The sequence below is a fragment of the Oncorhynchus clarkii genome, chromosome 3 (assembly GCF_045791955.1).
Source record: "Oncorhynchus clarkii lewisi isolate Uvic-CL-2024 chromosome 3, UVic_Ocla_1.0, whole genome shotgun sequence".
Taxonomy (NCBI): Eukaryota; Metazoa; Chordata; class Actinopteri; order Salmoniformes; family Salmonidae; genus Oncorhynchus; species Oncorhynchus clarkii.
In genome coordinates, this window is record NC_092149.1 from 71,632,456 (window position 1) to 71,776,634 (window position 144,179).

At 44.5% G+C, this 144,179-nt stretch overlaps 1 protein-coding gene across 1 annotated transcript; it reads left to right on the forward strand.

Moving 5' to 3' along the window:
* The first annotated feature begins 12,638 nt into the window (after nt 1-12,638).
* On the forward strand, nt 12,639-85,261 carry LOC139403672 (anosmin-1-like). The gene is made up of 14 exons (XM_071146973.1): nt 12,639-12,897; nt 21,101-21,148; nt 46,377-46,439; nt 47,107-47,329; nt 57,372-57,556; nt 57,977-58,106; nt 62,969-63,174; nt 64,004-64,151; nt 64,554-64,700; nt 80,792-80,880; nt 82,007-82,178; nt 82,413-82,630; nt 83,601-83,742; nt 83,981-85,261. Exons 1-14 carry the CDS (start codon nt 12,703-12,705, stop codon nt 84,034-84,036), a joined length of 2,022 nt encoding a protein of 673 aa, XP_071003074.1. The 5' UTR covers nt 12,639-12,702; the 3' UTR covers nt 84,037-85,261.
* The last annotated feature ends 58,918 nt before the right edge of the window (nt 85,262-144,179 follow it).

A 144,179-nucleotide genomic window follows, 5' to 3' on the forward strand; every position in this document is an offset into this window, starting at 1 on the left:
GTGTGTGTGTGTGTGTGTGTGTGTGTCAGAGAGAAAGAACAAAACAAATTTAGAATCCAAGATGTGTTCTATTTTCCATTACATATAGAATTTTGATAATTATGTTCCTCAGACGAGAAAACCAAAATGAATTATCCATTGTTTGTTATTAATGCTGGATCATCTCCTGGAAATAATTATTACAAATAAAACAAACCACTAAAAAAGCAGAGTACTCAGCACCCACAAGTTTGTATGTGGCAACATTGCCATCTAGTGGCCACTAAATGTATTCACTCTACCCTGTGCTGTATCTCATTCCCATCAGCTCTGATAGTACCCATCACGTTCATTAATAGTGTACGGGAAAAAAAGCATTTTTTCAAAGTTCATTTTTTTCTCTCAATAGTATATTCAATGAATACAAGGTTCATTAACCTCACGTTAATGGTATTGCTAAGAGACAGAGTGGAAAGTCAAGGATAACCCACCCAGCAAAATGATAGTTTATTACCTGGCCAACAGCCTCTGAGGGACACTCACACATCAATCAAAATACATTGAGCAGATTAAAAAACATTATAACACTGATCAGTTATTGGAAAGTATCTTAATGGCACTATCCACTTTGGGAAGCTTGTAGAGTTGAGAATAGCAGACAGAGGTGTAATGTGTTCGTATGCTTGGTAAGCCTTATGCAACATCTTTTTGAGTAGGAACCCATTACACCTCTTTGTTTGTCTGAACAAGCTTTTGGGAGAGCGTGATAGTTATCTTTTGAAGAGTTGAGAATAGCAGCCTGCTGATATCAGTGCCTACAGTGCTGCACAATGCAGTATTGTTTAGGGAGGTAGTGGTGTGTCACCTTAGTTCTTTTTTTATGTCTTTGTTTTAGTATGGTCAGGGCGTGAGTCCGGTCTATGTCCGGTCTATGTCCGTTTTTCTATGATTTGCTATTTCTGTGTTGGTATGGCCTGGTATGGTATGGTTCTCAATCAGAGGCAGCTGTCAATCGTTGTCCCTGATTGAGAACCATATTTAGGTAGCCTGTTTTCTATTGTGTTTCGTGGGTGATTGTTTTCTTTTTTCTGTTGTGTGTCTGCACCAGTCAGAACTGTTTTCAGTTGTCAGGTTATTGTTTTTGTTCAGTGTTCAAGTTCTTTATTAAAAGATATGGACACATACCACGCTGCACCTTGGTCCTCTTCTTCTTCCACTGACGACGACCGTTACATGGTGAATGTCAGAACAATATTCCAAGGGCATCTATGTTTAGAAGTCTCCCACACTTAACAGTTTTTCGACCTCATATAGAGGATAAATATTATCACAGGGAATGTGGGAAAGTCTTGTGAATACATTCTGTCGATGGAGTCCATAGTCTAGACTCTAGTATTACAAACAAAGACTACTGTACCAAATTAAGAGGGACCACTGTAAGAGTGTAGTCATTTCATAAGACTGAAATTGTGGCATACTCCAGTAGTTCATTAGAACACCATAACTATCATGGTTAAATATCTGGCCATGTGAAAAATACTAATTTCAGCAATGGCAAAAGGTGTACAATAAACCAAGATTAAAGTATGTAATATTGGCAAGGACTCGATAACAGTCATCAACGCATATTGAAACAGTCCAGACATATTCGCTCAAATGATTCCCCCTGGTGGTAGGAAATAAAACTGCCACGGCGAGAATGAGAGACATTTTGGGACTCGACCCTAGATGTAACCAGTTATACAATTTAATATACCGCAGTGTCAGTGTTTTCAACAGCCCCATTTCAGCCCTACATGCCTCCACTTGGAAAATAGATGTGTATCTGTTGTAATGATGTCATCACAGGTGTTAGCACTCATGATGCCGTGAGACATTATTATGTTTGTTGTTATTCTTGGCTTTTCTGCAGTTTTATGCAATATCTCAATATCACCCCAGAGACATTATCAATGTGCAATCATGATGTGCTTAGATAAAGAAGGGGTCACCTGTAGTGATAAAAGCAGTATGGCTTGTATATTCTTGTCTTTCTCTTTATGGGAGGCATTGGAACTGTGTATTTCCAATGGGCTGTTTTATGTGCAATAGGCTATAGAATATCATGCAATGACTGTAGGTACTGTCTGAGACCATACAAAAAGTGTGGGGAAAACAAGAAACTAAAAAGGAAAGTTGAGCCAGATTTATTGGAGGTGTTAAGTCAGGACATTCCACATCCACCTTCTCTATACAGTACCAGTCAAACGTTCCGACACCTGCTCATTCAAGGGTTTTTCTTTATTTGTACTATTTTCTACATTGTAGAATAATAGTGAAGACTTCACAACTATGAAATAACACATATGCAGCAACCAAAAAAACAGTTAAACAAATCAAAATATATTTTAGATTCTTCAAAGTAGCCACCCTTCGCCTTGATGACAGCTTTGCACACTCTTGGCATTCTCTCAACCAGCTTCACCTGGAATGCTTTTCCGACAGTCTTAAATGAGTTCCCACATGAGCTGAGCACTTGTTGGCTGCTTTTCCTTCTCTTTTTATTTTAAATTTTATTTCCCCTTTATTTAACCAGGTAGGCTAGTTGAGAACAAGTTCTCATTTACAACTGCGACCTGGCCAAGATAAAGCACAGCAGTTCAACACATACAACAGCACAGAGTTACACATGGAATAAACAAACATACAGCCAATAATACAGTAGATAAAATAAAAGTCTATATACAGTGAGTGCAAATGAGGTACAGTGCCTTGCGAAAGTATTCGGCCCCCTTGAACTTTGCGACCTTTTGCCACATTTCAGGCTTCAAACATAAAGATATAGAACTGTATTTTTTTGTGAAGAATCAACAACAAGTGGGACACAATCATGAAGTGGAACGATATTTATTGGATATTTCAAACTTTTTTAACAAATCAAAAACTGAAAAATTGGGCGTGCAAAATTATTCAGCCCCTTTACTTTCAGTGCAGCAAACTCTCTCCAGAAGTTCAGTGAGGATCTCTGAATGATCCAATGTTGACCTAAATGACTAATGATGATAAATACAATCCACCTGTGTGTAATCAAGTCTCCGTATAAATGCACCTGCACTGTGATAGTCTCAGAGGTCCGTTAAAAGCGCAGAGAGCATCATGAAGAACAAGGAACACACCATGCAGGTCCGAGATACTGTTGTGAAGAAGTTTAAAGCTGGATTTGGATACAAAAAGATTTCCCAAGCTTTAAACATCCCAAGGAGCACTGTGCAAGCGATAATATTGAAATGGAAGGAGTATCAGACCACTGCAAATCTACCAAGACCTGGCCGTCCCTCTAAACTTTCAGCTCATACAAGGAGAAGACTGATCAGAGATGCAGCCAAGAGGCCCATGATCACTCTGGATGAACTGCAGAGATCTACAGCTGAGGTGGGAGACTCTGTCCATAGGACAACAATCAGTCGTATATTGCACAAATCTGGCCTTCATGGAAGAGTGGCAAGAAGAAAGCCATTTCTTAAAGATATCCATAAAAAGTGTCGGTTAAAGTTTGCCACAAGCCACCTGGGAGACACACCAAACATGTGGAAGAAGGTGCTCTGGTCAGATGAAACCAAAATTGAACTTTTTGGCAACAATGCAAAGCGTTATGTTTGGCGTAAAAGCAACACAGCTCATCACCCTGACCACACCATCCCCACTGTCAAACATGGTGGTGGCAGCATCATGGTTTGGGCCTGCTTTTCTTCAGCAGGGACAGGGAAGATGGTTAAAATTTATGGGAAGATGGATGGAGCCAAATACAGGACCATTCTGGAAGAAAACCTGATGGAGTCTGCAAAAGACCTGAGACTGGGACGGAGATTTGTCTTCCAACAAGACAATGATCCAAAACATAAAGCAAAATCTACAATGGAATGGTTCAAAAATAAGCATATCCAGGTGTTAGAATGGCCAAGTCAAAGTCCAGACCTGAATCCAATCGAGAATCTGTGGAAAGAACTGAAAACTGCTGTTCACAAATGCTCTCCATCCAACCTCACTGAGCTCGAGCTGTTTTGCAAGGAGGAATGGGAAAACATTTCAGTCTCTCAATGTGCAAAACTGATAGAGACATACCCCAAGCGACTTACAGCTGTAATCGCAGCAAAAGGTGGCGCTACAAAGTATTAACTTAAGGGGGCTGAATAATTTTGCACGCCCAATTTTTCAGTTTTTGATTTGTTAAAAAAGTTTGAAATATCCAATAAATGTCGTTCCACTTCATGATTGTGTCCCACTTGTTGTTGATACTTTCGCAAGGCACTGTATGATAAGGGAAGTAAAGCAATAAATAGGCCATGGTGGTGAAGTATTTATAATATAGCAATTAAACACTGGAATGGTAGATGTGCAGAAGATGAATGTGCAAGTAGAGATACTGGGGTGCAAAGGAGCAAGAAAAATAAATAAATACAGTATGGGGATGAGGTAGTTGGATGGGCTATGTACAGGTGCAGTGATCTGTGAGCTGCTCTGACAGCTGGTGCTTAAAGCTAGGGAGGGAGTAAGAGTCTCCAGCTTCAGTGATTTTTGCAGTTCGTTCCAGTCATTGGCAGCAGAGAACTGGAAGGAAAGGCGGCCAAAGGAGGAATTGACTTTGGGGGTGACCTGTGAGATATACCTGCTGGAGAGCGTGCTACGGATGGGTGCTGCTATGGTGACCAGTGAGCTGAGATAAGGCGGGGATTTACGTAGCAGAGACTTGTAGATGACCTGGAACCAGTGGGTTTGGCGACGAGTATGAAGCAATGGCCAGCCAACGAGATCGTACAGGTCGCAGTGGTGGGTAATATATGGGGCTTTGGTGACAAAACGGATGGCACTGTGATAGACTGCATCCAATTTGTTGAGTAGAGTGTTGGAGGCTATTTTAGAAATGACATCGCCGAAGTCGAGGATTGGTAGGATGGTCAGTTTTACGAGGGTATGTTTGGCAGCATGAGTGAAGGATGCTTTGTTGAGAAATAGGAAGCTGATTCTAGATTTTGGATTGAGATGCGGTCCAACTCTGCGTTCCAACTCATCCCAAACCATCTCAATTGGGTTGAGGATCGGGTGATTGTGGAGGCCAGGTCATCATGCAGCACTCCATCACTCTCCTTCTTGGTCAAACAGCTCTTACACGGCCTGGAGGTGTGTTGAGTCATTGTCTTGTTGAAAAACAAATGATAGTCCCACTAAACACAAAACAGATGGAATGGCGTATTGCTGCAGAGTTCTGTGGAAGTCCAGGATCCAGTTGTAGAGGGAGGTGTTTATTCCCAGGGTCCTTAGCTTATTTATGACCTTTGTGTGCACTATGGAGTTGAACGCTGAGCAGTATTCAATGAATAGCATTCTCACATAGGTGTTCCTTTTGTCCAGGTGGGAAAGGGCAGTGTAGAGTGCAAAAGAGATTGCATCATCTGTGGATCCATTGGGGCGGTATGAAACTTGGAGTGGGTCTAGTGTTTCTGGGATAATGGTGTTGATGTCAGCCATGACCAGCCTTTCGAAGCACTTCATGGCTACAGACGTGAGTGCTATGGGTCAGTAGTCATTTAGGCAGGTTACCTTAGTGTTCTTGGGCCCAGGCACTATGGTAGTCTGCTTAAAACATGTTGGTATTACAGACTCGGACAGGGAGAGGTTGAAAAATGTCAGTGAAGACACTTGCCAGTTGGTCAGTGCATGCTCGCAGTATACATCCTGGTAATCCGTCTGTCCCTGTGGCCTCATCAATGTTGGCCTGTCTTACGGCTGAAATCCCGTTAACGGGATCTATATGACAACAGCCAGTGAAAGTACAGGGCGCCAAATTCAAACAACAGAAATGTCATAATTAAAATTCCTCAAACATACAAGTATTATACACCATTTTAAAGATAAACTTGTTGTTAATCCCACCACAGTGTCCGATTTCAAAAAGGCTTTACGACGAAAGCACACCAAACGATTATGTTAGGTCAGTACCTAGTCACAGAAAAACACAGCCATTCTTCTAGCCAAAGAGAGGAGTCACAAAAAGCAGAAATAGAGATAAAATGAATCACTAACCTTTGATGATCTTCATCAGATGACACTCATAGGACTTCATGGTACACAATATATGTATGTTTTGCTCGATAAAGTACATATTTATATCCAAAAATCTCAGTTTACATTGGCGCGTTATGTTCAGTAATGTTTTGCTTCCAAAACATCTGGTGATTTTGCAGAGAGCCACATCAATTTGCAGAAATACTCATAATAAACATTGATAAAAGATACAAGTGTTATGCATGGAATTATAGATATACTTCTCCTTAATGCAACCGCTGTGTCAGATTATAAAAAAGATTTACGGAAAAAGCACACCATGCAATAATCTGAGTACAGCACTCAGACACATAAACAAGCCATACAGATACACGCCATGTTGTGGAGTCAACAGAAGTCAGAAATAGCATTATAAATATTCACTTACCTTTGATGATCTTCATCAGAATGCACTCCCAGGAATCCCAGTTCCACAATAAATGTTTGTTTTGTTCGATAAAGTCCATCATTTATGTCCAAATACCTCCTTTTTGTTTGTGCGTTTAGTTCACAAATCCAAATTCATGAGGCGCAAGCACTAGGTCCAGACGAAAAGTCAATAAGTTCCGTTACAGTTCGTAGAAAAATGTCAAACGATGTATAGAATCAATCTTTAGGATGTTTTTAACATAAATCCTCAATAATGTTCCAACCGGACAATCCCTTTGTCATTAGAAATGCAATGGGACGCAGGTCGCTCTCACGGCCACGCGCTTGACCAGCTCATGGCCTTCGGCCAGACACCTGGTTGAAACAGCTCTCATTCACTCCCCCTTCACAGTAGAAGCCTGAAACAAGGTTCTAAAGACTGTTGACATCTAGTGGAACCCTTAGGAAGTACATTCGGACCAAATTTACACTGTATCTTGGATAGGCAAAGATTTGAAAAACTACAAACCTCAGATTTCCCACTTCCTGGTTGGATTTTTTTCTCAGGTTTTTGCCTGCCATATGAGTCCTGTGGTACTCACAGACATCATTCAAACAGTTTTAGAAACTTCAGAATGTTTTCTATCCAAATCTACCAATAATATGCATATCTTAGCTTCTGGGCCTGAGTAGCAGGCAGTTTACTCTGGGCACCTTATTCACCCAAGCTACTCAATACCGCCCCCCAGCCATAAGACGTTTTTGAGGTCTTACTCACATCGGCTGATGCATGATCACACAGTCTTGTAGAACAGCTGGTGCTCTCATTCATGTTTCAGTGTTATTTGGCTCGAAGCAAGAAAATAAGTAGTTTAGCTCATCTTGTAGGCTTGTGTCACTGGACAGCTCTCGGCTGTGCTTCCCTTTGTAGTCTGTAATGGTTTGCAAGCCCTGCCACATCCGACGAGCGCCAGAGCTGGGGATGTACGATTCAATCTTAGTCCTGTGTTGACGCTTGCCTGTTTGATGACTCGTTGGAGGGCATAGCGGGATTTCTTATAAGCTTCCAAGTTAGAGTCCTGCTCCTTGAAAGCGGCAGGTCTAGCCTTTAGCTCAGTGTGGATGTTGCCTGTAATCCATGGCTTCTGGTTGGGGTATGTACAGTATGTACGGTCACTGTGGGTACGACGTCATCGATGCACTTATTGATGAAGGAAATGACTGATGTGGTGTACTACTCAATGCCATCGGAGGAATCCCGGAACATCTTCCAGTCTTAGCTAGCAAAACAGTCCTGTAGCTTAGCATCTACTTCATCTGACTACTTTTTATTGATCTAGTCACTGGTGCTCCCTGCTTTCATTTTTGCTTTTAAGCAGGAATAAGGGGGATAGAATTATGGTCAGATTTGCCAAATGGAGGCCGAGGGAGAGCTTTGTATGCATCTCTGTGTGTGGAGTAAAGGTGGTCCAGAGTTTTTTTCCTCTGCTTGCACATTTAACATGCTGATAGAAATTTGGTAAAACGGATTTCAGTTTCCCTGCATTAAAGTCCCCGGCTACTAGGAGCGCCACCTCTGGGTGAGCGTTTTCTTGTTTGCTTATGGTGGAATACAGCTCATTCAATGCTGCCTTCGTGCCAGTCTCTGACTGTGGTGGTAAACAGCTACGAAAAATACGGATAAATTCTCTAGGTAGGTACTGTGGTCTACAGTTTATCATGAAATACTCTACCTCAGGCGAGCAATAGTTTGAGACTTCCTTAGATTTCGTGCACCAGCTGTTATTTACAAAAATACATAGTCCACCGCCCCTTGTCTTACTAGACGGCACTGTTCTATCCTGCCGGTGCAGTTAATAACCAGCCAGCTATGTTGAGTGTTGTCGTTCAGCCACATCTCCATGAAGCATAAGCTATTACGGTTTTGAATGTCCCGTTGGTAGTTTAATGTTTTCTAGCAGAGTGGAAGGAAGGGTTTATTCGATTGTCTACAAATTCTCAGAAGGCAGCCCGCTCTCCGGACCCTTTTTCTATACCTCCTCTTCACGCAAATCACGGGGATCTGGGCCTGTTCCCGAGAAAGCAATATTTAAATTATTAAATGTATATTATTTGAGCTGTTCTTGCCATAATATGGACTTGGTCTTTCACCAAATAGGGCTATCTTCTGTATACCACCCCCCTAACTTGTCACAACACAACTGATTGGCTCAAACAAGAAAATAAATTCATCAAATGTACTTTTAACAAGGCAAACCTGTTAATTTAAATACCTTCCAGGGTCTACCTCATGAAGCTGGTTGAGAAAATGCCAAGAGTTTGCAAAGCTGTCATCAAGGCAAAGGGTAGCTACTTTGAAGAATTTCAAATATAAAATATACTTTGATTTGTTTAACACTTTTTTTGGTTACTACATGATTCCATATGTGTTATTTCATAGTTTTGATGTCTTCACTATTCTACAATGTAGAAAATAGTCCAAATAAAGAAAAACCCTTGAATGAGTAGGTGTGTCCAAACTTTTGACTGGTACTGTACTTGTATATTGTGTCTTTGATGGTTGTGACAGTATGTTTCAGCGATACTCATCTATAATAACACTGACAATCTGTATGACCTGAACATTGGCTTTAAGGAAAAATATTGCCAGATGGGGAAGTGGGGAGGTCCTTAGGACTGTTAACAAATTGATGTCTTTCAAATTATCCTAATATATTGATTTGAGGGTGGTAGACAGTAATAAAATAACAAAATCTGACCTTTAAAGGATATGGAACAAGAGGAACAATCATGATCACAATCACTATTTGAACCTATACAAACTAAATTACCTCATTTAATTTGACAGATAATGTCATTGGTAAGCACAAAGAGGCATGCAACTTTCAATCTGTATATTTTCTTTCATGCACTGTATTCGCTATTATTTGAACAGTAGTCTTTTATAGCTAATGTACTTAGTCTGCCCATACCTCACTAAAATAACACAAGATATCCTGTATTTGATCATCAGTCAGGATCCTGTACATGCTTGTCCTTTCTGATCTGAGAGCCTTCATACTACTGCAGTCACAGGTGTGTGTAACAATGACTACACCTGCAGCCTTTGGGATCAAAGATGGGCGCTGAACACTTCTTCTTACAACAACATCAAAACGGGGTGAAAACGGATGCTGGTTTGTTACCAATTCTCAAAACTTTTTTTCTTCTCCATATCATGTGTCAAAGCCCATATTTGTGTAACAGGACTGAAGCAGACCATGCAAGCAGTGGAATATATCAGACTACCGCAGCTTGGAGGTTGTGCTCAGTGAAATTGACAGTGTGTCAGAGGCTTTCCCATACACAAGCTCTCAATTGGATGAAACACTACTATTTTCACATGTTGTGCAGGCAAGGAAGTGTAGCCATAACAACCTGCCATGTCACACTCAATCATCTTCAAGATACTAGAAAAATAGCGTACTTGTCTTCACATCAATTCTCAGTATTTGGTTTACCATTTATATTTTGTTTGTGTTAAGGCACCATTTTGAGTATGGGTGTATAGCTGTAGGTCAGATTTTGAGGTCAGGGGGATGTTGGGGTGGTGAGGTGGTTAGGTTCAGGCCATTCAGAGGTGATGCTGGGATTAGGGGATTTTAGAAAGGAAGTTTGGGTTAATGGGCTTCAGTTGGCATTGTAGAAGATATCAACATACTTTAAAATGTTGACCAATGTGTAACGGCTTTCTTCCATCTCCTCCTCTGACGAAGAGGTGGAACAAGGATCGGACCAAAATGCAGCGTGTAGATTGCGATCCATGTTTAATGAACAAACGTAAACATGAATAAATACAAACACTACAAAACAAAGTAATGAACGAAACAAAAACCGAAACAGCCTATACTTGTGTAAACTAACAAAGACAGGAACAAGGACACTAAGGACAATCACCCACGACAAACTCAAAGAATATGGCTGCCTAAATATGGTTCCCAATCAGAGACAACGATAAACACCTGCCTCTGATTGAGAACCACTTCAGACAGCCATAGACTTAACTAGAACACCCCACTAGCTACAATCCCCATACATACACACCACATACAAAAACCCATGCCACACCCTGGCCTGACCAAATAAATAAAGATAAACACAAAATACTTCGACCAGGGCGTGACACAATGATACATTACACATACTTTTTTTTAAACAACGCCATCAGGGCAATCCCACAAATCATCCTATATTCAACAATACAAAAGTGTCTTTATCTTTCTAGGTACAGACTTCAGACTTCGGAGCAAAGTACACGCAGGTTTATTTACGCATGTAAACATCAGTTGCTAGTAGAGACCCCAACAGTAATTAATGGAGTGAATTAACACGGTGACGAGGGTAACTAAAAAAAGTCAGGTGCCAGAGATGCATCTCTGCCTAGACAAACACCTCTGCTCCTGATCTGGCTTTATGGCCTGAGGTCACGATTGGCAGAGGTTTTCCCAGTCAATGAAACGATGGAGTCAGTGTGAGGAGGGATGCATGCGTGTCCCATAGGCTGTAGGAGACATTAGGACCACACACAGGCACCGTGTTTCCTTCACCACACACCATAAAACCCCTACCACACATGGCTGTAATAAGCCAACAAATTAAGCCATTTCACTGTTTTTAAGGTACACAGACATCCGCGTTTAAATATTTTAAGAGTGGCAAGGGATCGCTCACCACAAGTTATCTCTCACCACATTATGCTCTGGGACCACCAGGGAAATGAACACCCATTCAGATAGTGTTTCTGACGCCATGGGAATATGCAACAGTATCAGAAAATTGGTAGCTGTTTCTCTTCTCTAATCACAAATCATACTCTAGCAAACATGCCTAGTGGATACACAACCTGCAGGAGGGATAACTATAGGATACGTAACTGATAAAAATGTGTTATTGGACACAGAAACTAGTATTTTGGGGGTGATCCCTGTCCTTGGCACTGGCAGCCTCATTAACAGACCCATTTCATGAGTGCGAGAGAGAGAGGTAAGGGCTGAAGTATTTGGCACTGAGCATCGCTGGCCCAGGGCGAGTTGGCTACCTGACCCAAAATCGAATGATTGTGTAAGTCTCCATTTGCATCCCATTCTGCATACTGTTTAAGAGCAACCCTTATAAAAGCTCATTACAATGTGGCTGTAATGGTATACAAGAAAGCACTCCCATAAGCTGAGAACAGCAGAGCAACAGTGTCTAGCTCCCCCTAGGGAACTTTCTTATTAAATACTGACGTTGTTTGTTTTTTTCATCAATAAATGGCAAGGATTTAAATATTTTCCTACATGTCATATTTGCTCCAATCCCTAGGCTATGAAACAATGCCAGATAATGGGAGACCATGTTGAGGAATTTGTTTTAAGATGGTTTTAATTGTTTTCTAGGTAGAATATTTTTCCGAGCTACTGTTAAACGGTGAGGCACAGGCTGGATGAAAGGGGTTTCCTGGGAAGCTTTCCAGGGGCCATATATGGGGGGCTTGGACAACCTGTATACTATGCATTTCTGATGTGTTGTGTCATCAGTAGGTGGCAGTAGGTCAAAGACATGAAATGTGGAGCTTCCTATTCAAGGTGTGGTTTATGTAGGATGAGCTATTTATGTTTTGGGGAGATTGTAATACTGCATGATAAACAGGGTAGCCTAGGTAATCAGGTCCACTGTGAAAACCTCTAGCCTAGTGTGTGCAACTAGAAGTTCTGCAGATTTTAAATCAAATAAATAAAATGTTACTTGTCACATGCGCCAAATACAACAAGTGTAGACCTTACTGTGAAATGCTTACACACAAGCCCTTAACCAACAGTGCAGTTTTAAGGAAAATAAAAGTTAAGATAATATTTACAAAAAAATTAAAATAAATAACACAATAAAACAATAACGAGGCTATATACAGGGGGTAACGGTACCTAGTCAATGTTACATAAGTAGCCAATTCATGTCATGAGATGACATTGAAATAAAATGTTATTCATAGCAATAGCACAAAATCATTCAAACCATTAACTGAAAAAGAGTTAATTTCAAAATCCTTCACAGTGAGTCCACAACCTCTACCTGATACAAGGCACCCGCAGTATTTGACAATCACATCGGTATCCGCCAATCACAGAGCGCACGCGGTTCTGACTCCTCCCCAGTGTATAATTGAAGTTTCTTTAGTTTCTCCACTGGAGTCAACACGCAGTGTAGCCCGATCAATGGACGAATAAAAAGCAATAGGCTACCCGCAAACGAAAAATGTTGCCCAGGAGCGTAAACGTATGTGTTACCCTGTGTCTATGGATTACAGAGTTGTCGACCCATGGAACTTTCGCTTCGAGGACCAGGCAGGATGACTCTTTCTTCACTGGCAGCATTTACCGAGCTAGATGTGCCTCAAGGTGTCTCAGCCTGCACATCACTCGCATCTCCGCTTTTTTCAAGCACTCCCAGGTAAGAGCGTGTTACTCAGTCTCTTCAACTTTTACGGATTTTACGCATTATGTGTCCTCATAATAATAATAATAAGGCATTTTTCGAGAGACAGAGTTGAGGTCAAGACACGCACTGCATCTGTTGAATAAGCTATTGGTACTGAAATGTCAGTGTAAACGATTTGGCCTCTTCTATGAAATAAAAGCTTATTTATTGCTAATCTTGTGGGGCCGAAAAATGGCACAGTTGATTACCCTACAGGAGTCGATTGGTTTTACGTTCCACTATATGGATAAATTCAGCAGCAGAGGACATGGCACTTACTATTATAATGCAAGGACATTCTAGCATTGCCATTCTGGTTTTAAAAAATCTATTAACTGGTTAATTAATAACCAATACAAGTAAGTAATGAGTGCTGCTCTTGAGATTTGTTAACCAAGTTTTGGTTTTCACATTTTAGGCATTTAGCATACACTCTTATCCAGAGCAATTTACAGGTGCAATTAGGTTTAAGTACCTTACTCAAGGGTACATTAACATATATTTTTTTCTTCTTCACCTAGTTGGCTCGGGATTCAAACCAGCGACCTTTCAGCTACTGTCCCAATGCTCTTAACCTCTAGGCTACCTGTCACGTCTTTGGATGTATGCTCTACTTTGTGTATAGTCTATCAAAAGGCTGTTTTCTTCTCACCCCACATTCATTTCACTCACCTCACAATTAGCCATAAATAACCTGGAAAATGGATCACAAGGCTGATACACACCGATGGTGACCACCAAGTGTGTTTCAATGGCCTTCTACAATTTGTTGGAAGAAGTGATTTGCTGTACTTAGCCTTGTCCTCTGGGTGATTTGATAAGCGGTGTCAGAAGTTTTCACCCTTCACTGGACACACAGTTCTCTCTCATGACCCAGTGAAAATGACTCACCACTGATCCTTCTCTTCTCCAGCACTCTTTCACCTTCTATCTGCACTCGTTTTTTCACTAGTGAACATTTGCATTTTCAAGGATGAAGTCGGGCTTTTCACACTGTAGTATTTTATTACTAATTGCTGTGTGGGTTTTGGAATCCATGTCAGGAGAACTCGTCAACTTGACTAACTATCAATTGAGTGCTTTGTCTCTCTCTCTCCTCTATATTTGTTGGGTTTATGTTAGGTCATATGTTTTGTTATTCTTTATTAGACCAGTTAGTGTATTAAAGCTCTCATAAATTAGTTTGAAGATAATTTCAACAACTTCTCAACACTACCTAGGCATTTGATATTGAGGCATACAATCAATCACCATTCAACTGAAAAGTCAGAGGTTGAGGTGAAACTAATGAACTCCCCTGCAACTATAAAGGGTTAATTGTCTAGTAATAGACTGCAGAGCCTTAGCATTTGTATTCGATCTCAGGTGTGTTCAGAGGCCAGGAAATTAGGAGGCAGAGGTGCATTTATGCTCAGTGATAAGGTGCTGGGTGAGCAGGCTTGCAGCTCCAAGAATAGAAGCCAATTGTTGTTGATACTCTGTGAGGACTGTCAAATGCACTGTCTCAGCAGGCTCTTTCATGTGGAAATGGGATGTCTGGTCAGCTGAAAAAACACATGCCTCCCTGTGCCCCAGCCCTAACCCCTGCCACCAAATTCCAGCGTCACGCTTCGTAGAAGGGACACTAGCCTACTGATGCTATCCCCAGTGAGGTCACTTTCCTGCTAAACGCAGAGGCCCACTTTGGCTAAATGTGATAAGCTCTAATGTACTTTTGCCACAAACTGGCACATGCTCAGTCAGCGCTTGGCGTGCTGCAACCCACAGGTGGATCTGCTTCCTCTGCCAGATCTTATTACAGAGCAGGCCTGGCCGGGCGGCTGCTCTCCTCCCTCCTCTAATATGATTGAGACTTTAGACCTCTTAATTCAACTCGGAAAGCATTCCTTCTTAGTAATAGGGGCAATTTAATACTGTTTAAGGAAACCAAGACACACAAAGTTTCCAGTTTCATGTAAATAGACACTTTCAGCAATAGCTTTTATCTAGAGGGGACATTCACTGTTACTTGATGTTTCACATTAGAACAAATATATAAAATAACCTCTGTGTGTGTGTTGTACAACAGCCAAGTTTCATAACTTCTGTAGCAGCCAGAAACAAGTTTCTTATGTTTTTTTATATTGTCTTTTATAGAATTTATAGCCTAATAGATACATTTGTTTGTATATTGAAATTAAAAACTGGAAATGATTTTAGCACTTTAAGCTGTAAACTCCCAGACAAGTCCTCCCTTGAACTTGGCTGAATCAGGATCCAAGGAATACGGTTTTAATTGTCAGTGATGAGTTATTGAGCTTAGTAGGAACAGACTGAAGATGCAGTCGGAAAAAGGCATGGCCTTTTGGGTTTTGGATTTATGGCAACTTAAGATTTATGAATGTAGAATTACTTGCAAATCCAGATGTTTTTATTGACATTTTACTTCGCTTATTTGACTTGTCAACCTGGTACAATAGACAGAGGGGAACACCCAGTCATAAATATGGTCACTGGACACTTTAAAATATTAAGAGTGAACTGGGTTCTCTGTTCACATACATTCTGAAAGCATCAGGTTTGTAGTGGAAGATTTATGTGAGGACCCATGAAGCCAAAAAACAAGGTGTGGACTTGTTATTACATTTGAAGTCATAAATGGAATTTAAAATGTTATTTTTTTCATACCCAATTAGCGGAGGTACTGAAAGTTCGTATTGCACTTGAGACTTATGTTCATTGCTAAGGAAAGAAAGTAGTTTATCCATGTCCACTTGTTTTAGCCTTTGATATTAAATAAATTGGGGTGGAATCAGACGACAGCCACTGCTTGTCTCGTGTGGACTTTTTTTTATTAGTGAAGACGGGATGAATAGGGGTCTATGTAGCTTGGCCACACCTCTGTAAAAGGTTTAATCCATGCCAGTCGTGTCTGTAATTGTCAGCTCTCAGTGAGTGCTACTGCCTGGTACATCCTCTAGTGTCTCCTCAGACAAACAGTACACATTCCTGACAGGATACAGCCTCAACACCTTCACCATTTCAATGTGATACAACATTCACTTATAGCTCCTATTATATTACTACTCGTGTATGTTATCCTGAATAACAGGACTCTGTCACTAGCCCTGCCTTTCCATTCACACATTTGATTTACTCAGAGCCCACAGCTATGGACTTAGATCTGAAGGGCTTTTATTTGAGCCAGTCAATAGATGACATGACCTAGGGGGTTGCTTAGTTATTTTGATCCAGAGAGGCTCCTGGGTTGTTGATGGACATATAGGCAGGTTGCTTGCTCTTTGAGCTGTCTCTGCCTAGGGTTTGAATTGTCTATGAAATGAAACACACTTCGCTTTGAATGGGGTGCTGGGCCAGACTAATCCATAAAAGAATAAAGTCTAGTCTGCACACCAAGATGCACTACACATATTTATTGGTTGACAATATTTCGATCCAAATAGATGTTTGTCAGGTCTTTTACCGATGTCAGTGATGTACAATTTCTGTGCAGAATTGCTGAAAACATAAATATATTAATCAGCACTGATTTAATATAATGTAGGACTGCAGCTACACAATATTAGTGTCTGAAAAATTGGATGAAAGTGAACACTGAACAGAGATGTCACAAAAAAATCTTAATGATGAACAGGAAAGAAAAGAGAGCGGTTTTCAAAAGAAGGAATGCAGAGCAGGCTTTTTGCCCATGTTCCTCAAATGTCTAGACAATACAACATGCCCCCGGCCACCTGCTCTTCCTTCTCAACTGACACAAGTCATAATACATCTCTGGGGTGAATCTGTGTTTACAAGACTTCACCAGTGACACAGAGAAAGCTGTGAGTTGATCTGGAAAGTATTCATCGATCAGTGTCTTTGACAGTCCCTCAGCAGCACTGCATAATGTTAAAACTGCTGAGGAATGCCACTGAGTCGTTGGGGATGAAGTCTTGACCTATAATTATTCCCCATTGCTCTGACATGCTGGGGTCAGGCCTGGACAGCCGGGGCAACGTCCCACTGAGCCCCCACCAGTTCTGCAGAGATGATGTCACTGAGCAAAATTAGCCCCTCTGCGGATCCCTATCTGTCGCCACTGACAAATGGGCTGTGAAAGGTGTTAAACTAGGCCTGTTATTTAGGAGCGGGTCGGGACTCTTGACAATTTGTATAAATGATCTTGAGTGTTCTCCCGCAGTGTAAATGCCAGGGGTTTATTTACTGTCACTTGATATATTATTTAGATTTGTTTTGATCATTATTTTTTATTTTATATACCATTAGATTTGTATGAGCCTACACATAAAAAAAATATCCATGTTATATGGCACAACATTTCAAAATACAGTACATACAGTGCATTTGGAAAGTATTCAGACCCCTTGACTTTTTACACATTTTGTTACAGCCTTATTCTAAAATGGATTAAGTTTTTTTTCCCCCGTCATCAATATACACACAATACCCATAATGACAAAGCAAAAAAAGGTTTTTAGAAATTTTTGCAAATGTATTAAATATGAAAAACAGAAATATTACATTTGCATAAGTATTCACACCCTTTACTCAGCACCTTTGGCAGCAATTACAGCCTAAAGTCTTCTTGGGAATGTCGCTACAAGGTTGGCACACTTGTATTTGGGGAGTTTCTCCAATTCTTCTCTGCAGAGCCTCTCAAGCTCTGTCAGGTTGGATGGGGAGTGTCGCTGCACAGCTATTTTCAGTTCTCTCCAGAGATGTTCGATCGGGTTCAAGTCCGGGCTCTGGCTTTTTCCGAAGCCACTCCTGTATTGTGTTGGCTGTGTGCTTAGGGTTGTTGTCCTGTTAGAAGGTGAACCTTTGCCCTAGTCTGAGGTCCTGAGCGCTCTGGAGCAGGTTTTCATCAAGGATCACTCTGTACTTTGCTCCGTTCATCTTTCCCTTGATCCTGACTAGTCTCCCAGTCCCTGCTGCTGAAAAACCTCCCCACAGCATGATACTGCCACCACTGTGCTTCACCGTAGGGATGGTGCCATGTTTCCTCCAGACATGAAGCTTGGCATTCAGGCCAAAGATATGAAGCTTGGCATTCAGGCCAAAGATTTCAATCTTGGTTTCATCAGACCAGATTTTCATGGTCTGAGAGTCCTTTAGGTGCCTTTTGGCAAACTCCAAGTGGGCTGTCATGTGCCTTTTACTGAGGAGTGGCTTCTGTCTGGCCACTCTACCATAAAAGCCTAATTGGTTGAGTGCTGCAGAGATGGTTGTGCTTCTGGAAGGTTCTCCCATCTCCACAGAGGAGCTTTGTCCGAGTGACCATCGGGTTCTTGGTCACCTCCCTGACCAAGGCCTTTCTCCCCTGATTGCTCAGTTTGGCTGGGCGACCAGCTCAAGGAAGAGTCTTGGTGGTTCCAAACGTCTTCCATATAAGAACGACGGAGGCTACTGTGTTCTTGGGGAAATTCAATGCAGCAAACATTTTTGGGTATCCAGATCTGTGCCCCAACACCCCGACAATCCTGTCTCAGAGCTCTACGGACAACTCCTTTGCCTCACAGATTGGTTTTTTCTCAACCTGTTTTTGTCATTATGGGGTATAGTGTGTAGATTGAGAGGAAAAAAATAATTTAATAAATTTTAGAATAAGGCTGTAACAACAATGTGGAAAAAGTCAAGTGGTCTGGATACTTTCCGAACACCTTCCTAATTTTGAGTTGCATCCCCCCCCCCCCCCCCCCCCTTTGCCCAGCCTAAATTCATCGGAGCATGGACTCTACAAGGTGTCAAGCATTCCACGGGGATGCTGGCCCATGTTGAATCCAATGCTTCCCACAGTTGTCAAATGGGCTGGATGTCCTTTGGGTTTCTTGATACCCACGAGAAACAGTTGTGTGGAAAAACCCAGCAGCGTTGCAGTTCTCAAAACTAGTGTGCCTGTGCCTGGCAACTATTATCATACCTCGTTTCAAGGCAATTAAATATTTTGTCTTGCCCATTCACCCTCTGAATGGCACACTTACACAATCCATGTCTCAATTGTGTGATGGCTTAAAAATCCTTCTTTAACCTTTCTCTTCCCCTTCATGTACACTGATTTTGAAGTGGATTTAACAAGTTCTGTCAGTATGGGATCATAGCTTTCACCTGGTTAGTCTGTCATGGAAAGAGCAGGTGTTCTTAATGTTTTGTATTCTCAGTGTACATACTTTTCTTCTGTAGTATTGCTTACTGTATCCTACCCTGTTGCAGCCTGCCTTAAAGTTGCATTCTTCATGTTTTCCGGTTCCAAAATGTCAGGTGCTGTCTTTGAAATGTAATCTATAGGTGGAACATAGTGATGGGGGGGGGATCGATAAAGTTACATAATCTTTGTTATTTTTGATGTATCGTTTTGACTATCGCAGTATAATTTTGACGCTAGTTGGCTATACCCACACCAAAACTCCAGTATTTTTCCTTCATAGATTATTCTCAATCTTCTTTTTAAATTGGGAGCCAATTTATTTTCAGCACCTTTCTTTCCATGACTGTTAACTTTTGTTTTCTCATGGCTCTCTCTCGTCCTCTGTGTCAGACAAATGGTAAGCAATATGTTTGGAACATCAAATGGCAATAAAATCACAGTATCAAATCAAAATGCATATAGAATCGTGTGAATCGCAATAGATATCGGATCTGCACCTAAGTATGGTGATATCGTATCGTGAGGTCCCTGGCAATTCCCTACTAAGTTGGTCTTTGTTTGACAAAACTCAGAATTTTACCAGTCTTTCATCCTGTTCATTAGTAACATGGATTTATTTGAGATGTTATTAAAATTGGCAGTAGAGCAGCTTGTGGAATGGACGTTTAAAGGTAGAATCTGCTGTAGGGGGAAATAGCGGCCCCAACCACTGGCTGCCCCACCACCGTTATTGTTGCCGAACTGAGGAGCGTTGCTCAGCATGGTACAAAATACATTGTACATATTGTGCTCTTCTATCTCCCGTGCAATGATGTCTGCGAGGGGAAGAAACTGTTTTCTGTAACTTCTGTGTTATAGTATTGCAAATGCAGTTACACAATTAAGTAATACAGATTTGGAAGTTTGTTCTAGAATTCCTGATGTACCATGAATGTCTTTGAAGCCAGCTGACTGTTATACTTGACGCCAAACACGCAGTGCTCACTGGTACTGGATGGCAAAGTAAAGCCTTTAATGATCAGTTTTTTCCTGAGGTCTCACTGGGAATTTCCACTGGATTACATTGTTTGAGAAGGCTTTGAACTTGACATTGAACTTGAGCAGACTTCTTGGTTTGCAGACCTTTAAAGTTTGGCTAGTCAGTCAGTCCTGCCGCAGTGTCTTATTGTACAGAACAAAGCACTGATTCATGTCTAACGGTGACCTTTCATTTGAAACATTCGTCAGCTAATGGAAATTCACACTCATTGCCTTTATTTACGTTTCCTTTCTCTATATTTGAAATGTTCAAACTATTCATAATGGCAAATTCACTTCATTGGGAATATGAGCTAACCAATGAAGCACATGAATCTTCCAACCTACAGCCAGAGTGCAATTTTAGCCCCTAATCAAATGGTCAATTTTGTCTGGGCGGTTATTTATCTTACATTTAATGTCAAAGTGAATCCATATGGGAGAGAATAGCCTTGTGGTCCTTTGCTCTATTGGAGCTCAGGAAATGTCCACTTGTGTCAGGCTTTTAAGCCATTAGAAATTCTCAAGATGACAGGGAGACACTTTGTCTTTAGGCACAATTGGGACCAAATCTTTGGCTTCATGTGTCCCAGAAGGTGACACAAAGCACCTTCGGGGGGTATTAGAGGTGTCTACAGTCTCCATACGAGTGCTGACATCAATTCCTATGCGAGTGACCCCTGGGATGTCTGTTGTGAGATCAAATGCAGGCACTCCAATTCTGAACGACACTGAAACTGACCAGAGATCCGCCCCACTCTGACCTTGCTTCGTTAGGATTCATATTGGGGTGAAAGAATCTTAACTTATAATTAGAAAGTTTTTCTTTGTGAAACCGATTCAGAGCACACCTTTTTTTTTGCTTTTCAGATGTTTGTTTGAATTGTAGTGTGAATAGCTACTGTGTGTCCTGGAATGAAACGCCTTTCTTTTTGCATTACATTGACAAGGACTGAATAGATTTTTCTCCCTATAAAATCATAAGTCATAATCTTCTTTCTATTTTCATTACAGAATAATGGATCCTTGGTGTGGTGTCAGAATCACAAACAGTGCTCGAAGGTATGTAACACGTCTTGGCTGCATGTGCTTAAAAAAACGAAATGACAGGAAATGTACAAAACAAGTTTGAGATACCTGATTTATACCATAACTTTATAGACGTTCTAGGCAAACAATTTTAAACTGTGATAGCTGTTATGCTCTTTACCTTCTCATCAGTCAAGTTGTTCTAGGGTTACTGAGATTCCACAACCCATTTCTGATACAGCTCTTTGTTCATTAGAATTACAGTAGGCCATTTTATCCTCCATTTCCCGAGGGTCTTGTTTGGGTTTCGTGCCCTGTTCCGAAGACTGTTGATAGTAAGACTGTTGACAGGTGCTCTGAAAAGATGGTGCTGATATCTCCTCTTAGCTCCTCACTGTGGTGTTGAGTCCACTTAGCAGACAGTAGACTGAGGACAGACTCAGCCCAAGGCATTGTGGGACAACAACCAGAAAGGCTTATGACAATGACACAACAGTGGGGCTCAAACACATGGGGCAACTCTGAACCCTAGTCACTATTTAGGGGACCACCTTTTGGCCTGACCCATGTGATTCTGGCCAAAACCAGTGCACTTTACTGCCAATAGGGTGCTATTTCATACTGTAACTGATGCGCTCTGTCTGTCAAACTCTTCTGTTCACATAAACCAGGACAGCAGCAACCAGCCTACTCGTTGGTTCTGATTGTGTCATAGTTTGAGGACTGAATTCCATCCAGGAAGTAAATAGTCTAGCTGAGTGTTCTCATTCACACTTCTACAGAAGTTTACTGTTTTTTGTTTTTCATCTCCTGTGTTTTCCATTGTTATAAAAACATTGTCTAAATAGCTTATGTGAAGCGTGCTATTATGAAGGTGATGACCAATTTGGATCTCATCCTTGTCTGTACTAGCTCGTATGGCTTGTTCATTTGGCATGGAGCACAGGTAGAGAAAAAAAATGCTCTCCTGTGTTAATGTTTGTGTTTCTCACGCTGTTTTATTGAGGTTGTATTCTAAATCATATACCTGGAAATGTCCAAGGACACCCAGTTAATTTGTCAGAGCTCGTATGCTGAACATTTGGGCCCAGTTAGTGTTGGACAGTATGATTTACAAAGGATGATTTGGACACCCTCTGATTATAAATGACTACATGGATAATATGAAACACAGTGAAATGTCAAACTGCATAACAGCCTTTGCTGACTTCACAGTATTGCATTTGTTATGAAGATGAATTACAATCAACATCTTGTATTCACGCCCACATGTAACCAATCCCCTTTTGTTTGATATTTTAAATATTTCTATGTTCCTTCAAATCAAACATCTATTGGTCACATACACGTGTTTAGCAGATGTTATTGCGAGTGTAGCGAAATCCTTGTGCTTCTAGTTCTGACAGTGCAGCAATATCTAACAAGTAATATCTAACAATTTCACAACACATACCCAATACGCACAAATGGAATTAAGAATATATAAATATATGGACGAGCAATGTCAAACCCAGGGCCTCAAGCTTAATGATGAGCTTGGAGAGTACTATGGTGTTGAATGCTGAACTATAGTCAATGAACAGCTTTCTTACGTAGGTATTCCTCTTGTCCAGATGGGATTGGGCAGTGTGATGGCGATTGCATCGTCTGTGGACCTATTGAGGCGGTAAACAAATTGAAGTGGGTCTAGGGTGACAACTAAGGTGGAGGTGACATGATCCTTGACTAGTCTCTCAAGCACTTCATGATGACAGAGGTGAGTGCTACGTGGCAATAGTCATTTAGTTCAGTTACCTTTTGATTCTTTGGTACATGAACAATGGTGGCCATCTTGAAGCATGTGGGGACAGCAGACTGGGATGGCCAGCTGGTCTGTGCATGCTCTGAGGATGCGGCTAGGGATGCCTTCTGGGCCGGCAGCCTTGCAAGGGTTAATGCGTTTAAATGTCTTACTCACGTCGGCGACGGAGGAGGAGAGCCCACAGTCCTTGGTAGCGGGCTGTGTCGGTGGCACTGTGTTATCCTCAAAGCTAGCGTCCCACCGGGCCAACATCCAGTGAGATTGCAGAGCGCCAAATTCAAATACAGAAATACTCATTATAAAAATTCAGAAAATATACAACTATTAAACATAGATTTAAAGATTAACTTCTTGTGAATCCAACCACCGTGTCAGATTTAAAAAATGCTTTACGGCGAAAGCATACCTTACGATTATTTGAGAACATAGCCCAGCAGACAAATCATTACAAACAGTAACCAGCCAAGTACAAGAGATATAAAATAATCACTTACCTTTGATCTTCATATGGTTGCACTCAGAAGACATTCATGTATTCAATAAATGTTCCTTTTGTTCGATAGTCTCTTTATATCCAAAAACCTCCGTTTTGTTCGCGTTTTCTTCAGTAATCCACAGGCTCAAACGCAGTCACAAGAGGAAGACAAAATTAAAATAGTATCTGTAAAGTTTGTAGAAACATTTTAAACGATGTTCATAATCAATCCTCAGGTTGTTTTTTAGCCTAAATAATCGATAATATTTAAACCGGACAATAATTATTCAATATAAAAGGTAAACAAAGGCACTCTCCGGTCGCACACATGAAAAAGCTCTGTGACACAGCAGGGTCCACTCATTGACAACTCTTACTCCCTCATTTTTCAGAATACAAGCCAGAACCAATTTCTAAAGACTGTTTACATCTAGTGGAAGGCATAGGAACTGCAATTTGAGTCCTAAGTCAATGGATACTGTGGCATTGAATTGAATAGAAAACTACACACAAAAAATCCTACTTCCTGAATGGATTTTTCTCAGGTTTTCGACTGCCAAATCAGTTCTGTTATACACTCAGACATTATTTTAACAGTTTTTGAAACGTTAGTGTTTTCTATCCAAATCTACTAATTATATGCATATCCTATCTTCTGGGCCTGAGTAGAAGGCAGTTTAATTTGTGCACGCTTTTCATCCAAAATTCCAAATGCTGCCCCCCTACCCTACAGAAGTTAATAGTCACAGTGGGTACAACATCTCCTATACATTTCCTGATAAACTCAGTTACTGTTTTGGTATTTTTGTCAATATTATTCTCGGAAGCTACCCGGAACATTTGCCAGTCCGGCGATCAAAACAATCTTGAAGTGTGGATTCCGATTGGTCAGACCAGTGTTAAATAGTCCTTAGCACGGGTACATCCTGCTTGAGTTTCTGCCTATAGGAAGAGAGGAGCAAAATTGAGTCCTGGTCAAATTTACCAAAATGAAGGCGGGAGAGGGTTTTCATAATCAACTGGCTACATTGCTAGAACTCTGAAAATGCTAGAGATTCTAACAAACATGTCCGTTTGCATTTGTTTACCTTGTCTCAGTTGTGTGTGTGTGTGTGTGTGTCATTTAAAAAATATATATATTATAATTTTTTGGTTTTACTATCCTTGTGTGGACCAGATATCCTCACGAGATCAGTAAAACAAGGAAAATTCGGACAAGTGGGACATTTTGCCGTGCCCGCCAAGGAAAGGCTCTTTTAGGGTTCGTATTTGTATTTATTATGGATCCCCCCCCATTAGCTAACCCTAAAATAGCCTTTTTCCTTGGGGAGGCCTGGCGAAATGTCTCGTCCAAATGTTCCTTGTTTTACTATCCTTGTGAGGATATCTACTCTTCCTGGGGTCCACCAAAATGAAGGCAGTTGTATACAATTAAAACATTTGACATTTCACAATACATTAAGTGTGTGTCCTCAGGCCACTACTCTACTACTACATTTCACAATACATTAAGTGTGTGTCCTCAGGCCACTACTCTACTACTACATTTCACAATACATTAAGTGTGTGCCTTCAGGCCACTACTCTACTACTACATATCTACAATACATTAAGTGTGTGCCCTAAGGCCACTACTCTACTACTACACATCTACAACACAAAATCCATGAGTGCGTATGTTATTGTGTATGTCTCCACAGTCCCCGCTGTTCCATAAGGTGTATTTTTATCTGTGTGTTTTAAGTCTAATTGAATAGAGTTCCATGTAGTCATGGCTCTATGTCGTACTGTGTGACGCCCATAGTCTATTCTAGACTTGGGGACTGAATAGATCTCTGGTGGCATGTCTTGTGGGGCACGCATGGGTGTCTGAGCTGTGCTAGTAGTTTAAACAGGCAGCTCGTTGCGTTCAACATGTCAATACTTCTCGTAAGTACAAGTAGTGATGAAGTCAATCTCTCCTCTACTTTGAGCCAGGAGAGATTGACATGCATAATATTAATGTTAACTCTCCACGTACATTTTAAGCACTAGCCGTGCAACCCTGTTCTGGGCCAATTGTAATTTTCCTAAGTCCCTCTTTATGGTACCCGACCACACGACGGACAGTAGTCCAGGTGCGACAAAACTAGGGCCTGTAGGACCTACCTTTTTGATAGAGTTGTTAAGTGCTTTATTTTAGACAGACCTCTCCCCATCTTAGCTACTGTTGCATCAATATGTTTTGACTATGGCAGTTTAGTCTCCTCAACTTGCTCAATTCCACATGATTCATTACAATATTTGAGGTTTAGGGTTTAGTGAACGATTTGTCCCAAATACAATACTTTTAGTTTTTGAAATATTTAGGACTACTTATTTCTTGCCACCCATTCTGAAACTGTTGCAGTGGTTTCCCTTGCTGTGGTAGCTGATGTGTATTGTGTTGAGTCCTCAGCATACAGAGACACACAGGTTTTACTCAGAGCCAGTGGCAGGTCATTAGTAAAGATTGATACAAGTAAGGGGCCTATACAGCTGTCCTGGAGAATGCCGGACTCTACCAAGTTTATTTTGGAGATGCTTCCGTTAAAGAACACCATCTGTATACATTTCTCTCAGCCAATCATCAGTCATTTGTGTAAGTGCCGTACATGTTGAATGCCCTTCCCTATAAGCGTGCTAAAAGTGTGTTCACTGTGAAGTAGCATTGTATCTGGCCAAACACTATTTTTTCCAAAAGTTTACTAAGGGCTGGTAAAAGGCTGTTTGAGCCTGTAAAGGCTGCTATACTATTCTTGGGTAGCGGAACTTCTTGCTTCCCTCCAGGCCTGAGGGCACACACTTTCCTGTAGGATTAGATTGAAGAGATGGCAAACAGGATTGGCAATGTTGTCCACTCATCCTCAGTCATTTTTCCATCCAAGTTGTCAGACCCAGGTAGCTTGTCATTGTTGATAGACAACAATATTTTAGTTCAACTCTTCCACCGTCACTTTAGGGTTTGGGGTTATGGGGAGGGTTAAGGGTAGGGTTAGGTTAAGAGTATGGAAAAAATAGTAATTTGAATGGGAGTCAATAGTTTGGTCCCCACAATGATAGTAAAACAAGTGTGTGTGTTACATATCAGTTAGCATTTTGGACTTGTTTAGGCTGTACTTTCAGACATATTGTTTGGAGTGTGGACATGACGTAACATCTTTCAAAGTAATATTAAAAGTTCACAATAGTCCTTCCTTCCTTCCTTCCTTCCTTCCTTCCTTCCTTCCTTCCTCGCTCTCTTTCTCTCAGCCTCTCAAAGCACAGTGGCCATTGTGTCAGCTCAAACAATCACTCCAAATGGGCCCATGTCGTACAGTGCCTCTGTGTGAATGGCTCCTACAGACTCTAATTAGCCTCTCCTTACTTCATGAACAGCTCCCTGTCAAACAGAGAGACAAAAGCAGTGGCTGAAAAGTCATCCTCCCCCTTCCTGGGTCTACCTTGCCAAGGGGCTGCAGCCTGCCCTATCCATCCATCCAGGCCCATAGTGGGGTCCCTGTGTGGTAAAGACTGGTTCATTATTTAGACAAAGATGCTGTGACCCTATCCATCTGTCAGTGGTTAAGGAAATCAAAGCCTCACAGTATTCAACTGAGACGGAGGAAAGTCCTCCTGGCCTTCTCCTATGCAGTTTCCATAGCCTCCCAACTCCCAGCAGCCCCCATTGTCATGGTGATTAACCCCCCCTGCCCTCTTGCCGGGGCAGGGAGAGGTGGCAGTGGCAGGGAATCAATAGCATGCCATAACAACAGGCCAACCCCTATTCAGCCGAGACGCCAGGAGGACGGAGTGGAGAGTAGGCAGCCATTTGTATGAGCTATTGAGCTATTGTCATTTGGTCTACTCTGCTTTCATAACGTCCCACTTGAGACATTTGGATAAGGTACTCATCGAAAGTTTGCAAACTGCAGGGCGTTCTCTCTTTTCCTGCTCCTTGTGCAAAGAGTGTCTTGGCGTGCGTGCGTGCGTGTGTGCGTGTGTGCGTGTGTGTGTGTGTGTGTGTGTGTGTGTGTGTGTGTGTCTGCAGCAGACAAAAAGCTTTCCACATGCAGAATATGGCTGACATTAACGTGGGCTGCTTTCCCCAAGAGTGTGATCCAAGCGCCAAATCATATGCTAGGATTGACTTGAGGCAGCTAAATGTCAGTTTGCAAATAAGCAATGCACTTCATTATAATTACCCAAACTCCTCACAGGGAAGGAGAAGAAAAAGACGGTGTGCCATGCTCCGTTACCCAGGCCTGGAGATAACTGTGTAAATTCCAGCATTTCAACCCATTTCTTCAATACCCAGTTTTTCAATTTGGTATAAGAACAAAGTGTATTTTTGATTTAAGGAGAAAATCATGCATTGAAATAAAGATGTAATACAATACCATGCCAACTTGTTGACCGGGGAGATCATTGACCGGGGAGATGAAAGTTCAGCCCATTGCTAACATGAAAATAAGTCATCCATGAATCTGTAGTATTACATCCCTCAGCAGTGAACGGATGATTTTAGTGAACTGACAACTTTCCCCCATCTGCCGCATCACCAACCTACTAAGGTTTTCAGAGCTTGCCAGTAGAGAAGCTTTGTAAAGCAACATTGTCTGCAGGACGGTTAGTTAACAGCAATGAGTTGTGGATGACCTTCACAGAACTGAAACGCTCCGGGTTACTTTTTGACTCTCCTTACCCATCATACCCATAGAGCTAGACATCCCTGCAATAAGAACTAACACATTGTTTGTTCTATTGGATTACACGCGTCAACCCAACCTTTACATTTTGACGAATGCTACACTACAGTTTGCTTGAATAGCAAGCAGTGGAGAGCTATGAAAGTCTTGTGTTTAAGTGTCTTTCAACCCCTCCCCCCCTTTCTTACCCACTAGTTTTCTTACGCCAAAAATAATTATCCGGGTTCCCCAACAGTAGTGTTTTTCTAGGTCAATAATATTAAATTGGTAGCTTTGGCTTTTTCCTTAATCTGCATTAACCTTCATTAAAAAGGAAATTGATGGCATGTGCTCTGGGAAAATATCACATTCTTCGTTGGCTACAAACTTCTAGAGTATGTCATGGCAATTTACTAAAGGCTCACACACATCACACTGAATGTGGATGTAGTGTTTGTCTGCCAATCATTCAGCTTGCTGGGTTTTAGGGACAACCAGCTGTAGACGTTTGACTGGCGATTTGGTTCTACATGTAAAATCGGTGAGCACTCATTTCGCAAATTACATTGAGGTGCTAAGAACTCTCGGCCAGCAAATGCTGTTGGTGTGTCCTGAGTGCTATGGTCTTTGTGGGGCCATGTTTTCTCTGGCTGCAGGCAGTCGCATTTGGAGGCGCAGTGAAAATATCTAAGTGCTGTATGGATGGTTTATGGCTGGCACTGTTTTGTCTGCTTGGACGCACTTCAATCCACCTTTTGGTGTTGGCTGAGCCAGACCCTCAGTGGTCACCGACACCTCTGTCCTCACCCACCACATCCAGCCAAACCACCATTATGGACAGATCCCTCCACGTCTGAGTGAAAATCACTGTCAAGCACAGGCGGTTGGTGTCACCTTAATTGGGGAGAACTGGCTTGTGGTAATTACTGGAGTGGAATCTGTGGGATGGCATCAAATACATGATTTCCAGGTGTTTGATGCCATTCCATTTGCTCCGTTCAGGACATTTATTGTGAGCTGTTCTCCCCTCAGCTGCCTCCACTGCTGTCAAGTGTGTGTGTGTGCTGTCATGTCTAGACTGAAGACTAAAACACACTTCGTTCTAGAAGTGAAATGTCATACATACCATTGGGCAAATATTGAGATTAACTCAATTGTTCTAACTGGTATTCCTTCAATGCTTATTTTTCTCATCTCATTAGACAGTGGCATTAGTTCTAAGAACACTTATTTATGTTCAACTCTGTGTGCACACATTGCTAACTGTTTGTATTATTTCCAGTCTCTGACCTTTTTATATTTGAAGAGTGGGTGAGTTTGAGGCCAGCCTTTTTTGTGTGTGTGGCGGAGGAGTGAAGCAAGGCTGGTCAGTCCCAGCAGGAAGGACCTGATCTGGACATGGCTATTAAGTTTAATTGGCTGGGGGGGTTGCTCTATTGCCGGCTATTTGTTGAGATCATAATTCACAATGTGAATCGGAAGACAGGGAAAGAACCCGCAGAGCAAGACTGATCACTAAAGGAAAAGTTGGAATGTCAACCTTTTGTTATACAAAGTCATCACTATTTTCTTACACAACCTTTCACAGTTTGGACCCAGAGATGAGGAAGGTTAGTTTTAAAGGGGTGTTCATCAGGAGGGTGTTTTTGACTGGATATTTATAATCCAATCCGTCACATCATATTTGCCATATTCATCTCCTGAATGAAATGGGCACAGATCGTCTGCAGTGTTTCCCTTTCATGCATTTAGCAGTGGCGCACCACCGTGGGCTAAATTGTGGCTGCCACTGCAATTAAAAAAATTATATAATTTTCAGGGTGGTAAAACGCTTTCAGTGTAAACTTAAACCACTCAAACCAGATATAAAGAATGTAGAAAAGATAATGGAGCCATATATTTGTAAGTAAGATCATCATTGTTAGTTTGCAATCACCAAAATAAAAAGTAGACAGTCAGGGAAAATATACAATTCCCAAAATGGCATGGGACCCACGCAGATAGCATAAGAACAAGGCATAAGCCATGCAACATGTGTAGAATAGCAGGAAACTTGTTTTTAAAACATCCTAGGGGAAACGCTGTTCTGTGATATTCAGTAGGGAATTACTGGTATGATGAAGTCAGCAGAAACACTTCGCTCTTATCTCATAATTAGTGTGGGAGTTGTCCTGGTCACTATGTCAACTATGTTTGAACTTGCAACCTTCCGTTACTTGTTACTAGTCCAACGCTCTAACCACTAGGCTATCCTGCCGCCCCCGATGATACAGATCAAGTTTACTCAGGGGGAAGACCTACCATTTGTGTCTGCTACTAGAGGATTGTGGGGGCTGGTTGAGTGGGAGAAGTAGATTTTAAGTGTTTCTCAAAGAGAAAGAATGGAACAGTAGTGGAGAGGGTAGTAAGTTTTAAGTTCCTCGGCGTACACATCACAGACAAACTGAATTGGTCCACCCACACAGACCGCATCGTGAAGAAGGCGCAGCAGCGCCTCTTCAACCTCAGGAGGCTGAAGAAATTTGGCTTGTCACCAAAGCACTCACAAACTTCTACAGATGCACAATCGAGAGCATCCTGTCGGCTGTATCACCGCTTGGTACGGCAACTGCTCCGCCCACAACCGTAAGGCTCTCCAGAGGGTAGTGAGGTCTGCACAACGCATCACCAGGGGCAAACTACCTGCCCTCCAGGACACCTACACCACCCGATGTCACAGGAAGGCCATAAAGATCATCAAGGACAACAACCACCCGAGCCACTGCCTGTTCACCCCGCTATCATCCAGAAGGCGAGGTCAGTACAGGTGCATCAAAGCTGGGACCGAGAGACTGAAAAACAGCTTCTATCTCAAGGCCATCAGACTGTTAAACAGCCACCACTAACATTGAGTGGCTGCTGCCAACACACTGACTCAACTCCAGCCACTTTAATAATGGGAATTGATGGGAAATGATGTAAAATATATCACTAGCCACTTTAAACAATGCTACATAATATAATGTTTACATACCCTACATTATTCATCTCATATGTGTATATGTATATACTGTACTCTATCATCTACTGCATCTTTATGTAATACATGTATCACTAGCCATTAACTATGCCACTTTGTTTACATACTCATCTCATATGTATATACTGCACTCAATACCATCTACTGTATCTTGCCTATGCCGCTCTGTACCATCACTCATTCATATATCTTTATGTACATATTCTTTATCCCCTTACACTTGTGTCTATAAGGTAGTAGTTTTGGAATTGTTAGCTATATTACTTGTTGGTTATTACTGCATTGTCGGAACTAGAAGCACAAGCATTTCACTACACTCGCATTAACATCTGCTAACCATGTGTATGTGACAAATTAAAATTTGATTTGGTCTGAAGCTTCCAGATTCCAGATCATCTACATTTAATTTGTAATTCCTCGAGTCGAAGTGTATGGAAACAACAGGAACACGTTGGCAAAGACTAAATGCATTTAATTGCCCACAATTCACCACGGACTACATGGTTGTCTCTTTCTCTCCTATTGTGTGGAAAATAGGATCTGATTGTCACAACTTGAAATCGTATCTTGCATTGGGAAACAAAGCCTAAACAAATGTCTGTGGGTGATGCTGGGAAAGTGAATTCGCTTGTTCTCCCATTCTATACTCCACTTTCATCCATCCATCATCATGCAGGACGATGTGGTGGTTCCTATTATCACTGGTATGAGGGGGAGACTAGAGTACAGTAATCAGATGGGACGTTAAGCTGAGTGGTGTGTGACAAAGAGGGCGACTGCCACAGAGGGCCCATCTCTTTCCCAGGCCACCGCAGTACAGTGAAAGGACAACTAGACATGTTTATAACCCATCTGACCCCGTCTGATGGAGACATCCTGTTGAGTCTAATTGTCATGACATGTAAACCGAGCCCTGAGAAAGATGATAAGTGAGGCTCACATTACCAGCCACTGTAATATTCACCTCGTGTCTTGGCTGGCTGGCTGGTGGTGTAATGTAACAAACGTACCAAACGACCAGACCAGAATGAGTCATCTTCGTTGCCGCTTTGTTGTGTCGGTATGTTTCAGAAATTACATAGTAGTGAGTTGGATGTTGGTGGCTGTTATGGGTGAAACTTCAGCGTCCTGAAGTATTAAGTGAACTGCTATTGCATTCCACAGCAGACAGACAAAGCCTCGATCCTGGCTGGGCTGGGCTTTTTTTTGTTTAAATTTTTTTTTTTTTTGAGCTCATAAATTAAACGGGCACCTCTGAGAATGACATGTATAATGCATGAACCCTCTTTCCCCTCCTTCTCCTCTTTCCCCTTCTGCCGTTCTTGCAAGATATTCCTCCGATGCTCTTTGTTGTCTGTTCCCTTCAACTGCATTTAAATTAATAATTAAAGTGAAACTCAAAATGTCTGTGATACCACCTGCTAGGTTGCTCATTGTTTCCCGCTCTCTATTGAAGAACAGAATAGCAAGTCTTCAACCATTGGTTATTATGGCTCCTTTTCGCATTGTTTCTAATTAACGGTCTCTTATAAGTGAAAATAGCTTCAGGATATCAGAAGAGAGATCATTCACCTCGAACTGGACTAAAAATGTTTCTTTAATGAGTTTGACGTGAAGGATATACTGCTTCTCCGAGACCAGGCCCAAATGACTGTCATTTGCATGAAGAAAAGATGGAAATACAGGGGGCGGAGATCGTGGTGCCTTGTGAGAATTCATCGGCGGGTCTGTAACCCGCCTCTACCAACCGTTCTGTTGGCCAACGTGCAATCACTGGAAAATAAACTGGATGATCTCTGCTCAAAACTATCCTACCAACAGAACATTAAACTGTAATATCTTATGTTTCACCGAGTCGTAACTGAACGATGACACAAATAATATTCAGTTGGCTGGGTTTTCTGTGCAATGGCAGGACGGAACAGCTATGTCTGGTAAGACGAGGGGTGGGGGTGTGTCAATTTGTCAATAACAGCTAGTGTGCGATGTCTAATATTAAGGAGGTCTTGAGGTATTGCTCGCCTGAGGTAGAGTACCTCATGAAAGCTCTATACCACAATATCCACCAAGAGTTTTCATTTATTTCGTAGCTGTCTATTTACCACCACAAACCGATGCTGACATTGTCCCCACACTGACCGTGCGTACATATCCCAACCAGAAGCCATGGATTAATGGCAACATCCGCACCGAGCTGAAGGCTAGCGGTGCTTCTTTCAAGGAGCGGGACACTAATTCGGACACTTATAAGAAATCCCGCTATGCCCTTAGACAAACCATCAAACGGGCAAAGCGTCAATATGGGACTAAGATTGAATTCTACTAAAATGGCTCTGTTGCTCGTCGGATGTGGCAGGGCTTGCAAACTATTACGGACTACAAAGGGTAACCCAGCTGTGAGCAACCCAGTGACGCAAGCCTACCAGATGAGCTAAATGCCTTTTTTTATGCTCGCTTCCAGGCAAGCAACACTGAAGCATGCATGAGAGCTCCAGCTGTTTCCAGATGACTTTAAACAGGTCAACATTCACAAAGCCTCGGGGCCCAGATGGATTACCATGACGTGTACTCAGAGTATGCTTGGTCCAACTGGAAAGTTTTCAACCTCTCCCTGACCGAGTCTGTAATACCTACATGTTTCAAGCAGACCACCATATTCCCTGTGCCCAAGAAGCGAAGGTAACCTGCCTGAATGACTACCGCCCCATAGCACTCATGTCGGCAGCCATGAAGTGCTTTGAAAGGCTGGTCATGGCTCATGTCAACACCATCATCCCGGAAACCTGAGACCCTCTCCAATTCGTATACCGCCCAAACAGATCCACAGATGAAGAAATCTCAGTCGCACTCCACACTGACCTTTTTTCTTCCTGGACAAAAGGAACACCTACATTACCAGTCAAAAGTTTTGACACACCTACTCATTCAAGGGTTTTAGTTTATTTAGTCTATTTTCTACATTAGGGTACAATGTTGTTTTGAAAACATTGGATGGATAATGGATAAGTTTTATAACTACTTCTCTTTCAAGGCCGTTTTAGAGTTGACATGTAATATTTAATTGTGTCAAAGAACAAGAAATGTATGTTGACTTGTCATGCATTCCTTTTGCTCATAATTGTTATTACTCTGTTAATTATATTGTTGCACAAGCTATAAAAATATTTTGGGGAATATTTAATTGCTATATGCAACCGGGATTTCTGAAAAACCAGAGACTTTATTGAAAGTTACCGGAATTTTGCAACTCTACTTATGATTGACACCAAATGGCGGATGTCAAGTGGTTGATAAATGATTTTTAGAAACAATCTGAGATGATAACCTTGTGAAAGGAGTTGATGAACCCTAGGAAGAGGGAAATGGAAACCAGACTGTTTTCTCCACTAGTATGTTAAGACAGACATGGAATGGGTCCCCAGATCCTCAAATAGTTCTACAGCTGCACCATTGAGAGCTGACCGGTTGCATCACCACGTGGTATGGCATCTGCTCGGCATCTGACCGTGAGGCCCTACGTAGGCTCTCTACAGAGAGATTTACATTTACACCCCCCCCCCCTCCCCCCACACACTCCATTACATTTTTCACTGCTGCTACGCGTTTTCTATTATCTATGCATAGTCACTTTACCCATACGTACATGTACAAATGACCTCAACCAACCTGTACCCCCGCACATTGTACCAGTACCATCCGTATATATTCTCGTTATTGTTATTTTGGTACTTTTAAATTGTTTTTTACTTACGTTTATTTAGTAAATATTTTCTTAACCAACAATGCAGTTCAATAAAGAGTTAAGGGATTGTTAGTAAGCATTTCATTGTAACCTATGACAAATAAGATTTTATTTGAATGCCAGGCACACCGGTTTGGGTTTTTCACACTCAACAGTTTCCAGTGTATATCAAGAATGGTCTACCACCCAAAGGACATCCAGACAACTTAACACAACTGTGGGAAGCGTTGGAATCAATATGGGCCAGCATCCCTGTGAAATACTTTCGACACCTTGTAGTCCATGCCCTGATGAATTGAGGCTGCTGTGAGAGCAAAAGGGGGTGCAACTCAATATTAGATAGGTGTTTGTACACTCACTGTACATGATTGTTCATAGCAAAACTATTGCTGATGGTGAACTTGAACAATTGACATAAAATCAACAATAACCTACCAAATTAATGTTGGTTGTCACTCAACTAATAAAGCCTAATATTGCTCCAGTTATTTTACAAACATTTGAATGCTGAAGGTGACTGGGGGCCTACCTGTCATTTAGTCCGTGCATGACGCAGCGACCAGTGTGACTAACACACACGTGTCCGGACGTGGCGATTCCACTCCGTTGTGGACGTCCCCATTTGAAATGCATGACATCTGGCGCAACGTAATGAAGTGCTTATGGATAATGTGAACGAGGCTTAAGTTTCACATATCCCCATATGCTACACTTGCATGGATGCGTGTGTCCCCGTTTTGTTTGTGCGTGTGTGCTGGGGGGGGGGGGGGGTGTAGAATCAAGTTTCAAGTTAGAGCACTTCAGTTAATTGGCCTCCTTCTCCTCCAACCTTGACATACCTAATCCACTCACACACTCTAGTGTGGCAGTGTGTCTTGACTGAAATTCCAAACGCACCTGTGTTGGTTTACTGCACAGAGCGAGAGGGAGAGACAACTTGAGAGCCTAATGCACACCCACACCTCATGTTACTCACAGTCCACTGAAGGAATGTCGACGGTTTACTGAACTCAAGGTACACTGAACTTTATTGTGTAATAGCTCACGATAGTCACTCCACCCAGATTTATTGTCAACATTTTTACAATCCTATGAAAGTTAATGGCAAATCAAAGACCTATTGGAAAGCCTTTAGAGCATATACGATTTTCTACTTATTCACGTTATTCACAACCCAACACTCAATGAAATATGTTTAAACTGTTCTGATGTGTTGACCTCACAGTTGTTTTGACAGGAAACTCCTCACCAGATGTACAACTTCAATTCATTAATTTCAAATATGTAATGAAATTCACTTAAAAAAAATGTTTTCTAGGACTGGGTTGAAATAAAACACTTGACTTAAATGGATTTGGATGGAAATCAAGCTGACTTTGAAATTGCTATGCAGTTTGAAGTGGGCCGTCTGCCATGAATAAGAATGAGGGGCAACATAGGGAAGACGGGAGAAACATCAAGAGTAATGGTGCTCATAGCAGCTCTTCTGAGACAGGGATGAAGAGCAGGAACTTTAACCAGGTAGCTCCTGTGTGGGTTGATAGATATGAGCTGGGCTCTTAGCAAGCGAGTGGCGCTGGAGTAATTGAGTCTGGTGATGTGTGTGAAAAGTGCCAGGGCAGCAGATAAGGGTCATAACTTATCTGCGATAGGAGGCGAGATTTACAGTGTGTGATCAACAACAGAGATCCCTCCATATAGCCCTCTCCCAGAGGAGTTTTGTCCCTACTGCTGCAGCGCTGCACCCTCCCTGAGACTCCAGACACGCCTCGTAAATATCTCCCCCACCACCAACTCAGCTGACATTGAACTTCAGGGCCACGATCGATAGTTTCTACTGGCTCCAGCCTTCTTTTGCTTTATAAGGGGGAACGTATACAATGGATTGGGAGGCCTGTTGTGTATTAATAAGGCCTAGGTGACATTATAGTCAACTTCATAGTTGAAAGAATGGATGGAAAGCTATCATATTGGTTATCCACGTATAGAAATATGATGTTTATTTTTATGGATCACAGTACGTTTATGAAATGAAGGAATTAATCATATAGCTTGTCGTCAGAAAGCCACACGCATCTCTCCTAAACCCGCCCCATGATCGTACAAATATGCTCAGACGGTATGGGAAACCGTCTCCTATGTAATACGTTAGTATGAATGATGTTCCTGCCTTTTATTATGTCTACAGTGTGTGTTGTGTAGCCTGCGGCAATCTCGACTGGTAGCGTTTCACGCTTCATTAACTGAAGCATAACACTTTCTGTGACATTTTATGCAAGACATTTTTCAGAGTTTGTTGTTCCAGCTGTCCCCGTTGGGAAGTGAGCTTTTTTTACGATGGACTAAGATAACCAGCAGCCGCCCGTGGAAGTTCTAGGATTAACACACACACACACACACACACACACACACACATAGCTAAGCAGTATTCCCCACCCCCCCTACTCCGTAACGAACTGAGGACGGAGCTGTGGCATTGGCAGCCATTCAGTCCCTGACTCTCACATCAGCCCCACAGAAAGCCTTTCAGGGCTCACCAGTGCAACAACTGCTGTGTTTTACGACAGCGTGAAATGGGGAGTGATGGGCCATGGCTGGCTCTACTTCGCCATGCAGAATGTACTGTACCACTCACTGTTTTGGGAGGATGATAAGGGCACAAACACTTTTGTTCATACATTTCTCTAGCCAAGAGCTCTGGTGGAACTCAAGCCTCTACCGATAGTCAATGTGCTCGTTCACATCTGGGAGTGAAAACAGTTCAATTCACCATATTTTTTTGTGTAGAAACTTGCATATACATATGTTAACCCATCATAGAACAATCTCATGTCACATTGTTATTCCAAAAGATGTTAGTCTGGATGTCCAGTCTTAGGCATTAGCTTCAACTCTATCTGACTGACACCCAGGTTAACCAGACAGATGCAACATGACCAGCACAATTAGCCGCCTTTCCCTTCCATGTTGTCTTTTGATTGAGTCACCTTTGTAATTATACAGAGCGTCTCCTATTTGCTTTGGCAAGACATCTGTCATGGCTCACACCCCCTCTTCTACTAAAATGTCAGTTCTGTGGGTGTGACTGTCGAGAAACGCTGACAGATTGTCAGTTACCTGGGAGAGCTCTCATGGTGAGGAACACATACTCAAATACTTTTTTTATGACATATCCACTCCCTCAATACACTTCCTTGCTTTGTTTTTTTTTATTCTATGAAAACATATTTTTGTACTAAATTATTGTGAGACGAATGTCAAGTGATAGTGCATGAAGCTTAACATACAAGGTCGGATCTATGTTGTAATCTTTTGAGCATGGAATGCCATCTGAATTCCACTTGTCTTGACACGCAAGCATTTCAAACGCAAGTTTCAATCCATTTTCACTTCAATTATAAACTCAGCAAAAAAATAAACGTCCCTTTTTCAGGACCCTGTCTTTCAAAGATAATTCGTAAAAATCCAAATAAGTTCACAGATCTTCATTGTAAAGGGTTTAAACACTGCTTCCCATGCTTGTTCAATGAACAATAAACAATGAAAGAACATGCACTTGTGGAACGGTCGTTAAGACACTAACAGCTTATAGACGGTAGGCAATTAAGGTCACCGTTATGAAAACTTAGGACACTAAAGAGGCCTTTCTACTGACTCTGAAAAAACACCAAAACATAGATGCCCAGGGTCCCTGCTCATCTGCGTGAATGCGCCTTAGGCATGCTGCAAGGAGGCATGAGGACTGCAGATGTGGCCAGGGCAATAAATACTGTGAGACGCCTAAGACGGCGCTACAGGGAGACAGGACGGACAGCTGACTGTCCTCGCAGTGGCAGTCCACGTGTAACAACACCTGCACAGGATCGGGACATCCGAACATCACACCTGCGGGACTGGTACAGGAAGGCAACAACAACTGCCCGAGTTACACCAGGAATGCACAATCCCTCCATCAGTGCTCAGACTGTCCGCAATAGGCTGAGAGAGGCTGGACGGAGGGCTTGTAAGGCCCGTTGTAAAGGCAGGTTCTCACCAGACATCACCGGCAACAACGTCGCCTATGGGCACAAACCCACCGTTGCTGGACCAGACCGGACTTGCATAAAGTGCTCTTCACTGACTAGTCGCGGTTTTGTCTCACCAGGAGTGCTGGTCCGATTTGCGTTTATCGAAATATGGAGGGTCCATCATGGTCTGGGGCAGATAGCATCATTGGACTAAACTTGTTGTCATTGCATGCAATCGCAATGCTGTGCGTTTCAGGGAAGACATCCTCCTCCCTCATGTGGTACCCTTCCTGCAGGCTCATCCTGACATGACCCTCCAGCATGACAATGCCACCAGTCATACTGCTTGTCATTTCTTGCAAGACAGGGATGTCAGTGTTCTGCCATGGCCAGCGAAGAGCCCGGATCTCAATCCCATTGAGCATGTCTTGGACCTGTTGGATGGAGGGTGAGGGCTAGGGCCATTCCCCACAGAAATGTCAGGGAACTTGCAGGTACCTTTGTGGAAGAGTAACATCTCACAGCAAGAACTGGCAAATCTGGTCCAGTCCTTGAGGAGATGCACTGCAGTACTTAATGCAGCTGGTGGCCACACCAGATACTGACCCCCCCCCCCCCCCCCCCCTCTTTGTTCAGGGACACATTATTCAACTTTTGTTAGTCACATGACATGTCTTTGGAACTTGTTCAGTTTGTCTCAGTTGTTGAATCTTGTTGTGTAAACATTTGTATGACCATACGTTAAGTTTGCTGAAAATAAACGCAGTTTATATCCAATTGTGATGAACCATACAGGGACCTGAGCCTTTCTTCAACCAATGGAATGCATTTATTCTCATGCACACATGATCTTTTAATGGGAAAATTGGCTTGATCCCACGGCTTATGGTATGTTAAGTGATTTGTAGATGGGATTTTAGGGCTTTGGCATGTGCTGTGTCTGCTGGCTGAGGTTCCTTTAGGCTAGATAGGCTGGTCGTTAGTGCTGCTACTACCCAGGAGGCCTACTACAATTTACTGCAACTGGAAATGTGTTAGGCTTAAATTAGCACATATAACTTATCATTTGTGAGGACATATGCGGTTTTGAAAGACACCAGTAGGATTATGTAAACATGCATTTTATTATGAATGAGTATGTTATTGTATGTAAAACTATTGTTCTAATGCACTTGAAGTTTTCTTGAAAGTTATTTCTGTGTTTTCGCCCCTGTGGTTTCTTTTGAGTCTCCAGGGGTTTATTCTGAACTTGTGCTCATCACATACAGTCAGTACTGTACTTGGTTTTAGGGGAGGTTGAAGCCGCTGAAGAAAAATGTAACGGTCTCCCGCCTCTATCCCCTTTCTCTCACTCCTCAACACTTGAGTGTCCAGACAGTGTTCCGCCAACCCCACTCAGGAGGCGAGACCAAGCGACCAGAGTTCTGAGAGACCACAGTGTGTAATTGAGAACTGGCAGGTGAGCTGAGCACAGGGCCCTGATTGCTCCATATTCCTCCCAGAAGCCAGGTTTACGCACTCTATAAAAAGCAAATAAACTTTTCACTGGAAATGGCATAATGACAGATGCTGCTAATGAGCTAATTTAAAAACTCATAAACACAGATTCAGCTCCCTGGCTGAGATGAGTCATTTCTTACATCAACGGTGCAATTTAAGAGATTATTAACCGCTCGTCTCTGCGTCAGTGAAACATGGAAAAATACTGTACTTTATCCTCTGACTGACTAATATACTGTATCTAATGGTCTTTGAAGCGAGACATCCAAAAGTCTTTGGCCACAAGTTCACCTCACGAACACTCGTTAGCTCTCATTTCTCCTCTCATAGAAGGTCTCCATCTCGTTTATCAAAGACGATTCCCCCCTGCTGACCAACATATTGGACATTCCCATACAAGGAATGCAGTGGTGGAGTCTGACAGTTAGCTGCTGGGTTTCTGTTGGAGCTGGTGCAGAGGGTCCAAGTTGAATGGAGCTGACTAGCTCTGGCAGGTCTCTGGTCACTGTGGTTTTGTCCCGTCAAAACCACACAGAAACAGTGGTTCCTCTGTGGGAGACTCTCCTACGGGCTCTGCTAGTACCACTGGTTCTGTAGCAGCCAACTAGCAGCACCAGGAACACATCAACCTCCAGCCCCTTTATCCTACCTGAGGTTCTGAACTCATGCCCCTTTTCTGCTGTGGCATCTGATGCCTGATTCCCTTGGACATGCATGTTTTATTACATTTAGCCTTATTGAGTTTTGATTTGTGGAGGGCAAGCTGTTGTATTTACAGCGATTGGAGTCTGACCGTTATTGGTGTATTTTCAATTCCTCATCTGATATGTTGGGCTAAACAACTTGCACTGCAGTCACAACTAGGCTGCTCTTTGATCCCATGCCTGCGCCGAACATCCAGTAAATAAATTCAACGTGTTTGAAAAGGGAATCCCAAGAACATTTTAATTGGGTGTGTTAATCATCTATTAACTATGCTATATGTGTACGACTGGTCGAGGTTCAGAGAGAGGGAGAGCGTTGGTGCCAGTGCCAAACTGTATCAGGTCCAGACATGAGGTGGAAGGGGGGAAGAGGGTGGTTGAGGGGGGTTATGCTGATGCATTTTTTAAAAGGAATTTGTCAAGGGCAGAAGAGCCAGACAAAATATCCCAGCTATTGAATGGATTTTGGAAGTCACGACAACTTTATGCTCTTTGTTCTATTCAGAAACAAATCCCCCTTGGCCCTTGGCCTGTTACCTCCTTTTGTAGAAATTTGTTGATGTTCTCAGAAGGTATGTGGGGCATCTGCAACAAAAGAGGTATGATCGCTGATTGTGGTGTGTGCCATGGAAGTGGCTGAGGGAGGTGCTTGGCAGTTGTCGGGAGAATTCAACTATTTGCACTTTGTTACAACACTGTACATTTACCAGTAATATAATATTTTAATGTACATTTCAGATGAGCGAGATGCATAATTTGTACTATACCTGCTAGTTATCAAAATTCAGAAAAGAGCTATTCAATTCTACAACAACCTAAAAGGAAGTGAAGCACATTCCACCACAAAGCCCTCACCTACAGAGAGATTAACCTAGAGAAGAGTCACCTCAGCCAGCTGGTTCTGGGGCTCTGTTCACAAACAGAGCTTCAGGGCAGCAATGAAATTGGACCCAACCAAATTATGAGAAAGTAAAAAAAGATGAACTATTTGACACTGGAATGAATCATCCAAAAAACAGAACATATTGGAATGCTCTCTGGCCCTAAACTGAGTACAGTTGCAGAATACCTGACCACTGTGATTGACTCAAAATTAAGAAATCCTTGACTATGTACAGACTCTGCGCATAGCCGTGCTATTGAGAGGTCGCCGCATGCAGACCTGGCGCTTAAGAGAAGACATGATTGCACTTCCTTACCTCCTGCCAAATGTATGACCACATTAGAGACATTTGCCAGCATCAAAATATGTGGCCCGTTGCCATGAGAAAAGGGCAACCAGTGGAACACAAACAACAATGTAAAATACCACCCAATATTTATCTGTTAATGTATCTTCCCCTAAATTTGTACTACAACTAATTGTGCATAGCTGATAATAGCTGCTTGCATTAGATGGCGCCGGAGAAGAAGGCAGACATTTTACGTGCCCCCAACAGATGCTAAGATACTGGACTGTTTTGCTAGCACAGACTGGAATATGTTCCGGGATTCCTCCGATGGTTTTGAGGAGTACACCACATCAGTCATTGGCTTCATCAATAAGTGCATCGATGACTCCGTCCCCACAATGACCCATACATGCCCCAACCAGAAGCCATGGGTTACAGGAAACATCCGCACTGAACTAAAGGCTAGAGCTGTCGCTTTCAAGGAGCGGGACTCTAACCCGGAAGCTTATAAGAAAGCCCACACTGCCCTCTGACGGACCATCAAACAGGCAAAGCGTCAATACAGGACTAAGATCGAATCATACTACACCGGCTCTGACGCTCGTTGGATGTGGCAGGGCCTGCAAAACATCAGACTTCAAAGGTAAGCACAGCCGAGAGCTGCCCAGTGACACGAGCCTACCAGACAAGCTGAACTACTTCTATGCTCGCTTCGAGGCAAATAACACTAACATGCATGAGAGCACCAGCCGTTTTGGAAGACTGTGTGATCACGCTCTCTGCAGCCGATGTGATTTAAATACCTTTTAAACAGGTCAACAGTCACAAGGCCGCAGGGCCAGATGGATTACCAGGATATGTACTGCGAGCATGCGCTGAACAACTGGCAAGTGTCTTCACTGACATTTTCAACCTATTCCTGTCCAAGTCTGTAATACCAACATGTTTTAAGCAGACCACCATAGTGCCTGTGCCCAAGAACACTAAGGTAACCTGCCTAAATGACTACCAACCCGTAGCACTCACGTCTGTAGTCATGAAGTGCTTCGAAAGGCTGGTCATGGCTCACATCAAAACCATTATTCCAGAAACCCTAGACCACTCCAATTTGCATACCGCCCTAACAGATCCACAGCTGATGTATTCTCTATTGCACTCCACACTGCACATTCCCACCTGGACAAAAGGAACACCTACAGTTGAAGTCTGAAGTTTACATAGACTCAGGTTGGAGTCATTAACTCATTTTTCAACCTCTCCACAAATTTCTTGTTAACAAACGATAGTTTTGGCAAGTTGGTTAGGACATCTACTGTGTGCATGACACAAGTCATTTTTCCAACAATTGTTTTATAGACAGATTATTTCACTTGTACTTCACTGTATCACAATTCCAGTGGGTCAGAAGTTTACATACACTAAGTTGACTGTGCCTTTCAACAGCTTGGAATTTTCCAGAAAATTGTCATGGCTTTAGAAGCTTCTGTTAGGCTAATTGACATCATTTGAGTCAATTGGAGGTGTACCTGAGGATGTTTTTCAAGCCATACCTTCAAACGCCGTGCTCTTTGCTTGACATAGGAAAAACAAAACAAATCAGCCAAGACCTCAGGAAAACAATTGGCGACCTCCACAAGTCTGGTTCATCCTTGGGAGCAATTTCTAAATGCCTGAAGGTACCACATTCATATGTAGAAACAACAGTACACAAGTATAAACACCATGGGACCACGCAGCCGTCATACCGCTCAGGAAGGAGACGCGTTCTGTCTCCTAGAGATGAACGTACTTTGGTGCAAAAAGTGCAACTCAATCCCAGAACAACAGCAAAGGACCTTGTGAAGATGTAGGAAAAGGGTACAAAAGTATCTATATCCACAGTAAACGGAAAGGCCACTCGGCAAGGAAGAAGCCACTGCTCCAAAACCGAGGCTTGTAAGCCAAAGAACACCATCCCAAATGTGAAGCATGGGGGTGGCAGCATCATGTTGTGGAGGTACTTTGCTGCAGGAGGGACTGGTGCACTTCATAAAATAGATGGCATCATGAGGGCGAAAAATCATGTTGATATATTGAAGCAACATCTCAAGACATCAGTCAGGAAGTTAAAGCTTGGTCAGAAATAGGTCTTCCAAATGGACAATAACCCCAAGCCCACTCCAAAGTTGTGGCAAAATGGCTTAAGGACAACAAAGTCAAGGTATTGGAGTGGCCATCGCAACGCCCTGACCTCAATCGCGTAGAAAATTTGTGGGCAGAACTGAAAAAGCGTGTGCGAGCAAGGAGGCCTACAAACCTGACTCGGTTACTCCAGCTCTGTCAGGAGGAATGGGCCAAAATTCACCCAACTTCTTGTGGAAGGCTACCCAAAACGTTTGACCCAAATTGAACAATTTAAAGGCAATGCTACCAAATACTAATTGAGTGTATGTAAACTTCTGACCCAATGGGAATGTGATGAATGAAATAAATCATTCTCTCTACTATTATTCTGACATTTCACGTTCTTCAAATAAGGTTGTGATCCTAATTGACCAAAGACAGGGAATTTTTGCTAGGATTAAATGTCAGAAGTTGTGAAAAACTGAGTTTAAATGTATTTGGTAAAGGTGTATGTAAACTTCTGACTTCAACTGTATGTGAGGATGCTATTCATTGACTACAGCTCAGCGTTCAACACCATGGTGCCCTCAAAGCTCATCACTAAGCTAATGACCCTGGGACTAAACACCTCCCTCTGCAACTGGATCCTGAACTTCCTGAAGGGCTGCCCCCAGGTGGTAAGCATAGGTAACAACATATCCGCCACGCTGATCTTCAACACCGGGCCCCCTCAGGGGTGCATGCTCAGTCCCCTCCTGTACTCCTTGTTCACTCATGGCTGCACGGCCAGGCACTACTCCAACACCATCAAGTTTGCCAATGACACAACAGTGGTAGGTAGGCCTGATCACTGAAAACAACAATACAGCCTATAGGGAGGTGGTGTGGTGCCAGAATAACAACCTATCCCTCAACATGATTAAGACAAAGGAGATGATTGTGGACTACAGGAAAAGGTGGACAGAGCACGCTCCCATTCTCAGGGCTGCAGTGGAGCAGGTTGAGAGCTTCAAGTTTCCTTGGTGTCCACATCACCAACAAACTAACGTGGTCCAAACACACCAAGACAGTCGTGAAGAGGGCAAAACAAAGCCTGTTCCTCCTCAAGAGACTGAAAATATTTAGCATGTGTCCTCAGATCCTCAAGTTTCTTCACCTGCACCATCGAGAGCATCCTGACTGATTTCATCACTGCCTGAAATGGCAACTGCTTGGCCTATGACCGCAAGGTACTACAAAGGGTTGTGTGAACGACCCAGTACATTACTGGGGCCAAGCTTCCTGCCATCCAGGACCTCTCTACCAGGCGGTGTCAGAGGCCCTAAAAATTGTCAGCCACCCTAGTCATAGACTGTTCCCTCTGCTAACGGACGACAAGCGGTACCGGAGAACCAATTCTAGGTCCAAGAGGCTTCTAAACAGCTTCTACCCCCAAGCCATAAGACTCCTGAACACCCATATTATTTGTATTGCTACCACTGCTACTCTCTTATCTATGCATAGTCACTTTAATAACTCTACTTAAATGTACATATTACATCAACTAACCGGTGCCCCCGCACACCGACTCTGCACCGATATCCCCCTTTTACTGCTGCTCTTTAACTTTTATTTATTATTCTTATCCTTATCTAAAAAAATATATGTATGTATATGTACTGCATTGTTTAGGAGCTCATAAGTAAGCATTTCACTGTAAGGTCTGCACCTGTTGTATTTGGTGCATGTGACTAAAATAGTATTAATATAACACTTGAAATGTCTAATATTTAAACTTTCAGTTTTACTGATAATTTTCTAATAGTTTTTTGATTTTGTTGAATTTGTTTCTTCTCACTTTTGTTTGTTTATTTCACTTGCTTTGTCAATGTGTGTGTGTATGTGTGTATGTATGTATGTATGTATATATATATATATATATATATACTGTATTTTCCATACCAATAAAGTCCCTTTGGAATTTAAATTGAATTGAGTGAGAGACCCTCACACACAGTTCTTTGATGTGGCTTTCTCTTTCAAGCACTGACACCCTTCCTTCTCCCTTTCATAGTGCCTTGAGCCCTGCAAGGAATCCTGGGACCTGAAGGAAAACCAGTGCCAGGACTTATGCGAGGTACGTATGTCATCTCTGACTCTGAGTTTGAGTGCTCCCTCCAGAGTGGGGAAAGTCTGAGGGAATGAAGAGCATCAAGCGAAGTGGAGACTCTTTTCTCTCTACTGTAATGTAATGGCACTCTAACACACTGTTAGATTGAATCAGCGCTGTTTAACTTACTCACCACTCAAATGAGTCATCAGGTCAAATGTAAACAGGACAATCCCTGTTAGCTCACTGACCTGCCTGTTAGACATTTTACATTTAGTCATTTAGCAGACGCCCTTTGACTTACAGGAGCAACTAGGGTTAAGTGCCTTGCTCAAAGGGACACATCGACAGAATTTTCACCAAGTTGGCTCGGGGTTGGCACTTAACCCCCCCCCCCCCCACAACAACAGCTTTCCAGGCACCTTGTGTGGCATCCCCCCGCACCTCTCTAAAACCTTTGTATGTATGTGTCTTTCAGAGGGGCTGGGTTAAAATCAAAGTTAAATTTCGGTCTTGTGTGCAATTGACCAATAAACTGATCTAAATGAAGGCCTGGAAGCTTGGCACACTGTCACACTGCTACAAGTCATCTAGCATAGATGTTTTTCCTCTGCCTTTCCTCCCGTCTGCCTACTCCTCTTGCCCCTCTCCTCCCCCTCTTCCTCCTACCACCTCCTCCCCCTCTACCCTTCAGACTCTCTTTCCCAAGAAGCACTATGAGTGTCTGACTAGCTGTGAGTTCCTGAAGTCTGTGGAGGGGGTGAAGCAGGGGGACTGCCCGGCTCCTGATAAGGCCAGTGGCTTCGCTGCAGCCTGTGTGGAGAGCTGTGAGGAGGATGGAGAGTGCTCCGCTGTCAAGAAGTGCTGCACCAATGGCTGCGGACACACCTGTCAAAACCCCAAGAACCTCTACAAAGGTACAATGACACACATGTACATGTGCAGTATAACATCCACTGGGTACAACACCGACGCTAGATACTGAACAGGACTATTAAAATGCACATGGAGCTTTCTGCTCCTTCCTTTTGTTGTTATATATTGATAAATACTATTGATAAAATACTATTCTGTTACTATTAAAGATTGAATCCGCAGTAGGGAGAACAGCACCAATGTCTGCCCCATGGGTATTGTTTTTGTTTTGTTAACTAAGTAGTGGTGAGGCAAACGTGGTGAAAATAATATTGCAATACATTTTCTTCTGTTCTATCACACGTGCAATGATGTCTGTGTCAACCTGATTGCAGTAACTTCTTTGTTGTAATATTGCAAACAGACATGGCAGTTTCACCATTAAGGATTCCGGCTTAAACTTGAATTGATGTCGGACAACTCAGACTCATGACCCATGTGGCAAGGAATAAAGGCTATCGCGGACTACAAAGGCAAATCTAATTGTGTGGTGCCCACGAAGCCTCCCACCCAGATGAGCTTGACACATTCTATGCTCGCTTCAAGGCAGACAATCCCGAGCCATCTAGGAAGAGTTTCTGACCAGGTGCTTCCACTCTCCGAGGCTGACGTGAGTGAATACTCACAAAGCCGCTGGCCCAGATGGCATCCATGGCTGTGTCCTCAGTGTGTGCTGACCAGCTGGCGGGCATCTTCTCTGACATCTGCAACCTGTCTCTGTCTCAGGCTGTAGTCCCCACCTGCTTCAAGGAGACCACCATCCCAGTGCCCAAGAGAAACAAGGTGACATTCCCAAATGACTAGCCCTGTCACACTCACCCAGGTCATTATGAAGTGCTTCGATAGGCTGGTCATGGTCCATATCAAGGCCAGTATGCCAGTCACCCTGTACCCACTCTAATTTGCCTACCTCTCCAACAGATCCACTGAAGGATCCATTTCCATCACTATTTACATGGTCAGAACACTTCTGGACACGAGGAACAGCTATTTGAGAATGCTGTTCTTTGACTACAGTTCAGCAGTCAACACTATTGTTCCCTCCAAGCTCAGTGCCCTTGGTCTGGACACCACCCTCTGCAACTGGATTCTGGACTTCCTGACCACAGGCTGTGAGGATTGGCAACAACACCTCCTTCACACTTCACACCTCTTCAAATACTACAGGCAGTGTACTGACCGGTTGCATCACAACCTGGTACTGGAATTGCTCTGTCCACAACCGCAAGGCCCTCCAGCGGGTGGCGAAGACAGCCCAGTTCATTACTGGGACAGTGCTCCCACCCATCCAGGACATCTACTCGAAACGGTGCCTGGGGAAGGCCTGCAGCATCAAGGACCCCACATGTCCCAGCCACAAGCTGTTCTCTCCCTTATGGTAGGGCTAAAGGTATCGGAGCATGAGGTCTGATACCAACAGGCTCAGAGACTGCTGAAAAACTTTAATTACACTGACCACGTGCTCTGATTCTCCACACCTTAGCACACACTCACTCATTCATGCTATAAACATATGTCACATCACATCACATGCTACCAGGCTCATTATTATGGCTAAATACTGCACAATTTAAACACTTGCATCCCCAATTCTCCCATCCCCAAAAAACATGTAGATATTGGACTATAAATTGTCTTCCTGTATTATACTTATGCTAAAAAAATATATACTGTAAATTCTACTGCCATTTACTCTTTGTATTATTATTATCTTTCATTATTTCTTATTGTTTAGAAGGAACCTGTAAGTAAGCATTTCATTGGATGGTGAATACCATGTGTATCCTGTACATACGACTTATAAAACTTGAGCTTGCAGTTTGTATAAATTTGTATTACACGAGTAGTGCTGCAAACTCCAATTAGTTATGCAGTGAACCATATATTTGAATTTTGAGTCATTTCAAATATTTCCTGTGAGTTTCTCAACTCAATCACAACATTCTGTACATATTTTAAGATACATCCAGTGTGTGAAATTGTTCCAAATCAGCTTCAGGCTCACAGATGCACAGAGCGAGAGGGAGCACTCCACTCCAGTAAAACTGTTTAATGGCACAGCCTGAGGTGTCTGGATGTTGTGAGGAGAGCTCGTAGCCCATTGCGTAAGAGCGAGACTGTGCCTCTGTGACAAGAGATGGAAGCTGCATCTCTTCTTCAGTTGTATGTTATATCAGCAGCCCACCGCCTCTCTGGCTGCTGACAGCCTTGGGCCATAATAAGGCAGGAGGAATGGAACTGAGCCTGGCTGCTTCTTTCTTTAAGTCTTTGAAGCACTGCAGTGACAGAGTTGGGATTACTTTTGAAGTGCACACACAGATGTGTGTGAGGGGGGTGGTGCATATGTGTGTTGAAGCGTGCATTAATAATATTCCTATATTCTAAGAGAATCAATGGCAGTGTCATGGCCAGTTGTTGTACAACCTTTGTAGATGGAGAAAGATGAAAGGAGATATATCCTTGAGTTTAATGCAGGAATATACTGTCCTCAATTAAAAACATTCACCATAGATCACAGACAAACGTATAGAACCAAACAGTTGACTGTCCTGCTAATCCAAACACTTACTGTAGCCTATGGTTGATTTTTGTTTTGGGATCAGATTTGCACGTTTTAATTAGCTGTCTGGTTTAAGTCTGGATAAAATTCCAATACTGATCTCCAGTGTTGAATGTGTAATTATGTGCTCACGGTGTGGATAGAGTAATTGTTTCTGTATGTGCACAAATGGAGCGTTTCCCCCATGGAGATCGCTCTCAGATGTGTGTGGTGTGTGCATGCACGCTCCGGTGAAGGTCGACAGGGAGTGTGTGTGTGGTGTGTCCCTGACTGAGGAAGGGTGCACTGTAGAAAGCAGATCTTTTTGTAAGTGCTATGTCTTCTGAAGACCCTACTGGGCCCAGTCCTATATCTACCATATAGAGCTGTTGTCTTTACATCAAAACTCAGTGATATTACTTACTATTCAAGTCTGAAACTTCTGTTTTCAAAGCTGCACTGGGAATGTGGAGTTCTGAATAAGATATGTTGTGAGCATATGGAAAATCGCTATTTCACTGTGGTGCAGAATTTGAGACTTTTCAGGGTTTGAGATTTTATAGGAAACTCTAATTACGAGAATGCCTCGTTATTTCTTAATGAATGTACGGTATGTATGACTATCCTCCAGATTCTTGTTTTCTCCTCTAAGAGACTGTTATTTAGTGGGAGGCTAGCGAGAACAGAGGCTCCTATATAGCGCACAGAGGCTCCTATATAGCGCACAGAGGCAGATGCTCTTATCTCTTTTTAGTCCCCTCTCTTCTCCCTCCCTCTTCTCTCTTTCGCTCGCTCTCTCTCATGCGCACTCAAGTTTTATTGGTCGTATGTACAGGATACGCATGATATACATTGTCCAAGGAAATTCTTACCTCCAGGTTCCCTCTCGACAATGCAACAACATTAAAATATAATAACATTATAGCAGTATAAGTATAATACAGGAAGGCATAGTTTATAGTCAAATATTTACATGTGTATTGGGGATGGGGGGGGGGGGGGGCAGTGTATGAACTGAGCAGTATAATAAGAGTCTGGTAGCATCAGTTGTGATGAGTGCTAAGGTGCGGAGAATCAGAGTAGGTGGTCAGTCCAGTTCAAGTGTTCAGCAGGCTCTCAAACTCTGAGTCATGATGGCTTGGTCGTCATTCGTAATGGATAATTCTACTATCACATGGAGACCACAGACCAGTGTGGAAAAGCATGTCCTGTTCTCAAACCGTGTCCTCATGTACATCTGTCAGTCTTTACTCATGAGCTATCTCCCTCTGGAGAAGCTGTTGTTGCTTGATCCTCCCCAGCTGTTCACAGCTCCACACCACTTCAAGACGAGCGTGAACCGTGCCTGACCACCACGGGGTGTGGCTGCTCAGTGTTTCAAAACAAATGCAGTCATTTAATGTACGTATGTGAAACATGTCTTCATTGTTAACCACCAGAGCTGTATATAACCATGTATATTAATGGCTCTGGTAACCATGGCATGACACTGAGCACTCCTCTGTATTTACATTATGGGAGGCCATTGTACTACATTAACCTTTTGAAGAATGTATTGTTGGATATGTTGTGTTCCTCCCACAATGATTGGTGCTCTTTTGCCTTGGCCCATGTAATTAGCCAGGTCGTTATGACAGTGTGTGCGTGGGCATCCAGGAGAGTTATTGTTGGAATGCGTGAGACATGAATGGACGCTCAGCTCTTCATCACTGTTCGTCAGGGATAACGTCATGGCTGTGTTTTTTTTGGATTGGGCAGAGCAAGTATGTGGCCATTGAAGGATGAATCCTGTGAGTATGATTATTGGATGGGACCAGGACCCATAGTGGTAATCTTTGTAGGGCAGAGAGCTGAGCGAGGGTTTAGGATTGGTCGCTTAGCTGCATGTGGAGGGTTGTTGGATGAGGAGTGTGTGTGTGGCTGAGGGAAAATGAGACGGGTAGGAGGAATGCTGTGGTATTGTGCGTTCGTCATTGACGCGCGCGCACACACGCTGGAGCTATAAAACAATGGCAGACAGATTTTCCTCTGTGTAGAGCCTCTATCTACGAGACACAAGACTGACTCCATATGTGTCTGGCAAATGGGCCCTCCATCTCCCACCCGGCATTTTATAAGCATCAATCAATCACGTTAAAAAGCCTCTAAAAGAGATGTAAGCCTGCTTATGCAGCACAGGCAATTCAACACTATTGTGAGCACTTTGTTTGCTGTTACTTTACAACCTTGAGTTCGTGTTTTATACTGTATGTGTTTCATGAATGCAGAGCAGCTCTAGATGCTCCCTCTCCTCAGTTGGAGCAAAGAGGTCCTTGGGTAAGTGTGTGAGAACGCCAGGTGATTTTATTCGAGAGGTATGGGATTTATTCAGTGATTTTCTGTACTCCTGAACGTTGTTTCCAATCTCCATCTCATTACCACTCAGCCCATGCTCTATCAATACGTCACTACCTCTCAGCTGAAATAAATCCTCCAGGAGAGAGTTAATCTGTCCTGGCCGCTCACTTTAAGCGGCCAATTTATTGCACATTGAAAGCGTTTGATTGGGTTGAAGTGAGGAACAATGAGGCAAATGTAATGTGTGCCTAATGTGCAGTTGATGTCGGAAGTTTACCTAGTGGTTAGAGCGTTGGACTAGTAAGCGAAAGGTTGCAAGATCGAATCCCCGAGCTGACGAGGTAAAAATCTGTCGTTCTGCCCCTGAACAAGGCAGTTAACTCACTGTTACTAGGCCGTCATTGAAAATAAGAATTTGTTCTTAACTGACTTGCCTAGTTAAATAAAGGTACAAAAAATAAAAAATAAAAATTTAAACTCAGTTTTTCACAATTCCTGACATTTAATCCTAGTAAAAATGCCTTGTCTTAGGTCAGTTAGGATCACCACTTTATCCTGTTTGGGATAGGGGGCAGCATTTTCACGTTTGGATGAAAAGCGTGCCCAGAGTAAACTGCCTGCTACTCAAGCCCAGTTGCTAATATATGCATATTATTAGTGGATTTGGATAGAAGTTTCACTCTGAAGTTTCTAAATCTTTTTGAATGAGGTCTGTGAGCATAACAGAACTCATATGGCAGGTGAACCTGAGAAACATCCAAACAGGAAGTGGGAAATCTGAAGTTTGTAGTTTTTAAACTTTTGGCCTATAGAATACACAGTGTCTATGGGGTCATATTGCACTTCCTACGGATTCCACTAGATGTCAACAGTCTTTAGAACCTTGTTTGATGCTTCTACTGTGAAGGAGGGGGGGAATGAGGGCTCTTTGAGTCAGTGGTCTGGCAGAGTGCCACGAGCTGGTGACGCTCGTTCACGTGAGAGTTAGCTTGAATTCCATTGCATTTCTGAAGACAAAGGAAGTCTCCAGTTGGAACATTATTGAAGATTTATGTTAAACATCCTAAAGATTGATTCTATACTTCGTTTGACATGTTTCTACGAACTGTAACGAAACTTTTGGACTTTTCGTCTGCTTGCGCATTGTGCGTTTGGATTTGTTTACACAACATGGCGTGTATCTGTTTGGCTTGATTCGTTGTCTGAGCACCGTACTCAGATTATTGCATGGTTTGCTTTTTCCGTAAAGTTTTTTTGAGATCTGACACAGCGGTTGCATTAAGGAGAAGTATATATTTTAATTCTATGAATAACAGTTATATTTTATCAATGTTTATTATGAGTATTTGTAAATTGATGTGGCTCTCTGCAAAATCACCGGATGTTTTGTAAGCAAAACATTACTGAATGTAACGAGCCAATGTAAACTGAGGTTTTTGCATATAAATATGCACTTTATCGAACAAAACATACATGTATTGTGTAACATGATATCCTATGAGTGTCATCTGATGAAGATCATCAGGTTAGTGATTAATTTTATCTATATTTCTGCTTTTTGTGACTCCTCTCTTTGGCTTGAAAAATGGCTGTGTGTGTTTTTGGGACTTGGCTTTCGCTGTAAAGCCTTTTTGAAATCGGACACGATTGGTAGATAAACTTCTTGTTAATCTTTCATTTGGTGTATTGTTAATTTATGAAAGTTACATATTTCAAAAAAATATTTTTGAATTTTGCGCGCTGCCTTTTCAGTGGAATGTTGTCGGAACCACTAGCCAGCCGTAAGAAGTTATTTTAAGAATGTGAAATGTCAGAATAATAGTAGAGAGAATGATTTATTTCATTCATCACATTCCCCGTGGGTCAGAAGTTTACATACACTCAATTAGTATTTGGTAACATTGCCTTTAAATTGTTTAACTTGGGTCAAACGTTTTTGGTAGCCTTCCACAAGCTTCCCACTTGAAGTTGGGTGAATTTTGGCCCATTCCTCCTGACAGAGCTGTAACTGAGTCAGGTTTGTAGGCCTCCTTGCTCGCACACGCTTTTTCAGTTCTGCCCACAAATTTTCAAAGGGATTGAGGTCAGGGCTTTGTGATGGCCACTCCAACTTGACTTTGTTTTCCTTAAGCAATTTTTCCACAACTTTGCTTGCAATCCTGGTCATTGTCCATTTGGAAGACCCATTTGAGAACAAGCTTTAACTTCCTGACTGATGTCTTGAGATGTTTCTTCAATATATCCACATAATTTTCCTACCTCGTGATGCCATCTATTTTGTGAAGTGCACCAGTCCCTCTTGCAGCGAAGCACCCCCACAACGTGATGCTGACACCCCCATGCTTCACGGTTTGGATGGTGTTCTTTGGCTTGCAAGCCTCTCCCTTTTCCCTCTAAACATAATGATTGTCATTATGGCCAAACAGTTCTTTTTATGTCAGGCCAGAGGACATTTCTCCAAAAAGTACGATCTTTGTCCCCATGTGTAGTTGCACACCGTAGTCTGACTTTTTTATGGTGGTTTTGGAGCAGTGGCTTCTTCCTTCCTGAGCGGCCTTTCAGGTTATCTTGATATAGGACTCGTTTTACTGTGGATATAGATACTTTTGTACCTGTTTCCATCAGCATCTTCAAGGTCCTTTTGCTGTTGTTTTGGAATTGATTTGCACTTTTCGCACCAAAGTACGTTCATCCCTAGGACACGTCTCCTTCCTGAGTGGTTTGACGGCTGCGTGGTCCCATGGTGTTTATACCTGCGTACTATTGTTTGTACAGATGAACGTGGTACCTTCAGGCGTTTGGAAATTGCTCCCAAGGATGAACCAGACTTGTGGAGGTCTACAATTTTTTTCTGAGGTCTTGGCTGATTTATTTTGATTTTCCTATGATTTCAAGCAAAGAGGCACTGAGTTTGAAGGTATGGCTTGAAATACATCCACAGGTACACCTCCAAATTGACTCAAATGATGTCAATTAGCCTATCAGATGCTTCTAAAGCCATGACATAATTTTCTGGAATTTTCCAAGCTGTTTAAAGGCACAGTCAACTTAGTGTATGGTAACTTCTGACCCACTGGAATTGTGATACAGTGAATTATAAGAAGTAATCGGTCTGTAAACATTTGTTGGAAAAATGACTCGTGTCATGCACAAAATAGATGTCCTAACCGACTTCTTAACAAACTATAGTTTTGGCAAGACATTTGTGGAGTGGTTGAAAAATGAGTTTTAATGACTCCCAACTTCCGACTTCAACTGTATGGTATGTATGGTTGTGTGTGTGTGTGTGTGTGGCCTTCAGAAAGTATTCATAACCCTTGACTTATTCCATAATTTGTTACTGCCTGAATTTCATTCATTTTTTTCTCAACCATCTACACACAATACCCGATAATGACAAAGTGAAAACAGGTTTTTAGACATTTCTGCTTATTTTTTGAAAATTAAATACAGATATCTCAATTACATAAGTATTCTCACCCCTGAATCAATACATTGTAGAAGCACCTTTTGGCTGTGATTACAGCTGTGAGTCTTTCTGGTTAAGTGGTTAAGACCTTTCCAAACTTGGATTTTGAAACATTTCCCCATTTTATTATTAAATAAATTCTTTAAGCTCTATCAAATTGGTTGTTGATCATTGCGAGAGAACCATATTCATGCCTTGCCATAGATTTTCAAGTATATTTAAGTCAAAACTGTAACTCTGCCACTCAGGAACATTCACTGGTAAGCAACTCCAGTGTAGATTTGTCCTTGTGTTTTAGGTTATTGTCCTGCTGAAAGGTGAATTCATCTCCCAGTGTCTGGTGGAAAGCAGACTGAACCAGGTTTCCCTCTAGGATTTTGCCTGTGCTGAGCTCCGTTCTATTTATTTTTTATCTTGAGAAACTCCCCAGTCCTTAATTATTACAAGCATACCCATAACATGATGCAGCCACCACTATGCTTGAAAATATGGAGAGTGGATTTGCCCCAAACATATTACGTCACTTTGTATTCAGGACAAAAAGTGGATTGCTTTGCCCCCCAAAATTTCAGTATTACTTTAGTGCCTTGTTGCAAAGAGGATGCATGTTTGGAATATTTTAATTATTTACAGGGTTCCATCTTTTCACTCTGTCAGTAAGGTTCGTAGGAGTAACTACAATGTTGTTGATCCATCCTCAGTTTTCTGCTACCACAGCCATTAAACTGTAACTGTTTTAAAGTCACCATTGGCCTCATGACGAAATCCCTGAATGGTTTCCTTCCTCTCCGGCAGCTGAGTTAGGAAGGACGCCTGAATCTTTGTTGTGACTGGGTGTATTGATACACCATCCAATGTGTAATTATTAACTTCCCTATGCTCAAATAAATTACCCTATGCTTTTTTAAATCTATCTGCCAATAGGTGCTCTTTGCGAGGAATTGGAAAACATCCCAGGTCTTTGTGGTTGAACCTGTGTTTGAAATTCACTGCTCGAATGAGGGATCTTACAATTATCTGTATGTGTGGTGTAAAAATCATGTTCAAAACTATTATTGCACAGTGAGTCCATACAACTTATGTGACCTGTTAAGCAAATGTTTATTCTGAACGTATTTAGGCTTGCCATAGCAAAGGGGGTTGAATACTTATTGACTCGAGACATTTCAGCTGTTCATTTTTTAAATAATTTGTAAAGATGTTGAAAAACATAATTCTACCTTGACATTATGGGGTATTGTGTGTAGGCCAGGGATAAACAATCTCAATGTAATCCATTTTAAATTCAGTCTGGAAAAAGTTGAGGGGTGTGTTTATACTTTCTGAAGTCACTGTGTGTTTACCCATGTACTGTGTGTGTTTTGACATAGTGTAAGCTCCTCTGCTTTCCACTCTACCTCACATACCCAGAGGCTAATTATCTGTTTCCTCCTCCCCAAAGAGACAGATGGTAAAACACATTCTCTTCATCCAAGAGTATATCACGGTCCATCACAGCACAATGACCATGCTATTGACCCAATGGACAGTGTCTGGCTGTCTGTCTCAATCTCAGTGGTGATGTTATGTCATTTTTCTCCAAACGTCAGTCTCCCAGTGATGATGTCATGTCTCTCCTTAATTCTGTCGCACCGTGATGTCATGGCCTATTCTCTACCAAAGTCAGTCTCTCAGTGATGTCATGTGTATGTGTTCTCAGGAGCTCCTCTGAAGCCTAGGCAGGAGCTAGTGTTTGTGGAACAGCTGTCAGGAGGCCTGGAGATCCGCTGGTCCTCTAAGTTCAACATCTCTGTGGAGCCTGTCCTGTACGTGGTGCAGCGCTGCTGGAACTATGGCATCCACCCCAGTGAGGACGACGCCACAGAGTGGGAGACCGTGGCACAGGTAGGTCAGCACACTACACCACAACATACCAAACCAGGCTTCTCTGAATACCTTACTGCATGTGGATCGCTCTTTCATTCACATACAGCACATTGTCATCCAACCATTTCATTTAGTTGCATGCTCAGTACTTTTGTTGAAAGATTTAACATAAAATCTGTGATGCATTCTTTGGGGGAAAAACAAACCCTAAAACTAATATTTTCACCACACGAGATAGATGTGAGAAAGTCAGGGTGCTACTCCACAGCTGTCATTCAGACTGTCTGACACTGTTGCACATTCCTTACTGTCAGTGTCTTTGATCGTTTTGCAAGGAAAAACAGACAGATGTCGGATGTTGCAACAACACTCACAAAAGTTGTGACCCTGTGTGACCTCTGACCCCTGTGTGCCTGCTCTCTCCCATCTGTCCCTCAGACTACAGAGGAGCGCGTCCAACTGGCCGACATCAGAGCCAGCAGATGGTACCAGTTCAGAGTGGCGGCCGTCAACGTGCACGGGACCCGCGGGTTTACTGCCCCCAGCAAGCACTTCCGCTCCTCCAGAGGTAGGCTACGTCTGAGTGTGTGTGTGGGGCCCCTGAAATGAGTGTCAGTTCCTGTGTGACACCCTATCCTCTCTCTTTGCTACAGTCAAGGCCTAGGAACAGGTGGGACAATCCTTTACAACATTATTTTCCTCAGTAACGGCCCATTGACCCATTTTGTTACACATCTGCATGTACAAATTGTGTTTTCTGCGTATTGCGTTGGTGTGTCTGTGACCTTTTGGCTAGAATTAAATCAAGCATGCACTGAGGAAAACCCAGTCTGCAGAAACATACATACATACATACATACTTACATTACATTACATTACAGATTATTCACACCCGCATGCTAATTTATTGCAAGCAAATAGCTAAATGATTTTGTCAGGATGTCTTAAAAATCCATCACAAGCATACGTAAGCCTTGATTTTTTTTTTATCCCTACCTAGCAAACCTGAACCTCAAATCTGATTTAGCATTCCCTAAGCATTCCTTGCCCTTCCGATCCTAAAGGTGTCAATTCACACTGATGCCAAACAGAACATAGTCATCAGAAACCCCTGAGTGCAGAACATGTTATTTTCTGCATAGTGTTGTAACCAGACCGTTGTACGTGTAGCTCTTCAAAGGTGGGCTTTTCCCTCTTTACAGCCATATAACATGTAATATGTCAACTGCATGTAAGTTGTTGTCTGGCTTCCATGGAGAATGAGGTAAGGTAGGCTGCTCAGTGCTTCAGATCTGTGCTACAAATTAGCACTGAGTTTGATGGCTGGCTGTAGGGCTGTGCTGATACCTGTCCTGCTCTGTGTGTTCCCACGTTGAATGACACTAAATAGCTCTTTAATGTGACTGTAGATGACATTTGTTAAAGCACCCGGCCAATTGTTGTGGAATTCCTGTAGATCACAGGTTTATGATTTAATATTGTGTCTAGATTTGATCTGATGTCGAGCCGATAGGCTCTGTTGGTGTACAGGGAGAGCTGTGCGTAGCGTACTGCAGTGCACTGAGATCAAGTTTTGGATTTGACCCTATGTCTGAGTTCTCGCGTTTGCTTTACTAACATGCCTTTGGGTAGAGCTTTTGTCAAGTGGTAACCACCTTTGTCTTGATCTTCAATATTTATAGCTATAATAAGATACTAGTGGAATACTCACCAGGGAACCAAAATACAAACCACCTTACATTTTAGTAATTTAGCAGACGCTCTTATTCAGAGCGACTTACAGGAGCAATTTGGGTTAAGTGCCTTGCTCATGGGCACATCAACATATTTTGCAACTAGTTTGCTCAGGGATTCGAACCAGCGACATTTAGGCACCACGCTCTTAACCGCTAGGCTACCGGTTTGGTGGTAGTGGTACATTACATACTGCCTGAAGGACCTTCCTGGTCATTTCTATTAATATGGTTAAACAGCACAAATACTACCTACGCAGATCGATCAAGATGGCGTAACACAAGTATAGGGAAAAAGTGGAGGAGCAATTCAACGAGTCGGACACCAGGCACGGGACAGCTAAACACCTTTTTCTCACGCTTCGAGCACAACAACGACTCTGAGCTGGGGAGAGCCCCGATATAAATGCAACATGTAAAGTGTTGGTCCCATGTTTCATGAGCTGAAATAAAAGATCCCAGACATTTTCCATACACACATTTAGTGCACAAATTTGTTTACATCCTTGTTAGTGAGTATTTCTCCTTTGCCAAGATGATCCATCCACCTGACAGGTGTGGTATATCAAGAAGCTGACTAAACAGCATGATTACACAGGTGCACTCTAAAATGTACAGTTTTGTCACAACACAATGCCACAGATGTTGGCATGCTGACTGCTGGAAGGTCCACCAAAGCTGTTGCAAGATAATTCAATGTACGTTTTTCTACCATAAGTCATTTTAGAGAATTTGACAGTTCGTCCAACCGGCTTCACAAATGCAGACCGCATGTAGCCATGCCACCCCAGGACCTCCATATCCGGCTACTTCACCTGCGGGATCATCTGAGACCAGCCACCCAGACAGCTGATGAAACTGAGTATTTATGTCTGTAATAAATCACTTTTGTGGGGGGAAAACTTATTCTGATTGGCTGGGACTGGCTCCCCAATGGGTGGGCCTATGCCCAGTCATGTGAAATCCATAGATTAGGGCCTAATGAATATATTTAAATGTACGAATTTGGCACATCCTCATCGACAGGGCCTCCATGGAAACGGTAAAAAATTGAGTTTCTCGGCGTACTCATCTCCGAGCAGCTGAAATGGTCAAACCACACTGTCACCGTTGTGAAGAAGGCATGAAATGTTGTCTGTTCAAGAGGGGCCTCCGTGTTCTACAGGAGCACCACTGAGAGCATACAGTCGGCCTGCATCACAGCCTGGTACGTTAACTCCACTTCCGTGGACCGCAAGGCGCTACAGCCGAACGCACCAATCGGTTCACACTGACTGCCCTCCAGGACACCTACAACACCAGATGTCGCAGGAATGCCAAGAAGATCATCAGAGACCTGGCCTACCCGAGCCACGGCCTGTTCTCCCTGCTTCCGTCAATAAGACATGGGCAGTACAGGAGCATCATGGCAAAAACTGGAAGCTTGGCTTTACATAGCTCAGTCTGATAATCAGATCAAACTTTATTTGTCACGTGCTGAATACAACAAGTGTAGACCTTACTATGTAATGCTTACTTACAAGCCCTTAACCAACAGTGCAGTTCAAGAAGAGTTTAGTTCATTTGGTAAATATTTTCTTAAGTAAAAAAATAATAAAAAGTAACACAACATAACAATAATGAGGCTATATACAGGGGGTACCGAGTCAGTGTGCGGGGCACAGGTTTGTTAATTTGTACATGTAGGTAGGGGTGAAGTGAAAAAAGCAAGTAGCAGCAGTGTACAAAACAAATGGTGGGGTGTCAATGTAAATAGACAGTGGCCATTTGATGAATTGTTCAGCAGTCTTATGGTTTGGGGGTAGAAGCTGTTAAGGAGCCTTTTGGTCCTAGACTTGACACTCCAGTACCGCTTGTCGTGTGGTAGCAGAGAAAACAGTCTGACTTGGGTGACTGGAGTCTCTGACAATTTTATGGGCTTTCCTCTGACACTGCCTATTATATAGGTCCTGGATGGCAGGAAGCTTGGCCCCGGTGATGTACTGGGCCTTTCGCACTACCCTCTGTAGCACCTTACGGTCAGATGCCGAGCAGTTGCCATACCAGGCAGTGATGCAACCGGTTAGGATGCTCTCAAAGGTGCAGCTGTAGAACTATTTGAGGATCTGGGGACCCATGCCAAATCTTTTCAGTCTCCTGAGGGGGGAAAGGTTTGTCGTGCCCTCTTCACGACTGTCTTTGTGTGTTTGGACCATGATAGTTCGTTGGTGATGTGGACACCAAGGAACTTGAAATTATCGACCCGCTCCACTACAGCCCCGTCGATGTTAATGGAGGCCTGTTCAGCCCGCCTTTTCCTTTAGTCCATGATCAGCTCCTTTGTCTTGCTCACATTGAGGGAAAGGTTGTTGTCATGGCACCACACTGCCAGGTCTCTGACCTCCCTATAGGCTGTCTCATCGTTGTCAGTGATCAGGCCTAGCACTGTTCTTTCGTCAGCAAACTTAATGATAGTGTTGGTGTCATGTTTGGCCACGCAGTCTTGGGTGATCAGGGAGTACAGGAGGGGACTAAGTACACACCCCTGAAGGGCCCCAGTGTTGAGGATCAGAGTGGCAGATGTGGTGTTGCCTACCCTTACAACCTGGGGGCAGCCCGTCAGGAAGTCCAGGATCCAGTTGCAGAGGGAGGTGTTTAGTCCCAGGGTCCTTAGCTTAGTGATGAGCTTCATGGGCACTATGGTGTTGAACACTGAGCTGTAGTCAATGAATAGCATTCTCACATAGGTGATTCTTTTTGTCAAGGTGGGAAAGGGCAGTGTGGAGTGATTGCAATTTTTACCATCATACTTTGTTTTGGCATTTTGCAGAAAACTCTCGCTGCATATTTTATAAAGCATGGATAACAGCTGGTTCGCTCTGAAACAGTGAGTGGGTTGGGCACAAGTTCAGCCCAGAGTGTTGTGGACTTAGTTCTGGACCCACTTTCAAGTGGGAGAGGGAAGGAAGGGGAGAGGAGCTGACTGTAGCAGGGCTGTAGTCTCCGTAATCTTCTTAAGAGCTAATTCCCTCTGGTCTGGCATCTGGCCCTGCCCCTTTCTCTGACTGCCTGGCCCTGCCTGGGTCTACCGGCCTGACATCCATACTTTACTGTACACTGTAGCTGCCAGAAATCCTAAGACAGACCCCATCTGGCCAGCCTCAAAACCAGCCAGCTTACTTACTTGCACGCATGCCCCCCAGTAGGGAGAGTCGAGGAGTAGATGGAATGTGAGGGTAGAGCCAAAGTGCGCAGCATGTGTTTGGTGACCCTTGACCTGAGCTCTCCGTCTTGCATAACGCTGTCATAAACGTGAAATGACACCTGTCATAACATTTCATGACTGATTGTCAGTGGTGGACTAATTACGTTACACCATCATACTGGCTAGGCCCTGCTTAACTTTCTTAACTGGTGCAAATGTACCCTGGTTAGACACATTAAACCAAATGTCTGACATGCTTTTTATCAAGATAAACACATTTATGTGGTTAATTGATCGTCCCTTCTAATTAATAACAAACTTTTTTGGGTGAGGGGGGCGGTTTGTGAATCACAAGCCAATCATTAGCACCACGAAGACCTTGCAGCTGTCACTTTTCTGACACCTCTTACGGTCGTCAGATTGAACAAGCAAAAACAGTTCTGACAGCTGGAGAGAGGAGAGCTGCTGTGAATGACATTACTTTACAGTACTGTGTTCCTGGTCTCTCTCCAGATCCTGCTGCCCCTCCCAGCCCAGCCAGCCTGCGTGTCACCAACATGACGCTGAGTGCTGAGCGGACGGTGACAGCCCGGCTCAACTGGACCCTGCCCGAGGAGCCTGACATCCCAGTCCATCACTACAAAGTCTTCTGGAGCTGGACCGTCCCTGGCAAGTCCCTGGTGCCATCCAAGAAGAAGAGGAGGAAGACCACCAACGGGGTAAGCATCGGCTCCTCTCTCCCCCTGTCTGGGTGATGTGTCGGCGGGTTGGGAGGCTAGAGACCGCGGGCCTGTGCTGGCCTGGTTGGACCAGACTCATCTAAACCCCACTCCCCTATTCTCTGCAATGTAAATAAGAACCAAAGGCCCCACAATGGAAAAACACGAGGCAGATCGCATTTGATTACATAAACTCTTAACGCTATTGTTCAAGCAGCACGGCGCACTGCTGGCCTCATTTGTTTTATTTTCCTTTATTTCGCCTTAAACGCTTGGTTAAGCTTTGAAAGGAAACTTAGCTTATCATCGCTATGAAGAAGATAATTTTGATAGTGAATAAAGTGAAAACGCCAATGTCTGACCACTTTTGCTGACTTAGAATCCTGAATGAGTGTTGGTAACCAGTTGCAGATGTGGTGTGGAGGTGAGAAAGCTGGGAGACACCAGATACCTATTGACACATGTACTACTGGTTTCCACTCTGGGACTGCAGGGCTTTGAACGCTACCTGCTGATGGTGGTATGTCAAAACAAGCGCCGGTGAATAACTGGAGCCTATCAGGCCCATGCTGCTGGAGGAATTCTGAGACCTAAACACAACGTGAAGAAGCCCCAGGGGATGGGGATAATGCGACTCCCTCACACAGACCTTATCACTGTCTCATCTACATGTTGCTTTAAACCAGCACACGTGTTCCCAATAAGGATGGTTCTTATTCCCACAGACCAGGCTTGGGTTAGGACGGTTCTAGTCTACTAGATTTAGGGACATGGTTATGGTCTACTCTGTTGGCTCTGTGGGTGACAATGTGGGTGTCTCTGGTTTCAGGCCCAGAGCTGGGTGGATCTGGAGGGGCTGCTGACCAACAGTAGCTACACGGTGGAGCTGCAGGCCATCACCTACTGGGGTCAGGTGCGTCTGAAGAGCTCCAAGGCGTCACTCCACTTCAGCACCACCTCCCAGAACAATGGTTCAGGTAGGCATCATGGAGCATGCTGAAAGCAACTTTGAGGAAAAATGTACTTACTATGATTTGAGATGTGGTTGTCCCACCGAGCTACAGTATCTTAAGATGAATGGACTAACTAAGTCGCTCTGCATAAGAGTGTTTGCTAAATGACTCAACTATAAATGTAAAATGGCATTGAATTATTGACAAGGCTGAGCTCATTGGACTTGGTGATAAATCAAGATGCTGTCCGATACAGATTTTATGAATGAATTTAAGTATTTATTAGCATAACTATTGGTATGATCACAGATGTTTAAGCATACTGTAACCTTCCCATATAAGAGCTTAAAGCTGCATTCTGAGCATTTCTGAGTGTACCTGGACTGGAAATTAGACCTTAACCTTTCTTCTCTTTGTCCAACCAAGTGAAATCAGTGTCCAAGAAAGAGAAGGAAGTGATCATGCCCGTTGGCTCCACCCTGGGCAAGCGCCCGGCAGGCCCTCTGGAGGTCGGCACACCCTTCTACCAGGACGGCCAGCTGCAGGTCCGCGTTTACTGGAAGAACCGGGGAGGTATGTACCATATGCCTGTTCTGAATGTGGGTATTGGCTCCTACACTACTGTAATTGCCACATAATTTCTCCTTCATTAGTTATCCTGAATCTTTTTATTGACTAATTAATGTTGGAATATAAATGATTCTCAGTTAAGTTCAATCTGGAAAAATGTTGTTGAATATTGTTGAGCAACTAAATGAAACCTTGTGTCTGACTGGAGTAATATGAGCGCAGGGTGAGTGAGTGTGAATCTACCGTGGACCAGGAGGAGCAGAGGTTTAGGATGTTCTGTTAGCTGAAGAAAAATAAACACCGGGAACAAGAGGTGATGGAGCTGTAGCAAATACAGTGCCTTGCGAAAGTATTCGGCCCCCTTGAACTTTGCAACCTTTTGGCCACATTTCAGGCTTCAAACATAAAGATATAAAACTGTATTTTTTTTTGTGAAGAATCAACAACAAGTGGGACACAATCATGAAGTGGAACGACATTTATTGGATATTTCAAACTTTTTTAACAAATCAAAAACTGAAAAATTGGGCGTGCAAAATTATTCAACCCCTATACTTTCAGTGCAGCAAACTCTCTCCAGAAGTTCAGTGAGGATCTCTGAATGATCCAATGTTGACCTAAATGACTAATGATGATAAATACAATCCACCTGTGTGTAATCAAGTCTCCGTATAAATGCACCTGCACTGTGATGAACAAGGAACACACCAGGCAGGTCCGAGATACTGTTGTGATGAAGTTTAAAGCCGGATTTGGATACAAAAAGATTTCCCAAGCTTTAAACATCCCAAGGAGCACTGTGCAAGTGATAATATTGAAATGGAAGGAGTATCAGACCACTGCAAATCTACCAAGACCTGGCCTTCCCTCTAAACTTTCAGCTCATACAAGGAGAAGACTGATCAGAGATGCAGCCAAGAGGCCGATCACTCTGGATGAACTGCAGAGATCTACAGCTGAGGTGGGAGACTCTGTCCATAGGACAACAATCAGTCGTATATTGCACAAATCTGGCCTTTATGGAAGAGTGGCAAGAAGAAAGCCATTTCTTAAAGATATCCATAAAAAGTGTCGTTTAAAGTTTGCCACAAGCAACCTGGGAGACACACCAAACATGTGGAAGAAGGTGCTCTGGTCAGATGAAACCAAAATGGAACTTTTTGGCAACAATGCAAAACGTTATGTTTGGCGTAAAAGCAACACAGCTGAACACACCATCCCCACTGTCAAACGTGGTGGTGGCAACATCATGGTTTGGGCCTGCTTTTCTTCAGCAGGGACAGGGAAGATGGTTAAAATTGATGGGAAGATGGATGGAGCCAAATACAGGACCATTCTGGAAGAAAACCTGATGGAGTCTGCAAAAGACCTGAGACTGGGATGGAGATTTGTCTTCCAACAAGACAATGATCCAAAACATAAAGCAAAATCTACAATGGAATGGTTCAAAAATAAACATCCAGGTGTTAGAATGGCCAAGTCAAAGTCCAGACCTGAATCCAATCGAGAATCTGTGGAAAGAACTGAAAACTGCTGTTCACAAATGCTCTCCATCCAACCTCACTGAGCTCGAGCTGTTTTGCAAGGAGGAATGGGAAAAAATTTCAGTCTCTCGATGTGCAAAACTGATAGACATACCCCAAGCGACTTACAGCTGTAATCGCAGCAAAAGGTGGCGCTACAAAGTATTAACTTAAGGGGGCTGAATAATTTTGCACGCCCAATTTTTCAGTTTTTGATTTGTTAAAAAAGTTTGAAATATCCAATAAATGTCGTTCCACTTCATGATTGTGTCCCACCTGTTGTTGATTCTTCACAAATATAGTTTTATCTTTATGTTTGAAGCCTGAAATGTGGCAAAAGGTTGCAAAGTTCAAGGGTGCCGAATACTTTCGCAAGGCACTGTATGAGCCGTCTCTCATACTAGTGTTGAAACCGTCCGTTTTGTTTTACAAGACCTGACGTCACCCTGCAGAAACACACAGGAGGATGTAAAAGATTTAAAGCATTACAGACAAATAATTGCATAAGTGTCCATAGACTCCTTAAACTTTGTACTCCTCCTTAGACTTTGTGCGCCAGCCCCCACGATTAAGACCAGAGTGGAAATATGAAAACCTTGAAAGGTGCGCTCCAAGGGTAGCCTGTCAAGTCCAATTCACTAGACAATGTTATGTTGCTAATATGTCATCGCCCAAGCCAAGCTCCACAAAGTGGAGGCAGAAATGCCTAGTCTGGGGAGAGGAGAAGCTTGGTGATGAGGCCTTCTGCTGAATCACAGAGCAACTGAGAAGAGCTGGAGAGTCTTCCTGGTCCAGAGTGGTTAGCAGGGCTGAGTGATTGTGACTGGCTTGGGCACACGTTCAGCCCAGAGTGTTTTGGACTTGGTTCTGGGCCCACTCCATGGCTTAGCCTGGGGGGGTGACTCCATTACACTGCAGCTCTCCTAGTCTGGCAGGGTGGTGGTGTGGTGGGCACAGACACGGCCTCTAACTGGGTTGATGATGATGGATGGCTCTGGGTCTGCCTCTGACCACCGTGGTTATACAGGAGGAAGCAGACAGCTGGACTGGAGAGAGAGAGAGCGAGCGAGACCTGGTCCCTGAAAGCCTAGGATCAGGTTTCTCTTCATCAGACTCTGTGTATTCAGAACTTTAAACTGAGGGACAGGTTCTCAACGCTGCTGATTACTGCACTCGTTCATTTTGAGGCAGGTCAACATTGTGACACATCTGGTCTCAGATGGTGATGTAGTGAATCACGGGGAGACGGACATGGGGAGGGAGGAAGAGAGACAGACGGGAGAGAGGCACACGTGGGGAGACAGACACACGGGGAGAGGGAGCAGGATGCACGCATGGAGAGACCCACAGAGAGAGACAGAAGCACGCGGGGAGAGAGAGACACAGAGAGAGACAGACGCACGCGGGGAGAGACCCACAGAGAGACAGACGCACGCGGGGAGAGGGAGCGGGGCGCACGCGGGGAGAGACACACAGAGAGAGACAGACGCACGCGGGGAGACAGACGCACGGGAGAGGGACGCACGCAGGGAGAGAGACAGAAGCACGCGGGGAGAGAGAGAAACAAGCGGGGAGAGACACACACAGAGAGAAGCAAGCGGGGAGAGAGAGAAGCAAGCAGAGAGAGAGAGAGAGAGACGCACGCGGGGGGAGAGAGGGCGAGAGACGCACGCGGGGGGAGAGAGGGCGAGAGACGCACGCGGGGGGAGAGAGGGCGAGAGACGCACGCGGGGGGAGAGAGGGCGAGAGACGCACGCGGGGGGAGAGAGGGCGAGAGACGCACGCGGGGGGAGAGAGGGCGAGAGACGCACGCGGGGGGAGAGAGGGCGAGAGACGCACGCGGGGGGAGAGGGAAGAGAGGGCGAGAGACGCAAGCGGGGGGAGAGGGACGCACGCGGGGGGGGGAGAGAGGGCGAGAGACGCACGCGGGGGGAGAGAGGGCGAGAGACGCACGCGGGGGGAGAGAAGCACGAGGGAAGAGAGGGCGAGAGACGCAAGCGGGGGGAGAGGGACGTACGCGGGGGGAGAGGGGGCGAGAGACGCACGCGGGGGGAGAGGGGGCGAGAGACGCACGCGGGGGGAGAGGGGGCGAGAGACGCACGCGGGGGGAGAGGGGGCGAGAGAAGCACGCGGGGGGAGAGGGGGCGATAGAAGCACGCGGGGGGAGAGGGGGCGAGAGACGCACGCAGGGGGAGAGGGGGCGAGAGATGCACGCGGGGGGAGAGATGCATGCAGGGAGAGAGATGCACGCGGGGAGAGAGGGAGAGAGATGCACGCGGGGGGAGAGAGGGAGAGAGACGCACGCGGAGGGAGAGAGACGCAAGCGGGGAGAGAGGGAGAGAAACGCACGCGGGGGGAGAGAGGGAGAGAGACGGGAGAGAGACGCGAGCGGGGAGAGAGAGGGAGAGAGACGCACGCGGAGGGAGAGAGACGCATGCGGGGGGAGAGAGGGAGAGAGACGCACGCGGGGGGAGAGAGGGAGAGAGACGCACTCGGCGGGAGAGAGGGAGAGAGACGCTCGCGGAGGGAGAGAGACGCAAGCGGGGGGAGAGAGACGCACGCGGGGGGAGAGAGACCCTAGAGGGAGAGAGACGCAAGCGGGGGGCGAGAGACGCACGCGGGGGGAGAGAGGGCGAGAGACGCACGCGGGGGGAGAGAGGGCGAGAGACGCACGCGGGGGGAGAGAGGGCGAGAGACACACGCGGGGGGAGAGAGGGCGAGAGACGCACGCGGGGGGAGAGAGGGCGAGAGACGCACGCGGGGGGAGAGAGGGCGAGAGACGCACGCGGTGGGAGAGGGCGAGAGACGCACGCGGGGGGAGAGAAGCACGCGGGGAGAGATGGCGATAGACGCACGCGGGGGGAGAGATGCATGCAGGGAGAGAGATGCACGCGGGGAGAGAGGGAGAGAGACGCACGCGGAGGGAGAGAGCCGCACGCGGGGAGAGAGGGAGAGAGACGCACGCGGGGGGAATAAGGGAGAGAGACGCAAGCGGGGAGAGAGGGAGAGAAACGCACGCGGGGGGAGAGAGGGAGAGAGACGGGAGAGAGACGCGAGCGGGGAGAGAGAGGGAGAGAGACGCACGCGGAGGGAGAGAGACGCACGCGGGGGGAGAGAGGGAGAGAGACGCACGCGGGGAGAGAGACGCACGCGGGAGAAGAGATGGAGAGAGACGCACTCGGGGGGAGAGAGGGAGAGAGACGCACGCGGAGGGAGAGAGACGCAAGCGGGGGGAGAGAGACGCACGCGGGGGGAGAGAGGGAGAGAGACCCTAGAGGGAGAGAGACGCAAGCGGGGAGAGAGGGAGAGAGACGCACGCGGGGGGAGAGAGGGAGAGAGACGCACGCGGGGGGAGAGAGGGAGAGAGACACACGCGGGGGGAGAGAGGGAAAGAGACGCATGCGGGGGGAGAGAGGGAGAGAGACCCTAGAGGGAGAGAGACGCACGCGGGGGGAGAGAGGGAGAGAGACGCACGCGGGGGGAGAGAGGGAGAGAGACGCACGCGGGGGGAGAGAGGGAGAGAGACGCACGCGGGGGGAGAGAGGGAGAGAGACGCACGCGGGGGGAGAGAGGGAGAGAGACGCACGCGGGGGGAGAGACGCACGCAGGGAGAGAGACGCACGCGGGGAGAGAGATGCATGCTGGGAGAGAGAGGGAGAGAGACGCACGCGGAGGGAGAGAGACGCAAGCGGGGAGAGAGAGGGAGAGAGACGCACGCGGAGGGAGAGAGATGCAAGCGGGGAGAGAGGGAGAGAGACGCACGCGGGGGGAGAGAGGGAGAGAGACGCACGCGGGGGGAGAGAGGGAGAGAGACACACGCGGGGGGAGAGAGGGAAAGAGATGCACGCGGGGGGAGAGAGGGAGAGAGACGCACGCGGGGGGAGAGAGGGAGAGAGACGCACGCGGGGGGAGAGAGGGAGAGAGACGCACGCGGAGGGAGAGAGACACACGCGGGGGGAGAGAGGGAGAGAGACGCATGCAGGTAGAGAGACTCACGCGGGGAGAGAGGGAGAGAGACGCAAGCGGGGATAGAGGGAGAGAGACGCAAGCGGGGAGAGAGGGAGCGAGACGCACGCGGGGAGAGAGGGAGCGAGACGCACGCGGGGAGAGAGGGAGCGAGACGCACGCGGGGAGAGAGGGAGAGAGACGCACGCGGGGGGAGAGGGAGAGAGACGCACGCGGGGGGAGAAGGACGCACGCCGGGGAGGGGGAGAGACGCACGCGGGGGGAGAGAGGGCGAGAGACGCACGCAGGGGGAGAGAGGGAGAGAGACGCACGCGGGGAGAGGGCGAGAGACGCACGCAGGGGGAGAGGGGGCGAGAGACGCACGCGGGGGGAGAGGGGGCGAGAGACGCACGCGGGGGGAGAGGGGGCGAGAGACGCACGCGAGGGGAGAGGGGGCGAGAGAAGCACGCGGGGGGAGAGGGGGCGATAGACGCACGTGGGGGGAGAGGGGGCGTGAGACGCACGCGGGGGGAGAGAGGGCGAGAGACGCACGCGGGGGGAGAGGGGGCGAGAGACGCACGCGGGGGGAGAGAGCGAGAGACGCACGCGGGGGGAGAGAGGGCGAGAGACGCACGCGGGGAGACAGGGAGAGAGAGGGCGAGAGACGCACGAGGGGAGAGAGGGAGAGAGACGCACGCGGGGAGAGACGAGAGAGACGCACGCAGGGAGAGATGGCGATAGACGCATGCGGGGGGAGAGGGCGATAGACGCACGCGGGGAGAGAGGGCGATAGACGCACGCGGGGAGAGAGGGCGATAGACGCACGCGGGGAGAGAGGGCGAGAGACGTACGTGGGGAGAGAGGGAGAGAGACGCAAGCGGGGAGAGAGGGAGAGAGACGCAAGCGGGGAGAGAGGGGGAGAGACGCAAGCGGGGGTAGAGAGGGAGAGAGACGCACGTGGGGAGAGAGGCGCATGCGGGGAGAGGGGGAGGGAGACGCGCGCTGGGAGAGAGACGCGCGCGGGGGAGAGGGAGAGAGACGCGCGTGGGGGGAGAGGGAGAGAGACGCACGCGGGGGGAGAGAGACGCACGCGGGGGGAGAGAGGGAGAGAGACGCGAGAGGGAGAGAGACGCACGCGGGGGGAGAGAGGGCGAGAGACGCACGCGGGGGGAAAGAGGGCGAGAGACGCACGCGGGGGGAAAGAGGGCGAGAGACGCACGCGAGGGGAGAGAGGGAGAGAGACGCACGCGAGGGGAGAGAGGGAGAGAGACGCACGCGGGGGGAGAGAGGGAGAGAGACCCTAGAGGGAGAGAGACGCAAGCGGGGAGAGAGGGAGAGAGACGCACGCAGGGGGAGAGAGGGAGAGAGACGCACGCGGGGGGAGAGAGGGAGAGAGACGCAAGCGGGGGGAGAGAGACGCACGCGGGGGAGAGAGGGAGAGAGACGCAAGCGGGGAGAGAGACGCACGCGCGGGGAGAGAGGGAGAGAGACGCACGCGGGGGGAGAGAGGGAGAGAGACGCACGCGGGGGGAGAGAGGGAGAGAGACGCACGCGGGGGGAGAGAGGGAGAGAGACGCACGCGGGGGGAGAGACGCACACGGGGAGAGAGACGCACGCGGGGAGAGAGCCGCACGCGGGGAGAGAGAGACGCAAGCGGGGAGAGAGACGCGTGCGGGGAGAGAGGGAGAGAGACGCAAGAGGGGAGAGAGGGAGAGAGACGCACGCGGGGAGAGAGAGGGAGAGAGACGCACGCGGGGGGAGAGAATGAGAGAGACGCACGCGGGGGGAGAGAGGGAGAGAGACGCACGCGGGGGGAGAGACGCACGCAGGGAGAGAGACACGCGGGGAGAGAGACGCACGCGGGGAGAGAGATGCATGCAGGGAGAGAGAGACGCGTGCGGGGAGAGAGACGCGTGCGGGGAGAGAGGGAGAGAGACGCAAGCGGGGAGAGAGGGAGAGAGGCGCACGCGCGGGGAGAGAGGGAGAGAGACGCACGCGGGGGGAGAGAGGGAGAGAGACGCACGCGGGGGGAGAGAGGGAGAGAGACGCACGCGGGGGGAGAGACGCACGCGGGGAGAGAGGGAGAGAGACGCACGCGGGGAGAGAGCCGCACGCGGGGAGAGAGAGACGCAAGCGGGGAGAGAGACGCGTGCGGGGAGAGAGGGAGAGAGACGCAAGCGGGGAGAGAGGGAGAGAGACGCACGCGGGGAGAGAGAGGGAGAGAGACGCACGCGGGGGGAGAGAATGAGAGAGACGCACGCGGGGGGAGAGAGGGAGAGAGATGCACGCGGGGGGAGAGACGCACGCAGGGAGAGAGACACGCGGGGAGAGAGGGAGAGAGATGCACGCGGGGAGAGAGATGCATGCAGGGAGAGAGATGCACGCGGGGAGAGAGACGCACGCGGGGAGAGAGGGAGAGAGACGTACGCAGGGAGAGAGGGAGAGAGACGCACGCGGGGAGAGAGGGAGAGAGACGCACGCGGGGAGAGAGGGAGAGAGACGCACGCGTGGAGAGGGAGAGAGACGTACGCGGGGAGAGGGAGAGAGACGCACGCGGGGAGAGAGGGAGAGAGACGCACGCGGGGAGAGAGGGAGAGAGACGCACGCGGGGAGAGAGGGAGAGAGACGCACGCGGGGAGAGGGAGAGAGACGCACGCGGGGAGAGAGGGAGCGAGACGCACGCGGGGAGAGAGGGAGAGAGACGCACGCGGGGAGAGGGAGAGAGACGCACGCGGGGAGAGAGGGAGCGAGACGCACGCGGGGAGAGGAAGAGAGACGCACGCGGGGAGAGGGAGAGAGACGCATGCGGGGAGAGAGGGAGAGAGATGCATGCAGGGAGAGAGACGCACGCGGGGAGAGAGGGAGAGAGACGCAAGCGGGGAGAGAGGGAGCGAGACACACGCGGGGAGAGAGGGAGCGAGACGCACGCGGGGAGAGAGGGAGAGAGACGCACGCGGGGGGAGAGGGAGAGAGACGCACGCGGGGGGGAGAGGGACGCACGCCGGGGAGGGGGAGAGACGCACGCGGGGGGAGAGAGGGCGAGAGACGCACGCGGGGGGAGAGAGGGAGAGAGACGCACGCGGGGAGAGGGCGAGAGACGAACGCGGGGGGAGAGGGGGCGAGAGATGCACGCGGGGGGAGGGGGCGAGAGACGCACGCGGGGGAGACGGGGCGAGAGACGCACGCGGGGGGAGAGGGGGCGAGAGACGCACGCGGGGGGAGAGGGGGCGAGAGACGCACGCGGGGGGAGAGGGGGGCGAGAGACGCACGCGGGGGGAGAGAGGGCGAGAGACGCACGCGGGGGGAGAGAGGGCGAGAGACGCACGCGGGGGAGAGAGCGAGAGACGCACGCGGGGGGAGAGAGGGCGAGAGACGCACGCGGGGAGACAGGGAGAGAGAGGGCGAGAGACGCACGAGGGGAGAGAGGGAGAGAGACGCACGCGGGGAGAGACGAGACGCACGCAGGGAGAGATGGCGATAGACGCACGCGGGGGGAGAGGGCGTTAGACGCACGCGGGGAGAGAGGGCGATAGACGCACGCGGGGAGAGAGGGCGATAGACGCACGCGGAGAGAGAGGGCGAGAGACGCACGTGGGGAGAGAGGGAGAGAGACGCAAGCGGGGGTAGAGAGGGAGAGAGACGCACGTGGGGAGAGAGGCGCATGCGGGGAGAGGGGGAGGGAGACGCGCGCTGGGAGAGAGGGAGAGAGACGCGCGCGGGGAGAGAGGGAGAGAGACGCGCGCGGGGAGAGGGAGAGGGAGAGAGACGCACGCGGGGGGAGAGAGACGCACGCGGGGGGAGAGAGGGAGAGAGACGCGAGAGGGAGAGAGACGCACGCGCGGGGAGAGAGGGCGAGAGACGCACGCGGGGGAGAGGGACGCGCGCGGGGGGAGAGGGAGAGAGACGCACGCGGGGGGAGAGAGACGCACGCGGGGGGAGAGAGGGAGAGAGACGCGAGAGGGAGAGAGACGCACGCGGGGGGAGAGAGGGCGAGAGACGCACGCGGGGGGAAAGAGGGCGAGAGTCACGCGTGGGGGGAGAGGGAGAGACGCACGCGGGGGGAGAGAGGGCGAGAGACGCACGCGGGGAGACAGGGAGAGAGAGGGCGAGAGACGCACGAGGGGAGAGAGGGAGAGAGACGCACGCGGGGAGAGACGAGACGCACGCAGGGAGAGATGGCGATAGACGCACGCGGGGGGAGAGGGCGTTAGACGCACGCGGGGAGAGAGGGCGATAGACGCACGCGGGGAGAGAGGGCGATAGACGCACGCGGAGAGAGAGGGCGAGAGACGCACGTGGGGAGAGAGGGAGAGAGACGCAAGCGGGGGTAGAGAGGGAGAGAGGCGCATGCGGGGAGAGGGGGAGGGAGACGCGCGCTGGGAGAGAGGGAGAGAGACGCGCGCGGGGAGAGAGGGAGAGAGACGCGCGCGGGGGAGAGGGAGAGGGAGAGAGACGCACGCGGGGGGAGAGAGACGCACGCGGGGGGAGAGAGACGCGAGAGGGAGAGAGACGCACGCGCGGGGAGAGAGGGAGAGGGACGCACGCGGGGGAGAGGGACGCACGCGGGGGAGAGGGACGCGCGCGGGGGGAGAGGGAGAGAGACGCACGCGGGGGGAGAGAGACGCACGCGGGGGGAGAGAGGGAGAGCGACGCGAGAGGGAGAGAGACGCACGCGGGGGGAGAGAGGGCGAGAGACGCACGCGGGGGGAAAGAGGGCGAGAGTCGCGCGTGGGGGGAGAGGGAGAGAGACGCAAGCGGGGAGAGAGGGAGAGAGACGCACGCAGGGGGAGAGAGGGAGAGAGACGCACGCGGGGGGAGAGAGGGAGAGAGACGCAAGCGGGGGGAGAGAGACGCACGCGGGGGGAGAGAGGGAGAGAGACCCTAGAGGGAGAGAGACGCAAGCGGGGAGAGAGGGAGAGAGACGCACGCGGGGGGAGAGAGGGAGAGAGACGCACGCGGGGGGAGTGAGGGAGAGAGACGCACGCGGGGAGAGAGGGAGAGAGACGCACGCGGGGGGAGAGAGGGAGAGAGACGCACGCGGGGGGAGAGACGCACGCGGGGAGAGAGAGACGCAAGCGGGGAGAGAGGGAGAGAGACGCACGTGGGGGGAGAGACGCGAGAGGGAGAGAGACGCGAGCGGGGAAAGAGGGAGAGAGACGCAAGCGGGGAGAGAGGGAGAGAGACGCACGCGGGGAGAGAGAGGGAGAGAGACGCACGCGGGGGGAGAGAAGGAGAGAGACGCACGCGGGGGGAGAGAGGGAGAGAGACGCACGCGGGGGGAGAGACGCACGCAGGGAGAGAGACACACGCGGGGAGAGAGGGAGAGAGACGCACGCGGGGAGAGAGATGCATGCAGGGAGAGAGATGCACGCGGGGAGAGAGGGAGAGAGACGCACGCGGGGAGAGAGGGAGAGAGACGCACGCGGGGAGAGAGGGAGAGAGACGCACGCGGGGAGAGAGGGAGAGAGACGCACGCGGGGAGAGAGGGAGAGAGACGCACGCGGGGAGAGGGAGAGAGACGCACGCGGGGAGAGAGGGAGAGAGACGCATGCGGGGAGAGAGGGAGAGAGACGCACGCGGGGAGAGAGGGAGAGAGACGCACGCGGGGAGAGGGAGAGAGACGTACGCGGGGAGAGGGAGAGAGACGCACGCTGGGAGAGAGGGAGAGAGACGCACGCGGGGAGAGAGGGAGAGAGACGCACGCAGGGAGAGGGAGAGAGACGCACGCGGGGAGAGAGGGAGAGAGACGCACGCGGGGAGAGAGGGAGAGAGACGCACGCGGGGAGAGGGAGAGAGACGCACGCGGGGAGAGAGGGAGAGAGACGCACGCGGGGAGAGAGGGAGAGAGACGCAAGCGGGGAGAGAGGGAGAGAGATGCATGCAGGGAGAGAGATGCACGCGGGGAGAGAGGGAGAGAGACGCACGCGCGGAGAGAGGGAGAGAGACGCAAGCAGGGAGAGAGACGCATGCAGGGAGAGAGACTCACGCGGGGAGAGAGGGAGAGAGACGCAAGCGGGGAGAGAGGGAGCGAGACGCACGCGGGGAGAGAGGGAGAGAGACGCACGCGGGGAGAGAGGGGGAGAGACGCACGCAGGGAGAGAGGGAGAGAGAAACACGCGGGGAGAGATGGAGAGAGACGCACGCGGGGGGAGAGGGAGAGAGACGCACGCAGGGGGAGAGGGAGAGAGACGCACACGGGGGGAGAGGGCGAGAGACGCACACGTGGGGAGAGGGCGATAGACGCACGCGGGGGGAGAGGGCGATAGACGCACGCGGGGGGAGAGGGTGAGAGACGCACGCGGGGGGAGAGGGAGAGAGACGCACGCGGGGAGAGGGAGAGACGCAAGCGGGGGGAGAGAGGGAGAGAGACGCACGCGGGGAGAGAGGGAGAGAGATGCATGCGGGGAGAGAGACGCACGCGGGGAGAGAGGGAGAGAGACGCACGCGGGGGGAGAGACGCACGCGGGGAGAGAGAGGGAGAGAGACGCACGCGGGGGGAGAGATGCACGCAGGGAGAGAGACGCACGCGGGGAGAGAGGGAGAGAGACGCACGCGGGGAGAGAGATGCATGCAGGGAGAGAGATGCATGCGGGGAGAGAGGGAGAGAGACGCACGCGGGGAGAGAGAGAGAGAGAGACGCACGCAGGGAGAGAGGGCGAGAGACGCACACGGGGGGAGAGGGCGAGAGACGCACACGGGGGGAGAGGGCGAGAGACGCACACGGGGGGAGAGGGCGATAGACGCACGCGGGGGGAGAGGGCGAGAGACGCACGCGGGACACGCACAGAGAGAGGGCGGAGAGAGACGCACGCACGAGGGACACGCACACCCACAGAGAGAGGGAGAGAGACGCACGCACGAGGGACACGCACACGCAGAGAGGGCGAGAGAGGGACACGCACACGCAGAGAGGGGGGAGAGGGACACGCACACGCAGAGAGAGGGACACGCACACCCAGAGAGAGAGAGGGAGTGAGAGAGAAACACGCACACACACACACACACAGAGGGACACATAGAGAGAGAGACACGCGGGGAGAGAGGGACACGGGGAGGGAGGGAGGGAGGGAGTGGGGAGGTGGAGAGAGGGACACAGGGAGGGAGGGAGGGAGGGGGGGAGGTGGAGAGAAAGGGGGAGGTGGAGAGAGAGAGAGAGACGCAGAGAGAGAGAGAGAGACTCAGAGAGAGAGAGACGCAGAGAGAGAGACGCAGAGAGAGAGAGAGACGCATAGAGAGAGAGAGAGAGAGAGAGACATAGAGAGAGAGACGGGCAGAGAGAGACATAGAGAGAGAGACATAGAGAGAGAGACGGGCAGAGAGAGAGAGAGAGAGAGATGGGCAGAGAGAGAGAGAGAGAGAGTGGGCAGAGAGAGAGAGAGAGAGTCGGGCAGAGAGAGAGAGAGAGAGAGAGATACAGTGCCTTGCGAAAGTATTCGGCCCCCTTGAACTTTGCGACCTTTTGCCACATTTCAGGCTTCAAACATAAAGATATAAAACTGTATTTTTTTGTAAAGAATCAACAACAAGTGGGACACAATCATGAAGTGGAACAACATTTATTGGATATTTCAAACTTTTTTAACAAATCAAAAACTGAAAAATTGGGCGTGCAAAATTATTCAGCCCCCTTAAGTTAATACTTTGTAGCGCCACCTTTGGCTGCGATTACAGCTGTAAGTCGCTTGGGGTATGTCTCTATCAGTTTTGCACATCGAGAGACTGAAATTTTTTCCCATTCCTCCTTGCAAAACAGCTCGAGCTCAGTGAGGTTGGATGGAGAGCATTTGTGAACAGCAGTTTTCAGTTCTTTCCAAAGATTCTCGATTGGATTCAGGTCTGGACTTTGACTTGGCCATTCTAACACCTGGATATGTTTATTTTTGAACCATTCCATTGTAGATTTTGCTTTATGTTTTGGATCATTGTCTTGTTGGAAGACAAATCTCCATCCCAGTCTCAGGTCTTTTGCAGACTCCATCAGGTTTTCTTCCAGAATGGTCCTGTATTTGGCTCCATCCATCTTCCCATCAATTTAACCATCTTCCCTGTCCCTGCTGACGAAAAGCAGGCCCAAACCATGATGCTGCCACCACCATGTTTGACAGTGGGGATGGTGTGTTCAGCTGTGTTGCTTTTACGCCAAACATAACGTTTTGCATTGTTGCCAAAAAGTTCAATTTTGGTTTCATCTGACCAGAGCACCTTCTTCCACATGTTTGGTGTGTCTCCCAGGTGGCTTGTGGCAAACTTTAAACAACACTTTTTATGGATATCTTTAAGAAATGGCTTTCTTCTTGCCACTCTTCCATAAAGGCCAGATTTGTGCAATATACGACTGATTGTTGTCCTATGGACAGAGTCTCCCACCTCAGCTGTAGATCTCTGCAGTTCATCCAGAGTGATCATGGGCCTCTTGGCTGCATCTCTGATCAGTCTTCTCCTTGTATGAGCTGAAAGTTTAGAGGGACGGCCAGTTCTTGGTAGATTTGCAGTGGTCTGATACTCCTTCCATTTCAATATTATCACTTGCACAGTGCTCCTTGGGATGTTTAAAGCTTGGGAAATCTTTTTGTATCCAAATCCGGCTTTAAACTTCTTCACAACAGTATCTCGGACCTGCCTGGTGTGTTCCTTGTTCTTCATGATGCTCTCTGCGCTTTTAACGGACCTCTGAGACTATCACAGTGCAGGTGCATTTATACGGAGACTTGATTACACACAGGTGGATTGTATTTATCATCATTAGTCATTTAGGTCAACATTGGATCATTCAGAGATCCTCACTGAACTTCTGGAGAGAGTTTGCTGCACTGAAAGTAAAGGGGCTGAATAATTTTGCACGGCCAATTGTTCAATTTTTGATTTGTTAAAAAAGTTTGAAATATCCAATAAATATCGTTCCACTTCATGATTGTGTCCCACTTGTTGTTGATTCTTCACAAAAAAATACAGTTTTATATCTTTGTTTGAAGCCTGAAATGTGGCAAAAGGTCGCAAAGTTCAAGGGGGCCGAATACTTTCGCAAGGCACTGTACATAGAGAGAGAGACGGGCAGAGAGAGAGAGAGAGAGACGGGCAGAGAGAGAGAGAGACATAGACATAGAGAGAGAGACAGACACGCGGGGAGAGAGACGCGCGCTGCAAGACGGACACAGACAGAGAGAGAGAGACACAGAGAGAGAGAGATGCACACGGGGAGACAGACACGCGGGGGGAGAAGCACGCCGGAAGAGACACTGAGAGTCGCACGCGGGGAGAAACACACACAGAGAGAGACTCACGCGGGGAGACAGACACAGAGAGAGACACAGACACACAGAGAGAGAGACAGATGCACACAGAGAGAGCGAGGCACGCACAGGCAGAGGGTTTTGTTCAACAACCGTAGCAACGGCGGTCAATAGACTTCTGAGGCTCGCTCACAGCCCTGATGGAGCGGCAGGTATCCTAGTGGTTAGAGCGTTGGACTAGTAACCGGAAGGTTGCAAGATCGAGTCCCTGAGCTGACAAGGTAAAAATCTGTCATTCTGCCCCTGAACAAGGCAGTTAACCCACTGTGCCTAGGCCGTCATTAAAAATAAGAATTTGTTCTTAACTGACTTGCCTAGTTAAATAAACGTGAAATAAAAATCGAACACTGCCATGCAGCTCTATACCTGTTTTCCATGTTCCTTTCCTTGTTTTCTATACCACTTCCTTCCCCTCTGTCAGCTCCGGCTACGCATATCTTGTTTATTTTCTTCCCATTTCCTGCTTCCCTGTAATTCCTCTCTTCTGCTTCCAAACTGCTGGGAGCCTGTGTGTGCCAGATCCGTGTCGAAACCTTCAAAGTCCTCTTTCTATCTCCCGACCGCAGTCGAGGCCCCAGCCAACGGCTAACACAGCATAACTCAATTATTAATGGGAAAAGTATAATTTCACATCGGAACGCACACAGCCAGATGAATAATAATTCCAGTAAAATGACAGGGCAATGGGAACATAAACAGAACTGATTAGCCAATGAGGCACTACTCTGTAGTAATGAAGTGAACTAGGGCCGGGACTAGGGCCGGGACTGGGCCGCTTCACAATTGCTGAGGGTAGGCCTACAATGCCATGTTTCGCTGATGAGATGGTTAAATAAAAGTGTCTACTTTTAGCAATAAAGAAGCTGTTGTATTTCATTCCATTGTCCTCCAAGTGTTGCTGTATCTCCTGTAAGTCAGTTTGCTCCTCAATTCAGGCACCCTAGTTGGAAAGCGAGGTAGCGGCAGTGGTCCCTTCCCTTTGAGATGGTTAAACAACACATTTACAAAAAATAGTTCAATGTTCGCACGTTTAGTCAAATTCAACCCCGCTTTTTATTTCTTATTTTATTATGTTGACGTTAATGTTAAGATGAGCCTTTAGAAGCGTATTTTAATGCATTATGCTAGATACTGTATCAGAGGATCTGTTAATGCCTGATAAGATCAGGTTGATGGTGTGACAGTAATAGAGTACTGAAACAGTCTGATTGGGTGTTATTGTAAGATCATTTTATCCATCAAGCATGTATCATGTCTGATGATGGCTGTGTCATCGGATTCTTTGTTGTAGTTTTGGCACCAGGTCAGTGACATCGCTCTCTCTTTCTCCTCCCAGACCCTCTGGTGAGTCGTTACCATGTCCAGTGGATGCCTGAGTACTGCAGCCATAACGAGACCAGAGGACCAGAGAAATCAGTCACCCAGGTCAGTCCCATCCCCCAAATCATCGTTCTATCAAAGTAAACCTCATCAGTCCAAGTGTCGGTGGCTGTGTCGACCCATGACTTGATGTGCAGCTCAGTGGTATGCAAATTGCCCGCCAACCTCTCTTGTCTGGCATTCTGAAAAGGCATGTTGTCTAAAGAAAAGGACCCCACTCAGCGCCTCAGTTCCGTTGTGTAGCTTTGCAGCAAATCAGCGACTGTGGTTTTGGTTATGACTCAGTTGGTGTGGTCAAACGTGGTGCGCTGCCCAATAAAACACATTTACTAAAACAATATTTCCGGTAATGGGGGACCATGCACCCCCAGAATGAGAACATTGGATGCTGGGTGTGTGTGCGTGAGTGTGGTGGGGGTGGGGTTGTGTGGTGCTGGTTGAACTCAGGGCTGTTCTAGGATGGCATAGGCCTGGCAATCAACACATTCTTCAGAGAGCCCTTCTCTGGTTGCTTGGATATACACATCCTTTTTCTATAGATTCCTGGGATAGGAATAGGATTCCAGCACAGCGTTGGTCTACGTCTCTTGTGTGCAAACATGGCGCCTTGGTTCATTCATAATCAGAGTTTTTGCATTTGAGAGAGAATACTCAGAGTTATTGACTGTTAGGGTAGAACTACATTATTACAAATGAAAGATCTAATTCCATCCACTCAGCAGGAAATGTTCACATTTTCTGGGATAAAGGGACACAGGAGGTGATTTTTAGGTCAATAGTTAATTAATGTCTGAAACAAGTCTGCGGCATTAGAATGCTGCTAAGAATTCCTTAACATTGAGTTGACATGTCATCTTCATTTCAAATTACCCCAAAATGTACTCTTGGTCCTTCAATATTGTTAAGTGTCCCCTTTGTTTGTGTTACACTTGGAACCCATGGAAAGGATATAATTTTGCATTGTAGTTTGAATGGAGGACTAGTGGATTAACCCCTAACACATGACTGTTCAAAGTGGTTATGTAATGTGGGCCATGTTTAAGGGCATAGGGAGGGAATCTGATCCTCTCCTTGGATTTCATTATCTGTGGTGGTTCTCAGGGATGTGACCTGGGCGACGTCATGTAAAAGTCACCAAGTCTCAGAACATTTAATGTGTTTCTTGGCTCAGGAGAACTATATCAACCTCCCGGACCTGCTCTTCTCCTGCAAGTACAAAGTCACCGTTCACATGCTCAAGTCCAAGAGGCGCGCCAAGGATGAGAGCACCACCTTTCTCACCCCGTCCTGCGCCACCATCAGGAACAAGAGCCACAAACACATCCCCTGTCCTGGGGAGGGAGGTGAGTCAGCTGCCCAGTACAACCAGTTCATGTTATGCTGATACTCTGATTCTCATTTAACATGATGTCTGACTACAAGGCTCTCCACATGCTAGTTGAAAGAGGCATCCTCTCATATTATGAATATTTACTGTGACTAATTTCTTACCACACCATATCATTTATATTAAGCCAAGAACACATGTCCATCAGACCAGTATTTTTCAACATCTTTATTCCCATCTCTCTCTGCAGCCCCTGTTCCCAAAGTGTTGGCTAAGCCAGAGAATCTGACGGCGTCCTTCTCCATCCACGAGGGAAACATCACAGGCAACTTCTTGTGGCGGGTGTCACGGATCCTTGCCCATCAACGAATCACAGGCTTTCAGGTCACCTGGGCAGAGGTCACCAAAGAGAGCCGACAAAACACCCTGCCCAACAGCATCATCTCCCAGTCCCAGATCCTGCCTCCAGTAAGTCTGTTTCATTCTCTTTTCAAGTAAATCTATTGTTCCTGTGACAGAACTTCTTATTTGGAAAGTTACATGCAGTCCCTTCAGAGTAGGTTATACCAGGACATGGCTCTTTGTTGTAGGACACAAAATATTAGCAAGGAAGGGAAATGTATATGTTCTTGAGGAAAATTATATAGATTTTTTCCCGAGCTAAAGAATAAGCTCCATCTTCAGCATTTCATTATACAACGCCTGCCAGGAGTGGAGGTATTTTAAGGATACAACTGTGTTGCCCTCTTTACATGAATAACCAGATAAGCATTGGTGAGCAGAGAAACCGAGAGAGATCTGAGGGAGGGGCGTGTCCTGCTAGAAGTTCTCATCCTCCTGTGTGTCATCTACCTTCCCTGCTTCCTCTTTCATCCGGTTTTACATAATCTATCAACAACACGTTCTGTCTGTCTTCTCCGCCCAGCGAGCTGCTTGTAGCTCTGAAAATAAAAACACCCATAACTACACTCAGTTTGTCAGGAAGGGAAAGTGAGAAAACAGGATGCATCTTTGTTTACCTGAATTGAGACCAGAGGGTGTATGGGGTATAGCCCATGTTACCCAACAGCTAATTCAACATGTTAACATCAGAAGGGACTAAAACTCTAGACTTCTGTGTGGGAAACAAAACGGTTTACTACCTTAAATTCCAAACAAAGTGAACATTGAACAGTCTGTATGTGAGAAAGGTATTCAGACAGTCTTGGAGGACAAATTGAAGATGATACAACATTGCTGTTAAAATCCTTTACAACTGGAGAAAAAAAAAACATCTTTAGTGTGGGTTCTTAAGAAAAATAAGCAATTTTCTATCAGTTTCAATTTGTCCTTGGAAGTGGCTTAATACCTCTCATGCTGAGTGTCATGTGAAAGATTGTTTTTTACAGTGGCACCAACGATGGTTAATTGTCTTCTCTTGTGCTGTTAACCCTTTCAGGACCATCATCTGCTGGTGGTGTCTAACCTGCGACCAGCCACATACTACAGACTGGAGGTCCAGGTGATAATGTCAGGAGGGGAGGGTCCTGCCTCTGTCAAGACCTTCCAGACCCCCAGTGTGTTACCAGTCCTGCAACACCGTAAGTACCAGCTCACTGACCACTGATCACAACTGTTGCTCTCCTCTAGTCAACTACCGGGCTGTGTGCAGGTGGTCTTAAACAGAGATGACGTAGCTCATTGGAGCTGACTCTTCAGTGACATCTTTTGAGGTCATCTGATGAGTATGTTTCTTACATGATCACATAATCCTTTTGATCATTATTCTGAACTTTCATTAGGAACTGATATTGACATGTTTTTTTTGGTGTGTTGTAGGACCCAGACTCAGGCAGCACCATCCACACCAGAAGCTCTCAGCAGAAAGACATTGAAACCCCTTGGCCCATCAGACCCAGTTTGGCTGGAATCTGTCTCACAGCACCTTCACCCAGGGAGGGAATTCGGTGTGGAACCACACAGCATACCATGAACTCTGACCCCAACCCATGTGATATGGGTTCACATTCAGGCTGCACAGAATATGCTTTCCCCTCACAGCCCTTTCTGATTCAACCCACTGACTGGGCTCTCTGTACCATACAGTCAGATACATACTCTTATGTAGGACTTTTCTTTAGGACAGGTTGATTCATTCTCCCTTTATTTCACTGAAGGCTTTGTGGGACAGAGACTAAGATGGTTAAGGAGTTCTCAAACTGTTTCCATCCAATAGAACCAGTTACAAAGCAGCAGCATATTATCAATTCCAATTGAATTTCATTAGATAAAATAACTCAAAGGTTGTTAGATTAAAAAAGGCCCAGAGAAAACATTGTTTTTACCATGATATGCAAGCATTTTGTTTGAATATCTTAGTAACTTAAAAGGGTTGGGAGGTATAAATAAATATTATAAAAAATATTATCCGTATTATTTTCCAATACCGTCAATACCATTTTGTTTTGTTTTAAATACATTTGAATATTAGTACTTTTTAAATTAATACCTGCATTCAACTTGTGCACTAGGTAATAGATACAGCAGATCGTGTTTATAATTTCACCTGTTAGATGATGTTTCATTATGAAGCTTAAGGTACTAGTTTATCAAAACAGCTGTTTGAGCCAGTCACGTGTGTTTGTTTACAGAGAAGCACAACGAGCAAAATGGGAGCTTCGTGAGGTAAGTCACTCCTGCAGCGCAACTTAAGTGAGGTGATCAAGTTACACTTGTATGAAATTCTGTAGTAATATTTGCCAGCTAAATATCTTATAACTATTAAGTTAACTATCTGAGATGTGCCAAATAAATTATTTCCAGTTTGGTTTTGCTAATTTGTTAATTTGAGCTAAGTGGCTAACGTTAGCTTGCTAGATCAAGCTTCTTGGTAACCGCAGCAGAGACAATCCCCACCTGGATTAGGATCCCTGCTGTCTAATATTTGTTTTATGCGTTTTGCGTTACTTTCATAACGTTATGCGCTAGGTTGTCTGTTTTAGTAGTAAATGTTCACATGCGCTCGTTAGCATTTACCTAACATCCGCTATGAGGATGTCTTAGTACTTGTTAACATTTTGGTAAGCTACATGTGTTGGGCTTTTTAAAAATAAAATAAAAGCAATTTGTTAAAAATAGCGGCCATTTTGTGCACTACCGGTTATACCGCAAAACCCAGGATGGCACAAGCACGGTATGGAAGTCTGGATACCACCCAACCCTAGTAACTACATTGAAGACACTTGAATAACAGTTCGGAAAATGCCATACAATTGTAAAACACAATCATGTATTCATTGAGAAAGGAGTGTTGAAATTCACCTATTTATTTTGTTTTACCAAGTAAGTAAAACAATGTCCCTTAGGCATAATGGAACTAAAACCAGTGTAGTTTAACCCAGAATACTTCTCATAGTATGTTGCATGTAGAAGTACATTCAGTGCTTGACTTGGGCAGGTAGCGGCACCTCAAATGTTCTACTGCTTGAGCTCCTGTTCCTCTTATAGAATCAAAAGTATTGTGGAGCTCCTGCACCTAAATATAGACAGTATCAGCACCCAAAATGAGTACTGCCACCTATTTCCATCCAAGTCAAGCACTGAGTACATTTGATTTTAAAATGTAAATGAATTACTAGCTTCAACTTGAATGCTTGTAAAGGTTTTGCATGTCAAACGTGAGTGTTGTGTAGGCATAAATACATCTGTGTTACCTCTAATATGTTAGCAATATTTCATTAACAGAGAATTATATGGGGAATAATATGTCATGCTTATTAATGAAATTATAACTGTGGAAATAATGGAATTGTATGTTATTGGCTGTAGAAATATTTGTTGTGGAACAGTCAGTGAATGTCTATTTATTTATGTCTGTGTGTGTGTGTGTTTTTAGTCGAGTTTTTGATCCGGCAAAACATCTTGTAAAGACATTTTGTAAAAATGGAATTGTAAATATAGTCTCATGTTACATGTTATTTTTCCATGGTAGAAACTGTAGAAATTGTTAAGTAATAAAATAATCCTTAACCTATTCCTTATGCTTTTCCTGCTTATTTGAAATTACTATGAGAAATGAGTCAATATGAAATGGAGTATATTCTCTAAACATTAGACTATTTGGCAGATGCTGGTGCTTATGTTGGCTGTGTATTCCATAATGCCAGACTCCAACACAGCATATTCACTGATCTACCCAGGAGCTTGAGACATGCACTCAAACAGTCCAAATAAACAGGTCATTCAGAGCTTACCAGCAAGCTATGCCTGGAGTTTGATGGCCTGGACATAATACTCTCCTTTAGACGACAGTATTGTGCCCTGCCAGTTAATTCAAGTGTACTGTTAGTATTTGAACAGCTTTAAATCCATATTTTCTCAATCCCTTCACCTTTCCAATATGCTGTGGAATGTTAACATTATTGCGAGTAAATAAAGGCTGGTGTGTGAGAACACCGTACATGAAAGCGACCAAAATGAGGATGGTATGCCAGAGGTTTGAGGTGTTTTCCTTTTAGTTTTTATATTGATCATACCTCAGATGCTATTGCTACTTAGGGATCCTCCCCCTTTTTTTTTAAATTTCACCTAAAATGACATACCCAAATGCATATTCTTAACAAATCAGATTTTATTAGTCACATGCGCCGAATACAACAGGTATTGTAGACCTTACAGTGTAATGCTTACTTACGAGCCCCTAACCAACAATGCAGTTTCAAAAAATACATAAGAATAAGTGATTAAAGTAACAAGTAATTAAAGAGCAGCAGTGAAAGAACAATAGCGAGACTATATTCTGGTTGGTGTACCGATACAGATTAAATGTGTGGGGGCGCCGGTTATTTGAAGTTGTATGTGCAGTTGAAGTCAAAAGTTTACATATACTTAGGTTAGAGTCATTAAAACTCGTTTTTCAACCACTCCAGAAATGTCTTGTTAACAAACTATAGTTTTGGCAAGTCGGTTAGGACATCTACTTTGTGCATGACACAAGTCATTTTTCCAACAATTGTTTACAGACAGATTGTTTCACTTATAATTCACTGTATCGCAATTCCAGTGGGTCAGAAGTTTGCATACACTACATTGACTGTGCCTTTAAACAGCTTGGAAAATTCCAGAAAGGGATGTCATGGCTTTAGAAGCTTCTGATAGGCTAATTGACATAATTTGAGTCAATTGGAGGTGTACCTGTGGATGTATTTCAAGGCCTACCTTCAAACTCAGTGCCCCTTTGCTTGACATCATGGGAAAATCAAAAGAAATCAGCCAAGACCTCAGAAAAAAAATGTAGACCTCCACAAGTCTGGTTCATCCTTGGGAGCAATTTCGAAATGCCTGAAGGTACCACGTTCATCTGCACAAACAATAGTACGCAAGTATTAACACCATGGGACAACGCAGCCGTCATACTGCTCAGGAAGGAGACGTTCTGTCTCCTAGAGATGAACGTACTTTGGTGCAAAAAGTGCAAATCAATCCCAGAACAACAGCAAAGTACTTTGTGAAGATGCTGGAGGAAACAGGTACAAAAGTCTCTATATCCACAGTAAAACAAGTCCTATATCGACATAACCTGAAAGGCTGCTCAGCAAGGAAGAAGCCACTGCTCCAAAACCACCATAAAAAAGCCAGACTACGGATTGCAACTGCACATGGGGACAAAGATCGTACTTTTTGGAGAAATGTCCTCTGGTCTGATGAAACAAAAATAGAACTGTTTGGCCATAATGACCATCATTATATTTGGAGGATAAAGCGGGAGGCTTGCTGAAAAACACCATCCCAACCATGAAGCACGGAGTTGTCAGCATCATGTTGTTGGTGTGCTTTGCTGCAGGAGGGACTGGTGCACTTCACAAAATAGATGGCAGCGTGAGGAAGGAAAATTATGTGGATATATTGAAGTGACATCTCAAGACATCAGTCAGGATGAGCCGGCAGATAGCCTGGTGGTTAGAGAGTTGGACTAGTAACCGGAAGGTTGTAAGATCGAATCCCCGAGCTGACAAGGTCGAAATCTGTTCTTCTGCCTCAGAACAAGGCAGTTAACCCACTGTTCCTAGGCCGTCATTTAAAAAAATAGGAACTTGTTCTTTACTGACCTGCCTAGTTAAATAAACGTAAAATACATTTTAAAAGCTTGGTTGCAAATGCGTCTTCCAAATGGACAATGCCTCAAGCATACTTCCAAAGTTGTGGCAAAATGGCTTTAAGGACAACAAAGTCAAGGCATTGGAGTGGCCATCACAAAGCCCTTTCCTCAATCCTATAAAAAATGTGTGGGCAGAACTGCAAAAGCGTGTGTGAGCAATGAGGCCTACAAACCTGACTCAGTTACAACAGCTCTGTCAGGAGGGATGGGCCAAAATTCACCCAATTTATTGTGGGAAGCTACCCAAAATGTTTGACCAAAGTTATACAATTTAAAGGCAATGCGACCAAATACTAATTGAGTGTATGTAACCTTCTGACCCACTAGGAATGTGATGAAAGAAATAAAAACTGAAATAAATCATTCTCTCTACTATTATTCTGACATTTCACATTTTTTAAATAAAGTGGCGGTCCTAACTGACCTAAGACAGGGAATTTTTACTAGGATTCATCTCAGGAATTTTTAAAAACTGAGTTTAAATGTATTTGTCAAGGTGTATGTAAACTTCTGACTTCAACTGTACATGTATTTAGAGTTATTGAAGTGACCATGCATAGATGACAACAGAGAGTAGCGGTGGTGTAAAGAATAGTTTGGGTAGCTATTTGACTATATGTTCAGGAGTCTTATGGGCGTAGAAGCTGTTTAGAAGCCTCTTGATACCATTTGGAAGGAAACACTTTGACGTTTGCGGAAATGTGAAATGAATGTAAGAGAGTGTAACATATTAGATCTGGTAAAAGATAATTCAAAGAAAAAAAACATGTTTTTTTGTAAAAAAAATTGTACCATCTCTGAAATGGAAGAGAAAGGCCATAATGTATTATTCCAATTTTGGTTTTGGCCACTAGATGGCAGCAGTATATGTTCTTGCCACAAAATGGACTTGGTCTTTGCATTCCAGGTGACTACCTCATGAAGCTTGTTGAGAGAATGCCAAGAGTGTGCAAAGCTGTCATCAAGGCAAAGGGTGGCTACTTTGAAGAATGTAAAATATATAATATATTTTGATTTGTTTAAAACTTTTTTGGTTACTACATGATTCCATATGTGTTATTTCATAGTTTTCATGTCTTCACTATTATTCTACACCAAAAAATAAAGAACAACCATTGAATGAGTAGGTGTGTCCAAACCTTTTACTGGTACTGTATATATACATATATATATATATTTTTTTACATGTAAACACCTCACAGGATTGGCCAAGTGTGGCCTGATTCAGTTTTACATAGTCTGAACATTCTGATGTTGGATTGAATGACCCAATATGTTACTCTTGGCTAGCCCTTTTGCCCCTAGTAATGTCTACAATGCTGTTTTAGACCACATATTCTAGTTTTCTTTTCATGTAACTCTGTGTTGTTGTCTGTGTTGCACTGCTTTGCTTTATCTTCGCCAGGTCGCAGTTGCAAATGAGAACTTGTTCTCAACAGGCCTACCTGGTTTAAATAAACGTGAAATAAAAATGTTAAAAAAAATATATACTGACAGACAGTCGATTAGCTCTCCCACAGACTGCCAAGTGTTCTGTGCACATGGGTTTTATAATGCCATGGCCTCAAGCTATTATCAATTACTGTTAATTAACGCAATATCATTATCAAGAAGTATGAACATTCTACTGTTTTGTAGTATATCAATATTCATGTACATTACAAGATTCAAATACTGCGTATTGCCAGGGCTTCAATCTCCGTTGCCATGCCTATGTGTGTGTTTCAAGTATTATTTGTTACATGCAAAGTGAAATTCTTAATTTGCAAGACCTTCCCAACAATGCAGTTTTCAAGATCAAAATTGTATTACTAAACCAGGAGAAATAAGAGAGGAAGCTAAATACAGGGTCCGTGCCAGTACCGCATTTACAATGTGCAGGGATACTGGAGTTGTTGAGGTAGATAATAACATGTAGGCAGGGATTAGAAGTTTGTGTGTGCGTGCACACGTTTGTGTGTGTGTGTGCACTGTGTGTCTTTAACCACTTCCTCTGTGCCAACAGATGCCCTAGAAGTCTAGACTGTAGACGATTGGCCGTTGCCCCTCTAAGGATGTCCACAATTCCAAATGGTCAAGACCCAGCACTTTCTACAGTCAGCAGCTAGCTAATTATTCTGAGCCCTGCCTTACACCCCTTCAGAACCTCTCTCTTTCTGCAGTAGGTCAGTGGTTGTGCTATGGCAGTGGCTGGCCTTTCTCCTCTAAGGATGTTGTTTATGTACAGCTCTAGTATATCACAAGAGATTAGTTCCTCTGTCCATGGACGCTAATCCTCCACTGTGCTGCTCTATGCTTCAGGAGCCTGTCCAGTGTTTAGCCAAGGCCTCTTTTCTCTGTGAGTCAGACCAGCTCCCTTTCAGCTTTTCACAGTCCTCTCCACAAACACACCAAATACCACAGCACTCAAATGTGAAAACCTTAAAACAAAGGCCTCCCATCTCCTTTGAGCCATGCTGCACTAAAGTCCAAGTCCAAGGACATAAAATTAATAAAAACTGCAACAACTAAATACAAGTCTTGTTGTTGGACACAAAAGCTTTGTCTCGGTCACTACAAGCCCAGAGAGAGTTTATTCACTTTGTATGACATTACAAGCCTGTTGTTCCAGGCTGGGGGATATTGTTTTCCAATTCAAACATATTTTGGTAAACAATATTATCCTTTTGAACTGCTTGAATAATCACGGCCAGTCAAATATTTACCCTTCTGTTCGCTGACATTAACCCATCAGAGTCTACGCCCTGTCTAAACCGTGGGGGAGGTTCTACTAAAATATATGGAATTGAAAGAAGGTCAAATCAAGGATCATTTAGCTATTTGGTTTTGAATTTTAAGACCCCTTGAAGTATTCCAAAAATATATCAAAAATCAAATCAAATCAAATTTAATTTGTCACATACACATGGTTAGCAGATGGTAATGCGAGTGTAGCGAAATGCTTGTGCTTCTAGTTCCGACAATGCAGTAATAACCAACAAGTAATCTAACTAACAAAACTACTGTCTTGTACACAGTGTAAGGGGATAAAGAATATGTACATAAGGATATATGAGTGAGTGATGGTACAGAGCAGCATAGGCAAGATACAGTAGATGGTATCGAGTACAGTATATACATATGAGATGAGTATGTAAACAAAGTGGCATAGTTAAAGTGATTTGATGAAAGATTATTTTTGGCCTCACTGCTATTAGTCCACACAAACGCATCGAATGTCAGATTAACTACATGAAACAACAGATAGTCCCAAAAAATATCAGAAGGAAGTTTGTTCTGAAGTGTCTATCCTATATCTAAGAGATATATGAAAGATCAGTTAAACATTTGTATTTAACCCCATATTTTTGCAATTCATTATTCCTCCTCTCTTACAGTTGGCACTATGCATTCGGGCAGGTAGCGTTCTCCTGGCATCCGCCAAACCCAGATTTGTCCGTTGAACTGCCAGATGGTGAAGCATGATTCATCACTCCAGGGAACGCGTTTCCACTGCTCCAGAGTCCAATGGCGGCGAGCTTTACACCACTTCAGCCAACGCTTGGCATTGCCCATAGTGATCTTAGGGTTGAGTGCGGCTGCGCGGCCATGGAAACCCATTTCATGAAGCTCCCAACTAACATTTATTGTGCTGATGTTGCTTCTCATCGTGCACCAGCGTGCACCAGCGTGCACCAGCGACTCCTGTGGCGGGCCAGGCGCAGTGCGCGCTAACCAAGGTTGCACGGTGTAGCCTCCGACACATTGGTGCGGCTGGCTTCCGGGTTGGATACGCTCTGTGTTAAGAGGCAGTGCGGCTGGTTGGGTTGTGTATCGGAGGACGCATGACTTTCAACCTTCGTCTCTCCCGAGCCCGTACGGGAGTTGTAGCAATGAGACAAGATAGTAGCTACTACAACAATTGGGGAGAAAAAGGGCAACAACAAAAAAAATTGACAAAAACTTATGTACTTTTTACTCCATCCCTGACACCCAAAAGTACTGAATGCTTAGCAGCACAGGGACATGGTTCAATTCACAGACTTATCAAGAGAACATCCCTGGTCATCCCCACTGCCTCTGATCTGGCGGACTCACAAATGCTTTATTTTAAATTAAGTCTGAGTGTTGGAGTGTGCCCTTGCCTATACATAAATGTAAAAAATAATACAATTGTGCTGTCTGGTTGGCTTGACATAAGGAATAAGAGATTATTTATACTTTTACTTTTGATACTTAAGTATATTTGAGCAATTACATTTACTTTTGATACTTAAGTAGCATTATTTTAGTGGGTGACTTTCACTTTTACTTGAGTCATTTTTAATAAGGCATCTTTAATTTGACAATTTCGTACTTTTTCCACCACTGCAGTATTGGGGTTGGGGCCCTCTAATATAGGACTCTTGCTCAACAGTAATTTCCCATTCATTGTTCATTTTACTAGGCAAGTCAGTTAAGAACAAATCTTATTTGCAATGGTGGCCTACCCCGGCCAAACCCGGACGACGTTGGACCAATTGTGCACCACCCTATGGGACTCCCAATCATGGCTGGTTGTGATACAGCCTGGAATCGAACCAGGGTCTGTAATGTGGCCTCTAGCACTGAGATGCAGTGCCTTAGACCGCTGTGCCGCTCGGGAGCCCATTGTCACTCGTCAAGTTACAATTATGATTGGTAGTCTTAATGAGTTGAATGCGCACATGTCTATTCCCATGTGAGTTCCAGGTCAGTTCCATTGCCAATGATTGAGCGTGGTATTCTTTTTAGATCACAAACATCTGGAACAATTCCATTTCCATTGGATGCTTATGAATGGTTGGACTGGAATATATTGTCTGAGATTGATGCAAAGTAACTTGAATGTTGTTCTTTCTCCATTAGAGCAGGCAAATATTGCTGTAATGTTGCGTGCTGGTGGGAACTCTGACCTTGCCCAGGGCTGTGGGGTGTTTTTGGTTAGATTCTGGTTGAGCAGGACCAGGCTAGGGAGGTGCAGACGAAAAACCTTCTGTCAGGCCGGGAGGATGCTCAGCTGTAGTCTAATGAAGACCAGAACACGTATGGACGTATAGAGACTTCACTACGTGCCTGGCAGACATTATACAACTGTAAGACAAAATAATATGTCTGCGGAGAGGGTTAGCAGAAATACCAAGAGGGGGCTTATTACCAGGCACTTAAGAAGTAAGCTTAAGAATGTATTGTGGTCATGCCAGGATTCGATGACCTTCCGATTTCAAGAGTTTTCATTTCTGTAAGGCACTCTGTCACTGCAGAAACACACAAAAAATAAGTATGTTATACACAGAATACTGTATGGAACCTAAAGGACACATGAAAAGACACATAAAATGGTAATACATGTCTATCTGAATTCCCTTGACCCTTGGATAGATCCATATTCAGAACTAAGCACACTTGTTGAGGGTATTGGTTTTTGTTGAGACTAGCTACATTTTACAAACATTTTGGGAACGTTATCGGTGTTGTGCAACCTTATTCTATAATCACACAGATGATCCACCTCCTTGTGGGAGCAACACTTCTCGCATTTCAGCCACTATCCTAATTTGTCAAATTACAAACACACAATGTCAGGAGGACCTGCCATTGAGTTCCTCAAGGTCAAAGGTAAACAAGAGGTCCATTGAGTTCCTCAAGGTCAAAGGTAAACAAGAGGTCCATTGAGTTCCTCAGAATTAGGGTCAAAGGTAAACAGGAGGTCCACTGAGATCTGACTATGTGTTTACTAAGAAGGCCTCCACTTAGAAATCATTATCCATATCCGTCAATGACCTCGTACCCCTGCACATCGACTCGGTACTGGTACCCTGTGTATATAGCCATCGGGTATTTATTCCTTGTGTTATTATTTTTCTATTATTTCTATTTTTATATCTCTACATTTTTGGGAAGGGCCTGTAAGTAAGCATTTCACTGTTAGTCTGTACCTGCTGTTTATGAAGCATGTGACAAATTAAAATTGGATTTGATTCTCTCTTAGCCAAACATCCTTCTCCACTAATATACAGCATACATAGTGAAGAGAGATCAGTTTGAAAACTATCATCCAGCCGAGTTAGAGTTGTTTATAATTTCCTTGGATTAGAACTAATCCCTTTAATGCTCCTTCCTGGGAATAAACAAATATTGACCAATGTGACCTGCTCATAATTAATGAAGTTAGGAAGGCCCTATTGGCCTATTAACTAAGTATGCTCATATCCGCTTCAAACATTTGTCACAGTTGCGTTCAAATATTGCCAATAAAGGACATACTGTAAATTCCTAAATGTGTAATGCTATGTGAAAGTTAGGATTATGTGTAATGATATGTGAAAGTTAGGATTATGTGTTATGATATTTGAAAATTAGGATTATGTGTAAAGCTATGTGAAGGTTAGGATTATGTGTAATGATATGTGAAAGTTAGGATTATGTGTTATGCTATGTGAAAATTAGGATATTGTGTAATGCAATGTGAAAATTACGATTATGTGTAATGCTATGTGAAAGTTAGGATCACGTGTAATGCTATGTGAAAGTTATGTGATACAAATACTATACTTATTACTTATACAGTATACTCTATAAGCCTGCATTACTAGTAAGTTTAGGTAAATGGAAATGTGATTTGATTTAAACTCAGGTTACAGCCACGAGTCATGGAATCTTTGACCCTTGTCACCATGTAAGGGTTGCCTAAAGCTTTAGGAGTGACTAGTGGCCAGGGAGGCAACTTTAGATCTAGTGTTTCCTCTCTCTCCTCTGAAGTCAGTGACCGGACCCCGGGTCAGAGAGCTGGACGGTAGTGGAGCCTCAGAGGCAGGTCAGAGGTCACCGTCCCCCCAGAGAACAGACACTGCAGCCGTTGAGGTGGAGGGCAGGGCAGGGGACTCTGGGGCTGGGGGCTCAGTGATAAGGAGCCGGTCAGGGGTCGGATTCAGAAGGAAGGAATCCACCCAGAGGATGTTAGAATGGTTAGAACCTCCTTCTCGGTTCCACAGGAATCACATCATTATCATGTCAAGCAGGTCATTGTACATGAGAGGTTGTCTTGTAAGGTGAAGGATTTGGTTGTGGGAATATATTCTTTAAATGATAAGTCATTAGAATGTATGAAAAATAACTTCAAAATGATAAGAAAGCTGACTGATGGATCAAGAACATCTCTTCCTCTCTGCTCTCCTTTTGATCAAATAATGAATCTGGCATCGTGTCATGCAACTGGAAACACTGTATTAAAACTTCTTATGGCTGCAGGGGCAGTATTGAGTAGCTTGGATGAAAAGGTGCCCATTGTAAATGGCCAGTTCCTCAGTCTCAGTTGCTAATATATGCATATTATTATTAGTATTGGATAGAAAACACTCTAACACTCCAAAACTGTCAAAATATTGTCTCTGAGTATAACAGAACTGATATTGCAGGCGAAACCCTGAGGAAAATCAAACCAGGAAGTGGCTTCTATTTTGAAAACTCCATGTTCCATAGCCTCCCTTTGCGCCATTTAAAGGGATATCAACCAGATTTTTTTCCTATCGCTTCCTCAAGGTGTCAACAGTCTTCAGACATAGTTTCAGGCTTTTATTTTGAAAAATGAGCCAGAAAGATAACATCGCATCAGGTGGTCACATGAGTTTTGCTCGCGCAACAGAGTTTGTGCTGCCATTGCCTTTCCCTGTCCTACTGATAAAGACATTTGCGGTTGATATATTATCGATTATATATTTTAAAAACAACTTGAGGATTGATTATAAAAAACGTTTGACATAATTCTGTGGACATTACGGAAACTATTTGGAATTTGTCTGCGTTGTCATGACCTCTCTTTCTGAACAATTTCTGAACAACGCGCCAAACAAACGGAGGTATTTTGGATATAAAAATAATCTTTATGGAACAAAAGGAACCTTTATTGTGTAACTGGGAGTCTTGTGAGTGAAAACATCCGAAGATCATCAAAGGTAAACAATTAATTTGATTGCTTTTCTGATTTTCGTGACCAAGCTACTTGATGCTAAGTGTACCTAATGTTTTGTTGAGCGATCGATAAACTTACACAAATGCTTGGATTGCTTTCACTGTAAAGCATATTTTCAAAATCTGACACGACAGGTGGATTAACAAAAGGCTAAACTGTGTTTTCCTATATTGCACTTGTGATTTCATGAATATAAATATTTTTAGTAATATTCATTGAATGTGGCGCTATGCAATTCAGCGGTTGTTGATGACAATTATCCCGTTAACGGGATTGCAGCCATAACAAGTTAACAGCTGGTTGGTTAAAGGAGCAGTGTGTTTCTGTTAAGGAAGATAGAGAAAGAAAAGCTGTTCTATTTGGTTCATATTATTCCTGACTGGTGCAGTCTGTCTGTCTTTCAGAATGTACAATCCATGTCTGCCCTGCCTGGCATTGGGTGTTCCATGTGTAAGGTCTGCTAAAGATCAGGTTGGTTCAAACCCAGACAAATTAATGTCACATATTTACGTTTATGTGTAATAAGATGCCTACAGAAGTCAATTTTACTCATAAAGTAGACTTTGTATACCTCTGCTAAAGTCATTTTCCCTTCTGAAAACCCAACAGGGGGCAGGACCAGAGAAGGTGTATGAAATTGATTACACTGCAAAAGAACAACGTGGATGTCAAAACGTTTCTCCACTAAAACTATTAATGCCTTTGGAAACAGGCAGGGCACCTCTGAAATGATTGACTTCTTCAATAAAACACAATCAGGGTAAGTTGATGTGTTTTATATTGTACCGACACACTGCTGCTTCTAAATATAAGACATGTTGCAGCTAACCCATGGCTCTGGCAAACCACAGCGTTTATAAAAGGAATCCCCAGTCTGAGGCTAGATTCTTGCCCCATGTGCATGTGTGTATGTGTATATGCTATAGCAAACGATTGTGTGTTGGTTACTAGTCCAGGCAGTGCACATCCACGCATTTGTGCGTGCATGTTTGCGTTCGTGTGTGTGTGTGTGTGTGTGTGTGTGTTTGTGCTGCTAGTCGAGAGCTCATTTCCACCCTGATGATCACAGGCACCATTGATTGTAATCACAACGAGCAGGCTGTTCTGCCCCATGGCACGCATAGGAATCTGGACGTGTTTAAAGCACTAACTTTTATGTTTTTTCTATACTTGTATGAAGTTAAATTCTGATGTTGTAGGTAGCTGTCTCTCATTAACAATACATGATGTCCTACATGGGTGTGGAGGGGGATTATTTGGATATTAGTGACAGTAATAACACTCTATAATAGCATGTCAATTAAATGATAAACCTGCAGGCTCAGAAGCCCATTAAACAGAGTTGTTGGACCTGGCCCTGCCTCCCGTATCATCCTGCCAACTGCCCTACTTTCACACTGTCACATTATTGCATCACAATGTTGTTAATAAAACCATATTGGGTCCCTGAGATACGGTATTTAATGTAAACTTTTAGAGAAACATTAAATTGATGAAGTTCAAGTCAGTAGCGCTGATGATCACTATTTCGGGCTTTTCCTAATCCTGCATGGTTGGAAAATACACAGTGGGAGTACCACCCAGTGGGAGTTTTCAGATCTGACATTTCTCTAACTTGATATCAACTCGCTATGTATCGGTCAATTTGGATCTACTGTGGTAAAATCAAGCAGCATACCGTGTGGCTATTGGTGTGCTCTGAGGAAGATTGGGCTTGTGTTTGTGTCAGAAGGGTTGGAAAAAGTAGCATTCTGCTACAGTGTAACTCAGAGTGAGTAGAGTACAGTATTCAGAATGGGAGCCCATGTGTTCTGCTGCTTTCATCTCCCATCATCATCTGCATCCAGCTGTGCAAAGTCAAACTGCCAAACCACACAACCACTTAATACTTTATTTTGTTAATATTAATGTTAATAACTGATAAGAAAACATTGGCACTAGGCAAACATGTTAAAGCAACATTAGCAACATAGGAACAGTAGTGTATTTGACATTTCAATTATGAATATACCTGGACATATACAGTACATTCGGAAAGTATTCAGACCCCTTGACTTTTTCCACATTGTGTTACATTACAGCCTTATTCTAAAATGTATTAAATAGTTTTTTCCTACTCATCAATCTACACACAATAACCCATAATGACAAAGCAAAAACATGTTTTGAGAAATTATGGCAAATGTATTACAAAAATAATTGATATATGACATGTATGTATGTATATACACTACCGTTCAAAAGTTTGGGGTCACTTAGATATTTACTTTTTTTTGGAAGAAAAGCAAATGTTTTGTCCGTTAAAATAACATCAAATTGATCAGAAATACAGTGTAGACATTGTTAATGCTGGAAATGACTATTGTAGCTGGAAATGGCAGATTTTGAACGGAATATCTGTAGGCGTACAGAGGCCCATTATCAGCAACCATCACTCCTGTGTTCCAATGGCACGTCGGGTTAGCTAATCCAAGTTTATCATTTTAAAAGGCTAATTGATCATTAGAAAACCCTTTTGCAATTACAGTTTAAGTCTGAAGTTTACATACACCATAGCCAGATACATTTAAACTCAGTTTTTCACAATTCCTGACATTTAATCCTAGTAAAAATTCCCTATCATAGGTCAGTTAGGATCACAACTTTATTTTAAGAATGTGAAATGTCAGAAAAATAGTAGAGAGAATTATTTATTTCAACTTTTATTTATTTCATCACATTCCCAGTGGGTCAGAAGTTTACACACACTCAATTAGTATTTGGTAGCATTGCCTTTAAATTGTTTAACTTGGGTCAAACGTTTCGGGAAGCCTTCCACAAACTTCCCACAATATTGAATTTTGTCCCATTCCTCCTGACAGAGCTGGTGTAACTGAGTCAGGTTTGTAGGCCTCCTTGCTCGCACACGCTTTTTAAGTTCTGCCCACAAATGTTCTATGGGAGTGAGGTCAGGGCTTTGTGATGGCCATTCCAATACCTTGACTTTGTTGTCCTTAAGCCATTTTGCCACAACTTTGGAAGTATGCTTGGGGTCATTGTCCATTTGGAAGACCTATTTGCGACCAAGCTTTAACTTCCTGACTGATGTCTTGAGATGTTGCTTCAATATATCCACATAATTTCCCTTCCTCTTGATGCCATCTATTTTGTGAAGTGCACGAGTCCCTCCTGCAGCAAAGCACCACCACAACATGATGCTGTCACCCCCGTGCTTCACAGTTGGGATGGTGTTCTTTGGCTTGCAAGCCTCCCCCTTTTTCCTCCAAACATAATGATGGTCATTATGACCAAACAGTTCTATTTTTCTTTCATTAGACCAGAGGACATTTCTCCAAAAAGTACGATCTTTGTCCCCATGTGCAGTTGCAATCCGTAGTCTGGCTTTTTTTATGGTGGTTTTGGAGCAGTGGCTTCTTCCTTGCTGAGCAGCCTTTCAGGTTATGTCGATATAGGACTCGTTTTACTCTGGATATAGAGACTTTTGTACCTGTTTCCTCCAGCATCTTCACAAGGTACTTTGCTGTTGTTCTGGGATTGATTTGCACTTTTTGCACCAAAGTACGTTCCATCTCTAGGAGACAGAACGTGTCTCCTTCCTTAGCAGTATGACGACATTTTCTGGAATTTTCCAAGCTGTTTAAAGGCACAGTCAACTTAGTGTATGTAAACTTCTGACCCACCGGAATTGTGCTACAGTGAGTTAAAAGTGAAATAATATTTCTTTAAACAATTGTTGGAAAAATGACTTGTGTCATGCACACAGTAGATGTCCTAACCGTCTTGCCAAAACGACAGTTAGTTAACAAGACATCTGTGGAGTGGTTGAAAAACTAGTTTTAATGATTCCAACCTAAGTGTATGTAAACCTTTGGCTTCAACTGTATGTTAGCACAGCTGAAAACTGTTCTGATTAATGAAGCAATAAAACCGGCCTTCTTTAGACTAGTTGAGTATCTGCAGCATCAGCATTTGTGGGTTCGATTACAGACTCAAAATGGCCAGAAACAAATAACTTTAATCTGAAACTCATCAGTCTATTCTTGTTCTGAGAAATGGAGGCTGTTACTTTCGAGAAATTGCCAAGAAACTGAAGATCTCGTACAACACTGTGTACTACTCCCTTCACAGAACAGCGCAAACTGGCCCTAACCAGAATAGAAAGATGAGTAGGAGGCCCCAGTGCACAACTGAGCAAGAGGACAAGTACATTAGAGTGTCGAGTTTGAGAAACAAACGCCTCACAGTCCTCAACTGGCAGCTTCATTAAATAGTACCAGCAAAACACCAGTCTCAGCGTCAACAGTGAAGAGGCAACTCCGGGATGCTGGCCTCTTCACTTCACTGTTGACGTTGAGACTGGTGTTTTGCGAGTACTTTAATGAAGCTGTCAGTTGAGGACTGCCACTACAAAGATACAGGCATTCTCCCTAACTCAGTTGCCAGAGAGGAAGTAAACTGCTCAGGGATTTTACCATGAGGCCTACTTTGGCTTTAAAACAGTTTAATGGCTGTGATAGGTGAAAACTGAGCATGGATCAGTGTTGTACTCCACAATACAAACCTACATGACAGAGTGGAAAGAAAGAAGCATATACAGAATAAAAATATTCCAAAACATGCATTCTGTTTGCAATTCTAAAAATGTGTCAAAGCAATTCACTTTTTGTCCTGAATAGAAAGTGTAATGTTTGGGGCAAATCCAATACAACAACACATTACTGAGTACCACTCTCCATATTTTAAAGCATAGTGGTGGCTGCATCAAGTTATGGGTATGCTTGTAATTGTTAAAGACTGTTGAGTTTTTCAGGATAAAAAACTGAATGGAGCTAAGTACAGGCAAAATCCTAGGGGAAAACCTTGTTCAGACTGCTTTCCATCAGCCACTGGGAGATTAATTCACCTCTCAGCAAGACAATAACCTAAAACACAAGGCTAAATCTACACTGGGGTTGCTTACCAACAAGACAGTGAATGTTCCTGAGTGGCCAAGTTACAGTGTTGACTTAAATCTGTTTGAAAATTCTATGGCAAGACTTGAAAATGGTTGTTTAGCAATGATCAACAACCAATTTGACAGAGCTTGGTTGGTGTGCAAAGCTCTTAGAGACTTACCTTGAAAGACTCACAGCAGTAATCACTGCCAAAGGTGATTCTAAATGTGTTGACTCAGAGGTTTGAATAGTTATGTAAATTAGACATTTCTGTATTTTATTTTCAATAAATGTGCTAAAATGTATAAAAACACGTTTTCCCTTGGTCATTGTGAGGTATTATGTGTAGATGAGTGAGAAAAAAACTGATTTAATACATTTTAAATTCAGGCTGCAACACAACAAAATGTGGAATTAAGTCAAGGGGTATGAATACTTTCTGAAGGCACTGTAGTTGTCATGACTTCAACTGTCAGGTCTTATGTAAGTGTTCACAACACTGGACACTGATCACCTCGATATGGGAGAAAATGTTACATGGGTAGCTGTCTGAGTTATCTTATGAAGAGAATTCATTTTATACAGACACAATCAAACAGGTCACAATAGATGTGCTGTTGACCTAATTCATACCATTGTGCTGATACAATGGTGAGCTGCATGTCAGATTTCTCATATCTTGACTTCCAAACAGCATGTCAGTTCCAGGCTTCGAGGGGATCCTCCATGCCTCATGAACTACTGAGTCATCATGGCAGGAGATAGAGTCCCCATAACTCAGTGTGTTTCTCAGGTCATCAGGGCAGGAAGTAGGGTCCTCATAACTCAGTGAGTTCGTCAGGTCATCAGGGTAGGTAGTACAGTCTTCATAACGCAGTGGGTTCCTCAGGGAAGATAGCTAATTCAAGCTCATCAGGCTACATTATGCCTTCAGATTCACGTGAGATGAGCAAATTAATATTTTCCCCCTTTGATTCGGATTTGATTGACTATTTCATGTTTTATATGTATTGGCAGTGTTGGCTGGCCTCACATTTATGAGTATATCATGTTATTATGATGTTGCCATTGGCAGCAATGCTCCAAAGACAAGTGAAATATTTGAGGGTTTGAGGAACTGATTCAAATCAGCTCCCCCGATGTGAACCTTGAGATCTCTCAGATGAGTCATTTCACGTTTTAAAACAGACTGTTTAAAATAGCTGCGTAATTAGATTCAAATTAATTGACAACCCACCAAGTTGATGTCAGCATGGCTGGCAGTGGAAAGAGAATGTTTTTGATTTCTCCTGAGTGGAATCCTTCACCTCCTTGATAGCTAGTTGTTTTAATTTGATGACAATGCCTTTCATGTTGTCTTTGAAGGCTTAATGCTTCCCAGATCCTTTTCAACTCTAACAATATTTCACCATCATCGCTTTTTGGTTGTTTGGAATGGACTCTACATTATTCATCTTATTGATACTTAAAAGCAAAGTCACTACTTTCTTTACTTTGATGAAATTCGGTATAGTTTCAGCCTTGAATGTCAGATACACACTACTTTGTTAAAACCCTTCTACATCCTTTGAGAGCCAAGTTAGCCATAGAGTTTTAGAAGGAAAGTTCACTGTGCCTTACATGCAGTCAAACGTATACAGTTGGCCTTGCTGTTTTGATTTTAGTTGTCCTTGTCTTTGGTTTTTGCATTGTTGTTTTCTGTTTTTTCCTTTGTTTTTCAGTTTTTTCTCTTTTGTTCATTTAGTTGGTTGTTAGTGCATTGGGGGACGGTGGCTTGGGGGGTGGGGACAGGTCTCGGATGGTTAAGGGTAAGCTCTCGTGGGACTGTGGGGGGGGGGAGGGGGGTCTTGGATTGTTGGTGGCCTGGCGGTTGGGAGCTTGGGAGATCTGTCAACGTACCCTTGGGCGGGGCGTTTGACCCTGGTTGATCCTGTGGGTCACCCTGGATGGGAGTCTGTTAGATGACTGAATGTAATGTAAATGTTGAGCGTCTTCACTGCAGGTAGATTGTATGTTTTAATATTACATTTAAAAAAGTAAAAAAGGAAAGTTCACTGTACTTTAGTGCATTCATATGAAGCTGTGGTCAGACATGAGACATTCCCACAGCTGTTGAGCACCCACAACTAACTGGTGTGGTCGATCAGGTTAATCTGAAGTTCATTTGGTACTTTGACTGTCATGTAGCCTACATCACATCACATTTCTGAACAAAAAATAAAAGTAGAGAGGAGTCATCTTGGTCTAATTTTTAAAAAATCTGTCTAAACTTTCACGGCACTTGGGAGTAGATCCTGAAGTATATCCTGAAAATAGCAGTTTGGATTGAGGTCCTCATGTGGAGGAAGACTTTGGTAGCTGGAACATTGATCCTACATGATCCTACCCAAACAAATAATTATATGTAGCTAATTAAAGCAGTGGTTTATCTGAATGTTGTCATTCCCTCAGCCCTGCATTCCCTCCTCAGAGTCCCCATTCGAATCCCCACAGTTGTTATGATTTTTCATAGGGTTGCATTACCCAGTCCTATTGAACTCCATGCACGGTACACTACATCAATCTAGACTGATTAACTTCATTAAAGCCAAATCAGAATCAGGGAGCCATAATACGTAAAGGTAATAGGAAAGCCAAACATCTTATTAACTAACCACTCCAGTGGTCGTTCTGAAATCCCTGTGGTATATGGCTGGTCTTGCAGCGATGTCTGTCTTTCATAGAGGAACCAATGCTGGCTGCCAAGAACAGCACTCTGGCTGATGTGTCTGGCTCTTGTTAGCAGTGGATATGTTCCTCTCAGAAGTAACTTTTCCAAAGAAGACTTTCCTGGGGCTGTGTGTGTTGCTGTGGTTGTGAGGAGCGTGTCCTATTGTGTGCGATCATTCACTGACAGAGATGCTAGGACCACTGAATGACACACCTCCCAACAACTGATTCCTTGCCAATGGGAGTCAAAGTGAGTCATGATTATTTCATCAGGTGTCAACAGGTGTCATAAAGGATTGCCTTTGTTTCCTATCCTCTCTCTCTCTCTCACACACACACACACACACACACACACACACACACACACACACACACACACACACACACACACACACACACACTTTTTTCTGTCTATATATCTATTTCTGCCTTTTCAGTCTTATTCCTCAATGGTATTATGATGTTCTTTCAATATAGAGCTACCAATTACGTATTTCTTATATGTGATTGGATTCTATATGAGCAGGGAAATCATTGTCTTGAAGATCTGCCTCGCAAAGTCTGTTTTGTATTGACTCATTGTCCACATGGTTAGAATATTCAATAGGTTTTGCCACGGGCACGGTTAGTATTTCTTCTCATCAGGAGCTGCTGACGACGTACAGGTGGACCTCAGATCTAAATCATGTAATTGAATAGATGGGTTCTGATAAATGTTTTAAGAAAGTTTGTTCCCTATTTAAACGATTTATGGGCTTCTGGGCCTGCAGGGAAGAACAGAGAAGCCAAATCAAACCTGTGGACAACAATAACAACAGACGAACTGAGCCCCCCCTCCATAGTCTGCTTCTCATTACAGACATTCTCAGGGCTGCCATCCCTCCCTGCGTTCCATTACCCGTCTCCCTCTCCAAGATAGACACCACTAAATGGGAAGATATGTGGACTCAGGAGCCAAATCTAAGAGAATGAAATAGTTGTGTTTTTCTGTTGTCATGGGAAACTGTTGACTATTGGACAAGCAGTATTGACTTTGCTTTCTGTGGAACATGGAAAGGCCTCTTAGAGAGAATGTGAGAATGCACTTGATATTATTCAGCTCATTCCACACCAAGTCCTATAGACAGACTGAGATTGACAGCTGTAGTAATGGCATGGCATTTGAAACATATTACTCATATTACAGGTGTCGCGAAGGGCAGCATGTCTCCAATCGTCATCTACTCAGAGTCCTCTTTCCACTTCAAGCTCCACTTGAAAGCTGTCCATTGAAGCACGCCTGTTAGTTCCTCCTTCACAGACCATCTCTGGTGCAGGCACCCTTCTGGCATAGCCCATTCATCACATCATTAATGGTGTGGGAAAAAACAAAAAGCTGAACAGCTTTTAAGCAGGATTTAGTCAGAATGCCATAGCTGTTCACACTTACGAGGGCCCCTTTCTGCCAAATATGAATAATTTTGTGATGGATGTGTTACAAGTGCACACAAGAAGTTTCCTCCACGTATTTGGTCCACAGTAACAGCAAGTGGTAGGTTGACAATTGGAGTGTTAACTACCATTTGGAACTCGTTCACTCAAAGTTCTGGTTTGGTCAAATCAATACAGGCTTCCCAGCGAATAGCATGTGTATGGAGTAACATGCAACATCTAGTCATTGGTAGGAAACTGCATGCTCATGCAAGAACACAATCCAAGACATGCAGAGATTCCTTTAAGGTGCTCTATACATACCATACCTGTTATACATTGTCTCACACCATGCAGAGTCAATGGAAAACCTAGAGACATATTGGATGTTTATTCTGTCACCCAAAACAATGATGAGGACATACAAATAATGAGTGGGGAGAACTAGCAACAGGAAGGCACTGTTAGAGGAAACCCTCATCACTGATGTGTCATCATGGGTAGTAAGGTTTCCTTTTCCTCAGCTTCCCCAAATCCCACCACAATATTTAGAGGCACAACCCTGGATGCGTATAACCTTTAATGAGGATAATAAATGTGAATTCTATTTGTATGTCAGCTTGTAACTGTGAATTGGTACTAAACGCACTCCACCCAGCTTTTTGGTATTTTTTGGTATTTTATTAAGATCCCCATTAGCTGTTGAGAAAGCAGCAGCTACTCTTCCTGGGGTCTACACAAAACATGAACCATGACATAATACAGAACATTAAGACAAGAACAGCTCAAGGACAGAACTACATCAATAAAAAAGGCACTCAATACATACACACAAACTATCTAGGTCAAATAGAGGGGAGGCATTTATCTGGTTTTTTTTTACCAGGTTTTAAACCAAGTTAATTTGAACAACATGAGATGGAACAGAGTTCCATGCAATAAAGGCTCTATATAATACTATACGCTTTCTTGAATTTGTTCTGGATTCGGGGACTGTGAAAAGACCCCTGGTGGCATGTCTGGTGGGGTAAGTGTGTGTGTAAATTAACTATGCAAACAACTTGGGATTTTCTACACATGAATGTTTCTTATAAAAACAAGAATTGATGCAGTCAGTCTATCCTCAACTCTTAACCAAGAGAGACTGGCATAGTATTTATATCAGCCCTCTGATTACAATGAAGAGCAACACATGCCAGTATGTTCTGGGCCAGCTGCAGCTTAACTAGGTCTTTCCTTGCAGCACTTGACCACACAACTGGACAATAATCAAGATAAGACAAAACTAGAGCCTGCAGGACTTGCTTTTTGGAGTGTGGTGTCAAAAAAGCAGAGCATCTCTTTATTACGGACAGACCTCTCTCCATCTTTACAGCCATTTTGACCATGACAGTTTACAATCTAAGGTAACACCAAGTAATTTAGTCTCCTCACAACTTGTTCAACAGCCACGCCATTCATTACCAGATACAGCTGAGGTCTAGAACAGCTGAGGTCTAGGGAGTGATTTGTACCAAATACAATGTTCTTAGTTTTAGAGATGTTCAGTACCAGTTTATTACTGGCCACCCATTCCAAAACAGACTTCAACTCTTTGTTAAGGGTTTCAGTGACTTCATTAGCTGTGGTTGTGTATTCAACCATGTGTATATGGTTGAATCGTCAGCATACATGTACACAAATGTTTTGTTTAATGCCAGTGGCAGGCCATTGGTAAAAATAGAAAAGAGTAGAGGGCCTAAAGGGCTGCCCTGCGGTATACCACACTTTACATGTTTGACATTAGAGAAGCTTCCATTAAGAAAACCCTTTGAGTTCTGTTAGATAGATAGCTCTGAATCCATGAGGTTGAAAAGCCATAACACATACATTGTTTCAACAGGTTATGGTCAATAATATCAAATAATATCACTGAAATCTAAAAGTACAGCTTCCACAATCTTCTTATTATCATTTTCTTTCAACCAATCATCAGCCATTTGTGTCAGTGCAGTACATGTCAGTGCCCTTCTCTACAACCATGCTGAAAGTCTGTTAATTTGTTTACAGAGAAATAGCATTGTATTTGTCAGGACCCGGTTACGAACTCGGGTCTCCGGTGTGAGAAACAGTCACTTAGCAAACTGAGCCACTAATAGTCCGCAGAACCCAGAAGATGAGGCAGACAGAGGAAAGTTCTTCAGGCAAAAATATAAATCCACAACGTCAAAAGTAATTCCAAGAGAACAATGGTAATCTTCCAAGTCAAAAGGTAAATCCACAAGGTGGTAGGTACAGCAGAAAAAAGCCTCAAAAGATAATCAAAAATAAATAAATATGAACAAAAACAGAGTACCTCAAGAGAGTCCAACTGGAGCAACAAATGTTCACAGCATTGCTGGGGCTGGGTGCTAACATTCAAACACAGAGCAAAGAACTGAGGAAAACTAAGGGTTTAAATACATTCAAGGGAAACGAGGCACAGGTGCAAATCATAACTGGGAACAAGGGAAAACAAAAAGGGTCAAAAGGCACAATGGGGGCATCTAGTGACCAAAACCGGAACAACCCTGGCCAAATCCCCCCCCAACCCCCCCCCCCCCAAACAATGAAGGACAACCATGTGGACGGGTTGTTGGAGGCCATACATCAGAGGGCGGTTTCCAGCTCTTGATTCATCCTCTCGGTTTGTCCGTTGGACTCCGGGTGGTACCGTGAAGATATAGGGGCCACTGCCAGTCTGAGTTGGCAGAAGGCCTTCCAAAAGCTTGAGGTGAACTGGGGACCTCTGTCGGAAACCATATCTTGAGGAATCCTGAAGACTCGGAACACATGGTTAATTACCAACTGAGCCGTTTCCTTGGTAGAAGGTAACTTAGTCAGGGGGATGAACCTGGCCGCCTTAGAAAACCTGTCGATGATGACTAGGATAGTAGTATTACCCTGGGACGGAGGAAGGCCAGTAATAATGTCCAACGAGATATGGGACCAGGGTCGGTGGGGAATAGGTAAAGGGTGAAGGAGTCCTTGAGGGCGGAGGTGAGAAGATTTGCCCTGGCAGCACACGGGACAGGCCTTGACGAAAGTGGCAACGTCTTCTTTCATGGTGAGCCACCAGAACTGTCGCTGGATGAACTCCAAGGTGCGACCTACGCCCGGGTGACAGGGGAGGCGAGAGGAGTGCCCCCACAGAAGGACCTGGGTCTTCGCTGCCTTGGGGACAAACAAAGCTTGAGCTCGTCTCACGGTATCCTCAACTTGCCACGAGATCGGGGCCACGAGCTTAGCAGCAGGAAGGACCAGTGTCATCTCGAATGGCAGGTGCGTAGACTCGGGACAAGGCGTCCGGTTTGAGATTCTTCGACCCGGGCCGATAGGTGAGGATAAACTGGAATCGATTGAAGAAAAGAGACCATCAAGCTTGTCTGGAGTTCAACCGTGTCGCCTGCTGGATATACTCCAGATTTATGTGGTCCATAAGCACTTGAAACGGTTGAGAAGCCCCCTCGAGCCAGTGTCTCCATTCCTTCAATGCCATCTTAACCGCTAGGAGTTCACGATCCCCCAGATCGTAGTTCCTCTCGGCCGGGGTAAGCCGGTGTGAGAAGAAAGCGCAAGGGTGGAGCTTCTTGTCTTCACCCCTCTGAGACAGGACAGCTCCAACACCAACCTCTGATGCGTCTACCTCCACCACAAAAGGTTAATCCACAGTTGGTAGTGTCAGGATGGGAGCAGAGAGGATGCGCTGCTTGAGTCCTTGGAAGGCCGTCTCAGCTTTTTTCCCCCACAGAAACCTTACGTTGCCACCCTTGGTTAAAGCTGAGAGAGGGGCTGCCACCAACCTGAAGTTCTTGATGAACTTGTGGTAAAAGTTTGTGAAGCCCAGGAAACGCTGAGCTTCCTTAACGGAGGTGGGGGTGGGCCACGCCACTACCGCCCCTACCTTCCTGGAGTCCATTTGGACTCGACCGGGTTCCGCTACAAATCCCAGGAATTGTACTCGGGAGGAATGGAATTCACATTTTCCCGGCTTAACGTACAAATGGCTGTCTAGGAGGCGTTTGAGTACTTGTCTGACATGCTTTGTGTGTTCTTGAAGGGAGCTTGAAAAGATGAGGATGTCATCCAAGTAAACAAACATGAAGATGTTAAACATATCCCTAAACACATCGTTTATGAGTGCTTGGAACACAGCCGGGGCGTTGGTCAGGCCGAAGGGCATCACCAAGTATTCGTAGTGACCAGTAGGCGTGTTGAAAGCGGTCTTCCACTCGTCACCGGGTCTGACACGCACAAGATGGTATGCGTTCCGTAGTTCAAGCTTAGTGAAGACAGAGGCTTCCTGGAGCAGCTCAAAGGCTGTGGCCATAAGGGGTAGCGGGTACGGACGGTTATGGCATTGAGTCCCCGGTAGTCGATGCAAGGACGTAATCCACCGTCTTTTTTGGCCACAAAGAAAAACCCTGCTACCGCGGGAGAGGTGGACGGACGAATGAGGCCTGCTGCCAGAGCGTCCTTGATGTAGGTATCCATAGCAGCTCGTTCGGGAGGAGATAGGGAAAAGATCCGACCCCTGGGGGGGCAGGTGCCCGGAAACAGGTCGATGGGGCAATCGTAAGGTCTACCCCCCGTGGTAGCATGGTGGCCCTCTGTTTGCTAAATACCGGTTTGAGGTCATGGTAACACTCGGGAAAGGTCGATGGATTCTAGAGACTCAGGAGGAGAACTTGGGGAACTCGGGAAGATACAAGTGGCTTGGCACGTAGGGCCCCACTGCTTGACAGTTCCCACAGACCAGTCGATGTGAGGGTTATGGCTGTGAAGCCAGGGGTAGCCAAGGACGAGAGGGAACTCGGAACAGGAGATCAGATGAAAGTTCATCACTTCCTGGTGTTGGGAAACTGAAAGTCGCAAGGGGGTAGTGACGCGAGTGACAAGTCCAGATCCCAGAAGGCTTCCATCCAGCGTAGTAACCCTCATGGGGTCCCTTAGAGGTTCAGAGGGGACGCCATTCTCCTTCGCTCAGATACCATCCATGAAGTTTCCTGCGGCTCCAGAGTCGACCAAGGCTTGAAGGGGAAGCTTATGGTTGTCCCTGGAAAGGGTGACTGGAATGAGCAGACGGCAGTTGGACGGATGGGAGGAGGTTATGTTTCCCGTTACAGTCCCCCCAGGTCTGCACGGGACAGTGCGTTTCCCTGGAGCGGAAATGGCCCGGTTTGCCGCAATATAGACAGCATCGCTCCCTCATCCGGCGGTCTCTTTCAGCCTGGGAGATGCGTCCAATCTGCATGGGTTCCGGTGGAGCCAGCGAGGATAAAGGTGGGGACTCGGAGCTGGGACTGATAGGGGCTAGGGCGAGAGGTCTATGGTCTCTCTCAGACGCTGGTCTATGCGCGAGGCCAACTTGATCAAGGACTCAAGGTTGTCCGGGGGTTACCGAGTGGCCAGTTCATCTTGGATAGTGTCGCTGCTGCCACCGTGCGGAACTGGATGGCATAGTCCGTCACGCTGCGCCAACCTTGGCGGAGAGTCAGGAGCTGTTTGGCTGAGTCAGGGCAGCTGGTAGGACCTTGAAACACTTGCTTGAATTCCTTAGCAAAGGCAGAGTAGCTGTCACAGCAGGGACTTTGGGCATCCCACACAGACGTAGCCCAGGCCAGGGCTTTTTCCGACAGCAGGATGATGATATGCGATCTTGGACCGGTCGGTGGGAAACGACGAGGGTTGCAGCTCGAAGGAGAGAGAACATTGGGTGAAAAACCCCTTACAAGCACTTGGATCACCTGAGAACCGTTGGGGAGGTGGAAGACGAGGTTCAGCCAGGGGTTAACTGCCACGGGCACGTGAATCTGAGGTACTGGGGCGGGAGCGGTTGCCGGGGGAAGTCGATCAGATATCTGCTTTATGGAAGTCAGCATCTCCAACAGAAGATGAGAATGTCTAGCCATTAAAAACTATGGGGGCGCTATTTCATTATTGGATAAAAAAAAACATGCCTGTTTTAAGCGCAATATTTTGTCACGAAAAGATGCTCGACTATGCATATAATTGACAGCTTTGGAAAGAAAACACTTTGACGTTTCCAAATCTGCAAAGATATTGTCTGTGAGTGCCCCAGAACTGATGCTACAGGCGAAACCAAGATGAAACTTCAAAGAGGAAGTGAGCAAAAGTTGAGGCGTTGTTTTCCATTGTCTCCTTATATGGCTGTGAATGCGCCAGGAACGAGCCTACACTTTCTGCCGTTTCCCTAAGGTGTCTGCAGCATTGTGACGTATTTGTAGGCATATCATTGGAAGATTGGCCATAAGAGACTATATTTACCAGGTGTCCGCCCGGTGTCCTTTGTCAAAATTGGTGCGTAATCTTCAGCTGCAAGCATTCTTCCATGGGATTCAGAGGAGAAAGCAGACTTCCACGAACGATATATCATCGAAGAGATATGTGAAAAACACCTTGAGGATTGATTCTAAACAACGTTTGCCATGTTTCAGTCGATATTATGGAGTAATTTGGAAAAAAGTTTGGCGTTTTGATGACTGAATTATTATTATTTTTTTTTTTTTTCGGTTTTGAACAAAACGGAGCGATTTCTCCTACACAAATAATATTTTTGGAAAAACTGAACATTTGCTATCTAACTGAGAGTCTCCTCATTGAAAACATCCAAAGTTCTTCAAAGGTAAATGACCTTTGAATGCTTTTCTTGTTTTTGTGAAAATGTTGCCCGCTAAATGCTACGCTAGCTATCAATACTGTTACACAAATGCTTGTTTTGCTATGGTTGAAAAGCATATTTTGAAAATCTGAGATGACAGTGTTGTTAACAAAAGGCTAAGCTTGAGAGCTAGCATATTTATTTCATTTCATTTGCGATTTTCATGAATAGTTAACGTTGCGTTATGGTAATGAGCTTGAGGCTGTATTCACGATCCCGGATCCGGGATGGCTAGTATCAAGAATTAAGGCCTCTTGCTGAACCAGAGCGGATTCATGACATTGGACAGTTCCCTCGTGGTGGGACAGCGTGGCAAAAAAGTCCTCGGGAACTGACTGCCTCTGGGTTCATTTTTGGCTCTGTGTTTCTGTCAGGACCCGGTTACGAACTCGGGTCTCCGGTGTGAGAAACAGTCACTTAGCAAACTGAGCCACTAATAGTCAGCAGAACCCAGAAGATGAGGCGGACACAGCAGTACAGGAGACGGTGTTTTAATAAAGTAATAAGGAAAGTTCAGGCAAAAATATAAATCCACATCGTCAAAAGTAATTCCAAAAGAACAATGGTAATCCTCCAAGTCAAAAGGTAAATCCACAAGGTGGTAGGTACAGCAGAAAAAAGCCTCAAAAGATAATCAAAAATAAACAAATGGGAACAAAAAAAGAGTACCTCAAGAGAGTCCAACTGGAGCAACAAATGTTCACAGCATCACTGGGGCTGGGTGCTAACATTCAAACACAGAGCAAAGAACTGAGGAAAACTAAGGGTTTAAATACAATCAAGGGAAACGAGGCACAGGTGCAAATAATAACTGGGAACAAGAGAAAACAAAAGGGTCAAAAAGCACAATGGGGGCATCTAGTGACCAAAACCGGAACAACCCTGGCCAAATCCTGACAGTATTTGGTCAAACACAATTTTTTGTAACAGTTTGCTAAAAGCTGGCAGCAATCTGATCGGTCTTCTGTCATATCCAGTAAAGGCCGCTTTACCACTCTTGAGTAGCGGAATTATTTTGGCTTCCCTCCAGGCCTAAGGACAAAGACTTTCCTCTAGGCTCAGATTAAAGATATGACAGATAGCCACTCCTATCTAGTCAGCTACCATCCTCAGTAGCTTTCGATCTAAGTTGTCAATGCTAGGAGGTTTGTCATTACTGAGTGATAACAATATTTTTTCCACCTATCCCAAAATCACTTTACAAAATTCAAACTTGCGATGCTTGTCTTTCATTGGTTGTTTTTTTATGCATGAGTACGATAGCTCACTGCTTGTTGTTTGCATTTCCTGCCTAAGTTTGCCCACTTTGCCAATGAAGGAATCCTTAAAATAATTGGCAACATCCAATGGTTTTGTGATGAATAAGCCATCTGATTCGATGAAAGATGGAGTTTAATTTCTCTTTCTGCCCATAATTACATTTAAAGAACTCCAAATTTATTTTTCAGCTTTCTTTATGTCATTGATCTTGGCTTCATAATACAGTTTCTTCTTTTTGTTGAGTTTAGTCACATAGTTTCTCAATTTGCAGATAAGCAGCCAGACCTATTAGCCACTCCTTTGCTCATCTCTTTCTGCCACACAGTTTTTAAATTCCTTGTCAATCCATGGAGCCTTAACCTCTCTGGGATATGTGGGACGCTAGTGTCCCTCCTGGCCAAAAACCAGGGAAAATGCAGAGCGCCAAATTCAAATAAATTACTATAAAAATCTAACTTTCATTAAATCACACATGCAAGATAGCAAATTAAAGCTTGTTGTGAATCCAATCTCCTGTTTAAACTCATCGAGTTGACCCTGGGAGAACTGCAAACTGTTCTTCAGGTCCTGGACCTCTCTGGTCAGGTCGTCCATTATTTTATTAGTTGACACTAGTATTTGGACAAAACACTTGAAGCTATTTTCTTGTTGTTGTAACAACTGCTTGTAGAACTCTTTTGTTACGTTAAAAGATCCTTTACCTATGATAGAGAGACACCACTGTCCTCAACGGTACACCCGCCGGCTTTGGTCTTTGTCATGGTAGCTAGCAATGTAGGTTACGCTGTTACTCCTCGCAGTTCCAAACAAGGCAGATTGCATAGAAGCCACATCTGGTGTTCCAGATCTAGACAGCCACAAACCCGGGTCAATGGCTAACTGTGTTGCGGGCTGCATTCAAGCCCTCAAGAAAACCCTGCTAGCTTGATAGACAGCTAGCTAGCAGCTAGGCTAGCTGCTATGCCAAATGGCTTCTCAGAACCTGTCTTGGTCGGCAGGATCACTGGACAGAGAGTAGCAGTTCCAGCAACTGATGACAACTGCGCCAAGGGATACAAACTCAAAAGATAGCTAGCTACTAAGAAACTTTCCAATACACTATCTAAACGACAAACTTTCCAAAACAACAAACTGAGCTCTCCCTCGTTCCGTGTTCCACAGGCAGTGTTACAATGTAAGGGTTTTCCTGTGGTGAAGGAGAAGCGGACCAAAATGCAGCGTGGTGGTTATTCATGTTCTTTAATAAAGGAACTAGACATGAAATAACTAACAAAACAATAAATGTGCGAAAACCTAAACAGTCCTATCTGGTGCAAACACAGAGACAGGAACAATTTTTTTTTTATTTTTTTTTTATAAAAATCATTTATTATCATCAATACCATTCATTCTTTACAACTCCTAATTTCCATACAAACTCAAATAGTGGTATTTTAATTTAAACTAAAACTAAACAAAAACCCCAAACAAAACCTCAGGGGAGCATCTTCCCTCCCCGTCATCCTACAAACTACCTTTCCCTATCTCCCCGTCCCTAATCTATCCCCTTACAAATCTAAATGACACCCAGCCCTAAACCCCCCTTCCACCTCTCCCGGGCAGCATGCTGCCCCCACTTCCTCTCCTCCCTCTTCATCCTCCCCCTCAAATCTCCTTCCACCCTCCTCACTATCCCTTCCACCCCCCAATCTCTCCCTGTCTTCACCATGTTCTGCCTGGCTTCCCACAGCCCCCGTTTAAAGAGACTCATGAGAAGCCAGAGCAGAAACCTGTCCCTATCCGTCCCTCTCGCTCTCCCTACACCTCTCTCTAACCTGGCCCACGTCAATACAAAATCCCCCCTTACCAAACCTAACAACACCCGTGCCCTAGCCCATACTACTCCGGCAAAGGCACAGTCCCAAAAGACATGGCGCACAGTCTCCTCCCTGCCACAAGAAGATCTTGGACAGGTGGGGGATTGCACCAAACTATACCGGTACATGATGGAACGTACCGGCAAGCACTTATGGAGGCTCAACCAATTCAGGTCCTTGAGCCTGTTGTCCAAACCCCGCGCCTGCACTCCCTCCCAGACCACTTCCGAGATGCCCACTACAGGCGCCGGACTCCCTGCCTTTCTGACCTCCTCGTACAGGTGCCTGTGATCTAAACCTACTCGGGCAACTTCAACCTCAGGGTGCGCACGCAGCCACTTGGCCGCATGACCAAAGTGCCACGGCAGCTGTTCCGCCCGAGGACCCGTGTTAGACCACACCATTACGCTTCTCGCCTGATACGAGAAGAACACCCGCAGGAGGTAACCGGACGGGTGTATCACTGGATGAGCAAGCTCCGTTAACAAGAAAGAAACAAAAATTGCGTCCAGCTTGAGGGGGAAATGTGGTACCCCCCTACCTCCCTCCCCGATGGGAACAAAGCATGCGTGCCCTGGCGACCCACTCGCACCTGCCACTCCACATGAACTGAAACACAAGCCTCACTAGAGGCCTCCTCAGACTAGCCGGCAATGGGTAGATGTACGCCAAATACAAAAGAGACGGCAACACATCCACCTTTAGAACCAGGACTTTGCCCATAAAAGACAAATACCTAGCCTTCCACATTGCTAGCTTCCTCTGTACCACTGCGATACGCATGTTCCAGTTTAGCGTCGCTGAGCCGGAGGTCTCAAAATGGACCCCAAGAATCCTCAGGGCCCCCTCACAGAGAGATAACCCCCCGGGCACATCCGTTCTACCGCGCCATCTTCCGAAAAACTTGACGGAAGACTTTGCATGGTTCAGAACTGCTCCCGACGCTCGGGTGAAATCCCCAAAGATGGCAAGGGACCTTGTCAGGCACGAGTCCTTGCACAGCAGCAAGGAAGTGTCGTCGGCGTACTGCGTCATCTTAACACGCAGCCCACCACTTCCAGGGATCAACAAGCCTTCCACCCCTGTGTCTGCCCTAATGGCAGCCCCCAGAGGCTCCATGTACAGAACGAAGAGGAGAGCCGAGAGTGGGCACCCCTGCCTGACCCCAGACGAGAGGTCAAAAACGTCACCCAAGTGACTATTTACACTAACTCGGCACCCCGCTCCGACATATAATGTACGAATCCATCCTATGAACTTCTCCCCAAATCCTAATCGACCTAACACTCTGAATAAAAATGATCTATTCACGCGATCAAAGGCTTTCGCCTGATCTAGCGCTGCTACCATTAAAGGCAGTCCTCTATCTTCAACCCAAGCGATGGAGTCCCTGATTAACTGTAGGTTCCATCTAATAGAGCGGCCCTCTACCCCGCACGTCTGATCCTCATGGACGACGTAGGGAAGGGCTGTGCGCAACCGGTCTGCTAAAACCTTTGCAAGTAGCTTGTAATCTACACACAGCATGGTCAACGGCCGCCAGTTGCCAAGGTCTGTTACTTCCCCCTTCTTATATAAAAGTGACAGCACACCAACAGCCATTGATCCCCCCGGGACCCCCGTCTCAAGGATGGCCTTCAAGACTTCGAGGACCACTGGTCCAAGTATACCCCAAAACTTGAGATAAAACTCAGCCGGCAGCCCATCTATCCCAGGCACCTTCCCTTTTCCCATCCTCCTAAGAGCGCTCTCAACCTCTTCTAGTGAGATCTGGGCCTCCATCACTTCTCTAATGTCCTCCGGCAACCGCCTGGACAAGTGTTCTAAAAACACATTTCCCTGCTCTACATCTATTTCCCTTTCCTTAAATAAACCTTGGAAATGATCAGTTGTCACCCTGACCATATCCTCTGGTTCTCTAACTATACTACCATTTTCTTCCCTAACGCCATGCATTACCTTCCTACTCTGTCTGGCCCTAACCGACTTAAAGAACATAGCAGAACAAGTCTCAATGTGTTCTAGAAAGCCACTATGCGCACGCTCCAGGAAAGCTCGAGCCTTCCGCTCCTGCAACTCCCTGAGCTGCGCCTTTAGGGTTGCGGATCTCTCCCAGTCAAACGACCCGCCGAGGTTGCCTGCCTCGTACTCGAGTTCAATTAACCTTTGGATACGATCCACCTCCCTCCTCTCCTCCCTTTTTTTCCTCTTGCAATACCCTATTATAAAAGCCCTAATCCTCACCTTAACTAATTCCCACCACTCTAACACCCCCTCGCACATGGACCGGAGACCCTCAAGCCTCCAAAAGAAACCATAAAACATGTCAACAAAAGCCTGCTCCTCCAGCACATCCCGATCTAGCTTCCAGTACCCCCTACCAAAGAGGCAGACTGGCGACCCCACCTGCAGGAGCACCCCGTCGTGATCCGAAAAGGAAACAGGCAACAGCCGCCCAGACAACTTACCCAAAGACCTGGGTACAAAAATATAGTCGAGCCTCCGCTCAACCCCCCTGGAGTTGCGCCATGTAGGACCGTCCATTTTCGGAGTAGTGTGCAGACCACCATCTACCAGACCATGGCAAGCCATTAGCCTGGCAATGGCGCCTGCACTGCTATCCCCCCCTCTTCCTAAATCTGTATTAAAATCCCCCCCTATCACTAATTTCCTATTTGTGACACACAGGGGCGTCAGACAGTCCACCATCTCCCTCCTGTCTGCCACCACCTGTGGTCCATACACCACCACTAATCTAAAATTACAATCCCTTATCGTGACATCCACCCCTATAACCCTCCCCTGCATTACCACAAAAGAATCCTCCACTTTAACCTCCCTGTGCCCACACAAAATCCCTACCCCCGATGAGTGCACCCCCCCAACACCCCAAACCGACTCCCCCTTGTCCCACTCCCTCTTAAACCTATTAACATCCCCTCCATCCCTCAGGTGAACCTCCTGTAAAAAACAAAAATCAAACCCCACACCCTCCAAATAACTAAAAACCGCCCTCCTCTTAACACAATCCCTTAAACCCCTTACATTTAAACTAACAATAGTAAAATCAGACCCCATGAAAGAATAAAATAAAAACATGTAATACACTCAAATTCTAAACCCAGACAGAAAAAAACAAAAACAGGAGACTCACCCGATGCTCCCCTGCTCCATATTTACCGGTGATAACACCATCTGTACTCCCAACATCCCCCCCTCTTCCTCCATCTCACCAACCCAGGATGCAGGAATAGTGTTTGGCTCCGGGGTACCCTGCACCCTGGGTCTACCCCCACAATCCTCCCCCTCCCCAGTGCTGCAGCTGGATTGGAAAAAATTTGGGGAGGCTGAGTCCCCAAACAAAAAACTCCCCACCTCCTCCTGTACCCAGTCCTGAGTCTTGTTAGGTGTGTCCCCACCCAACAGATATTGAGAGCCTGTAGAAACCAGCAGCAACCCAGAGGTTTCTCCCACCCCCATCACTCTCTTGGCCATCCCCTCCCTCTCACTGTCGGCCAATCGCTCCCTCCTCTTCATTCTCTTCTTTGGTAATGACGGCAGTGGAGAGATACCACCCCCCCCCCCCCCCCGCCAGCTCCTCCACCATACCCCTCATCTCTTCCACCAGGGCACATTCCCCCCAGTCCACTTGCTCTTCCACCGTCTCCTTCTCCACCACTCCTCCATCGCTTTCTTCTCTCTCATGCTCCTCCACTCGGTTGCCTTCTTCCGCCGCTTTTCCTGGTTCTCCTACTCCCGTGCCTTCCGTTTCCTTCTCTCTTCCTTCCGCCGCTTCTTGCTCCTCCTCCTTCCTTGTGGCCTTCCCCTCTGGACCTGTACTCTGATCATGAGGCGTGCTTCCTTCCCCTCCTCTTCTTCCCCCATCCCCCGCCCCTGCTCCCCCCCCAGCTGCAGACGCATATGACCGCTGACGGGCCGGGCACCCCCGCCACAGGTGTGCTGACGAGCCACACCCATGGCACGTCTTAGGCTTGTCACAATCCCTCGCCTCGTGATCCTCAGATGCACAAAATCTGCATTTTCTTGTACTGCATGAGGCGAATATGTGACCGTAGGCCATACAGCGTCTGCAAAATGGGGGCTGACGTGCATAAAACAACGTCCCCCTGTCAGCCCCCAGGGAGAACATAGCAGGAGGATGGAGGTAGCCACCATGTCCCTTTGGGTCCTCTCTGAGGAGGGCCTGGAAACCTCTCCTCCCATTCCAAAACCCAAGGGAGTCTTTGAGGTGCCTTGCTGAGGAGACGTTATCCATATATCTCCCCAGAAAAGCCCTCACCTCTTCGTCCTTAACGTAAGGGTTGTAAATGTTGACAGTTACAACCCTAAAATTATTCTTCGCCAGACTTGTTATTTCGTAGTGGCACATCGGCCTCTCACCTCCCACTGCTCTTGCCCTTCTCAGGATATCATCGTGTTTTACCTCTGTATATAGTGCCACGTCGTATGCTCCCTCCAACGAGTTGCCTTGGAAACAAAACACGTCCTTCACCGTCAGCTTTAGAATCCCCATCAATATTATCCTTCCAAAAGATTCTCGTCCTAAAGGCTCCATCTCCTTTTCCTTCCAAGCAAACCTAATCGTGTTAGCCAGCCCAATCCCAGGGACCGACCGTGTTGATGTATTTTGCACCATCTCCGCAAGGAGAATGGCGCTCGTTCTCTTCTCTTCCAAAACAAGGAAAAAAGAAAAAACCAAAGTGACTGAGCCTATCTGGTGCAAACGATCACATAGACAGGAACAATCACCCACAAACACACAGTGAAACCCAGGCTACCTAAGTATGATTCTCAATCAGAGACAACTAATGACACCTGCCTCTGATTGAGAACCATACTAGGCCGAAACATAGAAATCCCAAATCATAGAAAATCAAACATAGACTGCCCACCCAACTCACGCCCTGACCATACTAAATAAATACAAAACAAAGAAAATAAAAGGTCAGAACGTGACATACAAACACACTCATTACTTGTTTTTGGATGTTTCTCCCCTTCGTTTTCCCCTTGATGGAGTGAAACCCATGGATTCTTATGTACAATAATCTTACAGATGTCGGTAATTTGAGCCAGTTTGCTACAGCAGGAAAATAATCCTGCAGCAACTGGGCATGTAAATTATTATGTGGATGGACATTTTCGTAGTGGTTGCTACATTTTTCAATCTGACATTTCAAAGTAGAAACTGCAAACTTCAGAAGCCTTTTTAAACCTCAAATACACTACAAGTTTAAAATGTCCTGCATTGCAGGGAAGTTCTCCTACAATAGGGTGATCAAATTAAGATGCTGCATCTGTATTTGCTTTCTATCCATAAACACGTTTTGAATGGAGGATTTCATTTAGCGAGTGTGAATTTGTTTGGGGAGCCTGGGCAGGCAGTACGATAATAATACCTCTGTTATCCTGCCAGAGAGTCAAAACAGCATGCTATTAAATACACAGCTCACATTTCTGTCATTCAAGTGTTTGCCGTCATGCATAATTTGTCTACACATCTTTATTTATGAAGTCTGTAGGTACGGGGCCAGAGCATTCCTCTCTGATGTTGATGCAAAGCAACAAGGCTTGGCCAATAGCAGGAAAACTCACAGTAATATAAACAAAAACACAACCCAGTTGAAAATCATCCAAGACTTTTTCCTAGATTTAAAAACTGTCATGATTCAAGAGTTGTGCTCTCCTTACCATAACGTTTGTGCATGGTTTTAATATTTCAGTTATTAGAAATTGCTTTAGGTGTGGTATTTTGTGGTCCTTGTGAAAATACATGTATACTTTTACACTGCGTGTGAGTATACATAGTTTCTGAAACTTCAAGCCACAACATGAAATAATGTGTATGGTTTGATTCATTGCTCTCCACCATATTGCATTACATATCCAGCAATGTTAACGTTTTTTTATGAAGTTACAAACTGATAAGAGATATTCCATTGTTATGCATCAACATTCCTCGTTGTCTCTATCTCTGTGAGGAACAGCTCCTCTCTGTGATAAACCAGCCTCTATTCCTGAATAGAAACAATGGAAATATGACTCAATCGATTCCCAGCAGAGCCTTTGAAGTCAGAGACTGTAATGAACCGTAATATCCGCAGGCTTCCATTTAGTATTTGGGAAAATAAACAGTTGTTGGCCAAGCCTGATCTTGTGTGACTGATTGTGAACATAGAAGTCTGGGAAAAGTGCCAGTGGTATTTCTACAACATAATTAAATTGATAGGTATTTAGAGAGGAGCTTGTTGTGGAGTGATGGTGCTCATTGCGTAACCCAGTCTGGAGTACATTGTGAATCCTTGAGGATACTGTTGGGTACAAACATGATGCACTGTACGTATTACTGTATGTACATTGAGCATTTCACTTCAAACATCTACTCCAAAACCTTTTAGAATTTCCCAGTCACCGAATGTTGTCTATCAATGAAAGCTTGAATGCTAAATGGACAACACGCACAGCACACTCTGTATTATTGACATGTTGCATGGTCTGGCTCAGTTACATTCATTTACAGAATAGAACCATCTCTGTAGTTTGTATAATCAGTACAATGAATAGCAAAAGGGTTAGCGCTATCGTGAAATGTCCCTACCATAAACCCTAACCTTAACTCCAACCCTTAAATTACATTTTACATTTCAACTTCAATGGGGTAGGGACCCAAGGACCCTGAATAGCATGGACCATAGAAAAAGTGAGATTTGGGACAGCCCGCCCCGCCACACACATTTGTATCTAATTTTCGTATCCACTCACATCTCAGTCTAAGTGCCCATAATCTCCTGTATAATGTTTATTACTTCTTTAAGTTTCACAATCTGGGGACAAATTTATCTATATAAATGCTCAGATGAAAATCAATTCATGATGTTATCGACTGTCAGAATGTGGGCATCACTGTGTCCAGATTCCATTTTTTTATGACCCGCAATACTTGTCCAAATTAGGGGAGATTTGATATTTATTTTATTTGTATTGAACCTTTATTTATTAATATGATATGGTGCATTTCATTATCAGAGATCCAAACAGAGAAGCTCCGTTCCACGTGTTTGAAGTGACAAAGATACACTCCCGCTGAATGACTGGGAGACGACTCTCCCCGGCGATACGAGACAAAAGCATTATGAGTCAAAACAGGCCACTGTGACAAAACACTCTTAAAGAGGCATGATCTGGCAAGTCCCACATCTCTGCATCTTGAGAAATAATCACTCCCATCTGGATGTGTTTATGAGGGCAGTGTGGCCTCGGCTATGACGCTGGTAAAATACACTGGGAAGAAGACACACAGCTGGACCCCTTCAGATAGGAGGGACCAGGCCTTCAGTGAGTTAGGAGAGGGGACCTGCTAAAATGGATGCGGTACTATCAAATTATATATATTCAAAAGCCAGTATTGAATGTTATATGTCATTAATTATCTGCAGTAAGATGTAGATGGAAGACATTTAATTCCAGGTACTCTCTCTTTCTTCAGTAATATAATCCGTCTTTTTAACGCTAGCAGCAGGCTAAGGGGACATTTTTCAAGTAAATCACTTATATCCGTTTTATGATTGAAGAGAATAAACCTACATTATTCCACTTTACAGCTATTGCTTTATACACTGAGTCTATAAAACATTAAGAACACCTTCCTAATATTGAGTTGCACCCCTTTTGCCCTCAGAACAGCCTCAATTTGTTGGGGGCATGGACAAGGTGCCGAAAGCGTTCCACAGGGATGCTGGCCCATGTTGACTCCAATGCTTCCCACAGTTGTGTCAAGTTGGCTGGATGTCCTTTGGTTTGTGGACCATTCTTGATACACACGGGAAAATGTTGAGCATGAAAAACCCAGCAGTGTTGCAGTTCTTGACAAAGAAGGCACTTAAATCATTTGTCTTGCCAATTCACCCTCTGAATGGCACACATGCACAATCCATGTCTCAATTGTCTCAAAATCCTTCTTTAACCAGCCTTCTCCCTTTCATCTACACTGATTGAAGTGTATTTAACATCCATAAGGGAGCATAGCTTTCACCTGGATTCACCTGGTCATGGAAAGGTGTTCCTAATGTTTTGTACACTCAGTGTATATCATAGGTATTCCACCACACATGTGCTTCTGATCAAATCATAACAGACATACATTCAATTGTGCTAAAATCATTTATTCTGGCACGTGCAAGCTTATATAAGTTTTACAGTAAAATGTAATATTTGTCTCCTGGCACGGAGTGATTGTTTTGTCCAAAGGAGAAGGAGAGCGAGAGAGAGAGAGAGAGAGAGAGAGAGAGAGAGAGGAGAGAGAGGAGAGAGAGGAGAGAGAGAGAGAGAGAGAGAGAGAGAGAGAGAGAGAGAGAGAGAGAGAGAGAGAGAGAGAGAGAGAGAGAGAGAGAAGCAGAGCACCATCCAGAGAAAAGCACATTTTTATTCAGATCATTGGAGCCAAGCCTGGAGCCAAAGAAGCTTACACAGCAGACTACATGCAATCACCTTTCAAAGCAGTGCAGGACGCGTGCATTCATACAAGACACACTAACAGGCCACAACGAACCCTGAGCAATGAGTGAGGAAAGTCACAACTCAAAGAGCCCCCACTGAGTTCTCTGCATAAGGGAGAGTGGGGTAAGTTGATTCATATTTTACATTTAGTATCACTCTGTCAAGGGAAATATAGTATTCTTTCTAACAAAGATATCTATATATATTTCAGGATGTTGTGTATCCCTGGAAATAATCTGAATTAATGTAATCATTACAGTTTTGAAAACATAGCTTGTCCAAAAAAAGTGGTCTCTTGGCACAACTTACCCTGGATATGGGGTAAGTTGAGCCGCCTACAAATGTCTGTACTGAATTAAATATTACCACTACCTTTTTAAAACCATGTCTATCTTTATTTCTACTTTGTACTCTTTAAAGTACTTTTTAAAAACCCTTTTAACATAGGCTCTGGTGTTACCTCATATCCCAGCCCTGCAATACGCCTGGGAAGAAAATCTGCAATATGCTCAACTTGCCATTGGCTCAACCATAGGCTCAACTTACCCCAAGGCAAACATTTGAACTATTTTAGTCTACACATCTACAAGGATCCACTTCCACGCTAGGTTTAGGAACTCATATTAAACCTTATACCTTAACCTTTACCCCAGCTGATAGATAGAACCATTTTAAAAGTATCTACTTTGGTTTAGATACAAGAATCATTAAACAGAATACATTAATTTGACTTGGGGCCCGATTCTGACTTAGGATATTAGGCCTTTCTTACGCACACCTTTCTTCCGCACTTTTCATAAGTTTGTTATTCGCACTTAACTTATGAAGGTGTGTAACGGAATTTGCAGGCTTGGTTTCCTTGCGAGCGCTGAATAAATGTAATTCAACTGATGAAAACCCTCCCACTTGCTGGCCAACAGATTTTCTTTTGGAGTTTTCATTCAATAGGGTTTTATCTTAAGCCATCCCTTTAAATATTGTGCAACTTTAATTATAATTTTGTCGAGAGACTCAATAGAATAAATCAAGAGAACGGATCAGAATACAGTGGGGCAAAAAAGTATTTAGTCAGCCACCAATTGTACTTATTTTCCACCATAATTTGCAAATAAATTCATTAAAAATCCTACAGTGAGATTTTCTGGATTTTTTCCCCTCATTTTGTCTGTCATAGTTGAAGTGTACCTATGATGAAAATTACAGGCCTCTCTCATCTTTTTAAGTGGGAGAACTTGCACAATTGGTGGCTGACTAAATACTTTTTTGCCCCAATGTATACGGATCAATGAAAGAAAGCCATCAGTGCATTTTCGTCTTCGTTTCAGCACCAACTGGTAGATACAAAAATGATCTGCTTTTGAAGATTTTGGGGTAAAACAGTATGTATGAATCATTTAAAAAAAGTGGAGAGCCTTTTTTGCACAAAATATATTGATGAATAAAAAATACAGTGGTTTGATTCATCCTGACAGTTGTCACATTCAAGTTCAATCCATGAAATATTGGAAGGTGGAAAAAAGTATACAATAGGGCTTGAACAATAAAGGAATACATCTACCCTAATTCTCACAAATCATGGAACTGTATGACAATGGTCCAGTCATCGTGAACCGTGCGCCAGGCTCCAGGTTTAACCTGCTACGTGTGGTCTGGGTTCCATAATGATTCAAATAGGCTACATGTCCCAAATTATTGCACATCTTTAGCCTAATATGATTCACTAATACTAGTGACCACAGTGACCCTCAGGAACAACTTACATGGACGTGACATAGGAAAGAAAGGTAAACGGAATGAATGATGCAAAATGTAAGCTACAAAATTGAAGAAGAACACTAAAGTGACAATTATAAATGTATGTGGATATTACTGTTGGTGGCAAGTTTTTATCATGACACAAATTGTAAAATGAAATGGATAAAAGCCCGGGCATAGGCTTTAATTAAAGCATTCTAAAGTGCATACATTAACTCGGCAGGTTTAGTCTGTAGCTAAAATTTCATCCACGGAATTTATGAGGGTACACAATATAAATTCGGAATAACGGCACAGCTATTTATAGCCTATTTCACTGTGAAAAGGGGCCACAATACATGTGATGTTGATATGACTTTCAGTTTGTTTCCATATGGCTGGTTTTAAAAGTTCCAGGGATCATAAGGACAAATCATCAAAACAATTGCTATGTGTATTTACAATCCCCTTCTCCAAACGGATAGCTCATTTACCTAGCTCTTATCAATAGTTCTTATCCATTTATAAATTACAGTGCATGGAGAAGGCTGTTTTTCCTATCAGAAAAAATTAAGTAAATGCTTTTCCCACTTGGAACCGGCAGGTTCGCTAGACCTTATTCATGTTTTCCTCACACGTAAAGGTGGTGGAATTGTGAGGGAATTAAGAATACAGCATATCTGTGGACACCTCCGCCACACTTTCATTTCTTAGCTCTCCACCCTGAACAAATAGGGGCTGAATAGCATGCTATTCTCATGCTTAAGGTCAAGGTCATAGAGAGAAAAGGGCATAAAAATTGCATTAAGTTCCAATTACGTGCGGTTAACTCGGTCGGAATCGGGGCCTTGGTAAGAACCTGTTTTTTGGACCTACAGTAACTTGCTTACCACTCACTTTTTCCATGTGGTTTCTTCCTTCACAGACTCCATGAAATGATGACCTCTTCCTAAATATTTGGTCAAATTATACATTTTATGTAGGGTTTCCCAGAAACAAAGCTCAACTTAGCCCACTCCTCCCTACTGTTAGGTAGAATTTAAAGTATGACAATGTATTTTAAATAAGTTAAAGACAGCAATGTTCAGAAAACGGTGAAAACGGGGTGGGGATGTTATTCGAGCACTAGGTTTACAAGTTACAGACATATTAGAATTGAATAGGTATTTCATTTCTATCTGAGTAATTCCTCTTCAAATCCAGAGATATATGTTTATTCCCCCATTTGAAACAGCTCTTTCAAGCTGATGGTGATGGTGAGAGCACATGCCATAGAAGGGATTTGTCTTTTCCTTTTAAGATTTGTGTCATTGTTAATTCCTAAGCCTCGTGATCCCCTAAGAAGCTCAAGGAAAGCCTGGCATTTGTTTGTTTGTCAGAAACCCATTTCTAACATATCCATACTTCAAAACAAATACCACCATTCCTATGTTTATTTTCATCATTATATTTCTCTCAATGCTTTTGTATCACATTGCATTAATTATATATACTGAGGAGCATCAAATAGAAGAGGTGACTGATGGGACTCTTTGAATTCACAATTACACTGTTGTCAACTGACATGTCTTTAGGTTGAACATCACATACAGTATATGTATTTAATCCACTCAGAGCCTTGACTAGCTTTTAGTCTAACAATCAAAATACATTCATGTAGGATCCCATCTAATACTTGAATCATTGGATCCACTCTGTTTGGTTTGGTTCAATGTTGTTTTGCATTGCGGTGAGATCCTCTGCAGCAATGCAGGATGAAAGAGCTGGAGCTGTGTTGGTCGCAGAGTCGACCCTGTGTCCACACGGAGTCCACACCGAGGGCTTTATATGTCTCTGTGAGCTTGTTAAGAAGAGAGGGGGAATGTCATGGAAAGAAACACATGTGGATATACCATTCCCAGAAGAGCAGCTCCAAGTTTAAGAGACAAATGTGCTCAATGGCCTTTGCCAAGTTTTCATGAATGGCTGTAGCTATCAATACATTTGATTGAAAATTAAAAGAGTTTTATAGCAGACAGTGCCAACGATGTAAGATGCAGTAAAAAAAAAGGTTTCCTGGAACACAACTCAGAAGTGCAATAAAAGAGTGCTTGTTATTATTAAGTGTTGATAGTCTTGGCTATTGTGTTAACACACAGTGCCACTGACTTGCCATTCCTGAAGAATTTTATTTTTTAATTGGCTGCCAACCAATCATTTAGTGTTGATTTTGATTTTAGTGATGATTTGTTTTTAACAAAATATGTTAGCACATAAAGTCAGGTCGAGGATAAGTTTACAGTAAATAGGACAAGCTAAAGTTATCACTGATTGAGGCTATTGAGTCTAATCTAAGTCATTTTCTTGTTTATGATGGTCTTTCTAGATCAGTTCCCATGTTTTACAATACCTGTGATGAATGGATGGTTCTTGCTGGCCTCATCACCAACACAGATGTGGGGTATTAGTGTGTACTCTTGCCCCATCTGCTGTTTGCAACAACCTCCCTACAAACAGGAGACAAAGGGCTGTGAGACAGGTTTAAAACTAGACACATGAAAAGTGGGAGGAATACGGAGGGTACGGGGTAACAGAAGATGGACAGCAGAGGGGATAATGATCTTGGCGATGGGGAAAGGGCCGATAAAGCAGGGGGAAAGTTTGTGGGATGCCACCCGGAGGGGCAGATCACGAGTGGACAGCCATACCCTCTGCCCGAGACGAAACCGGGGAGCCGGCATCCGGTGGCGGTCCCCTTGTCACCAATACCTGGGATAAGGGATAAGTTAAACCGGGTGAAAAGCAGAGCCCACCTAGCTTCCCTGGAATTGAGACGATTGGCGGTGCGGAGATATTCCAGGTTGTTGTGGTCCGTCTACACAATGAACAGATGATCTGCCCCCTCCAACCAGTGTCTCCACTACTCCAACGCCATCTTCACTGCGGGAAGCTCATGATATGGAATATCTACATCGGTGTACAGAAGCACATTATCAGCAACCATCACTCATGTGTTCCAATGGCACGTTGTGTTAGCTATTCCAAGTTTATCGTTTTAAAAGGCTAGTTGATCATTAGAAAAACCTTTTGAAATTATGTAAGCACAGCTGACAACTGTTGTTCTGAATGAGCTTACGTTTTCCACGTATTCCCCAAGGTGTCTACAGCATTGTGACGTCTTTTTACGCATTTCCATTGAAGAATAGCCGTAAGGGACCATATATAGCAAGTGGTCACATGGTGTCTCCCGCAGAAAATCTTGCGTAAAATACTGAGGTAGTCACCTTCCAATATTTCATGGATTGAACTTGAATGTGACAACTGTCAGGATGAATCAAACCACTGTATTTTCTATTCATCAATATATTTTGTGCAAAAAAGGCTCTCCACTTTTTTTTATGATTCATACATACTGTTTTACCCCAAAATCTTCAAAAGCAGATCATTTTTGTATCTACCAGTTGGTGCTGAAACGAAGACAAAAATGCATTGATGGCTTTCTTTCATTGATCCGTATACATTGGGGCAAAAAAGTATTTAGTCAGCCACCAATTGTGCAAGTTCTCCCACTTAAAAAGATGAGAGAGGCCTGTAATTGTCATCATAGGTACACTTCAACTATGACAGATAAAATGAGAAAAAAAAATACAGAAAATCACATTGTAGGATTTTTAATTTATTTATTTGCAAATTATGGTGGAAAATAAGTATTTGGCAATGACAGAGGTCAAACGTTTTCTGTAAGTCTTCACAAGGTTTTCACACACTGTTGCTGGTATTTTGGCCCATTTCTCCATGCAGATCTCCTCTAGAGCAGTGATGTTTTGGGGCTGTTGCTGGGCAACACGGACTTTCAACTCCCTCCAAAGATTTTCGATGGGGTTGAGATCTGGAGACTGGCTAGGCCACTCCAGGACCTTGAAATGCTTCTTACAAAGCCACTCCTTTGTTGCCCGGGCGGTGTGTTTGGGATCATTGTCATGCTGAAAGACCCAGCCACGTTTCATCTTCAATGCCCTTGCTGATGGAAGGAGGTTTTCACTCAAAATCTCACGATACATGGCCCCATGCATCATAGGTACACTTCAACTATGACAGACAAAATGAGGGGAAAAAATCCAGAAAATCGCATTGTAGGATTTTTTATGAATTTATTTGCAAATTATGGTGGAAAATAAGTATTTGGTCACCTACAAACAAGCAAGATTCCTGTCTCTCACAGACCTGTAACTGCTCATCTGTCCTCCACTCGTTACCTGTATTAATGGCACCTGTGTGAACTTGATATCAGTATAAAAGACACCTGTCCACAACCTCAAACAGTCACACTCCAAACTCCACTATGGCCAAGACCAAAGAGCTGTCAAAGGACCTGCTTGGTTTGAAGAAATCAATTGTGGGAACAATTATTAGGATATGGAAGACATTTCGGTGAGCAAAAATCCCAGAACCACGCGGGGGGACCTAGTGAATGACCTGCAGAGAGCTGGGACCAAAGTAACAAAGCCTACCATCAGTAACACACTACGCCGCCAGGGACTCAAATCCTGCAGTGCCAGACGTGTCCCCCTGCTTAAGCCAGTACATGTCCAGGCCCGTCTGAAATTTGCTAGAGAGCATTTGGATGATCCAGAAGAAGATTGGGAGAAGGTCATATGGTCAGATGAAACCAAAATATAACTTTTTGGTAAAAACTCAACTCGTCGTGTTCGGAGGACAAAGAATGCTGAGTTGCATCCAAAGAACACCATACCTACTGTGAAGCATGGGGGTGGAAACATCATGCTTTGGGGCTGTTTTTCTGCAAAAGGACCAGGACGACTGATCCGTGTAAAGGAAAGAATGAATGGGGCCATGTATCGTGAGATTTTGAGTGAAAACCTCCTTCCGTCAGCAAGGGCATTGAAGATGAAACGTGGCTGGGTCTTTCAGCATGACAATGATCCCAAACACACCGCCCGGGTGTAACAGTATAAGTTTAGACTGTCCCCTCGCCCATACCCGGGCGCGAACCAGGGACCTTCTGCACACATCAACAGTCACCCTCGAAGCATCGTTACACAAAAGCCGCGGCCCTTGCAGAGCAACTACTACTACTTCAAGGTCTCAGAGCAGGTGACGTCACCGATTGAAAGGCTATTTAGAGCGCACCGCTAACTAAGCTAGCCGTTTCACATCCGTTACACTCACCCCCCTTTTGACCTTCCTCCTTTTTCCGCAGCAACCAGTGATCCGGGTCAACAGCATCAATGTAACAGTATAAGTTTAGACCGTCCCCTCGCCCATACCCGGGCGCGAACCAGGGATCTTCTGCACACATCAACAGTCACCCTCGAAGCATTGTTACCCATCGCTCCACAAAAGCCGCGGCCCTTGCAGAGCAAGGGGAACTACTACTTCAAGGTCTCAGAGCAGGTGACGTCACCGATTGAAAGGCTATTTAGCGCGCACCGCTAACTAAGCTAGCCGTTTCACATCCGTTACACGGGCAACGAAGGAGTGGCTTCGTAAGAAGCATTTCAAGGTCCTGGAGTGGCCTAGCCAGTCTCCAGATCTCAACCCCATAGAAAATCTTTGGAGGGAGTTGAAAGTCCGTGTTGCCCAGCAACAGCCCCAAAACATCACGGCTCTAGAGGAGATCTGCATTGAGGAATGGACCAAAATACCAGCAACAGTGTGTGAATACCTTGTGAAGACTTACAGAAAACGTTTGACCTCTGTCATTGCCAACAAAGGGTATATAACAAAGTATTGAGATAAACTTTTGTTACTGACCAAATACTTATTTTCCACCATAATTTGCAAATAAATTCATAAAAAATCCTACAATGTGATTTTCTGGATTTTTTTCTCATTTTGTCTGTCATAGTTTAAGTGTACCTATGATGAAAATTACAGGCTTCTCATCTTTTTAAGTGGGAGAACTTGCACAATTGGTGGCTGACTAAATACTTTTTTGCCCCACTGTATATATATTTAACTTCTTAGTAGAACTGCATAAGTGTTGCTAACACTTTGTGGAGGACCGAGTTTTGAAATCAGTGGAATTAGAGTAAGATAGCTGAGGAGATGGAGAAACACCTGTCTCTGGATTACATCTTCAAACTAAGGGCAACCATGGCATCCGTGACAGGGAGGAGCATCCAACCATGATGTATACTGGTAAGATAGTCTAGCTAGCTTCGTTTTCAAATATTACACATTTTTCATTTTAACAAAGTAATTTTAATTTCATTAAGTTTAAGCTAACATTAGCTGGCTGACTCACTAGCTAATATTATTGATCATATTATTATTGATGATTATGATCATATTATTCGTATCTCATAGCCATTTGCTTGGCTAGTTATAGCCTAATGTTAGCTAGCTAACATTGAACCTGGTTTGTTGGCTTCCTGCAGATTCATGCAGGGTAGTAATGTCATGAGTTGTGATTATGGTTCATTGTTTAGCTAGCTAGCTACATGTCTTAACAAAAGACTCCACTATGCAAGTGTCCATTTTAATAGAATGTCACTGCGACAACTGTTAGCCAGTTTGCTTGGGTGCTTGACTGCTGATGTTAGGACAGAACGCTCGGATCAACCCTTAAAGTGATTGGTGGAACTAAAGCTTAAGAGGGTGTGAACGATTCTGAATGGGTGTAGACAAAGAAGAGCTCTCCAGTAGGTACCAAAAATAAGGCCATCACTCAAAAGTGAGGTTACAAGTTTATCAACTTTCAAAGCAGAATTACTTTCCCATTGTTCATCAAATGCAGTGTATGATCTACCATTTTGTAGCTCTGTGTCTCTGCTTGAATCCACTGTAAAAAAACACAATTTCAAATTTTGCTGCATATGACCGAATCAAAGTCACAAATGACATTGATAGTAATTGCTCACCATGTGAGTGTGTTGCCTCATGTTATCTCAGATTTGATTTGAATTTGTATCTAAAGGTGTGATCACTAACAGGCCGGGAATCAATGGAACATCACACATGGGTGTGTCTGAATCCAATTTACCCTGTGTCTGACCCTCTGTTCTTAGGTGTCGATGGGAAACGAGAGCCACCACTGTAGTCTCCACGGCAGAGAGCAGATCTATCAGTCTGCTGACTGTCTCTCTTCATCCCTTTCTCCATCCATACATCCCTCTGTCTCTCCATCCTTTCCCAGGAACAGCTACGAGCGGAAAGTGCTTTAACCTTGAGGGCAAGGCAGCATAGGAACATGTGCAAGCAATTTGTTTAGAATAAATAAAGGGATGATCTTCTGACAGTCGGTTCAGAGCAGCTGCTCTGGAGGCTTTGTTGTGAAGGCTGGAGGAGGTAAGAGCTCAGGAGGCGTCAGTGGAATAGCATTACTCTACTGCCAACGTGGTGGAGACACTGTTCTAACGCAAGGTCAATGCCACTGACTCATTGGACAGGACCTGGAAAATACTGGCTTTATCCATATATTGTTCTTTCATTCATAAACACTACTTTCATCTTCCAAGTCTTCTCAGGTCAAAGGTCAAAAAGGAAAGGAGTCATGGAAAGACTATTTGGGACACACTGTCAGCCAAAGACAGTAGGCCCACCATGTTTTATAGGCACACTGTGGTATGGGCTTAGTTTTTCCTGGTCACGGGACCTGACCAGGAAAACCCACAGACATGCCTATCTTCTGTGTATAGTCAATTGACATGCTTACAGACTGAGCAACAAGCAGAATGACACGTATGGAAGGCCTTTATGTGGGAGTTGAACTTATGGTCTTAAATACTTGCCCAGTCACATATGGACTTGAACATTCCACCAGCCACATATGGACTTGAACATTCCACCAGCCACATATGGACTTGAACATTCCACCAGCCACATATGGACGTGAACACTCCACCAGCCACATATGGACTTGAACACTCCACCAGCCACATATGGACTTGAACACTCCACCAGCCACATATGGACTTGAACACTCCACCAGCCACATATGGACTTGAACACTCCACCAGTCACGTATGGACTTGAACACTCCACCAGTCACATATGGACTTGAACACTCCACCAGTCACATATGGACTTGAACATTCCACCAGCCACATATGGACGTGAACACTCCACCAGCCACATATGGACTTGAACACTCCACCAGCCACATATGGACTTGAACACTCCACCATCCACATATGGACTTGAACACTCCACCAGCCACATATGGACTTGAACACTCCAACAGTCACATATGGACTTGAACACTCCACCAGTCACATATGGACTTAAACACTCCACCAGCCACATATGGACTTGAACACTCCACCAGTCCCATATGGACTTGCTTGAACACTCCACCAGTCACATATGGACTTGAACACTCCACCAGCCACATATGGACTTGAACACTCCACCAGTCACATATGGACTTGCTTGAACACTCCACCAGTCACATATTGACTTGAACACTTCCCTAGCCACATATGGACTTGAACACTCCACCAGTCACATATGGACTTGCTTGAACACTCCACCAGTCACATATGGACTTGAACACTCCACCAGCCACATATGGACTTGAACACTCCACCAGTCCCATATGGACTTGAACTCTCCACCAGCCACATATGGAGGGTGGGGAGCTATGTGGGGAATGTCTAACAGTCTGTGAGCAATGTATCGTAAAGTTTTGCATTCATAGCAAAGGTTTATCACAGATCTTTTGTCGAGTTGATGATTAATATCAGCTTGGAGAGCAGAGCTGGAGCATCAAAATAAAATAGCTGTCTGCATGATTTTTTGTGCCATGTCAAATTTCTCATGTCATTTAGATATCTAAGACAATTAAAAATATATTCTAAAAAGATAAACCACGGGCCAACACCGAATCACTCATTCTCCTTGTGAAGTGAAATAATCTTTCCAGTGCAGGTATGGATTATGGATTTGATAAAACTAAGTCCAAGAGCAGATGGATTGCACATTAAAAGAGCACAGACCTACCAATAACTGTTTATAAAATGAAAAAAGGGGGGACTTTGAGGGATTGTGCCTTTACAAAGGTGATAGATTTAGAGTGCTATGATTTCCCATAGGACTAGATGACCTTGAAGAACTCAGAGAGGAAGGACTGATGAGGATTAACTGTCTAGAAGTTGGGTATGTCAGGGAGAGTCATGCCAGAATCTTCAAGGACATCGTATGATATATCTATCTTTGTGGGCAATGGAAGGAGGATTAAAGTGGTTGCGGCATTATTCATTCTTTGATAATAAAAAATAGATTTTTTACACATAGTTGTTATTTTATTGAAATATCACAAATATCAGCACCCCCAACAGTACTCCCAACCACCAGTACCCCCAACAGTTCTCCCAACCACCAGTACCCCCAACAGTACCCCCACCAGTACTCCCGACAGTACCCCCAACAGTACCCAAACAGCACCGTCAACAGCAACCTCACCAGTACCATCACCAGTACTCCCAACCACCAGTACCCCTAACAGTACCCCTAACCCCCCCCCCCCCCCAAAAGTTCTCCCAACCACCAGTACCCACAGCAGTACCCCCAATAATACACATTTGTATTGTAGCCCTGGATAAGTACACCCGATTCAACTTGTCAACTAACCATCAATCCCTCGTTAAATTGAAGCAAGAGAGTTTGTCTGGGGCTACAACAAAAATGTGTGCTTTTGGGGGTACTAGAGGACTGGAGTTGGGAAACACTAGTCCACAGAGATCTGCAACAAATGGATCTGTGAACTGCATTCAACACCGCTCAGTGACTCGCGACTGACCACTATTCTGAACAAAAATATAAATGCAACATGTAAAGTGTTGGTTCCATGTTTAATGAGCTTAAATAAAATATCCCAGAAATGTTCCATATGCACAAAAAGCATATTTCTCTCAAATTTTATGCACAAATTTGTTTACATCCTGTTAGTGAGCGTTTCTCTTTAGCTAAAATAATCCATCCATCTGACAGGTGTGGCATATCAAGAAGCTAATTAAACAGCATGATCATTCATTACACAGGTGCCCCTTGTGCTAGGCTCCCCACTGGGTGGGCCTGGATCCCATGTGGTTAGGCCTAAGCCCTCTCAGGCACACAAATAGCTGCGCCCATGCCCAGTCATGTGAAATTCATAGATTAAGGCCTTAATTAATTGATTTATATTCTACTGTTGAACTGTAAGTCAATAAAACCTTTGAAATTGTTGCATGTTGCGTTTATATTTTTGTTTAGTATAGTTATCATAAAACCTCACAGTCAACATGGTTTTGAGGTGGGGCAGTACAGGGCATACTAAACCCCCTTTAAGAGGCTTGATGACCTCTGGGGTAAAGGTAACCTCTGGGGTAAAGGTAACAGCTAATAGCTTCGCTGGTGTCCTGAAGATGTCCATACTGAGTTCATGAAGTCAGCATGTATCCAGCTACATCCTCACTCACTCCCTCCCTCAGCAGCAAGCCTCTGATTTACGGCTGGACAGTGACCTGAAGAGGTTTTGGATTAAATTAAATACAAGGGAGAAGAACATCTGGAGAGGCTATTGGGTATAGTTTGATGTTAATGGCTGATGGAGGCCCATAGGCCTAGGAGGCTTGGAAGGGAGATGACAGAGCACTTCCAGGGACACTGTGGTTTCTTGCTCATCACAAAGCAATGCCTGAACTGAGATTATTCACACAGATTATTCTCAATGTTCCACAGTAAATCAGCAGGTGGGCTAACGAGGTCCTAAATGGACTTTATCGAGTCTTTATCAGCTCGGTTAGAATGTAATAATGTGTCCCAGATGTGCTTCACTAGTGATTCTGGTGTCCTGAAAGAGAGAAAGATGCTTGAGGACAAGAATCCCAAATGAATAAACATCATATATAAAGCTTGTAGTCTGAAGCAGTAGCTGTATGCGACTTCCAGTAATGTATCATTCTCTATTCAAGGAGCCGCAGGTAAGAAATCAAGCCGGTGGAGGAGTGTCTGTCTGGAATATGCCCTGAAATCAGAGCACAGCACAAGAGCTGTTTTGAAATATTCCACAGTAAACTACCATTCATACTTCTTGTCCCCCTCGGTGTAACATGCGGTCTGCTTTTCATTTAGTGGATTACCTATGGTAATCCTACAGCCGTCTCTGGAGTGGCACTGTGTGTGTTCTCCCCATCATCGCTCCATCTCTCCATCCCCACAGAGAGCTTTCTCTCATTAACACAGCTCTATACCAGGCCAGTCTCTGTCCGCCTCCTCTCCTCCTCCACATCCTCCTCCCCAGTGGAGCCCTGCAGACTGCAGACTACATAGCCTGCAGTAATGACTCACACATTGCACAGTCCCAGCACCGTACCACAGCACCCCATGTTACTGCTGACTGCACAGCACCTGCCCCAGCAGCACCCCTAGTCACTCTAATGAGAGCTCTGTAATGTTTACAGCACTTAGAGAGAAGAGAGAGGGGGAGAGAGAGAATGGGAGAGAGAAAAAAGGGGAGAAAGAAAGACATGGATGGAAGGGGATAGAGTGGGAGAGAGAAGGGGATAGAGTGGGAGAGAGAGAGAAGGAGAAAGAATGAGAGAGATAGGGGGAGAGAAAGAGAGAGAGCGAGAAGGGAAGAGAGAGAGAGAAGATGAGAGAGAGGGGGAGAAAAGAGGAGAGAGAGATAGAGAGAAGGGGAGAGGGGGAAAGGTGGTGTTAAAGAGCAAGGGAGAAGTAACAGTTCCTTTGTTAACCCTTCCGAACCAGCTAGACCAACGGCAAATAAAAGTTTATTAGTCTGACACCATACAGTTATTATCAGGTTATCGTAAACAAAAAAGGAAGGCTGACGTTAGACTTTAACTTTAGACGCACTGAAACACACACACACAACCACACCCACACCCTAGCATACAGAGTATGTTGTAAGACATCTTTAATGAAGACATTCATTGTCATTGAACAGGTTAATCAATCAGTCATCAGTGGGGTGAATACTTATTGCATGGCACTCACTGCCACCACAAACGCCATGGAGTAAGGGTGTGCCTCACATTTCATTAAAAGGGCTCTGTGTGAGATCATTGATTTCCAGCAAACCTGGGATTCCATAAGGCAGGCATTCTGGGTAAGGGGAGAGGGAGAGGGGGAGGGGGAGAGGTCGGAGAGTGGGAGAAGGGGAGAAGAGAGAGAGAAGATAGGGGGTAGATCGAGGAGAGAAGAGGGGAGAGAGCTGAGAGGCTAGCGCGGTGTGTCCCATGTCAAAGGGCCTGTCAGGGGCTGTCAGAGGACAGGATCCAGACCCAGGCAGGGCCATGACAGGAGGGTCCTGGTGAGGCAGCTGTCACCTCCCTGACACTGGGTGAGACCATCCATCTAGCCTGCTTGGGGAGGCCCACGGCGGGTGGAGAGAAACAGAACAGGTCTCACGTCACACACACACACACACACACACACACACACACACACACACACACACACACACACACACACACACACACACACACAGGAATACATGCATGTACACACAGGAATACAGCACACACACAAGTTGCACACACACACACACACACACACACACACACACACACACACACACACACACACACACACACACACAGGAATACATGCATGTACACACAGGAATACAGCACACACACAAGTTGCACACACACACACACACACACACACACACACACACACACACACACACACACACACACACACACACACACACACACACACACACGCCTGTTCATGTGCACCACACTGAACAAGGCTATTCTGGGTGATCACTGAGTTAATCTTTTGCCCATGTCCAGATGAATCTCCTCTTGCTGAGAGATCTGAAAAACAGGACTGACACGCTGCCATCACTGCCCAATGAACATAAACAAACAATAATAACATATGGATGTAATGGTCTCCCTTAAGTAACTCTAACTGCCTCCACTGAGATTTTAACACTGCTAATTTCACACACCGCTTTTTACATAAACCTATAGGCTGTTAGAAGGAACATAAAAAGGCATTGTTGAAATCAAATGAAAGTTTATTTGTCATGTGCTCCCATTACAACAGGACCTTACAGTGAAATTATATACCGATACCGAGAGATACCGATTTATGGATACACATGTTTAAGATAGGACTGCATCGGTCCTTGGACCCCAAACCGATCGAAATTAGCAAAACATTTAAAATTAATTGGTGATTCATAACGTTTGAAACAATTTTCTGACCTATGCATGTTAGGTCAGAAAATTGATTGAAATGTTACGAATCACAGATTCACTAAACTGTTTTGCTCATATTAGGCCAACTTTTGTAAACCTTCTGAAAATACCTAATATTTTGTGACAACTGATGCGTGTTCACCTTCTAGTCGGAAATAGGAAATTCAGAAAAGTCTGACTTGCTAACTGGTTGAACGCGGAAAGTGTATGACTACAGTACAACCAGTTAGTTAGCAAATCGGAACATTCATAGTTTCCTAGTTCCAATTAGCTCATGAACGCGGCATTAGCATGTAACTGTGTTGACAGTTGTTGATCTGGAAGTATTTTGCATGCCGAATAACACTAGGGAATATCACTAGGCTAGTCTAGTCAAACTGCGTACTGTGCCCAGCTTCACGCTCTGACCAATGTGAGGTAGGAGGCCTGTTCCTGATCTTGCACATCTGCCTGGCACCTTCAGCATTCAAATGCTAAAATGTCTAGCTCGATATTAGGTTTTACTAGTTGAGTGACAACCTATGTGATTTTCTAGGTTATTGCTTTCTATGCGCTGCTGAAAATGGTGTTTTACCCGAATAAAAGTAAGCTACTGAAGACACAACTCTCCCCTGACAATACCTGCTGAATGGGGCTTATAACCGATTTGTAGGTTCCCCATGAGCAATAGTTTTGGTAGTTCTGCTTTTATCAATCAGTGCATGTGGTCATTTTTAGATATGCAGGGTAAAGTTGATCATTTCATAACAAGGAATCACTTCTGTGAGGCACACCGCATGGCCAAAACGGAGGAGAAAATATGCTCATTTAAAAACATCCAAACTGTCAAAAGCATTAGATTTTGTGATGTGTTGATATCCAAAATTGTGCTATTTATTCATTGGCTTTGTCATAGCTAATTTGTAAACAATACATATTGAGGCATTACTAGCTCAAACACTTCATCTTAAAATATGACAAGTTAATTAGTGGTTAATGGTGATTCCAGAACCAAAGTGGAGGGACAAAAAACATAGGCTACATGGCCACCCCTAATCTGACAGTGGTAGTGGTAGTGGGGTGGTAGATGCCTCGTGTCCCTTATGGCTCATAGCAGCTGCCTACATAGTATACACCATAGACATACATAATTTACACGTACACACAACAAACACACACAGTCATAGGCACACACAGCTCAGACAGATCCAGCTCAGAGAGGCCTAGGTCATGAGCTCCATCAGCAGCAGATTTTCATTTAGAATGGAAAGTGAATGTGTTTATGCAACAAATGTTTGAAACAAATCCTGTCGATTCATTCTCTAATCAAACCGAATTGCAACAAATTGTCTCAAACTAAAACGTATCGTTCCTGTATCGTATCGGAGCGAATCGGAGCTGGTAGCAGGATTACCATTAAGTGACAAACTTCCTCTTCCACATTTAGACAGTGAGGGACATTCCACAACAGACTTCTAGCCAGGTCTTCCCCTGTATGCTACTGCTACTCTCTGTTCATCATATTTGCATAGTCAATTTAACCATATCTACATGTACATACTACCTCAATCAGCCTGACTAACCGGTGTCTGTATGTAGCCTTGCTACTCTTATAGCCTTGCTACTGTATATAACCTGTCTTTTTACTGTTGTTTTATTTCTTTACCTACCTATTGTTCATCTAATACCTTTTTTTGAGCTATTGGCATAATGGAATGTATCCAGTCATAATGGAATGTAATCCAGTTATAATGGAATGTATCCAGTTATAATGGAATGTATCCAGTCATAATGGAATGTATCCAGTCATAATGGAATGTATCCAGTTATAATGGAATGTATCCAGTTATAATGGAATGTATCCAGTCATAATGGAATGTATCCAGTCATAATGGAATGTATCCAGTCATAATGGAATGTATCCAGTCATAATGGAATGTATCCAGTTATAATGGAATGTAATCCAGTTATAATGGAATGTATCCAGTTATAATGGAATGTATCCAGTTATAATGGAATGTATCCAGTTATAATGGAATGTATCCAGTCATAATGGAATGTATCCAGTCATAATGGAATGTATCCAGTCATAATGGAATGTATCCAGTCATAATGGAATGTAACCAGTCATAATGGAATGTATCCAGTCATAATGGAATGTATCCAGTCATAATGGAATGTATCCAGTTATAATGGAATGTATCCAGTCATAATGGAATGTATCCAGTATTAATGGAATGTAATCCAGTTATAATGGAATGTATCCAGTCATAATGGAATGTATCCAGTCATAATGGAATGTATCCAGTCATAATGGAATGTATCCAGTCATAATGGAATGTATCCAGTCATAATGGAATGTATCCAGTCATAATGGAATGTATTAAGTAATAACGGAATGTATCCAGTTATAATGGAATGTACCCAGTCATAATGGAATGTATCCAGTCATAATGGAATGTATCCAGTCATAATGGAAAAACTTGCCGAGTTAAATAAAGGTTAAATACTTTGATGATCTGCCTCTTGTTGAGCAGATTTCTCCTGCTGCATGATGTTTTCATCACTCCTCTAATAGGACCTTTAAGTTTAGGATGTTAACGGAAGATGTGTTCTGTTTGGATCACACACTGTCTATCAAGCAAAACTCTGTTGTCATTTTCATATTTGGAGGCATATTTTCATCCCAGACTGATAAAGCCACTTTGCATGAGCCTCAGCCTCATAGCAGATCCTTTACCATCCAAGGACCAGCCCTAACCCAATTAACCCGTCTCAAAAATCCCTTTGTGGCTTTGGCTGGACTTTGAAGTCATGGGGACTCCTTTGTGTCGGGACTACTTTCGCTGTCAGACAACCTCCTGGAAATATTTCTGCAAGAGGAATTGTTTACCGTAAACCCAATTTGAAAAACATTTTTAGACCAACTTTGAGACCGGCAAAATCAAAGTCTTTTCGTGTTTTCATGTTGGTTTCACACTGGGATTCATTTCAATAAATCTTTCCATGTGTGTACTCTCTTTGTAATTAACTGCTGTACCAATAGAAATTTAAGAGCAGCTCATAATTTGTCCATTCCATTCAAACAGACAAGACAGACAGATTACAAAACCATGTAAAAGCACGACTCTCTTTAATATCTAAGAGGCAAGTGGTTGGAAACTCTTTTATGAGTTTGAATTCAATTAAGGCCCATATGAATTTGTTTATGTGCTTTAAGTTGGTCCTTAAGGGAAATCAGTGTAATTTAGAGAAAATGTATAGATGTCCCTCTGACAGAGAGACAACGGAGTTTTACTGAAAAAATATCTCTCATTTACATATTCCCATGCTTTCCACAAACTCATCTGGTTTCACACTATTCTGTTGAAGACAATGAGACCATCTGATTCAATTTGTCATAGATAAGCTCTGCCAATGTTGTTCATTTCCCCAGAGACCAGTTATTAAAAGGGTTAAGATGTCACAGAGAGATCATGTTCTCAATTCGCTCACATTTTTAAACAACACTGTAACCATTTGTAATTAACTTTTCGTAGGAAAATATGCACTTTTTTCAACAATTGAATATGTATCCTCTCAACACCCCACAGAGACAATATCCTGTGAGACAACAGAGGAAATGGTTCTGTTTTGTTTTGTGTTGTCATGCGTGTGTATCCGTGTAAATGCCTTTCTCAATAGCTCAGATGCTTGCTTTCAGAGGTTTGTGGGTCCTTTATTTGAACAAGCTGCCTGTCAATGTGCCATACTGAAAGATCTCTGCTTGTGCACTCGCAGACCTGACACGATTCTCATGTGACGAAAATGGAAAACACTCTGGCTGTGTACTGCCTCCTTCATACTGCTTGATGAGAAGATTAAAGCCGATCCAGACGAAGTAGACTTTCTTCATCTCTGAGTTGGTAGATGGGAAGGCCACCAGGGGAAACAGCTCACTTGTCTATGACATCAGACACGTTATCATTGATCTCTCACTCTCTCTCTCCTTCACTCACTCACTCACTCACTCACTCACTCTCTTTCTGAGCCCTTCATCCTGTACTCTTCTCTCTCACACACTTCCCATTACTCATTACTCACTCTTCCCCCCATCAAACCGCCCCGATAAGGAGACCCAGACTGTTTCTCGACTGTAGTAATCATACCAAAGCTCAGGAAAGCCCAACAATGAGAGTCTTTGTCCAAGACTGAGAAAAACAACACATCACCTTCACTTGACTTTAATACTTAGCAGGCATCCCTGCTGATAATTGCTGGGAAAAAAGTGTTGGCACCCCCTTCTCTGGGTAATTGTAGACAATCTGGTGTATTTACGGCAGCTGTCTTCACACCAATAGGATGGCATGGGTCTCACCGACCAGTCACTACGGCCTACTGTAGAGCCTCTATGGAGAACAAGGGACATTGTTCACAGCTATTACTAAATAAACATTTCCAGAGCCTGCTCACACGGTTGCCAGATTTGAAAATTAGACACACTTTCTGTGGGAGGATCATTTTCAGGATGGCAAAGAAATATTCTGAAATAGTTTCCGAAGGTAGAAATCTGTTGGTGTATAGTTAAAAAATATATATATATTTGAATCGATATCTAGTACACACGCTATACAATACCAGATAACTGAAGTCTCTGGTCACCTTTGGTGATAAAGAGGTAACCCAAATATGACACAGTTCCTTGATGCAATGATGAAATTGGATATCTGAGACAGTATTAATGACTTGGAGGGAATAATTTAACCCCATTTTCATTTCAATGCCTGATCTGCTCTTCTAATCAATGGGTTAGCTACATTCCATTATGACTGGTTACATTCCATTATAACTGTATACATTCCATTATAACTGAATACATTCCATTATGACTGGATACATTTCATTATGACTGGATACATTCCATTATGACTGGTTACATTCCATTATAACTGGATACATTCCATTATGACTGGATACATTCCATTATGACTGGATACATTCCATTATGACTGGATACATTCCATTATGACTGGATACATTCCATTATGACTGGATACATTCCATTATGACTGGATACATTCCATTATGACTGGATACATTCCAATATAACTGGATACATTCCATTATGACTGGATACATTTCATTATGACTGGATACATTCCAATATAACTGGATACATTCCATTATGACTGGATACATTCCATTATGACTGGATACATTCCAATATAACTGGATACATTCCATTATGACTGGATACATTCCATTATAACTGGATACATTCCATTATGACTGGATACATTCCATTATGACTGGATACATTCCATTATAACTCGATACATTCCATTATAACTGGATACATTCCATTATGACTGGATACATTCCATTATGACTGGATACATTCCATTATAACTGGATACATTCCATTATAACTGGATACATTCCATTATAACTGGATACATTCCATTATAACTGGATACATTCCATTATGACTGGATACATTCCATTATGACTGAATACATTCCATTATAACTGTATACATTCCATTATAACTGAATACATTCCATTATGACTGGATACATTTCATTATGACTGGATACATTCCATTATGACTGGTTACATTCCATTATAACTGGATACATTCCATTATGACTGGATACATTCCATTATGACTGGA

Coding starts and splice junctions, on each gene's coding strand:
- LOC139403672 (XM_071146973.1), top strand. CDS start 12,703: ATGTTGCCCAGGAGCGTAAACGTATGTGTTACCCTGTGTCTATGGATT. Junction 47,330..57,371: donor CCCCAAGAACCTCTACAAAG/GTACAATGACAC, acceptor ATGTGTTCTCAG/GAGCTCCTCTGAAGCCTAGG. Junction 64,701..80,791: donor TTACTGGAAGAACCGGGGAG/GTATGTACCATA, acceptor TTCTCCTCCCAG/ACCCTCTGGTGAGTCGTTAC.